The sequence below is a fragment of the Argopecten irradians genome, chromosome 15, assembly GCF_041381155.1.
Source record: "Argopecten irradians isolate NY chromosome 15, Ai_NY, whole genome shotgun sequence".
Classification (NCBI taxonomy): domain Eukaryota; kingdom Metazoa; phylum Mollusca; class Bivalvia; order Pectinida; family Pectinidae; genus Argopecten; species Argopecten irradians.
In genome coordinates this window covers 18,102,085-18,224,618 of record NC_091148.1, presented here as the reverse complement: position 1 = coordinate 18,224,618, position 122,534 = coordinate 18,102,085, and the positions used below count along the sequence as shown (strand labels likewise).

The window sequence follows — 122,534 nt, the reverse complement described above, 5'->3', positions numbered from 1 at the left end:
TTCATAATGAGAAGAACACACTGAGAAATAGGCACTATTAACTTACCTAGCAGAAAAAGTGTAATCAGAACTTCATAATGAGAAGAACACACTGAGAAATAGTCACTATTAACTTACCTAGCAGAAAAAGTGTAATCAGAACTTCATAATGAGAAGAACACACTGAGAAATAGTCACTATTAACTTACCAAGCAGATAAAAAGTGTAATCAGAACTTCATAATGAGAAGAACACACTGAAGGAATAGGCACTATTAACTTACCTAGCAGATAAAAGTGTAATCAGAACTTCATAATGAGAAGAACACACTGAAGGAATAGTCACTATTAACTTACCTAGCAGAAAAAGTGTAATCAGAACTTCATAATGAGAAGAACACACTGAGGAAATGGCACTATTAACTTACCTAGCAGAAAAAGTGTAATCAGAACTTCATAATGAGAAGAACACACTGAGAAATAGTCACTATTAACTTACCAAGCAGATAAAGTGTAATCAGAACTTCATAATGAGAAGAACACATTGAGGGAATGGCATCATTAACTTACCTAGCAGAAAAAGTGTAATCAGAACTTCATAATGAGAAGAACACATTGAAGGAATGGCATCTTTTAACTTACCAAGCAGATAAAGTGTAATCAGAACATCATGATGAGAAGAATACACTGAAGGAATAGGCACTATTAACTTACCTAGCAGAAAAAGTGTAATCAGAACTTCATAATGAGAAGAACACACTGAAGGAATGGCATCTATTAACTTACCAAGCAGATAAAGTGTAATCAGAACTTCATAATGAGAAGAACACACTGAGAAATAGTCACTATTAACTTACCTAGCAGAAAAAGTGTAATCAGAACTTCATAATGAGAAGAACACACTGAGAAATAGTCACTATTAACTTACCTAGCAGAAAAAGTGTAATCAGAACTTCATAATGAGAAGAACACACAGAGGGAATGGCATCTATTAACTTACCAAGCAGATAAAGTGTAATCAGAACTTCAAAATGAGAAGAACACACTGAGAAATAGTCACTATTAACTTACCAAGCAGATAAAGTGTAATCAGAACTTCATAATGAGAAGAACACACTGAAGGAATAGTCACTATTAACTTACCTACAGCAGATAAAGTGTAATCAGAACTTCATAATGAGAAGAACACACTGAGAAATAGTCACTATTAACTTACCTAAGCAGATAAAGTGTAATCAGAACTTCATAATGAGAAGAACACACAGAGGGAATGGCATCTATTAACTTACCAAGCAGATAAAGTGTAATCAGAACTTCATAATGAGAAGAACACACTGAGGGAATAGGCACTATTAACTTACCTAGCAGAAAAAGTGTAATCAGAACTTCATAATGAGAAGAACACACTGAGAAATAGTCACTATTAACTTACCAAGCAGATAAAGTGTAATCAGAACTTCATAATGAGAAGAACACATTGAGGGAATGGCATCTTTTAACTTACCAAGCAGATAAAGTGTAATCAGAACTTCATAATGAGAAGAACACACTGAGGGAATGGCATCTATTAACTTACCAAGCAGATAAAGTGTAATCAGAACTTCATAATGAGAAGAACACACTGAGAAATAGTCACTATTAACTTACCTAGCAGAAAAAGTGTAATCAGAACTTCATAATGAGAAGAACACACTGAAGAAATAGTCACTATTAACTTACCTAGCAGAAAAAGTGTAATCAGAACTTCATAATGAGAAGAACACACTGAGAAATAGTCACTATTAACTTACCAAGCAGATAAAGTGTAATCAGAACTTCATAATGAGAAGAACACACTGAAGGAATAGGCACTATTAACTTACCTAGCAGAAAAAGTGTAATCAGAACTTCATAATGAGAAGAACACACTGAAGGAATAGGCACTATTAACTTACCTAGCAGAAAAAGTGTAATCAGAACTTCATAATGAGAAGAACACACTGAAGGAATAGCACTATTAACTTACCTAGCAGAAAAAGTGTAATCAGAACTTCATAATGAGAAAACACACTGAGGAATACCTATTAACTTACCTAGCAGAAAAAGTGTAATCAGAACTTCATAATGAGAAGAACACACTGAGGGAATAGCACTATTAACTTACCTAGCAGAAAAAGTGTAATCAGAACTTCATAATGAGAAGAACACACTGAGAAATAGTCACTATTAACTTACCTAGCAGAAAAAGTGTAATCAGAACTTCATAATGAGAAGAACACACTGAGAAATAGTCACTATTAACTTACCTAGCAGAAAAAGTGTAATCAGAACTTCATAATGAGAAGAACACACTGAGAAATAGTCACTATTAACTTACCAAGCAGATAAAGTGTAATCAGAACTTCATAATGAGAAGAACACACTGAAGGAATAGGCACTATTAACTTACCTAGCAGAAAAAGTGTAATCAGAACTTCATAATGAGAAGAACACACTGAAGGAATAGGCACTATTAACTTAGCTAGCAGAAAAAAGTGTAATCAGAACTTTATAATGAGAAGAGCACATTAAGGAATAGTCACTATTAACTTAGCTAGCAGAAAAAAGTGTAATCAGAACTTCATAATGAGAAGAGCACACTGAAGGAATAGTCACTATTAACTTACCTAGCAGAAAAAGTGTAATCAGAACTTCATAACGAGAAGAACACACTGAGAAATAGTCACTATTAACTTACCTAGCAGAAAAAGTGTAATCAGAACTTCATAATGAGAAGAACACACTGAGAAATAGTCACTATTAACTTACCTAGCAGAAAAAGTGTAATCAGAACTTCATAATGAGAAGAACACACTGAAGGAATAGGCACTATTAACTTACCTAGCAGAAAAAGTGTAATCAGAACTTCATAATGAGAAGAACACACTGAAAATAGTCACTATTAACTTACCTAGCAGAAAAAGTGTAATCAGAACTTCATAATGAGAAGAACACACTGAGGAATGCACTATTAACTTACCTAGCAGAAAAAGTGTAATCAGAACTTCATAATGAGAAGAACACACTGAGGAATAGTCACTATTAACTTACCTAGCAGAAAAAAGTGTAATCAGAACTTCATAATGAGAAGAACACATTGAGGAATAGTCACTATTAACTTACCTAGCAGAAAAAGTGTAATCAGAACTTCATAATGAGAAGAACACACTGAGAAATAGTCACTATTAACTTACCTAGCAGAAAAAGTGTAATCAGAACTTCATAATGAGAAGAACACACAGAGGGAATGGCATCTATTAACTTACCAAGCAGATAAAGTGTAATCAGAACTTCATAATGAGAAGAACACACTGAGAAATAGTCACTATTAACTTACCAAGCAGATAAAGTGTAATCAGAACTTCATAATGAGAAGAACACACTGAAGGAATAGGCACTATTAACTTACCTAGCAGAAAAAGTGTAATCAGAACTTCATAATGAGAAGAACACATTGAGAAATGGCATCTATTAACTTACCAAGCAGATAAAGTGTAATCAGAACTTCATAATGAGAAGAACACACTGAGGAATAGTCACTATTAACTTACCTAGCAGAAAAAGTGTAATCAGAACTTCATAATGAGAAGAACACACTGAGAAATAGTCACTATTAACTTACCTAGCAGAAAAAGTGTAATCAGAACTTCATAATGAGAAGAACACACTGAGAAAGTAGCATATTAACTTACCTAGCAGAAAAAGTGTAATCAGAACTTCATAATGAGAAGAACACACTGAGAAATAGTCACTATTAACTTACCAAGCAGATAAAGTGTAATCAGAACTTCATAACGAGAAGAACACACAGAGGGAATGGCATCTATTAACTTACCAAGCAGATAAAGTGTAATCAGAACTTCATAATGAGAAGAACACACTGAGGGAATGGCACTATTAACTTACCTAGCAGATAAAGTGTAATCAGAACTTCATAATGAGAAGAACACACTGAAGGAATAGGCACTATTAACTTACCTAGCAGAAAAAGTGTAATCAGAACTTCATAATGAGAAGAACACACTGAGAAATAGTCACTATTAACTTACCTAGCAGAAAAAGTGTAATCAGAACTTCATAATGAGAAGAACACACTGAAGGAATAGGCACTATTAACTTACCTAGCAGAAAAAGTGTAATCAGAACTTCATAATGAGAAGAACACACTGAGAAATAGTCACTATTAACTTACCTAGCAGAAAAAGTGTAATCAGAACTTCATAATGAGAAGAACACACTGAGGGAATAGGCACTATTAACTTACCTAGCAGAAAAAGTGTAATCAGAACTTCATAATGAGAAGAACACACTGAGAAAATAGTCACTATTAACTTACCTAGCAGAAAAAGTGTAATCAGAACTTCATAATGAGAAGAACACACTGAGAAATAGTCACTATTAACTTACCAAGCAGATAAAGTGTAATCAGAACTTCATAATGAGAAGAACACACTGAGGGAATGTCACTATTAACTTACCTAGCAGAAAAAGTGTAATCAGAACTTCATAACGAGAAGAACACACAGAGGGAATGGCATCTATTAACTTACCAAGCAGATAAAGTGTAATCAGAACTTCAAAATGAGAAGAACACACTGAGAAATAGTCACTATTAACTTACCAAGCAGATAAAGTGTAATCAGAACTTCATAATGAGAAGAACACACTGAAGGAATAGGCACTATTAACTTACCTAGCAGAAAAAGTGTAATCAGAACTTCATAACGAGAAGAACACACAGAGGGAATGGCATCTATTAACTTACCAAGCAGATAAAGTGTAATCAGAACTTCATAATGAGAAGACACTGAGAAATAGTCACTATTAACTTACCTAGCAGAAAAAGTGTAATCAGAACTTCATAATGAGAAGAACACACTGAAGGAATAGGCACTATTAACTTACCTAGCAGAAAAAGTGTAATCAGAACTTCATAATGAGAAGAACACACTGAGAAATAGTCACTATTAACTTACCTAGCAGAAAAAGTGTAATCAGAACTTCATAATGAGAAGAACACACTGAGGAATGTCACTATTAACTTACCTAGCAGAAAAAGTGTAATCAGAACTTCATAATGAGAAGAACACACTGAGGAATAGCACTATTAACTTACCTAGCAGAAAAAGTGTAATCAGAACTTCATAATGAGAAGAACACACTGAGAGGAATAGTCACTATTAACTTACCTAGCAGAAAAAGTGTAATCAGAACTTCATAATGAGAAGAACACACTGAGGAATAGTCACTATTAACTTACCTAGCAGAAAAAGTGTAATCAGAACTTCATAATGAGAAGAACACACTGAGGGAATGACATCTATTAACTTACCTAGCAGAAAAAGTGTAATCAGAACTTCATAATGAGAAGAACACACTGAAGGAATAGGCACTATTAACTTACCTAGCAGAAAAAGTGTAATCAGAACTTCATAATGAGAAGAACACACTGAGGGAATAGTCACTATTAACTTACCTAGCAGAAAAAGTGTAATCAGAACTTCATAATGAGAAGAACACACTGAAGGAATAGGCACTATTAACTTACCTAGCAGAAAAAGTGTAATCAGAACTTCATAATGAGAAGAACACACTGAAGGAATAGGCACTATTAACTTACCTAGCAGAAAAAGTGTAATCAGAACTTCATAATGAGAAGAACACACAGAGGGAATGGCATCTATTAACTTACCAAGCAGATAAAGTGTAATCAGAACTTCATAATGAGAAGAACACACTGAAGGAATGACATCTATTAAGGAATAGTCACTATTAACTTACCTAGCAGAAAAAGTGTAATCAGAACTTCATAATGAGAAGAACACACTGAGGGAATGGCATCTATTAACTTACCTAGCAGAAAAAGTGTAATCAGAACTTCATAATGAGAAGAACACACTGAAGGAATGGCATCTATTAACTTACCTAGCAGATAAAGTGTAATCAGAACTTCATAATGAGAAGAACACACTGAGAAATAGTCACTATTAACTTACCAAGCAGATAAAGTGTAATCAGAACTTCATAATGAGAAGAACACACTGAAGGGAATAGTCACTATTAACTTACCTAGCAGAAAAAGTGTAATCAGAACTTCATAATGAGAAGAACACACTGAGGGAATGGCATCTATTAACTTACCAAGCAGATAAAGTGTAATCAGAACTTCATAATGAGAAGAACACACTGAAGGAATAGGCACTATTAACTTACCTAGCAGAAAAAGTGTAATCAGAACTTCATAACGAGAAGAACACACTGAGAAATAGTCACTATTAACTTACCTAGCAGATAAAGTGTAATCAGAACTTCATAATGAGAAGAACACACTGAGAAATAGTCACTATTAACTTACCAAGCAGATAAAGTGTAATCAGAACTTCATAATGAGAAGAACACACAGAGGGAATGGCATCTATTAACTTACCAAGCAGATAAAGTGTAATCAGAACTTCATAATGAGAAGAACACACTGAGAAATAGTCACTATTAACTTACCAAGCAGATAAAGTGTAATCAGAACTTCATAATGAGAAGAACACACTGAGGGAATGGCATCTATTAACTTACCAAGCAGATAAAGTGTAATCAGAACTTCATAATGAGAAGAACACACTGAGAAATAGTCACTATTAACTTACCTAGCAGAAAAAAGTGTAATCAGAACTTCATAATGAGAAGAACACATTGAGGGAATGGCATCTTTTAACTTACCAAGCAGATAAAGTGTAATCAGAACTTCATAATGAGAAGAACACACTGAGGGAATGGCATCTATTAACTTACCTAGCAGAAAAAGTGTAATCAGAACTTCATAATGAGAAGAACACACTGAGGGAATGGTCACTATTAACTTACCTAGCAGAAAAAGTGTAATCAGAACTTCATAATGAGAAGAACACACTGAAGGAATGGCATCTATTAACTTACCTAGCAGATAAAGTGTAATCAGAACTTCATAATGAGAAGAACACACTAGGAATAGTCACTATTAACTTACCTAGCAGAAAAAAGTGTAATCAGAACTTCATAATGAGAAAGACACACTGAGAAATGTCACTATTAACTTACCTAGCAGAAAAAGTGTAATCAGAACTTCATAATGAGAAGAACACACTGAGGAATAGTCACTATTAACTTACCTAGCAGAAAAATGTAATCAGAACTTCATAATGAGAAGAACACACTGAAGGAATAGGCACTATTAACTTACCTAGCAGAAAAAGTGTAATCAGAACTTCATAATGAGAAGAACACACTGAAGGAATAGGCACTATTAACTTACCTTGCAGAAAAAGTGTAATCAGAACTTCATAATGAGAAGAACACACTGAAGGAATAGGCACTATTAACTTACCTAGCAGAAAAAGTGTAATCAGAACTTCATAATGAGAAGAACACACTGAAGGAATAGGCACTATTAACTTACCTAGCAGAAAAAGTGTAATCAGAACTTCATAATGAGAAGAACACACTGAGAAATAGTCACTATTAACTTACCTAGCAGAAAAAGTGTAATCAGAACTTCATAATGAGAAGAACACACTGAGAAATAGTCACTATTAACTTACCTAGCAGAAAAAGTGTAATCAGAACTTCATAATGAGAAGAACACACTGAAGGAATAGGCACTATATTAACTTACCTAGCAGAAAAAGTGTAATCAGAACTTCATAATGAGAAGAACACACTGAGGGAATGCACTATTAACTTACCTAGCAGATAAAGTGTAATCAGAACTTCATAATGAGAAGAACACACTGAAGGAATAGGCACTATTAACTTACCTAGCAGAAAAAGTGTAATCAGAACTTCATAATGAGAAGAACACACTGAAGGAATAGGCACTATTAACTTACCTAGCAGAAAAAGTGTAATCAGAACTTCATAATGAGAAGAACACACTGAGGGAATAGTCACTATTAACTTACCTAGCAGAAAAAGTGTAATCAGAACTTCATAATGAGAAGAACACACAGAGGGAATGGCATATATTAACTTACCAAGCAGATAAAGTGTAATCAGAACTTCATAATGAGAAGAACACACTGAGAAATAGTCACTATTAACTTACCAAGCAGATAAAGTGTAATCAGAACTTCATAATGAGAAGAACACACTGAGGGAATGGCACTATTAACTTACCAAGCAGATAAAGTGTAATCAGAACTTCATAATGAGAAGAACACACTGAAGGAATGGCATCTTTTAACTTACCAAGCAGATAAAGTGTAATCAGAACTTCATAATGAGAAGAACACACTGAGGGAATAGTCACTATTAACTTACCTAGCAGAAAAAGTGTAATCAGAACTTCATAATGAGAAGAACACACTGAGGGAATGGTCACTATTAACTTACCTAGCAGAAAAAGTGTAATCAGAACTTCATAATGAGAAGAACACACTGAGGGAATGACCACTATTAACTTACCTAGCAGAAAAAGTGTAATCAGAACTTCATAATGAGAAGAACACACTGAAGGAATGGCACTATTAACTTACCTAGCAGAAAAAGTGTAATCAGAACTTCATAATGAGAAGAACACACTGAAGGAATAGGCACTATTAACTTACCTAGCAGAAAAAGTGTAATCAGAACTTCATAACGAGAAGAACACACTGAGAAATAGTCACTATTAACTTACCTAGCAGAAAAAGTGTAATCAGAACTTCATAATGAGAAGAACACACTGAGAAATAGTCACTATTAACTTACCAAGCAGATAAAGTGTAATCAGAACTTCATAATGAGAAGAACACACTGAGGAATAGGCACTATTAACTTACCTAGCAGAAAAAGTGTAATCAGAACTTCATAATGAGAAGAACACACTGAGGGAATAGTCACTATTAACTTACCTAGCAGAAAAAGTGTAATCAGAACTTCATAATGAGAAGAACACACTGAGGAATGGTCACTATTAACTTACCTAGCAGAAAAAGTGTAATCAGAACTTCATAATGAGAAGAACACACTGAGGAATAGTCACTATTAACTTACCTAGCAGAAAAAGTGTAATCAGAACTTCATAATGAGAAGAACACACTGAGGAATAGGCACTATTAACTTACCTAGCAGACAGAAAAAGTGTAATCAGAACTTCATAATGAGAAGAACACACACTGAGGGAATAGTCACTATTAACTTACCTAGCAGAAAAAGTGTAATCAGAACTTCATAATGAGAAGAACACACTGAGGGAATAGGCACTATTAACTTACCTAGCAGAAAAAGTGTAATCAGAACTTCAAAATGAGAAGAACACACTGAGAAATAGTCACTATTAACTTACCAAGCAGATAAAAAGTGTAATCAGAACTTCATAATGAGAAGAACACACTGAGGGAATAGTCACTATTAACTTACCTTAGCAGAAAAAGTGTAAATCAGAACTTCATAATGAGAAGAACACACTGAAGGAAATAGTCACTATTAACTTACCTAGCAGAAAAAAGTGTAATCAGAACTTCATAATGAGAAGAACACACTGAGAAATAGTCACTATTAACTTACCTAGCAGAAAAAGTGTAATCAGAACTTCATAATGAGAAGAACACACTGAAGGAATAGGCACTATTAACTTACCTAGCAGAAAAAGTGTAATCAGAACTTCATAATGAGAAGAACACACTGAAGGAATAGGCACTATTAACTTACCTAGCAGAAAAAGTGTAATCAGAACTTCATAATGAGAAGAACACACACATTAAGGAATAGTCACTATTAACTTACCTAGCAGAAAAAGTGTAATCAGAACTTCATAATGAGAAGAACACACTGAGGGAATGGCATCTATTAACTTACCAAGCAGATAAAGTGTAATCAGAACTTCATAATGAGAAGAACACACTGAAGAAATAGGCACTATTAACTTACCTAGCAGAAAAAGTGTAATCAGAACTTCATAATGAGAAGAACACACTGAGAAATAGTCACTATTAACTTACCAAGCAGATAAAGTGTAATCAGAACTTCATAATGAGAAGAACACACTGAAGGAATAGGCACTATTAACTTACCTAGCAGAAAAAGTGTAATCAGAACTTCATAACGAGAAGAACACACTGAGAAATAGTCACTATTAACTTACCTAGCAGAAAAAGTGTAATCAGAACTTCATAATGAGAAGAACACACTGAGAAATAGTCACTATTAACTTACCTAGCAGAAAAAGTGTAATCAGAACTTCATAATGAGAAGAACACACTGAAGGAATAGGCACTATTAACTTACCTAGCAGACAGAAAAAGTGTAATCAGAACTTCATAACGAGAAGAACACACTGAGAAATAGTCACTATTAACTTACCTAGCAGAAAAAGTGTAATCAGAACTTCATAATGAGAAGAACACACTGAGAAATAGGCATCTAACTTACCTAGCAGATAAAGTGTAATCAGAACTTCATAACGAGAAGAACACACTGAGGAATGCACTATTAACTTACCTAGCAGAAAAAGTGTAATCAGAACTTCATAATGAGAAGAACACACTGAGGAATAGTCACTATTAACTTACCTAGCAGAAAAAAGTGTAATCAGAACTTCATAATGAGAAGAACACACTGAGGAATAGTCACTATTAACTTACCTAGCAGAAAAAGTGTAATCAGAACTTCATAATGAGAAGAACACACTGAGGAATGGTCACTATTAACTTACCTAGCAGAAAAAAGTGTAATCAGAACTTCATAATGAGAAGAACACACTGAGAGAATGGCACTATTAACTTACCTAGCAGAAAAAGTGTAATCAGAACTTCAAAATGAGAAGAACACACTGAGAAATGGTCACTATTAACTTACCAAGCAGATAAAAAGTGTAATCAGAACTTCATAATGAGAAGAACACACTGAGGAATGGCACTATTAACTTACCTAGCAGAAAAAGTGTAATCAGAACTTCATAATGAGAAGAACACACTGAAGGAATAGTCACTATTAACTTACCTAGCAGAAAAAGTGTAATCAGAACTTCATAATGAGAAGAACACACTGAGGGAATGGCACTATTAACTTACCTAGCAGAAAAAGTGTAATCAGAACTTCATAATGAGAAGAACACACTGAGAAATAGTCACTATTAACTTACCAAGCAGATAAAGTGTAATCAGAACTTCATAATGAGAAGAAAACATTGAGGCATTGTCACTATTAACTTACCTAGCAGAAAAAGTGTAATCAGAACTTCATAATGAGAAGAACACACTGAGAGATAGTCACTATTAACTTACCTAGCAGAAAAAGTGTAATCAGAACTTCATAATGAGAAGAACACACTGAAGGAATAGGCACTATTAACTTACCTAGCAGAAAAAGTGTAATCAGAACTTCATAATGAGAAGAACACACTGAAGGAATAGGCACTATTAACTTACCTAGCAGAAAAAAGTGTAATCAGAACTTCATAATGAGAAGAACACATTGAGGAATAGTCACTATTAACTTAGCTAGCAGAAAAAGTGTAATCAGAACTTCATAATGAGAAGAACACACTGAGGGAATGGTCACTATTAACTTACCTAGCAGAAAAAGTGTAATCAGAACTTCATAATGAGAAGAACACACTGAGGGAATGACTATTAACTTACCTAGCAGAAAAAGTGTAATCAGAACTTCATAATGAGAAGAACACACTGAAGGAATAGGCACTATTAACTTACCTAGCAGAAAAAGTGTAATCAGAACTTCATAACGAGAAGAACACACTGAGAAATAGTCACTATTAACTTACCTAGCAGATAAAGTGTAATCAGAACTTCATAATGAGAAGAACACATTGAAGGAATGGCATCTATTAACTTACCAAGCAGATAAAGTGTAATCAGAACTTCATAATGAGAAGAATACACTGAAGGAATAGGCACTATTAACTTACCTAGCAGAAAAAGTGTAATCAGAACTTCATAATGAGAAGAACACACTGAAGGAATGGCATCTATTAACTTACCAAGCAGAAAAAGTGTAATCAGAACTTCATAATGAGAAGAACACATGAAAATACTATTAACTTACCATGTAATCAGAACTTCATAATGAGAAGAACACACTGAGGGAATAGGCACTATTAACTTACCTAGCAGAAAAAGTGTAATCAGAACTTCATAACGAGAAGAACACACAGAGGGAATGGCATATATTAACTTACCAAGCAGATAAAGTGTAATCAGAACTTCATAATGAGAAGAACACACTGAGAAATAGTCACTATTAACTTACCAAGCAGAAAAAGTGTAATCAGAACTTCATAATGAGAAGAACACACTGAGAAATAGTCACTATTAACTTACCTAGCAGAAAAAGTGTAATCAGAACTTCATAATGAGAAGAACACACTGAGGGAATAGTCACTATTAACTTACCTAGCAGAAAAAGTGTAATCAGAACTTCATAATGAGAAGAACACACTGAGGGAATGGCATCTATTAACTTACCTAGCAGATAAAGTGTAATCAGAACTTCATAATGAGAAGAACACACTGAGAAATGGCATCTATTAACTTACCTAGCAGAAAAAGTGTAATCAGAACTTCATAATGAGAAGAACACACTGAGGGAATGACCACTATTAACTTACCTAGCAGAAAAAGTGTAATCAGAACTTCATAATGAGAAGAGCACACTGAGGGAATGACCACTATTAACTTACCTAGCAGAAAAAGTGTAATCAGAACTTCATAATGAGAAGAACACACTGAAGGAATAGGCACTATTAACTTACCTAGCAGAAAAAGTGTAATCAGAACTTCATAATGAGAAGAACACACTGAGGAATGGCACTATTAACTTACCTAGCAGAAAAAAGTGTAATCAGAACTTCATAATGAGAAGAACACACTGAGGAATGTCACTATTAACTTACCTAGCAGAAAAAGTGTAATCAGAACTTCATAATGAGAAGAACACACTGAAGGAATAGTCACTATTAACTTACCTAGCAGAAAAAGTGTAATCAGAACTTCATAATGAGAAGAACACACTGAGGGAATGGTCACTTTTAACTTACCTAGCAGAAAAAAGTGTAATCAGAACTTCATAATGAGAAGAATACACTGAAAGAATGACACTATTAACTTACCTAGCAGAAAAAGTGTAATCAGAACTTCATAATGAGAAGAACACACTGAGGGAATGGTCAATTTTAACTTACCTAGCAGAAAAAAGTGTAATCAGAACTTCATAATGAGAAGAATACACTAAAAGAATGAGCACTATTAACTTACCTAGCAGAAAAAGTGTAATCAGAACTTCATAATGAGAAGAACACACTGAGGAATAGTCACTATTAACTTACCTAGCAGAAAAAGTGTAATCAGAACTTCATAATGAGAAGAACACACTGAAGAAATGACACTATTAACTTACCTAGCAGAAAAAGTGTAATCAGAAATTCATAATGAGAAGAAAACATTGAAGGAATAGGCACTATTAACTTACCTTGCAGAAAAAGTGTAATCAGAACTTCATAATGAGAAGAACACACTGAAGGAATAGGCACTATTAACTTAGCTAGCAGAAAAAGTGTAATCAGAACTTCATAATGAGAAGAACACATTGAAGGAATAGTCACTATTAACTTACCTAGCAGAAAAAGTGTAATCAGAACTTCATAATGAGAAGAAAAACTCTGAGAGGAAATAGTCACTATTAACTTACCTAACAGAAAAAGTGTAATCAGAACATGAAATGATCATTTTGCATCTAATTTATCAGAAGTCAGAAATCTGCTACGTAAACTGATACCAAACACGTGTTTGGGAAGAATGCTTAAAATAAGGTTTTTGAGGAGGTCAAGGAGTTGATTACTAAGACTCCGGGTCCCGTTTTGACCTATTATGATGCTTATAAACCTGTAACGCTGCAGGTCGACACCTCCAAATAAGGTCTAGGTGCTACCCTTTTGCAGACATAATACATATTGGACACATGGGTTTTGAACAAAACAACAGTATGGCTATAGAGGTGAGTTATTTTTGCAAGATATGAACAAGGCTATTTCTGACATGGTGCTCTATCATGGACTCCAAATATGACATTTGTCAAACCCGTTACCAGAATAAAAGTGGTAGAACCACCCCATTAAAAACAATCTAAAACAATTCATGGTATAAGATACTAACAGAGTTAATTAAAATTATATAATTCATGTGATGATATTATTTTAGCTTAAGATCAGAAATCGTCATATTGTAAATGTGACTGCATATAAAGTGTAAATTAATCCTTAAAAGTACTTACCCTGGTTATTCTTGTCATGTTTCTACACTGTCCCGTTAACGGACGCATATTACTCTTTTTTAGTTTAAGGAAAGGCCAGTTGCCAACCAGATCTTTATAATGATGATGTTTTCAAAGGATTGGTTGTCGATTGGCTGATAGGTAACGTAGTCATTAAAACGCATAATGAGACGGGGCTCTGGGCCAAAAATGTTGGATTCGCCTAATGGAATTAGCGGGTCACAGTAAGCGTTATCAGCATAATAGATGCGTCACGTAACATAATCTTGAGACAAAAATAAACCCCTCAATTTTAAATGCTATAGATATGTTTCGCCCAATTAAATATAAAGACTATGAAATAGAAATTTATCATATACACATATCTTCAGATCTTTTTCAATTCATACAGCGAACAATATAGGTGGTCAGTTGCATAGCTCGACTTGGAAAATACTTCTCTAAAATTAGAGTGAAGTCAAGCTTTACATAGAAAATGACAGTCTTGACACGGTATGTTTAGTAAAAAACAATAAATCAAAGTTCGATGGATTGTTTATACATATTATGTAATCTAAAACACTTCATATTACTGACATACGCTCGCTAGCTTAGTACAACAAACATATGTGTAGTTAGTCTGCAACTGCATGTCCGCTGGCATATGAGTTGAAATTTAACTCATCACGTGCAACACGAGTCCAACAGAATCCGGGCAAGTTCCTTATATTGCTACACGCCATATCTTACTTACATTACCTAGATATATCCTAGGGTGCTACCGATTCAATTCTAATTTCCTTCTCTTTTGTTGCCGTTATTCAGATTTTTTCTCTCACATGCTTTCGTTCCGTTGCCATTTTGTTTACTTTTAGTACGCAACAATTCGCATGTGCGAAACTTCGACAACCCATTCCATCGTAGCTTCATTTGCATACTATCCCGTCAATCTGACTTCGAAATAAATCAAGGATTTCCTTTAATTTTGTATTCAAGACACATTTGTTCAATCTTATACGCGTAAAGAAATTAGATTGAGGTATTTTTTATTTTTGGTTGGGCGAAACCTACCTGTAAAACAACGCAAATCGACATACCAACAGAAGCATTTCGAATTTTGAATTTATTTCAAAATGGCGGTAAATCATATTGCTAAAATTGCACTAAAACGTCGAGGTCTGAGAGAAAAATACTCTTTCATATGTTCCAATGGAATCGCTAATTAATTATTCTATTTTGCTCCAAATAGTTTCATTCAAAAAACAGCTGTTAAAAAAGTGACATCGTGTTCCTTGTTCGTTTTTATATAGACACACACCATTACTCACATAAATATATACAAAATGTAAATATATTTAAGCATTGAAGGTCATTCAGTTGGCATTTATAGCCAATATAGCGCGCTTCATTGAATTGGCCTCTGTTAAGTTGGCATTCATATAGGCTATGAATGCTAACTGAAAGACGTGCAATTCTTATATTTACATTTGGTTAGAGCTTTATAATGAAATTCCAAGTGATTTGCATCTATAATGAATAAATCATTCGTTATCGTCAAGGATGTACAGCTAATTGAACAGCCGTTTTCTATTATCGCTGGCACACCAGTTGTGACGTTACAATGATAATGACGTCTTGACATTAGTTGTAGTTGATAGACTATATGAATGTAAACTGCGCTTGGTAAGGTTACACAGTGGGACTGCAATGGAAATGTGAATATTTATATATATATATATAGAGAGACCATTTGATTTTTTCCTTAATTTATGTTTATATTCAGTTATTATTCTATGATAAATTATCCATTGAAAATCGTTATTTTTTCTATCGATAATTTAATTATTTAAAGAGAGCCATACTGTGTTCGAATTTAATGTAAATATCATTCCTTTTTATGGCCTTTATTACTTTACATTTTTATGTAAATTATTGTCATAAATTCTGTTAAATATTAGTTTCTGAAACTTGGAGGACTTTACGATCATTTCCATTATTGTTTCGTAGTGTGGTTTTCCATCCTACATGGACCACAAAATCTAATCTAAAATTTACTCATAGCTGTAGGTCCGCTGCCAGTTTAAAAACAATTGTTTGTGGTTGAAAGGCTGAAACATTGTTTGATTAGGAATAAGGTTCCATGATCAATTTAGATAATTTAAAGACAGTCTCCCCTTTGCCGGTACACCATAGTTTGTACATATAAGGAGAGCGATGACTGGTTTAGCCGTTTTCTTTGTAATGAGGTGTTCACTTCGATGTCGTTGGCGGCATGTTTTAGTTAAATAACACTACAAAAAGGACCAAAATTCCTGTATTAAAAGGCGATACAAAATGAATAAATTTGAAATGTATATTGGTATATTGATGGACAATGTCGCATTCTGAGACGCTGAAACACACCGGGGTATCAAATTGGTAATACCTGGTCCGTCCGAAGCATGCGTTTTAGCATAATTAAAGTGGAAAGACAAACTATAATTTGTATATACTTCTGTTAAGTGTCTCTATATAAGGTCATTTTTATACAGCATACTCATTAGGTGAAACTTCACGCGCCTGAAGCCTCAGATCGTGGTCAAAGGGATAAAATATGACGTTTTATAACTTCCGTATTATCAGTTGAGTATAGTCTACGTGTACAGGCAGTCTTGCATTGGGTAAAACACAGATATTCAGTCTTTTTCCAATTGGGTCTTTGTAATGAAGATAAATATAGAATTAGAAATAATGATTATGGAAAATTAGATTGGTTAACTAAGTTTGAATAATGTACTATTAACCTCCAGAGTCAAGGACGGCCTTCCATGTATGAAATGCGTGTTAGAAGAGAATTGCGTATAGGAAATACGTGCGTGTATTCATGATGTGATTATCTGCACCAGTGGAAATTTTGTATTATTTAAATCATGAATTTAATCGTATACGATAATGCATGAAGATTCCAAGTAACATTTACGTCACGACAGATAGACGTACTCAAATGACCCCATATGTTGACTGCCTTGTTATATGGTTAGGACTATAGATCCTGAGATTTTATCTTGTTTTTTCCTAACCGACTTTCTTTTTCATTTTCCTATTAACATTGGTTCCGTTTTGGCATTTTGTTAAACGCCAGTCCCTATAAGCAAGGCTATTTCTCTAAGCCCATAGTTTATTAAATGTCTTGGTACTTTGATCGGCTAGAAAATGTCGTTTAAGAGAGCAACAAACTAAATAATTTTACATAGACCACAGTGTTAAACTTTGTTAAAGTTTTGTATTGTATCATTAAAACAAAGGAATATTAGTTAGCTATTGTGTTCTATAATTAAAGTCTAGGTTCTCATATAACACTAGGTAGGAAAAAAAGTTTGGGTCCTTCTGCTCAAACTCCAACCAGGGTAGCTTTATTGAAATCAGGCGCATTTTGCACTAAAAAATCCTGAAATTCTAATGTTTTTACCTATTCACTATCAAAATTGATATTTTGAACCTGAATCTCAATATGAATTTCCAAATTCACATCAAGGTTATCTAGGAATAATTACCTGTCAGAAAACATTTTTACTTTTGAAATTCATAATTAGCCAGCCAGGGTTAAAGTTCTATCCTGATCTCAATCTTGTATACACAGGGGCCATTTCGAAGGTCTTTTTTATTTAGTTGGTTGTTCCCAGCATGAGCCCCATTGGTTGCAGTGCGATAGCATCACTACAGGGGAGGTTAACGTTGTCGAGTAACCAACCTAAAGTTAACTTAGTTGTCAAAAGATCGTACGCAAACCCCATTATTGAAGTTATCTAAGCAAAATAATGATGTTATCCATATTGTCCTTCTATGAGTAGTTTTTTTGTTTGTGTGTAAATTGGATAAAGATGACAGTGTTTTCTTTTTTATTATGAGCTAATATTGTTTTCGGATATTGTACGTTTTGTTAAAAGGTTTATATTCAATAGCACAAATAACTGAATATTTGATAACTACTTGTAAGATAAAATTGAGCTTTGTTTCACAGATTTACAGTATATTAGGGTGACTTAAAATGTCTACGGACCTACGGCTTCCATGAATATATTTGAATGCATAACTTAGCTTTAAAGACTCTGTTAGGGGTTTTTCACTTTTTAGGTGGTTTGTATTTAACTCTTAACATTTTTTACATATTCGTAAAGGGCTATACGTAAGTATATCTAAAAGGCATATCACATGCCTACTTGTCTACGCAGCAAATTGATTACTCCGAACGCTAGTCACTTTTCATTTGAACTAGAAAAGGAAACAATACGTCAGACAACGAAATAGGAACGTGAAAGTGTTGAATGATTACTATTGAAGCATGAAAAGAATTATAAGGATAAGTTCATCGATTGAAACGTTACATGATTGATTTAATAATTATAAACTTGTTAAAAAGTAATCAAGTGATCATATGATAGATGTAATGATAAAAATGTTCAACAGCATAATTGAAAGTGAGATATATCCAGATCACTTTAAATACGATATTGTTAAAACAATATTGAAAGTAGGGAAGCGATGAAGTTATGAACAACTACCGGGACATTACAATTACACCTGTCTTAGAAAATTGTAGAAAAGGTTCTGAGTTTAGAGTGAAGGAAAATATTAACCAAAATCAAAATCACAAATTACAACAAGGCTTTAGAAAACAGAGTGCCAGCATGACAGCAGCGTTCATTGTGAACGAACATATAGTTTATAATCTTGAAAGAAAATCAAATGTGTAAGCAACTTTCCTTGATAATGAAAAACGTTTGATGTATAAAATATATAAATTAGGATCTAATGGTATATTCTGGCATTTACAGCCTATACGAAAATGTAATCATATTATGTTTAATTATCTCTGTCCCTTTCTAATATATTTTATTGGTTTAGATTATTTTCAGCATCGCCCTATGGTGGTTATTATGGTTACGGGTTTGATAATTATCTTAATTGGATCCCTTCGTAGAAAGGAAACTATGATCAACATCTTAAAACGTTTATTGAAAAACTGTCATACATATGGAACAATACGGCGTAACAAAATAACGCTTGGCAAAGACAATAAACGACAAATTACTTAAATGGATCTTCAGCAATCGATTCCAAATACATTACATTTGAAAGGAATCTTCATACAAACCGGATCTTAGACGAGATCGTCGGCCCAATGACAATATTTTTGTGTACGATTGCTCAAAAGCCCGCAAAGATCAATATAGCGGTTGGTCTGATAGGATTGCGGGTATTATGACTATCTAAATCATATCTATACTCTCTAAACGGAAATTTCTAATCAATTTTGACACGCCATGTTTGCTTCAGGATAACGTCATGCCAGAACACTACGATTGGCGATATAACTTGTCTATACTTGTCAATAGGACAAGTTCGTATCATAATTTCAAAAATTCCAAACATCGCATCATAGCTAAATACATGTTTGATGTTGTAGACTTCAACAGATTTTTTTAAAGGCGACGTCATATTTCTGCTAATGAACTGGGATTTTATCGTTAATTTCAGAAAGAGACCAAATGTAGCTGAGGATATTCCTTGGATAACGACATATCACCAAGAAGATATTTACAAACATATTTATAATTGCCTTTTTTTAAACTTTCACCGCAGTCTGTTCGGGCGTTACACAATTTCTCTACAACACAAAGAAGACAAAAGAAGATAGCGTGTGCCCATATACGCCGGGGGAATAATCCTAGCATGCCAAAAGACATGTTTTAAAAAGCTCGACCACTGGAGTCTCTATGGCAATTTTTCGACTCGCTTAAAAAGGACGATCATGACTTGTTTTGGCCTCCGATTCAGACAGTGTTATGAAAATGGCAAAGAACGTTTCCCTGACAACCTAGTCGATATCCCGGGACTAATAACACAATTGACCAACCGCATACAAACGACCCGGTAGAAGCATTTCTGACAACTTCTGGATTTCTATATAATGATAGATTGTGATATACTCATTGTTCCAGAAAACAGTGTATTCAGTTTGTTAGCAGCTTTCATCAGGAATAAAAACTAAGGTATGTACTGTCAGCGAGAAAACAATCTGGTAACCTGTTCAAGATATACAATAACTGAAATTTTTCCAAGAGGAAAATTCGGTATCAAACCAACAAAGCAGATATGAATTATCCACGTAACATTATATGCACAATATTGACTATTTAGCTGCAACCAACTTTTTCATCTTTAAATCTAGATACATTGAGATAATGAACATCTCATATGTATTCAGAAGTAAATGAATTTCAACTTACTTGGACTTTGTCTTAACATCTATTTTTTCAAAAAAAGTTGTAATCAGAAAAAATCTAGAGAATACCATGATCTTTCACATATTGTTACCTAGCAGAAAAAGTGTAATCAGAACTTCATGACATTGATGAATACACTATTAACTTAAATATGCAGAAAAAGTGTAATTTCATATCACTAATTTAACTTACCTAGCAAAAAGTGTAATCAGAACTATCATAATGAGACTGAAACACATTGAAGGAATTACACTATTAACTTACCTGAAAGCAGAAAAAGTGTAATCAGAACTTCAAAAAATGAGAAGAACACAATGAGGAATGGCTACCTGAACTATTAACTTAACCTAGCAGAAAAAGTGTAATCAGAACTTCATAATGAGAAGAACACACAATGAGGGAATTGTACACTATTTAACTTACCTAGCAGAATAAAGTGTAATCAGAACTTCAATAATGAGAAGAACACACTGAGGTAATAGTCACTATTAACTTACCAGCAGAATAAAGTGTAATCATACTTCATAATGAAAGTGCCTAACACACTTTCAGGAATGCCACGTTTAACTTACCAAGCAGAAAAGAGTAATGTGTAATAATGGGCGCGAGCACAGTTGGCAGTGAAATGGGTCACTATTAACTTACCAAGCAGCAAAAAAGTGTAATCAGAACTTCATAATGAGAAGAACACACAGAGAGTTTATGTCACTTAAACAATTACAAAAAGTGTAATCAGAACTTTATATGAGAAGAACACGCAATGAAAATGGTCACGTTAACTTACCTAGCAGAAAAGTGTAATCAGAACTTCATAATGAGAAGAGACTGCACACTGGTGTCCTGGTGGGCATCAGGTTTAACTTACCTACTTACCAAGCAGAAAAAGTGTAATCAGAACTTCATAATGAGAAGAACACACTGAGAAATAGTCACTATTAACTTACCAAGCAGAAAAAGTGTAATCAGAACTTCATAATGAGAAGAACACACTGAGAAATAGTCACTATTAACTTACCTAGCAGAAAAAGTGTAATCAGAACTTCATAATGAGAAGAACACATTGAAGGAATGACTGTTACGGTAACTTACCTAGCAGATAAAGTGTAATCAGAACTTCATAATGTAAAGAACACACTAATGTTGTCACTTTAACTTACCTAGCAGAAAAAAGTGTAATCAGAACTTCATGTGAGAACACACTCAGTGAAATAGTCACTATTAACTTACCTAGCAGAAAAAGTGTAATCAGAACTTCATAATGAGAAGAACTGTTGAAGGAATTCCTCCACTATTAACTTACTAGCAGAAAAAGTGTAATCAGAACTTCATAATGAGAAAACACACATGAAAAGTGTAATACTTCAATAATGATGAGAAGAACACACTATAATAACTTTAACCTACCTAGCAGAAAAAGTGTAATCAGAAATTCATAATGAGAAGAAAACATTGAAGGAATAGGCACTATTAACTTACCTTGCAGAAAAAGTGTAATCAGAACTTCATAATGAGAAGAACACACTGAAGGAATAGGCACTATTAACTTACCTAGCAGAAAAAGTGTAATCAGAAACTTCATAATGAGAAGGGTCACACTGAAGAAAGGCACTATTAACTTACCTAGCAGAAAAAAGTGTAATCAGAACTTCATAATAGAAGAAACACACTGAGGGAATCTTGGGTCACTATTAACTTACCTAGCAAAATGTTGTTTAATAACTTCAACTTCATAATGAGAAGAACACACTGAGGAATGTCACTATTAACTTACCTAGCAGAAAAAGTGTAATCAGAACTTCATAATGAGAAGAACACACTTGAGAGGAATAGTCCACTTTTAACTTAAAAGCAGAAAAGTGTAATCAGAACTTCATAATGAGAAGAACACACTGAGGAATATCACTATTAACTTACCTAGCAGATAAAGTGTAATCAGAACTTCATAATGAGAAGACACACGAGAAGACTAACACAGAAAAAGTGATCAGAGGAAGAACACAATGGAATACACTATTAACTTACCTAGCAGAAAAAGTGTAATCAGAACTTCATAATGAGAAGAACGTCACACGAGGGAATTTTCTCTCTTTAACTTGTTTAGCAGAAAAAGTGTAATCAGAACTTCATAATAGAGAAAAACACATGTATTGAAATTTTCACTATTAACTTACCTAGCAGAAAAAGTGTAATCAGAAAAAATGAAAAGAACACATATACACGTAATATTGCGTCAAAAGTAAAGTGAAAGCCTGTTTACTTATAAAAGTAGCCCACACTGAGGGTTGCACTATAAAACTTACCAAGCAGAAGTTCAAAGTGTAATGTTAACTTCATTATGCAGAAAAAAACAACAATGAAGGAATAGTTCACTATTATACTTACCAAGCCTAAAAAGTGTAATCAGAACTTCATAATGAGAAGAACACACATGTGGGAAATCTATTAACTTACCTAGCAGAAAAAGTGTAATCAGAACTTCATGATGAGAAGAACACATTGAGGAATGGTCACTTTAACTTACCAAGCAAAAAAAGTGTAATCAGAACTTCATAATGAGAAGAATACACACTGAGAGGAATACACTATTAACTTACCTAGCAGAAAAAGTGTAATCAGAACTTCATAACGAGAAGAACACACTGAGAAATAGTCACTATTAACTTACCTAGCAGAAAAAGTGTAATCAGAAACTTCATAATGAGAAGAACACACTGAGGAATGTGCGTTATTTTTAGCAGAAAAAGTGTATCAGACTATGTTGTCAGGGAAACGTTCTTTGGCTTTTTTCTAAGCAGAAAAACTGTAATCCGAATCGGAGGCCACACTGAAGGAATAGGCGACTATTAACTTAGCTAGCAGAAAAAGTTGTAATCATAACTTTAAAAGTGAGAAAGAGCTACATTAAGGAATAGTCACATTAACTTATCTAGCAAGAAAAAAGTGTAATCCGATCTTCATAAATGAAAGAAACATACTTAGGGTAATGGTCTCTGTTAACTTATCTAGGCAGAAGAAAAGTGTAATCAGAAACTTCATAATGAGAGAACACACTGAAGGAATTGGTCACTGTTAAACTGACCTAGCACAGAAGTGTAATCAGAACTTCATACCGAGGAAGAACACACTGATAAATAGTCCACTTTAACTTACCTAGCAAAAGAGTAATCAGAACATCATAATGAAAGAACACACAGAGAAATAGTCACGATTAACTTTGCTTAGCAGATAAAGTGTAATCAGAATTCATAAAGAGAAGAACACACTGAAGGAATGGGCACTGTTAACTTACCTTGCAGAAAAAGTGTAAAATCAGAACTTCATAATGAGAAGAACACATTCGAAGGAATGGTCATCTGTCAACTATCTAGCAAGAAAAAGTGTACATTCAGAACTTCATATGAGGTAAGAGCACCATTGTGAAGGAGTAGGCACTATAAAACTTACCAAGCAGCAGATAAAGTGTTATATCTAGAAATTCCAAAATGAGATGAACACATTGAGAAATAGTCACCACTATTAACTTACCTAGCAGAACTAGATGTAATCAGGAAATTCATAATGAGATAGGAACGACACTGAGGGCAATGGTCACTGTTAACTTACCTAGGCAGAAAAAGTGTAATCCAGAACAATCATAACGTGAGAAGAAAACACACAGTGGGAATGACCATCTTTAATTACCTAGCAGAAAAAATGTAAACTGAAATCTTAATTAGAACATTGAAGAACTACTTTTTATACTGAACTCATATTGAGAAATAACAACTGGAATGGTCCTATTAACTTAACTAGCCATAATTAATAATGAGAAGAGCCCACTGAAAAATGTGTTATCAGAACTTCATAATGAGAAGAACACACTTCAGGGAAATGGTCACTATTATTACTTAGCTAGCAGAAAAGTGTAATCAGAACTTCATAATGAGAAGAACACACTGAGGGAATGGTCACTATTAACTTAGCTAGCAGAAAAAGTGTAATCAGAACTTCATAATGAGAAGAACACACTGAGGAATGATCACTATTAACTTACCTAGCAGAAAAAGTGTAATCAGAACTTCATAATGAGAAGAACACACTGAGGGAATGATCACTATTAACTTACCTAGCAGAAAAAGTGTAATCAGAACTTGATAATGAGAAGAGCACACTGAGAGAATGATCACTATTAACTTATCTAGCAGAAAAAGTGTAATCAGAACTTCATAATGAGAAGAACACACTGAGGAAATGGTCACTATTAACTTACCTAGCAGAAAAAGTGTAATCAGAACTTCATAATGAGAAGAACACACTGAGGGAATGGTCACTATTAACTTACCTAGCAGAAAAAGTGTAATCAGAACTTCATAATGAGAAGAACACACTGAGGGAATGGTCACTATTAACTTACCTAGCAGAAAAAGTGTAATCAGAACTTCATAATGAGAAGAACACACTGAGGGAATGGCACTATTAACTTACCTAGCAGAAAAAGTGTAATCAGAACTTCATAATGAGAAGAACACACTGAGGAATAGTCACTATTAACTTACCTAGCAGAAAAAGTGTAATCAGAACTTCATAATGAGAAGAACACACTGAGGGAATGGTCACTATTAACTTACCTAGCAGAAAAAGTGTAATCAGAACTTCATAATGAGAAGAGCACATTAAGGAATAGTCACTATTAACTTACCTAGCAGAAAAAGTGTAATCAGAAATTCATAATGAAAAGAGCACACTGAGAGAATGACCACTATTAACTTACCTAGCAGAAAAAGTGTAATCAGAAATTCATAATGAGAAGAACACACTGAGGGAATGGTCACTATTAACTTACCTAGCAGAAAAAGTGTAATCAGAACTTCATAATGAGAAGAACACACTGAAGGAATGGCACTATTAACTTACCTAGCAGAAAAAGTGTAATCAGAACTTCATAATGAGAAGAACACACTGAAGGAATAGGCACTATTAACTTACCTAGCAGAAAAAGTGTAATCAGAACTTCATAATGAAAAGAGCATACTGAGAGAATGATCACTATTAACTTACCTAGCAGAAGAAGTGTAATCAGAACTTCATAATGAGAAGAACACACTGAAGGAATAGGCACTATTAACTTACCTAGCAGAAAAAGTGTAATCAGAACTTCATAACGAGAAGAACACACTGAGAAATAGTCACTATTAACTTACCTAGCAGAAAAAGTGTAATCAGAACTTCATAATGAGAAGAAAACTCTGAGGAGGAAATAGTCACTATTAACTTACCTAACAGAAAAAGTGTAATCAGAACATGAAATGATCATTTTGCATCTAATTTATCAGAAGTCAGAAATCTGCTACGTAAACTGATACCAAACACGTGTTGGGGAGAATGCTTAAAATAAGGTTTTTGAAGAGGTCAAGGAGTTGATTACTAAGACTCCAGGTCTCGTTTTGACCTATTATGATGCTTATGAACCTGTAACGCTGCAGGTCGACACCTCCAAATAAGGTCTAGGTGCTACCCTTTTGCAGACATAATACATATTGGACACATGGGTTTTGAACAAAACAACAGTATGGCTATAGAGGTGAGCTATTTTTACAAGATATGAACAAGGCTATTTCTGACATGGTGCTCTATCATGGACTCCAAATATGAAATTTGTCAAACCCGTTACCAGAATAAAAGTGGTAGAACCACCCCATTAAAAACAATCTAAAACAATTCATGGTATAAGATACTAACAGAGTTAATTAAAATTATATAATTCATGTGATGATATTATTTTAGCTTCAGATCAGAAATCGTCATATTGTAAATGTGACTGCATATAAAGTGTAAATTAATCCTTAAAAGTACTTACCCTGGTTATTCTTGTCATGTTTCAACACTGTCCCGTTAACGGACGCGTATTACTCTTTTTTAGTTTAATGAAAGGCCAGTTGCCAACCAGATCTTTATAATGATGATGTTTTCAAAGGATTGGTTGTCGATTGGCTGATAGGTAACGTAGTCATTAAAACGCATACTGAGACAGGGCTCTGGGCCAAAAATGTTGGATTCGACTAATGGAATTAGCGGGTCACAGTAAGCGTAATCAGCATAATAGATGAGTCCCGTAACATAATCTTGAGACAAAAATAAACCCCTCAATTTTTAAATGCTATAGATATGTTTCGCCCAATTAAATATAAAGACTATGAAATAGAAATTTATCCTATACACATATCTTCAGATTTTTTTCAATTCATACAGCGAACAATATAGGTGGTCAGTTGCATAGCTTGACTTGGAAAATACTTCTCTAAAATTAGAGTGAAGTCAAGCTTTATATAGAAAATGACAGTCTTGACACGGTATGTTTAGTAAAAAACAATAAATCAAAGTTCGATGGATTGTTTATACATATTATGTAATCTAAAACACTTCATATTACTGACATACGCTCGCTAGCTTAGTACAACAAACATATGTGTAGTTAGTCTGCAACTGCATGTCCGCTGGCATATGAGTTGAAATTTAACTCATCACGTGCAACACGAGTCCAAAAGAATCCGGGCAAGTTCCTTATATTGCTACACGCCATATCTTACTTACATTACCTAGATATATCCTAGGGTGCTACCGATTCAATTCTAATTTCCTTCCTTTTGTTGCCGTTATTCAGATTTTTTCTCTCACATGCTTTCGTTCCGCCATTTTGTTTACTTTTAGTACGCAACAATTCGCATGTGCGAAACTTCGACAACCCAATCCATCGTAGCTTCATTTGCATACTATCCCGTCAGTCTGACTTCGTAATAAATCAAGGATTTCCTTCAATTTTGTATTCAAGACACATTTGTTCAATCTTATACGCGTAAAGAAATTAAATTGAGGTATTTTTGATACGTTTTTTCATCTTTTCTGCCATTAATCGGATTTAATCGGACAACAAAAAATTTTGGTTGAACCTACCTGTAAAACAACGCACATCAACATACCAACAGAAGCATTTCGAATTTCGAATTTATTTCAAAATGGCGGTAAATCACATTGCTAAAATTGCATTAAAACGTCGAGGTCTGGGAGGAAAATACTCTTTCATATGTTCCAATGAAATCGTTAATTAATTATTCTATTTTGCACAAAATAGCTGTTACAAAAGTGACATCATGTTTCTGGTTCGTTTTTATACACACACACCCTCACACACACACATAAATATATACAAAATGTATATATATTTAAGCATTGAAGGTCTTTCAGTTGGCATTTATAGCCAATATAGCGCGCTTCATTGAATTTGCCTCTGTTAAGTTATAGGCTATGAATGCTAACTGAAAGACGTGCAATTCTTATATTACATTTGGTTAGAGCTTTATAATGAAATTCCAAGGGATTTTGCATCTATAATGAATAAATCATTCGTTATCGTCAAGGATGTGCAGCTAATTGTTGTAGTTGATAGACTATATGAATGGAAACTGCGCTTGGTACGGTTACACAGTGGGACTGCAATGGAAATGTGAATATTTATATATATATATATAGAGAGAGAGAGACCATTTGATTTTTTCCTTAATTTATGTTTATATTCAGTTATTATTCTATGATAAATTATCCATTGAAAATCGTTATTTTTTCTATCGATAATTTAATTATTTAAAGAGAGCCATACTGTGTTCGAATTTAATGTAAATATCATTCCTTTTTATGGCCTTTATTACTTTACATTCTTATGTAAATTATTGTCATCAATTCTGTTAAATATTAGTTTCTGAAACTTGGAGGACTTTACGATCATTTCCATTATTGTTTCGTAGTGTGGTTTTCCATCCTAAATGGACAACAGAATCTAATCTAAAAATTTACTCATAGCTGTAGGTCCGCTGCCAGTTTAAAAACAATTGTTTGTGGTTGAAAGACTGAAACATTGGTTGATTAGGCATAAGGTTTCATGACCAATTCAGATCATTTAAAGACACACCATAGTTTGCACATATATGGAGAGCGGCGACTGGTTTAGCCGTTGTCTTTGTAATGAGGTGTTCACTTCGATGTCGTTGGCGGCATGTTTTAGTTAAATAACACTACAAGAAAGACCAAAGTTCCTGTATTAAAAGGCGATACAAAACGAATAAATTTGAAATGTATATTGGTATATTGATGGACAATGTCACATTCTGAGACGCTGTAACACACCGGGGTATCAAATTGGTAATACCTGGTCCGTCCCGAGCATGCGTTTTAGCATAATTAAAGTGGAAAGACAAACTATAATTTGTATATACTTCTGTTTAGTGTCTCTATATAAGGTCATTTTCTACAGCATACTCATAAGGCGAAACTTCACGCGCCTGAAGCCTGAGATCGTGTTCAAAGGGATAAAATATGACGTTTTATAACTTCCGTATTATCAGTTGAGTATAGTCTACGTGTACAGGCAGTCTTGCATTGGGTAAAACACAGATATTCAGTCTTTTTCCAATTGGGTCTTTGTAATGAAGATAAATATAGAATTAGAAATAATGATTATGGAAAATTAGATTGGTTAACTAAGTTTGAATAATGTACTATTAACCTCCAGAGTCAAGGACGGCCTTCCATGTATGAAATGCGTGTTAGAAGAGAATTGCGTATAGGAAATACGTGCGTGTATTCATGATGTGATTATCTGCACCAGTGGAAATTTTGTATTATATAAATCATGAATTTAATCGTATACGATAATGCATGAAGATTCCAAGTAACATTTACGTCACGACAGATAGACGTACTCAAATGACCCCATATGTTGACTGCCTTGTTATATGGTTAGGACTATAGATCCTGAGATTTTATCTTGTTTTTTTTCCTAGCCGACTTTCTTTTTCATTTTCCTATTAACATTGGTTCCGTTTTGGCATTTTGTTAAACGTCAGTCCCTATAAGCAAGGCTATTTTTCTAAGCCCATAGTTTATTAAATGTCTTGGTACTTTGATCGGCTAGAAAATGTCGTTTAAGAGAGCAACCAACTAAATAATTTTACATAGACCACAGTGTTAAACTTTGTTAAAGTTTTGTATTGTATCATTAAAACAAAGGAATATTAGTTAGCTATTGTGTTCTATAATTAAAGTCTAGGTTCTCATATAACACTAGGTAGGAAAAAAAGTTTGGGTCCTTCTGCTCAAACTCCAACCAGGGTAGCTTTATTGAAATCAGGCGCATTTTGCACTAAAAAATCCTGAAATTCTAATGTTTTTACCTATTCACTATCAAAATTGATATTTTGAACCTGAATCTCAATATGAATTTCCAAATTCACATCAAGGTTATCTAGGAATAATTACCTGTCAGAAAACATTTTTACTTTTGAAATTCATAATTAGCCAGCCAGGGTTAAAGTTCTATCCTGATCTCAATCTTGTATACACAGGGGCCATTTCGAAGGTCTTTTTTTATTTAGTTGGTTGTTCCCAGCATGAGCCCCGTTGGTTGCAGTGCGATAGCATCACTACAGGGGAGGTTAACGTTGTCGAGTAACCAACCTAAAGTTAACTTAGTTGTCAAAAGATCGTACGCAAACCCCATTATTGAAGTTATCTAAGCAAAATAATGATGTTATCCATATTGTCCTTCTATGAGTAGTTTTTTTGTTTGTGTGTAAATTGGATTAAGATGACAGTGTTTTCTTTTTTATTATGAGCTAATATTGTTTTCGGATATTGTACGTTTTGTTAAAAGGTTTATATTCAATAGCACAAATAACTGAATATTTGATAACTACTTGTAAGATAAAATTGAGCTTTGTTTCACAGATTTACAGTATATTAGGGTGACTTAAAATGTCTACGGACCTACGGCTACCATGAATATATTTGAATGCATAACTTAGCTTTAAAGACTCTGTTAGGGGTTTTTCACTTTTTAGGTGGTTTGTATTTAACTCTTAACATTTTTTACATATTCGTAAAGGGCTATACGTAAGTATATCTAAAAGGCATATCACATGCCTACTTGTCTACGCAGCAAATTGATTACTCCGAACGCTAGTCACTTTTCATTTGAACTAGAAAAGGCAACAATACGTCAGACAACGAAATAGGAACGTGAAAGTGTTGAATGATTACTATTGAAGCATGAAAAGAATTATAAGGATAAGTTCATCGATTGAAACGTTACATGATTGATTTAATAATTATAAACTTGTTAAAAAGTAATCAAGTGATCATATGATAGATGTAATGATAAAAATGTTCAACAGCATAACTGAAAGTGAGATATATCCAGATCACTTTAAATACGGTATTGTTAAAACAATATTGAAAGTAGGGAAGCGATGAAGTTATGAACAACTACCGGGACTACACCTGTCTTAAAAAAATTGTAGAAAAGGTTCTGAGTTTAGAGTGAAGGAAAATATTAACCAAAATCAAATTCATCACAAATTACAACAAGGCTTTAGAAAACAGAGTGCCAGCATGACAGCAGCGTTCATTGTGAACGAACATATTGTTTATAATCTTGAAAGAAAATCAAATGTGTAAGCAACTTTCCTTGATAATGAAAAACGTTTGATGTACAAAATATATAAATTAGGATCTAATGGTATATTCTGGCATTTACAGCCTATACGAAAATGTAATCATATTATGTTTAATTATCTCTGTCACTTTCTAATATATTTTATTGGTTTAGATTATTTTCAGCATCGCCCTATGGTGGTTATTATGGTTACGGGTTCGATAATTATCTTAATTGGATCCCTCCGTAGAAAGGAAACTATGATAACATCTTAAAACGTTTATTGAAAAAAACTGTCATACATATGGAATATACTTGTCATTAGGACAAGTTCGTATCATGATTACAAAAATTCCAAACATCGCATCATAGCTAAATACATGTTTGATGGTGTAGACTTCAACAGATTTTTCAAAGACGACGTCATATTTCTGCTAATGAACTGGGATTTTATCGCTGATTTACAGAAAGAGACCAAATGTAGCTGAGGATATTCCTTGGATAACGACATATCACCAGGTAGATATTTACATATTTATGATTTCCTTTTTAAACTTTCACCGCTGTCTGTTCGAGCGTTGCACAATTTCTCTACAACACAGAGAAGACGAAAGAGGATAGCGTGTGCCCATATCCGCCGAGGGAATAATCCAAACATGCCAAAAGACGTATTCAGAAAAGCCCTTCTATTAGATCCCGTATGGGAGGTTTTTGACTCGCTTATTAAGGACGAATATAACTTGTTTGTGGCCTCCGATTCGGACAGTGTTAAGAAAAAAGCCAAATAACGTTTCCCTGACAACATAGTCGATACACCTGGAAAAATAACGCACATTGACAGACCGCATACAAACGACCCCACAGAAGGCTTCCTGAAACAGCTACTAGATTTCTATATAATGATAGATTGTGATATACTCATTGTTCCGAATGACACCTGTTTCAGCAAATTAGCAGCTTTCATCAGGAATATAAACTACGGGATGTACTGTCAGCGAAACAACAATCTGGTACCCTGTTCAAGATATACCATAACCGATATTTTTCCAAAAGGAAAATTCGGTATCAAACCAACAAAGGAGAACAGGCCCGGTCCCACTGGCGTTTAGGAAGATTTGCGAATGTATTGCACAAAATTGGCTGATATTCGCTGAACATACGCAATATTCGTTAATCGTACTTGTATCATTCGCCCAACATCCGAACACGTCCGCAAATTATCCGCAATGGCATGTTTTTCCGTTCCCGGGAGTTTTGAACTGCACAAAATTTTGATTGCGGAAATCATTCGCGTTAGATACGCTATTCGTACGCAATACATACTCAATACATGCTTACTATATGCGCTGTATATCCGCTGTTATACGTTGATATCCGCAACTGAATAGGGTTTGCGGCTTTATAGCGAACTGGGACAGTGTGTAAAACGAATGTATAGCGTACCTATTACGTTGACATCACGAATTAAAATAATTTGTTGCGAATGCATATTGAGTTCAGAGTTTGCATTGCGTCTGTTTTACATTTGATTTGAGAATAATTTGCGAATGTTTAACAAACGTGTTGCGTAAACCAAAACTACTGTATAAATATGGCAAACATCGACATATTTGTAAATTATTTCCTGTCCGTCGAGAAGTACAGGTGTAATAATGGGTCATCGGCAATAATACCAATGCAGCGTAACAATGGTATCCAACAACATATTAATCTACTTGTTCAAGTCATGAAATTGTTTCAAAGACAGAAAAGAAAAAGTTGTCTGCTTTGATTTGAATTTGAAACACACTGGACTTTCTTTGTATCTGGAGGAGGTAGGATGAAAGTTGCAGCTTGCTTATCTTTGTTGCAGTCGTGTTGTTGTGAAAAGCGATACCGAAAGGCCCGAGCGCGCTTCTTTTACCTCCGTAATTCAGATGCCTTACATGCGCAATACAACCGTTCTTTCCGCTACATCTGCACAATGCATTTTTAATAGATTCGTAATATTTCCGTAACAATCGCAATAATGCCGATCTGTTTCCTCAATATATGCGTTATATATTCGTAATTGTTTGTTACGTATCCGCATTGTTGGATAATCTTAACGATTGTACACCTCACGGGAGAGCGTCCGTTATCGTATTCGCTTGTATTCGTGAAATATCCGCATTTGTTCATAATAAATTCGCAGAACGTTATTAATATATCCGTAATTTATACTTGAAAATTTGTTATTTTAAGCCAATTTTGTTGCGGATGACAACGAACGGCCAAAATTTATAAACTAAATTCATCCGTAATTAATCCGCTCTTCCGTGGGACCGGGCCTACAATATTGACTATTTCGCTGAAACCAACTTTTTTCATCTTTAAATCAAGATACATTGAGATAATAACGTCACTTATGTATTCAGAAATAAATGAATTTCAATTTACTTGGACTCTGTCAAAACATCTGTTTTTTATCAATATCATTCTAATAAATTTGCATATTTTTGTAGGAGTGAAATCGGGCATAAACAAAGGATCTTAAATGGGTGTTCATTTCATAAGAGAGTTTATGAAACGAGTTTAAGAAGTTTATATTTTTGTGAATCTTGGGGATTATCTTTTTTAAGTTTTATGAAATCGCATATTAAATAAGCACAAATTTAAGATACTTTTTAACATACCAAAATGCGTTGCGCTAATGCAGCTGAAGCCACCATTTTGTCTCCCCGTTCTTGAAATCCTGAGGGAAACCATAATATACTCATTATAAACATTATTGCTATTTCAGCTATTAAGATAAGATCAATTTATCAATTTTCTTCGTCTTGAAATCTAATTATATTAAGGTTGTAAATACCTTTTATCATAAATGATTTTTTTGGATAGTTTAGTCATTATGTAAAAAAAGAAGCTATTTTGTCATTCATGCAAAATCATGTCAGTCCTGTGTATCAGTGTCGTTAACTGCTTGGTGTTTTTAGCTCTTTTGGAATTTCAATTAACGACCGGAACGTTGTAAAAAAAGTATGCACATATAACAAGCTTAGAAATATGGTTGGTATTGTATGGTTGGGACATCGATTAAAATATGTTGTGTCATTTTACACCTCTTATTATCTGGTGCTAGAACATTTAAAATTGACAATCTCACAGTGTTCAGTCGACTGAGAGAGAAGATATGGACGTGGCCCTCATTATAAGTGTAATTCATTTGTATATTTCCATTGAGAAAGCGTTATAAGTGTAATTCATTTGTATATTTCCATTGAGAAAGCGTTATAAGTGTAATTCATTTGTATATTTCCATTGAGAAAGCGTTATAAGTGTAATTCATTTGTATATTTCCATTGAGAAAGCGTTATAAGTGTAATTCATTTGTATATTTCCATTGAAAAGCGTTATAAGTGTAATTCATTTGTATATTTCCATTGAGAAAGCGTTATAAGTGTAATTCATTTGTATATTTCCATTGATAAAGCGTTATAAGTGTAATTCATTTGTATATTTCCATTGAGAAAGCGTTATAAGTGTAATTCATTTGTATATTTCCATTGAGAAAGCGTTATAAGTGTAATTCATTTGTATATTTCCATTGAGAAAGCGTTATAAGTGTAATTCATTTGTATATTTCCATTGAGAAAGCGTTATAAGTGTAATTCATTTGTATATTTCCATTGAGAAAGCGTGCGTGACGGCAGCATTATACTACTACGATCATATACAACGATAAGTATCGGATGAGATAAGAAGGTTAATTATATATATGTTTTTAATAATATCAACTTCCGGTTCAGATGAAAGGGGTGAGTTGACGTGTCTGAGTAGCCTCCAAAAACAGCTCTCCTGACACTTTAGGACATCACTGACATGCACCAGCATTGAAATTATGTAGCAAGGTTACCTGTCAATCATACTTTATTTTGAACTTACTCCAATTTGGAACGCGTTTTGTTGTGTGAATATAGATACCGAGGTACCTGTATACCTGCATACCTGTGAACTATTCATAGATACATTGTACGTGGCCTATACATTTTACGTGTACGTGTGCTCCTGGAGCCATGGATGTAGAACCAAATAAAACTGCAGAATACCAGGCTCTTGTTGATTCATATAAAAAGGGATATATCGAAGTGCTTCGCAAATATAATTATATTAAGGTTGTAAATACCTTTTATCATAAATGATTTTTTTGGATAGTTTAGTCATTATGTAAAAAAAGAAGCTATTTTGTCATTCATGCAAAATCATGTCAGTCCTGTGTATCAGTGTCGTTAACTGCTTGGTGTTTTTAGCTCTTTTGGAATTTCAATTAACGACCGGAACGTTGTAAAAAATTATGCACATATAACAAGCTTAGAAATATGGTTGGTATTGTATGGTTGGGACATCGATTGAAATATGTTGTGACATTTTACACCTCTTATTATCTGGTGCTAGAACATTTAAAATTGACAATCTCACAGTGTTCAGTCGACTGAGAGAGAAGATATGGACTGGCCCTCATTATAAATGTAATTCATTTGTATATTTCCATTGAGAAAGCGTTATAAGTGTAATTCATTTGTATATTTCCATTGAGAAAGCGTTATAAGTGTAATTCATTTGTATATTTCCATTGATAAAGCGTTATAAGTGTAATTCATTTGTATATTTCCATTGAGAAAGCGTTATAAGTGTAATTCATTTGTATATTTCCATTGAGAAAGCGTTATAAGTGTAATTCATTTGTATATTTCCATTGAGAAAGCGTTATAAGTGTAATTCATTTGTATATTTCCATTGAGAAAGCGTTATAAGTGCAATTCATTTGTATATTTCCATTGATAAAGCGTTATAAGTGTAATTCATTTGTATATTTCCATTGATAAAGCGTTATAAGTGTAATTCATTTGTATATTTCCATTGATAAAGCGTTATAAGTGTAATTCATTTGTATATTTCCATTGATAAAGCGTTATAAGTGTAATTCATTTGTATATTTCCATTGAGAAAGCGTTATAAGCGTAATTCATTTGTATATTTCCATTGAGAAAACGTTATAAGTGTAATTCATTTGTATATTTCCATTGATAAAGCGTTATAAGTGTAATTCATTTGTATATTTCCATTGAGAAAGCGTTATAAGTGTAATTCATTTGTATATTTCCATTGAGAAAGCGTTATAAGTGTAATTCATTTGTATATTTCCATTGAGAAAGCGTTATAAGTGTAATTCATTTGTATATTTCCATTGAGAAAGCGTGCGTGACGGCAGCATTATACTACTACGATCATATACAACGATAAGTATCGGAGGAGATAAGAAGGTTAATTATATATATGTTTTTAATAATATCAACTTCCAGTTGAGATGAAAGGGGTGAGTTGACGTGTCTGAGTAGCCTCCAAAAACAGCTCTCCTGACACTTTAGGACATCACTGACATGCACCAGCATTGAAATTATGTAGCAAGGTTACCTGTCAATCATACTTTATTTTGAACTTACTCCAATTTGGAACGCGTTTTGTTGTGTGAATATAGATACCGAAGTACCTGTATACCTGCATATCTGTGAACTATTCATAGATACATTGTACGTGGCCTATACATTTTACGTGTACGTATGCTTTTAGCGCCATGGATGTAGAACCAAATAAAACTGCAGAATACCAGGCTCTTGTTGATTCATATAAAAAGGGATATATCGAAGTGCTTCACAAATTTGCATTTCAGTTATAATCGTGAAATTGACGTGATGCGGGGCACAATGAAAGACCTGGGTGCGCGTGTCGATCACCAGAAAAGCTTCGCTAATCATGCTAACCAGACATTAAACAGATTATAACTTGAGGTTAACACTAAAATGAACAAGGAAGCTCATGAGGGGGTCATGAGAGAAAAAAAATCGATAGAGATGAGGTGATGGAAGCAGGTATGGGTCTCAAACCTTGATCGGGCTTCAGTGTTCTTACAGACCTACCCCCTGAAATCAATTAATCAAGATCTAGAGGACGGCTTCTGAAACAGCATTGGGAAATGACCTCGGCCGATAAAAAGAAATGTAAAGTGGTTTACCAGAAGGAATATTCTTTTGGAGTCCTAAAACAATTTGTGAATTTACAGTAAATGTAGTGTATGCCTTGTATACAATATTGCATATTTTAGATCCTTTATACACGTGCAATTCTGTACAGAAGATGATTTAAGCAATTGTCATATGTAATGCATACCCAACACATTATAGAATTTTTGAGCGTATAATTGTTTAAATCGCATTTCCTCTTAATATAGTGTGAGACAACTCATTTTTCGCAGTATCTTTCTTCGCGTGTTTATGGCTATCAGATTTTCGCAACGATCTATTTTTGCGATGTAGAGTCATACTTTGTTACATTATTTTCTAACAGTGCTTGAAACTATACTGGGTCTATTTTATTTAAAGATGCTCCACCGCTCACAAATGGTATTTTTGCAATATCAAAAACAGATGCAGACGATTTATTATTTTTCTTAAGTTACAAAAGTTACTTACTTTACACCATTACCACAATTGGAAAGTTTGAGCTTTTAATTTTACTTCAAGTTCAAATTACAAAAAAAAAATAATTAATTGCATCCCGAAAAAATTCCGTGGCACTATATCCTATATGGAATGAAGTACTGATTGCGCATGCACCAAAGGCAAAATAAATTATTTTATGTAATTTTTTGTGTTAATCAGACATATATATACACGATTAAACACCAATTATTGTTCAAGTGATGGATATCATTTATGCTCTGTCGGCGGTGGCGCATCTTTCATATTATGCGAGAAAACCTATCGCTTATAAAAAATACTTGGTTGACAAACTTCAAACTTCAAACTTTATTAGTTTCTTTACAAAATACATTGTGTAGAGAAACATAATTACAACAGTCAAGAAATGCAACATAGAAGGAGGACAAATTATATGACCTTTTTAAACATAACTGTGATAAATTTACATAAATTTCTCATTATGTTTATATTCTTTGCGTTCGGAAGCTGTGAAAAAATTATGATATTTGGTCTGGTGTAATATTACTTATAAACATATCATTTCCTTTCTTAGGTCAAAAACGGGCACTTTAATAAATAATGGAACTCATTACCAATATCATTGGTATCACAATAAGTACAAATTCTATCTTGATAATTCATATTAATCCATCAACCAGACTCCACAATGAATTTTTGATTACTTGTTCTAAATTTACACATCACAGAAGTACACATATAGGACATTATCAGCTTCAATAATCAATCGGTAAATATGATATACATGGTGTATACAATTTATGATACTGTGTTTTAACACTTTATGCGGGAGCTATCTCCTTTTGTAAAATTTCAAAATATCCAATGAAAAAGTGTAAAAATCATGAATTTTTTTAATTTCTAAGTGATCTTTGTTAAAAGTGTTAATAGCACAATACACATGGCATTTTTTTAAATTTAAAATTTTATAATACAAAATGTAAAACTATGGATTATATGGTCAAAATAATGATAATCCAGTATATCGAAATGCATAATATGATACAGATTTTAGATCTAGATGATTTTTTGAGGGAATTTAATCCAGATGATAAAATATATAGTTTTTTTTGTGTGAAAACCTAGGAGGAAATGCTTGAAAGGGAAGTTTGTTTATGGGGATTTATGGGGATACTGCAGGTATGGATTACAAATCTTACCAATCGCCTATTTTTATTGAACTTGATTTGATTAAACAACAACTGGGGAAGGGACATGAAAATTTAACAATAGTCTTCTCGGGGATCCAGAATATGTAAACGTAGTTAAAATATAAACATTGAAGTCATTCTACTATAAAGAGTGGACGAAAACGACAATTTAGAAGCCACAGCATTCGAGATAAGTGACAAATTAATTTGGGAAACCTTAAAACTATTAATTAGGGGAATAAATATTAGCTATTTATCTTTGAAGAGAAGGGAAAGGCAAACACAGGAGAAAGAGTTAGAAGATGAATTACATATAATAACATTATATAATAAAAAACGATCTGAGCATAATACACACTTATTGAACGATTGTTCAAATAACAAAACAACACAAATAGGTAAAGGAAAAAAATATAAGAATGTATATACAATAGTGATTTAGCAACACAGAGTGGTCATTACAATGACAATAATTATTAGGATATTTAAACATATGTACATAAATTATATTGCTAGCTAGGAGAGGAAAAACTTATAATATCTCGAGCTGGAGAATGTTTAGTAAATGTAAACATCAGCCATGACTGTTTCAAACAGGTAGTGCACGATTGGATGATAGGCAAACTGAGTAAGGGGAGGTAACTCTAATATATTATAAAAGTATAAAATATTGTTATCTTTTTTTTATAACGAATGGGATAATTTATCTATAATGAAAAATAAATACAACAAAAACAAGGTTCGATGATAACGTGGTAGCAAGAAAAAAATAAGAGCAAGATATAAGTAATATAATTACTCACTTATTCGACTGTATAGGTAAGCAATATCTATAATCAGTTAGGATTGCAAGCATAGAATACTAAACACTGTATATATTAGATACACAGCTGATTAACATAACTCTTAATACCAATAAACCAAATATAAGAAAAACAACCAGTTAAGCTGAAGTAACTTCAATCAAGAATTCCAATAATGTATAAGGAATAATTGATCCAGATAACACTTTACAAGTATGATGATGATAGTCAATCGCTTGGTAGAAGCGAAGGAGATCAGAAGACATAGTTCAAGCATTTTGGGTACAAGATCATAAATTGGAAGTGAAGCACGCGAGGACTACAACACGTGGTAAAAGTTAGTTCACGATCAAGTATGTAGCGTCACGATTAAAGCATAGTTGTAGTGTATTCGTCATGTAGTACAGTGTATCGATTGAGTATGTAGCGTCACGATTAAAGCATAGTTGTAGTGTATTCGTCGTGTAGTACAGTGTATCGATTGAGTATGTAGCGTCACGATTAAAGCATAGTTGTAGTGTATTCGTCGTGTAGTACAGTGTATCGATTGAGTATGTAGCGTCACGATTAAAGCATAGTTGTAGTGTACTCGTCGTGTAGTACAGTGTATCGATTGAGTTATATAGCGTCACGATTAAAGCATAGTTGTAGTGTACTCGTCGTGTAGTACAGTGTATCGATTGAGTATGTAGCGTCACGATTAAAGCATAGTTGTAGTGTACTCGTCGTGTAGTACAGTGTATCGATTGAGTTATATAGCGTCACGATTAAAGCATAGTTGTAGTGTACTCGTCGTGTAGTACAGTGTATCGATTGAGTTATATAGCGTCACGATTAAAGCATAGTTGTAGTGTATCGTCGTGTAGTACAGTGTATCGATTGAGTATGTAGCGTCACGATTAAAGCATAGTTGTAGTGTATTCGTCGTGTAGTACAGTGTATCGATTGAGTATGTAGCGTCACGATTAAAGCATAGTTGTAGTGTATCGTCGTGTAGTACAGTGTATCGATTGAGTATATAGCGTCACGATTAAAGCATAGTTGTAGTGTATTCGTCGTGTAGTACAGTGTATCGATTGAGTATGTAGCGTCACGATTAAAGCATAGTTGTAGTGTATCGTCGTGTAGTACAGTGTATCGATTGAGTATGTAGCGTCACGATTAAAGCATAGTTGTAGTGTACTCGTCGTGTAGTACAGTGTATCGATTGAGTATGTAGCGTCACGATTAAAGCATAGTTTTAGTGTACTCGTATATTTTAGAAGGAAGGGACCGTGAAATGTGTTCTATTACCGCAGTATTCTATTCAACCGTGTTCGATTCATCCGTGCTGTATTTACTTATATAAAGAGGGACAAAAATCGGGACCTATTGTAAAATTCGACTCATCCGATGTATTCGATTCAACCGTGTAAGTGAAATTACAGTTGTAATCTGCGACACACGTTCGTAATATATTGGAATGCTCAGATTAATGCTGCCGAGGACGTTCACAAAACACTTTCGGCGTGAATTTGGAAGCTTTTAAGAGTGAGCCCGAATGAAAAGAAACACTTACTCGACTTTTGGGCGTACACCAATAACAGTAAACACGTCTATTAGATGACTGCTGCCAAATGTCACATAGTTGTAGTGTACTCTTCGAGTAGCGCTATCAGGATCAAAAACTGTCTGCCTGAATTTCTGTCAAAAACTAAAAATTGCACACTGACCCAGATCTAAATCTGAAAGGTATAAAAAATCCCAGTAGTTGAACAAACTAAATTTCTCGGACTAATATTTGGTTCAAAATTCACTTTTGTTCCTCATGTAAAATATCTGAAAGATCAATGCTCGAAGGCGCTGAACATTCTACGTGTCCTTTTCCACACAGACTGGTGTGCAGACCGTGAAATGCTTCAAATTCGCATCTACCATGCCCTTCTTAGATCAAAACTAAACTACATTTATCGGCTCGGGGTTCCTTTCTACAGATACTTGACCCTTTCCAGAACCACGGATTACGTCTTGCACCTGTTCAAATGTCTAAGAAGAAGCTAATCAGTATTCCCTAAATGATCGACGGAAGAAACGCTTAGAAAAAAATCCCGCCTTTAAACTTATATTCGACCCACAATATCAAAATATCTCATACAAAATTTTGGCATCAAAATAACAAAGTTTCTACTAGATCTAATTTTAAGTCTAGACACATTAGCCGAGTACACCGTATCGGATGTACTGCCATGGCTAATCCAAATACTTGATACAAATATATCTGTACATGAGAGGACAAAATCTAGTGCACTTCCCGATGAACATGAATCGTCATTTAAATGCTTATGTTCGTTTTGCCCTAAATGACACTGACTGCTGATGGGGCGTTAAATAAAAAGAAACAGGCAAACAAACAAACAAAAGCAAACAAACAAGCAAACAAGCAAACAAACAAACAAATAAAGAAACGAGTACTAGCATCAATGTCTGTAATCACGTCTATTAGATTAATACAGTCAAATGCTACCTTCTTGTAGTATCTATTCTCTGAGTAGTACATATGTATATCATACCGATTGAGTATGTAGCGTCACGATAAAAGCATAATACGAAGATCAACCTCGTGACGCTACATAATCAATACATTACTGTAGTTCCTAATGCTCCAGGGAGTTTAAATAAAATTTCTGTAATTCGCATATTCTCTTCAGTTGAGGAATGTAATAACCAGGCAAAATTCATCAAAATTATGTTTTTCATATCACTCCATGTGATTGTCGCTTTCAGTGGCTACAAATTATATTCAAGAAATAAACCCATCGTATATGAATCCAATCTGTAATCGCAAATATGTATCACCTCGAAATTTAACATGATTACAGTATCTACATCGAACGTTTCGTTTGTAACACTATACTAGAACTCAGTATTCAGGTGTTATTTTAAAATCACGAAATATGGAACGCGAGATTTAGCAGGAACGTAACACAACATTAAGTTGACAAACTAAACAATGTCATGGGTGTTAAATTACTACCCCTCTGACCCTAGAGCCCATTCTGATTCGTATTACTACCTTCCTCACCTGACGTTCATGTATAATGTTAAGAAAGTCGATAAGAAACTCCGATAAAAATCAATATTTGTTCCTGACTTGTTCAGTGTTTCGTAAGATTTATCGTAATATAAATAGAACAGGATTATAAATAACATTGGGTCCGTGGTCCCTTCAGTTTGTTTTAAAACTTCCTGTCTGAAGCGAGTTCTACGTAGTGGTACTATCGAATTTGATTTAAATGGATGGAGTTTACATCATATTTCTGACAAGGCATGTTTGAACTTTTTTCCGTTTCCCCATCGTTATTACATCTTTCGATATCTGCTACCTCATCTTTTGAAAATATACCTAAAACCTCTGCCCAACTGACTTCACCGTGCAGACAGAAATGACACATGGAAGGTGGCTGGTAGCGCGGTATGCCTTTTTCTGTGTGTGGCTTTGGAGATTCTTATACTGTTCCGTTCCACTTGGTGACTTTTATGATGCTGGCCATTCAAATTGTTTTAACTATTCTATGTATTATTCGTATCAATTCATTAACTTGACCATTGATTTTGATTTCTTTGGAGATAAATATGGACGTGTATTGGTAAGTATATATCGCATATATGGCGCCATGATCGAAATATTCAGATATACATGTTGATCAGAAGAAAGTAGTACCGATGGGCTCGGCAATATGTTTATATAGGATTCAATGGTTGCTATGTCGATTAATGAGACGTAAAGTCCTATTGACAGTCAAAATCCATAGGCTTTTATCGTTGTGATATGCTTGTTTATATAGTATACCTTCTAAGCTATTCAGCATATAAATCTGTAATAAAATTGATTTAATTTGTAGCTAGAAAAAGTGACTATTTCAGTCTCTATTAACTTAAAATAGTAACATTGACCTGTCAATATTATAAGAACTTGGAGACATTTTAGCCAGAAAAATAACGTGACTGTTTCAGTTTCGGTAAACCTATTCCGTCTTAGCATAGTACAGAGTTAGCTCCCTTGCGAGTAGGTATCCATTGTGGCGTCATTATTTTCTGCTCGCAATTCACGTCGTTTTCTCCGAAAAGTATGACGTTATGCTCGGAAATACATGACATCGAAATTAATACTTACAAGTAAGGGCAGATAATTTAGTATAATATGCAAATACAGATAACCGTATCTAAATCTATGCAGGTAACGCACAATGGTGTTCTTGTGTTTGGTAACCTGTCATGGCCAAGTGCAATCAGCTCTATTCCGGGACCAGTGACACATCTAGCACCGTTTTGGTTGTACAATTGTTGGTATTCGAATACACCGATAGGGCATACATGCTGGAGGGAAGTGACATCTGGACAAGAACTAGAGCGAGTCGGAGAGGAGATGGTATCATACTTCCCAGAACTTGTCAGTTTTAATGTCACCTGGATGTTTATAGTGTCATGGATTAATGTACCAAACTGTTGGTCAAATAATAATCCGGTAAAATGTTTTCATTTGTAATTTATTTTAGATATTTCAAAATTCATAAAATTGATTATTTCAACATTGTTTCTGAAATCCTATTGAAAATCAACCTGATTTTCTGTTAATTTGTATTTCATGAAATTTAACTATCACAAACTCTCATAAAACATACAATGTGTGAATATGGATAATTATATATGATGGTTCAGATCCCTAAAAGCACCAATACACTTTTGAAATAGCAGTAAATTTCGAATGAAATATCACACATTTTTAAAGAATCGCCACAATAAGCGCCATGTTTCAAACTTTCTGGTGATATCGGAAAATCGAGTTGCATCACGTTGCAAACATCCCCGATACTAATCATATTTCAATATAGATCTTAACCTCCGAAGTCGTATCACGTGACCAACATCGGCACCGTACAGACCGGAACAGGTTTGAGACCTCCGAGCTATTATAAAAAACGTGTTCACGTTAAAATTCAATATTTTAATTTAATTTCTTTATAACTTTTCGAATACGAAATTTACAAAAGTGGATAAATATGGAAAGTTTAAAAGTTCGAGAGGCGGAGAAAAATATGTAGAACACTTTTAATACTTTGTCTTTGCCAAACATACAACAAGTCACATACTATACAATTTTAATTTAGCTGGTGTCGATCCAAACTATTATTTCTCAATACACAACTATATTATGAAGTTTTATTAGTATGACCTTTAACTTTTTTATGGACAACGCCTCTGTATGTTATATATTTTAATTGTTTCACCAAAGGTTGTTAAGTAATATAAAATATACCATCGATCCCGTCTATACGTACCACCCAAGGGACGAAGAAAAATATAATTAGGCGGTCTTAATACACAGGTCAAATTGTGATATTGACCACTTGGGACCCTAGGATATATATGGTCTTTATCCAGAGGTGATCACTAGTATATATGTTTTATACGTGTTATGCATTTCAATTTCGTGTGCTTTATTTACAGAGGAATACATTCCAAGCGGTCCTGGTCACTGATGGTGTGCTGACCTTTGTTATCTACAACTACAATAAAATACAGTATACTTCTTTTGATAATGGACAATTTTTCGGACAGGTACGTTTATAAAAACTTCTGGTAGGGTACACAATCTGCGGATAATAAGGATTTATAGAGGGGCTTAAAATGAGTTTGTGTTTCATATGAAATTTTATGAAACGAGTGTTCAGAAGATCTTCGTTATTTTTGCGACCTAAAAATCTCACGTCAAAATGTATTGCGAAAATCCAGTGGAGTCTGCAATTTTGTTCCCTGGTTCGCGAAATCCTGCAATACGTTCAGTAACGAAAACGTTCGCGAACGTTTTGTAGGCAAACGTTTTGCACGTTCCGAACGCTGCGTTCGCGCAGAGCATTTTCAATATGGACGCCATCGTACAGGCTGTTTTATTGGGAGAGATGGCAGATGATACAGATATACCTCTTGGCAATCTCTTAGGTCCACTGTTCTCACAAATAACTAAATTTCGAGATTTATGTTCAATAAGACAGCATCTCCAACAAGGATCTCGAAATACTTGGACGAGGTACACTGTGCCAACAATTTTGACTTAAAATATTCATGAATTAAAGAAAAGGAAATGAACCAGGCACCTAGTATAGAATGAAAATGATAGGAATTCAAGAATTTTATCTAAAATATGCATGTACAGTGGACCCGCGATAATTCAAACACCTTCTTTCCCAACCTAAACTGTCCGAATTATTCAGACTGTCTTATTCCGTGTTCTTAGTCAATTTAATTGTCATACGAGTTACTCCCCTTGTTCTTGTAGTCAATGGTCATTACCTTTTATTGAGGACACAAGGCTTGTTTGCCTTACAGCTGGGACCCCAGCCATGAATTCATCCATCACCTGAAAATAAGCAGCAATGTTTTTTTTTTTTACTATTATTATCCCTTTTAACTATAAAGGTATATTTATTTATATTTAAATATTGATACTAATAAAACCCTTAGTGAAATTTAAGTATATGTCTATCAGTGTAGCAAGTAAAGAAACGTGTGAAGTAATATTAGAAAACATTTTTTTTTCAAACTTTGATACATTGTTTACATTTTTATAAATCGGGACTTTGGTTGATAAATTTTCAAGTAGATATGGCATGGCATGAGAATACAATCCACATTTATTTGTTCCAGGTGCAAATAATTAATCTGATTCGACTAATAATACATGAATAATAATATGAAATTCCAATTTGCTATACCTTAAAAAACTGAATTTGAAAATGTACATATATAAGATCAACAACACTCTAAGTCTGGCAATTTTATTTACAGAAATAAAAAATAACAATTCTTCCCAATATCTTTGGTAATTAACAAAATACAATAACAGAATTAAGTAATTATGATAATAAATTCCCCTGAACGGGTATGCAAAAGACTACACAAACAATAGTAATACTACTATGTCAGAGTGTACAGATATTAATAATATAAAGGGTGGGAGGGATGGGTTTGCAAAGAATCACCCATGCCGGCATTGCAACTTGCCTATCACTGCAATTAATTAACTCCTAACAGAGGAGAGCTATGCAAGGGGAAATAACCCCTGTCCTACAATAGCATGTAGGATATATATGCGCTATACATGCATTTATGACCATCATACGAAACTTAATTTTAATTACAAAAATTATCACTTTGAAGATGTACATATATAAGATCAACAACACTCTAAGTCTGGCAATTTTCGTTACAGAAATAAAAATAACAATTCTTCCAATATCTTTGGTAATTATGACAACAAAATACAATAACAGAATTAAGTAATAATGATAATAAATTCCCAGCCCAGAGGTTAAGATTTAATATAGGTCGGAAAGTTAACTAATTTAGTATTTTTGATGAATAATATTATATTCCTAAGGTAATAACTTACTAAATAAGATTGTATAACACTGGTATTATAATAACCTATCATGCACATAAAGCAGCGGAACAAACAAATTGCTGTACTGTTTTGAGTTTTGCACTAAAATCAGGCTCTATATACCGATGCACTGCGTCGCTCGACCACACTCCGACAAAAGGAGTGACCCTTGATATTGGATGAGTCTATTCCTGCTAAGGAGAGGCAGGTGTGCAACTTATCACGAACGTTTTTATAAGTCAAAGCAGATCCATCCAATTGCTGAAACAATGGGCCCAAATGGGTCTGCAGATATGGACTGGGCCAAAAGCATTTGAAGAGCTTTGGCCGGACAAAAATCACCACTCCAAATCCTTAAAAAATCCTGGAGACAGAAGGGCCTTATTATGAGTATCAGCCATTGCGTTTTTCACACTAATAATACGACGGAGAAAAGTTCGGCCACCACATATTACCTGAGCTGCCCAGCTTAATTTTCCACATAGAGTTTCTAATTGTTTTTTACTAGCACGCTTTTTCGATACATATCATTGTAACAGACAAGCAAATTGATTTAGCTTATCCTGCGGTAATGAAAATGGTCATGGTTTCACTGTCAATGACTATTCCCAGAAAACGAATCCGCGTGGTTGGTCTTTCTACTTTTGACCAGTTTATAGAAAAACCGAGTTTACGTAATACTCTGATGAGGGTGTTTAAGGCCTGAAGGCATCTGTCAAATGAATGTTCCATGATCAGAAAGTCAAATCAAGGTAAGATATTACCCTGAAGCCATATTTACTTTTTGATATACGGCATACTGCGCTACTAAGGCGCTGGAATATCTGTGGACTTTTCGAAACGCCAAAGGGAAGTCTACAGTCATACATATACGTGGGTTGGGTTTCAACAAAGAAAGTCCATTTTAACCCTGTAGCTGTGTAGTTGGATGGATGAATTGGAACAGATCTATACGCGTTACTAAGGTCTACTTTAGCCATATAACACCCCGGGGTGATATGCTTCGTGGCCTCCCGTAAATCCATATACTCGCATGAACAATCCGATAAAATGTGGTCATTTAGTGATAATTTAGATGGTCTACTGGCATCATGGATTAGGCGTACTTTAGAAAATGACTTTGGAATGGCCCCTAAAGCACTAATAATAGTCGGTTTTGACTCAGTCACTTTATAGTTGCCATGTAAGAGTTCATGTTAAATCTGCTTTTCAATTAAATCGAAGTATTTTGTACAGGATGAATAATTGTCTGCCTCTACTGTGGAAATTGACTCTAGATTTGATTCTAGTAATTTAAATCCATGTTTCACACCTTCCAAAATGTAGTCACGGTCGAAATCATCCTCATCTAAAAGCCTAGACCACTCTTCAATACGCAGGGGCCCTTTAATATCCCCAGGGGTATTGTCCGTAACTGGGCCCGGGCCCAAACCTACTTTTTTGAATCCATGGAATGAGTACCTGTAGGGTGTTTTGTTGCAGGATGGTCCCTCGAAAAACACAAACTACAATTATGCGCCATTCTACAATTTGTTAGCGATCTGTCGCACGATTTCACGTTGAAACGACGACAAATCTCCTTTCCATTCGGAAGGAACGGGCCTTTTCTGCGTTTACTATTAGTGGGCGTAGATAAAACTTCTGAACTGCCTTTGGTTGTTTCCAATACGAATTGGAAATCTTGTATGTCCCTTCGAGACGATGACCACTTAAAACCCTCTTTTTTCTGAGCCTCGCGATATTCTTCGTCGTATGCTAATACACTTACTCGTTGGTATCTATGAAAGTAACGCAGGGTGTTTTGAGTGTACTTTAGGTAATCAAGCATGCCTGCATTATCTATCTCCTTGGAGTCAAGCATGTGCAATAATATTGCAATACAACCGTATCCCCATTGCTCAACTGAGATATTTTGTAAGTCTGGTTTTACTTTTTTGCTGACCTTCACATTGCCTTCGGTGCTAATTGTTATGGTATCACTATTCTCAGATTTCATAGTGGGGTCTTCCCAAATGAAGTCGGTGATTTTATACGGCGATGACTTTTTACTAGGTTGTGTGTCTCTGAATAATAATTGTCGCATAATGTTCACGAAATCATTCTCACCTTGGTTTTTGTGTATTATGTCTCCCTCTGCATTGTTCATGTGGTGGCTAGCTTTCACTGAAGGAGCTCGAGGTTGTACCACGTGGAATCCATCGGGCCGATGTCCATCACCAGTCTCATTTAGGGAAAGTTGGTGTGATTGATAACCCGCAATTCTTTGGCGTGTCTCTGCGATTTCTTTCCGCATTTTCAGTTTTTCTTCCTCCATTTTTAGCGCCCGGATTTCAGAGGCCATCGTGGCCATTTCAAGGCCATGTTGAGGGGGGTCCACGTGGGATGTTATTGATCTTAGATTTATTGCTTCTTTACCCCAGGTCGTGGGAAAAGTCTATTTTGATTCGGAGTAGACCTCGTTGATTCTTCAATTTCAAGTTCATCGCGCTGCCCTTGTGGTGGGGCCACGTGCGCTTCGGGTTCACCTGAGAAGTCCGCCTCGGACTCTCCATCCGAAAGAATATTCTGGTTATCTGCCATAAATATGTCTGGCTCAAGAATAGATTTCGGAGGAGCAAGTGTTCCAGCTAGTTTTTTGAGGCCGATCATCCATCGTTTTGGTCTTTGCAAAGAATCATCCATGCCGGCATTGCAACTTGCCTATCACTGAAATTAATTAACTTCTAACAGAGGAGAGCTATGCAAGGGGAGGATATATATGCGCTATACATGCATTTATGACCATTATACAAAACTTAATTTTAATTACAAAAAATATCACAAAAAATAAAATAAAATAAAAAACAAACATTGTATTGGAAATTTACTTCACAATTTTCTGCTTTTGATGATGCTTGGGAAGGTTTTTTGATAATTTTTTTATCAGATTGCTTATAACTTTTTCATATGTAAATCTATAAAACCTGCATAGTAAAATTAAATTACCTATCTAGTGATGGATTATAGTGATGATGATGATGATGACGATGATTAATGGATGATATGATGATGATTATATTATTATAATGATGATGATGAGAATGAATGGTACTGCCTTGAAAAAAGCATTATTGCTGTTATCGGTGAAGAAGCAAGCCCTAAGACCATTTGACCATTCAAAGATGAAAGAGAGTGACTAATCATGACCTTTCTCTTCTATGCATGCGTGATATGTCGGAGCATCCACACGACATACTAGCTCTGTCACATCTCTGGAAGATTAATTTGCAGCTCCTTCCAATATGAATTAGAGCTAAAAGTAAAAACAACAAAAATCATTATAACTCTGCTTAAAATGATATGTATTAAGTCTAGCGACTGTGTATATATTAATCGTTTTCATTTCAATCATCATGGCTAAGTGTTGGTTAACGTTGCACTTGTAATTTCACCTGTTTTACATAAATTATCTCAAATATGCACATTGTATACTGCAAATTCATAACTCATTTAATACAATTGCTCTAAAGATGATAAAAATTTCAAAATTGACCCGACAATCAACAAATGGAGTCACAAAACTGGAAATGTTCTTTTCATTAGCAGACGATAACTCACCAAGCCGCCATCTTGGTTTTCCAGACGAGTCACTGTCCGAACACGTTCGCCAAGGTTCGAGATCGTTTGCGAACGTTTTCGACAAACATCGTTTTTTCAGGCGAACAGACATAAAATGTATTTCTATAATGATATGAGATGTCCATGCTGCACATGTGTTATTGCCAATGACTATGTATAGATTTCTAAACAAAAACATTTCGCCATTTTTTAAATTATTCATCTTTATACACTTTTAGGCCGTTACCATGGTGCCGATGTCACGGTGCTTGGATCGCATTTGAATAGCAAAATTATTAATTTAAATACGAATCCATAGAAATTGAAATAACATGTACTCCCATCATAAACCGCTTCTTTATATATCATAACATCCATAACTAACATTCAAGTTAAACAATACGCTTATCCACCATAGACTCCGGTACTCCCGTGCATCCACATCGTTTTCATGTTCATTTTAGAATTAATACTGATATTATCGTTTTTACACAAAAGTTATAAGAAGCAAGATTGCTCTTTACTTGTATTGTAAGCTATACTCTTGTTAAAATAATTCCCATGAGTATCCATACTCCCTACCAGATTAATTGATGTAAAATCAATTTTACTTAAACGAACTAGCGTTACTATAGATACAAATTTTCCGCTAATCTTGGTCACGTGGAGGTTGGTATGATATAGCATATGGACATGGGTTTTCCGTTTTTAGAAACATAAACTAATAATATAGTCTCAGTGACGTCATTGTCGCATTGATATTGCACTTTTGAACTCTATTGTGTAAACCTTAAGTAAACTAGGGTATTGTTCAATATGACAATTTTTTCTTGTTAGTAGTAAAAACAAATGGAAGTAATTTCGATCTAAAGATACTAGTCCAGTAAAATGACGAAACAAGAGACCTAACCTCCAAATAATTGCAAAGGAATTTTTTTCTGCTTTTTGGGTTGGAGGATCTTAGTATTTGAACATGAAAAATGTCGCCAAAAATCATATGTTCGGAAAGTCGTTTTTTCAACACCCGAAAAATCAGAAAATAGAAAGAAATCACACTTTTGACCAAATTTAAGGTACAATATCTACAATTTTTACTATACTTGAAATATGAAATGAGAAAATATGAGTATATAGTAAGATAAACTTTAGGTACATATTAGTTGAAATTATACAGTAATTTCAGTTAATTCAAGAAATAATGAAGAATGAAATCGGCCCATAACCTTTTGAAATTAGCCAGCATTACCATTTTTGCTCTTTTTATATGCCAACATTTATGAAATCTTACCTTAAACAATATCAGTTTATGTTTTAAGTCTTAAAGAATTACTTTATCTTTGATAGTAATGCATAACCGATCATACATTAGCCAGAACAAAAACTAGATATAAGCCTGTCAAGTTGACTGATCTTGCACTTTGAAGTGTTTGTTTATCTAGATTTTGGACCAAACACACATTTTGGTAGCTAACATTTTGAAAAATAGAAGAGCAAATGTTCCCAAATAAGTTTTATACTTTTTTGTATATTTTGTACTTATTATTTTGATTATTTGTTGTAAAAACGGTATAAATATGCATATATTATTTAGTAGGGAAATCTCCCTATCAAGTAAATTTGGCTGAATACCAATACTGTATATATGTCCAAAAATAAGAAATTCTGATTTTTTCGAACATGCTTTAATTGATTTTCATATTTTTTTACCAGTAAATCCATCAAAACTGTGATGATTTTCAGCTGTAAAACTGAAATTGAACTTTTCTTTTATTCTATTATCTTATTGAAAATTATGTAACCCCTATCCGGTTCTATTGTGGAAAAATGGAAAAAACTGACCTATTCAAATATTTGATAAAAAGGAACTTCAATCTCACTTTATAAAGAACGCTCTTTTACTGTGGTAATATCTGCCGAATGATTTTGCAATCTGATTAGTCACAGAATAGATATTCACATTTATGATATTTCAACTAGGGGACTTAGCCAATTCGACAAGTTTAGTCAAATTTTATATTTGAGGATATCTTGATACAGTTGTCTCTTTTAGGTGGGAATAGCATACATAGAAAATGAATTAATAACTATCAAAACACTTGAGACGGTAATAACTGAATAATTCTTGAAAAAAAGACATATTATTCAATTTGGACTTCAAAACAACCTTGAAAAAAGGCCAACATACCAACTTTGAGCAACCATGTTATCTCAGCTAGTGAAAGCAAAATGTGTTACTTTAAAAGCTTTTAATTAACAAATTTCATTTCAAAAGATTCCACCAAAATGAGTATCAATGGTATTGTTTATAATTACAATTTTTTATCTTAACAATCCAACAAGGACATAATTATGCAATGTTCATATTGTCATACTTTCCCCCTGTGTTAATTTCAACTTATGTTTTTAGTAATCTGTGCTGTCCTTCTAATGTTCTTGCCATACAGTAATTTCAGTATCTCATGATAACCATTTAAGTTTACATTTGGCTTCAAAGTTTGCCAATTCAGCAAATATCCCTATTTTTTCTGCTCTTTATGGGGTCTAAAAATACTTTCCCAAATTTTTATTTTTGGTGACTTTTTTCTCTTGTGTAAAACAAAATCAGATCAGTATGAAAAACCAAGATAAAAATATGTTGCAATTATTTTGGGGTAACATCCTATCTTTACTGTACTGTACAAGGAAATCTCTACAGAGATGATTCTGCATCCACATTGTTTTAATCCTGGGTACGCCCCTGTCAACCTCCAATATCGCGTTATGTCCCTATTGATTGTTATCTACATCAAACCAGTAATATATAGCTATTAAATAAATCACATACATATACATACATTTCGAGTCTTCTCTGACTGGGTAAACATGCATTTTATGAGAGTAACGATGTGATAAGCGTTGGAACAGTGATACAAATCAATCTTTAATAAAGAAGAAAATTGACATGTATGCAACACTTCCTCTAATTTATAAAGTTTCGGTTTAAAGAATTTATTCGACACCAAACAGATATTTTTTCCCATTTAGGTCGGCTTCAACAAGGGAGATAACCTACACTACCACGCCGTTGAGGGGTCGGGTACGGACGATATTGGGACGATCGTGTCTCGTTCAAACGTCAATCGGACAGGCACGTTTGTCTTCAGACTCAATGGATACATGCCTCGTCCCGTTAAAGTGGCCGACATAGTCTTCGTCATAGACTCTTCCTACAGCGAGACGGAGAGTTTTAACAACATCTTACAATACATAGTCAATGTTACTGAAAACTTCAATATAGCTCCTAATGAGACACAAGTGGCTGTGGTAAGTTTCTCCAAGACTGCGAGGGTGGATTTCGACTTCCTGTCCTGTGAGAACAAGGACTGTGTTCGTGAAAGTGTCCTTAATGTCACGCATCTTAACAGTACGTCTTACATGGAAACAGGACTGGAGCTGGCAAGGTAGGATTTGTCTGTCGTCGTATGTATGATGATAATGGGGCCATTTATTGTTTGTCTTTGGCATCATTTTAAAACTGAGCGACATTCACTGCTTTTAAAGATAACATGATTCATCTACCAATTTCGGTTTCCAGATACATAGACCCCAGCATAATTGTTCTTTTAAAATTCCTCAAAAAGGCAAGACTGTCGCAGCCCTTTAAAGGATTATGCACAATAGAAAAACATAATTAAGTAGGAACGAATGATGATCCTAAAGCTACGTTCCGAGTAGTGTAAAAATAATCTGTTATTTAAATGTTTTCTTTTCCTAGCACGAGAGTAGTCGTCTTTCTCTGACATTGAATACGTATTTTGATTATCTCTGAAAATATGATGATATGATGATGTTGATTGTGATGATGCTTATGATGATGATGATGAATGATTGTTGCAATATTGAATTACATTGTATATCTAAAGATGCTGTGACAAATAAACAATAACAAAGAAAAGTTTTACAGCCCTTCAAATTGCTATGCACAATATAAAAACATAATTTACTAAAAAAAAAGCATTAAGCTACCTGATATTGTCTTCAGTTTTTTCGAATAGTTCAAATAATATGTCATTCAATTGTTTTCCCAGCACGAAAGCATTCGACGCTGCTGATGCAGAAATAAGTATAATAAATTTTAACTAAGCCAAATCTTTACCTTGTTATGATAAGTAACTATATAAGAATCCTTTTCCTCCGTTTTCTGTCCTCTCCTTTTAGCAATTTGTTCCTGTGGACGAAGGGAGGGAGACAATCAGCTATCAAGTACGTTGTTGTGGTCAGTGACGGGTTGGTCAATAACAGGGACAAGGCAATTAACAAGGCCACAGAACTTTCCCGCAGAGGTATCAAAGTGGTCAGCGTGGGGTTGGGAAAGTCTGTCCATCACACGTTACTGGAGAGTGTGGCCTTCACTAGCCCGTACTTACTGGCACCAGATCCGGACAAACTAGTGCAACTCCTACAGTGGGAACTACATGACGGGAACGCTACAGGTAAAACAAGTCATTGTGATAAGGTAATACAGTAAAACATTGATATTGCGAATGCAATGAACAAAAACCTGGTATTTAGATTTACCACGTCATAAGCAGATATTCGATATCAAACAGAAAATTTTACTTCATTAAGTTTATAGTCAATGTTGTGAACATTACATAAGTTGCCAAACCATTGGGCAATCTCAGGAGTTGTAATCTCGTCCCCGTCACAGTTATCGGTTGTATCAGATGAACGTACTCATACTTGATCATTACCACTGCTTTTTTCGAGAATTTTTCACTACATCCCATGTGTTCATATAATAAGGTGTTGTATATTGATGTAAATAGTTTTTCTGAACAGGTTGTACACAAGACTACAACGCAGACATACTCGTTGTCATGGAAACATCAGCTTCGCAGAACATCAACATCTTCAAGAAAGGAATTAGCTTCCTACAAGAATTTATCGATACATTCAATCCCGATCATACCAATAACTCTATAACTATAAGCATTGCTGATGATACCACAAATTATATCATACAGGAATGTCAACTGTCTAATCTACCGTACATAATGGACTCGATAAGGACAATCAAACAGTCACAAGGTAAAGAACACGACTGGGACAATGTATTGAGGTTTGTTGATAACCATACTTCATACAGTAGTGTCAGAGCACGTAAATACGTCATGTTTCTCACAAGCGGACTCATACCTGAAGAATCAATGGCACACGTGAAGGCACAACTCGTGCATCTCCGTGACAACAACGACGTGCGCGTGTTGATGGTAGGTGACACTGTCCACACAAACTGGACTGTTCTAGAAAATGTGTATGAGTATGGATTCTTTAAATTCTCAAACGATGATGCAAATGTTGTATCGCGAGTACTTTGGAACGACATTAGTTCTATTGATTGTACCAAGATGGAGAAATGATTCATAGTAACATATATCGTTAAAAGGACCCATATTTTCCCACAAGCCCAGCTGTTCTACACAACATCATGATTTGAAAGACGACGTAGCGTATTTGTCAGGCACTAATCGGAGGATCATCAAAACCATTCACGTCATCAAATGTAAAATGTTCCAGGAAATATACAACACATACGCTAATGACAATCCGCACACTAGATAAAAGTGTCTACTTTTTCACAGTCTGATCCTGAATTGATATATTTCGTTAATACTTATCGCTATAGTATGGAAAGTGCTACGCTGACGTCCCGTGACATAGTTTTCAAAATGTAAATATACACATTTACCAAACTGATAAAGTGGACCATGCCATCATTATCTTGTTTTCTATTGCGAGTTTAAATCATGTGTTTTTATTGAAGTTGTCACAATATTTTATAATATAATCCATAATCGGAGTCCATATCTATTGAACAATGCCTGAGCTACCTTCCCAACTATACAAGGTTTGAAAAGGTTTTGTTTTTGATAATGATGAAACAACTCTTTATTATTCATGTTGTATGTGTGTTGAGAACATTTTTGTGAACTGAATGGAGTATAACACAATAAAGAAGAGGAAACATTGTATATAAAACTCGTATTTGTGTTTAGTCCCAATAACTATCATTCTTCTTGGTAAATAACTTCACTAGCGTTATTGATACTTTATAAAATAAAACAGTTTTCTTTTTCTTTTTTGCTAATAAACCATGCATATCTGATAATATGGAAAAGCTTTCAAGTGATAATATATCAAGAAGAGCAAATTCATAGAACCGTATTGACAATTGCAATACGTTGTATGACCAGACGCCTATTCCAATGACTAATTTCTAAAATACTAAATATCAAAATTTTACTTACATTACCAAACTCCCCGAAATCGATGTATTTCCAAACAATTAGGCTAATGTCTGACATTACAATGTGATACATGTACAGTCTACAGTAGTTATCATGGCTTCTAGTTTGGATTTAAACACACAACCCGCCTGATATCGTACATGTAATGTTCTTGCGTATATCACTAGTGTACTGTGACCTGGAATGTTTTCATTGTGACGTATCGGAAATAATAAAATGACGTTGGATTAAATGACATGATGGCAGGATTTCAAGGACGGGGAGGCAAAATGGTGGCTTCAGCTGCATTATCGCAACACATTTTGGTATGATCAAAAGTAGCTTAGATTTGTGCTGATTTCATATCCGATTTTATAAAACTCAAAAAAAAGATACTAACCAAGACTTACAAAAATATAAACTTCTGAAACTCGTTTTATAAAATCTTATATGAAATGAACACTCATTTCAGATCCTCTATCTATGCCCGATTTACCTCCTAAAAATATGCAAATTTATTAGAAATTAAAAAATAGATGTTAAGACAAAGTCTAAGTAAGTTGAAATTCATTTACTCCTGAATACATATGAAATGTTTATTATCTCACTGTATCTAGATTTAAAGATGAAAAAGTTGGTTTCAGCTAAATAGTCAATATTGTGCATATAATGTTATGTGGATAAATCATATCTGCTTTGTTGGTTTGATACCGAATTTTCCTCTTGGAAAAATATCAGTTATTGTATATCTTGAACAGGGTACCAGATTGTTTTCTCGCTGACAGTACATACCGTAGTTTTTGTTCCTGATGAAAGCTGCTAATTTGCTGAATCCGGTGTCATTCGGAACAATGAGTATATCACAATCTATCATTATATAGAAATCTAGTAGCTGTTTCAGGAAGCCTTCTGTGGGGTCGTTTGTATGCGGTCTGTCAATGTGCGTTATTTTTAAAGGGCCATAATAGATTTAGTACGTCACATGACATTCATTATGACGTCATATATTTGGTCGCGTGCTCATTCCCGGGGGACTATACTTTGGTATAGTTCCCGTAGTCAGGTATAGTCTCCCGTAGTCAAGAAGGACAGGAAACTGTCGCAAAATAGACCATGGCTGTTATCCAATCGCATTCCTAGTATATATCATGTGATGTACTAAATATTTATAGTATTGAGCCAGTTCTGGAACTTTGCTTTGCTGAAATTTTCAGTTCTGGATATTTTTTGCTAGAAATTCCAAAAATGGAGGGTGGGGGTAAAGAATATGAGTTATCTCCCCCTGATCTGAAAGTTTAATTCAGTTGTTCATATTTCCTTGTAGTACACTAACTATGCTATAGTTATAAGTAAAAGTCAAAAGTCTAGGTTCATTTCAAAACTGTGTCAATTCTCATTATTTTTCTTACAGGAATCCACATCGTCGATACGAGTACACAGCTTGCAGTATCAGACCAACCCATGCAGCAAGTAAACTCCCATTTTGGAATCAGACCTTTTGAACATGTAGCTTTCCAAAAATGGTAAATTTGAAAAATATGTAAAATGCTATACGGACCGCAGAATCAAACCAAAAATAGATTCCTGGAAATCTCCTTTTGGATGTAAAATATGCAAAGACATTTTAAAATTCCGTCAAGTGTGTCTGACAGGGGGAGGTAATCAATATTGGAATTTCAGTCTTAATAAACCCAACAGCATTTTTCTATTTCATGGATTACAAATTTTGATATGGATTGCTATTCATAACAAAACAGTAAGTAATATTTTATTTCAGTTGGCATTCAATAAATAAGATCTGAATAATTAATTCCACTCACTAACTTTTCGAATGTACAATCATACTTAATATACTCTTATTGTGTATGATACAACCCCCAATAAAGGGAGACAACTTATTGTCTGTTGACACCAGTTGATAATTATCATATATATATATATCTTCTTCAACAAAGTCTTTTAATCGGGGTCTTTCTGAGAGTGCTTAATTACTAGAGATGATATATACTCATTTATATACTCATTAAAATGATTTTAGTCTTTATTGATATTATGACAACACCCACCACCTGGTATTTGGTTAATAGTGCTTTTTAGTATGCTCATGGGGTACAGATTATAGTTATTTATTATTTCCATAGTAAAGTTAATCAATGTTGTAATGATCATAATTATCACAAGTGTCTGAAGTCCATCCTTTGAATAAGGGGAGACAATCCCATGAGAACTGAAATCATTTAAAAGTTGAAGAAAAATAAATATTTTCATTGTCAAGTATCTTGCTTCTGTATATTATATGGAAGAGGTATTTGAGGTATATATTTTGAGGTTATCTTTGACATTTTTGTGATTTTACACAATCAAATTTATCACAGAATACATATATATATGTATATGAATTTCTATTGAAACTTAAGTGATCTTCTTTTTGTGCTTTTTTGTGTATAGTATATATATCCAATTTCTATGTAAGATATTTTTTCTTCTGGTATTCTAAACAATAATACATTAAAATATAAAGTTGTTGAAATCAGAATAAATATATATACAAGAAATAATAGATTTCCTTAATGTTCAGAATTTTCTTTATTAAATTATTTTACAGATTCCTACCATCTCTGTACGTACTGATTATGTATACTTAAAGGATATAAATCATTACTTGTCAATTTTAAATGTTATATTCAAACAAGAGAATAATGTAATGGTGAAAGTCTATTATGTCAAGGATTTATAAGTCTCATATACGTCCTTGATTATGTACATCATTTGAATAAGGGGAGACAACTACTACCTACACAAATTTTGGTGATTATTGGTGATCTTAGAACAGACAGAGTAATAATTTAATGGTGTTTTTATAGCCAAGTTTTCTCTCACTTGTATATATGTTAAGAATGATTTTTTTTTCTTTTCCTTAATGTATGTATACTCAGGCAGAGTGTGTATTTTACCATACACTATATTTATTACTTCACCTAGGTATATATTTTTTTAATATGTTATAATATGCATGAATTATGTTATGTGTAGTTACAATGTAAATGTACAATACTTCTTTGTAAATAGATACTGATAAAACAATATTGATTTATATACATTTACTTGTTATAGATTGCATCCATTATATCATTTTTATTGAAATCTAATAGCTCTGATTTCAGTGTTTAAATTATTTTCATTTCTGGTAATTTCAATACAATAATGAAGTTTATGCTAAATATAAAGTCACAGACATCAGACTTAATCTTGGAGAAATTGGTGTCATTAATTTCCAGTATCTATCTATATAGCTAGTAATCCATTTTACAAAAACGATAATTTTCATATTTAAAAGATAACCACACAGTGTAATAAAATTTGACTCTTATTTGTACATGTATATCCATAATACTGGTACTGCAAAAGGGAGATAACTGGTGTGCTATTCTTCTTCAGTTCCATTATCTTCTGCTACACATTCAGAAAACATACTTTACATGTGTACAAAGTTAGTATGTTTACGTATAAGTTTATGATGTGAGAAAAAATCAAATTGCTGTAAATTAAGTAAAAGTTGTTCTTGTGCATGAGGTAAATTTATGAATTACAAAAAACATATATTTCTTCAATATATTTGTTTAAGGAGATGGCCAGACTTGTAATGGAATGTTCATACAGGCTATTTCTATGCCAAAAAGTATTGTTTTAAATCTCTGTGTTTTTTTGTGTTTGTTTGTGTCTCATATTCATGTTCTTGCGGTTCTTTCTTCAATATATTCAATGTGGTCAGCTATTACTAAATGCTATATAACCGTACTATGGAAGGTATCAAAATAATCTCTGCAAACTGTCAAGGGTTAGGGGATAAAAATAAAAGAAAAGATGTTTTTACATTTTTAAAAAGTAAACAGTACAATATATGCTGTCTCCAAGACACGCATTTTACTACAGACATTGAAAATATTATCAGATCAGAATGGGGTTTTGAATGTTGTTTTAGCTCTTATAAGTCAAATTCTAGAGGGGTGGTTATTCTGTTCAATAATAATTTTGATTTTAAAATTTTGAGAGAGAAAAAAGATATGACTGGTAATTTTCTTTATTTAGAGCTAGAAATAGAGGGCACAAAAATAACTTTGCTGACACTTTATGGTCCAAACACAGATTCACCAGGTTTTTATAGCAATATATCAGACACTTTGAATGAATTCCATGGTAATTATATAATTTGTGGGGACTTTAATTTAATACTTGATTCGGACCTAGACTATGATGATAGCTACAAACAGGTAAATAATCCAAGGGCTAGGGAGAGGGTTAAAGAATTGATGGAGGAGCTTAACTTAGTAGATATTTATAGAGACAGTCACCCACATACTCGTAGATATACATGGAGAAAAAGGAACCCTAGAAAGCAGGCACGTTTGGATTTCTTCCTGGTCTCTGAAAGTTTATTACCTAGTATTAATCACTCAGATATCGAGCCTGGGTACAGATCAGATCATTCTAGTCCAGTTATATCATTCAAGTTTAATGATTTTACAAAAGGAAAGGGATTATGGAAATTTAACAATCTACTTCTTCATGACTTAGAATATCTTAAAACAATAGAGAAACTCATTTTAGACATAAAAAAACAATATGCTGTCCCAATATATAATTTAGATAAACTTGACCAAATTCCTGATGACCATATACAATTTCAAATTAATGATCAACTATTTTTAGAAACTCTATTACTTGAAATAAGAGGCAAAACTATTTCTTATTCGTCATTTAAGAAAAAACAACAGGATCAAAAAGAAAAACTATTATATGATGAAATTAAGCTTTTGGAAGACCAAGATAATATAGATTTTATGCGACTGGATGAAAAGAAAGAAGAAATGAAAAAAATAAGAGAAAAGAAAATCAAGGGGAGTATTATAAGATCAAAAGCAAAATGGCTAGATGAGGGGGAAAAACCAACAAGTTACTTTTTGAATTTGGAAAATAGAAATTTTACATCTAAAATCATTCCAAAAATAGAGAAAGATAATGGGACAATAGTTACAAAACAGGATGAAATACTTAATGAAGTTAGATCTTTTTTTGAAGAAATTTATTCATTTGGTAATAATACAGATATTGAAGAAAAAAGCATAGATGATTTCTTATTTCAGTGTGAAGTACCCAGGTTAGATAACTCTGAATCTAATAAATTAGAAGGTCCTATTGCATACAGTGAAGCAGCAAAAACTTTAAAAAACATGAAAAATAAGAAAAGTCCTGGTTCGGATGGCTTCACTGTTGAATTTTTTAAATGTTTTTGGAAATTTTTAGGTCATTTTATTGTTAGATCACTAAATTTTGGATATAGTAATGGAAAATTATCGGTAACTCAGAGACAAGGGATAATAACTTGCATACCTAAGGGAGATAAGCCCAAGCAATTTCTCAGAAACTGGAGACCTATCTCTCTTCTAAATGTTATATACAAAATTGGGTCTGGTTCAATAGCAAATAGAGTAAAACTTGTTTTAGATAAGTTGATTAATAAAGATCAAACGGGTTTTATATCGGGTCGATATATCGGTGAAAATTCTAGATTAATTTATGATTTGATGCAATTTGCAGACGAAAATGATTTATCGGGTATGTTACTTATCATTGACTTTGAAAAAGCATTTGATTCAGTTGATTGGAAATTTATGGACAATGTATTGAAATTTTTTAAATTTGGAGATAGTCTGAGAAAATGGGTAAATATTTTAAACAATAGTGCAATTTCAGCAGTCAATCAAGGGGGCTATCTCTCACCTTTTTTTGAAATCAAACGTGGTTGCCGTCAGGGAGATCCTATTTCTCCATATATATTTATTCTCTGTGTAGAAATCTTAGCCATCAGAATTCGGAATAATAATAACATAAAAGGTATCAGTGTAGAAAATCAGCCAATTTTAATATCACAATATGCAGACGACACCTCTCTTATTTTAGATGGATCAAAATTGTCTCTTAAAGAAGCAATGAAAGAATTAAAAGAATATGCTAAATTATCTGGCTTGAAAATAAATTCTAGCAAAACTCAAATAATTTGGATTGGCAATAAAAAATATAGTGATGAAATTTTCTATCCTGAGTGGAATTTAAAATGGGGAAATACTAAATTTACTCTCCTTGGCATAGAATTCCATGTTGACCTTCATCGTATACCAAAACTAAATTTTGATAAAAAACTTGTTAAATTAAAATCTCTTATTCAGTCTTGGAAAAGAAGAATCCTTACACCCATAGGTAAAATACATGTTATAAAATCTCTACTAATATCTCAATTCAATCACCTGTTTATCTCTTTACCTAATCCTAGTGATGATTTCGTTAAAAAACTAAATTCAGAACTTTTCAACTTCCTTTGGAATGGTAAAACTGACAAAATCAAAAGAGATGTGGTAATTAAGAAATATTATGAAGGGGGTCTTAATATGGTGCATGTTAATTCTTTCATTGCTTCTCTAAAACTAACATGGATAAGGAGACTTCTCACTGGAGATAGTAAATATAAGACCATTGTTAACACATTTATTGATTTGAATAAACTAGCATATTGTGGAAATGAATATATTTTTCATTGTGAAAAAAAATGTAAAAATCTTTTTTGGAAAGATGTTTTAAAAGCTTGGTATATGTTAGAACAAAAAAATACATCACTGGAAAAAGGTGTTGAATCATTATTAAAAACACCCATTTGGCATAACAATTTATTCAAAATTGAAAACAAAAGCATTTTTTATCACGATTGGTACAGAAAAGGGATTTCTGTAGTTAATGATTTTATAAAAAAAGATAATATTTTATATACTTTCAACGAATTTTGTCAACGGTATGATTTAAACATCAACTTTCTCCAGTTTGAAGGCATTGCTACTAGTGTTAGAAGATTTATTGCCAATCATGATCTGACAAATGTAACTCTAAATTTCCCTTATATGCCAATATATCTTAGATTATTTTTTAAGAGTAAAAAAGGGGCAAAAGATTTTTACAATATACTCAGTTCAAATGATACTATTGCAACAGGACGGAAAAAAATGGGAAGACTTTTTTAACTTTGACAATGATAAATGGAAAATGATTTATAGAACCCCTTTTCTTGTGTCTCAAAATACAAAATTGCAGTGGCTACAGTTTAGGATAAACCATCACATACTTACAACAAATGTTCATCTTTTTAGATTAGGTATTACAGAAAGCCCTTTTTGTTCGCTATGTAATGATGAAATAGAAACTATTGAGCACGTATTTTGGAACTGTTACAAAATTCAAGAGTTTTACAACACTTTGGAATATTTTATTGATGCTCTGCTAATTCCCTTTAGATTCAATAAAGAAACATTGCTTTTCGGATTTCATAATAGAGTAACAAATAGCGAAATTGATAATGAAATAATTCTTATGATTAAATGGTATATATATAAGTCCAGATGTCTAAAAACACCATTATCCATTACAGCTTTCATAAAACATATTAAAGATCAGTACAATATTCAGAAATTTAATATACAAATTAGTGATAATATACTGAAAGTCAAATTTGACAGGAAATGGGTAAAATGGCAAAGTTTACTAGAATTATCATGATTATTTAAAAAAAAAAAAAATGTCACCATACCTTTCTTTCTTAATGCTTTACCAGGTATATTTTTCCAAGTAGTTGACCACCATAGTCTTATTTTTTTCTTTAAAGCTATATAATTTAATCTAAATGCTTTTCTAATGTACATTGTTGTTTTGTAAAATGTAGTTTTAGTGTTGTCTTTTGTGCAGTGTTTTGTTTATATGACTATATGTGTGAGGAGTATGTGTGTCTTTGCGTGTGTGTTTTTTTTTCTGTTTGTTTGTGGAAGTATGATTGATATAATGTTGTGTATTATACATGTATGATAAAATGATAAAATGGAAAAATAAAAAAATAAAAAAAAAAATTAAAAAAAAATAGGTAAAATAAATAATTAACTTACATAATATATACTACTAATAATAAAAATACCGTTAGAGGTATCTTCATAATTCCAGCTGTTCCGAAATCAGAATGATTTTTTTTAGTGTTCCAGCAAAATTAATGTATTCTATTTTTCTTACTTTTTGAGAAAATCAACTTTTTATGTCCCTGTTCCCCCGATGCAAAAATTCACTTGGAAGGTTCTTAATCACTACGGTGTTGATTCCGGTTGAAAACAAGCGTTCTGACACCCTTTCGAATTTGCGAATTCAAACTCAACAAAAGTAGCGGAACAATATCAATAAACCAGATATTTTCAGCACTAATATCGAGATTAATCAGGCATAGAACTCGATACCAGGTAACACGAATTTCTTGTAACAGTTGCGATAGGAAAATATTGCGATGTGAGTAAATAAACGTTTCTTTATTCTGATTACCATTTCTAAATTTGACGATTTGATCCCAAAACATTCCAATGACGTCACTCTTTAGTCCTCTATGAGCCCGGGTCGGACTCGACCTTGCAAGCTGGCGTTTTGAAGGAATAAACATTCATTTGTGGTATTATGGTGGCAATTTGCACTCATATACAGCATAACATAGTTTAAAATAATAGTGTAAGTTTATCTTGAAACATGTCATTATTTGAACGTCACTTTGACAAAAAGAAAAAAGAAACAGTAGGACTAGGCAACAATGTACGTAAATCTTACAGCGTTTGTGGATACAATACTTCGTTTAGTAGATGAAATTCATGAAATATTGCACAAAAACATCATTAACATGCTTCTGAATCATATGATTAATGATTTGAATTGAATATGTTTGACTTGTGTGTTGAAAATTCTATTTTGGTCTTTCGCCGTCGAAAACCGATGAAACTGCGGTACTGGGTTGCGAGCAGCTATCGTGATTTTCGTGTTCTTTTTTTTTCTTATTCATTTAAAAAAGAAGCGATCTTTGAAGACTTAAAAATTCACATGAACTGTCTTAGTCCAAAAAGTTTCGGCAATAGCATCCATTTTTTTTATATACAGTAGAAAACTTACCCTATGTCTACCTCCTGCTCAGATCCTACAGTAGAAAACTTACCCTATGTCTACCTCCTGCTCAGATCCTACAGTAGAAAACTTACCCTATGTCTACCTCCTACTCAGATCCTACAGTAGAAAACTTACCCTATGTCTACCTCCTGCTCAGAGCCTACAGTAGAAAACTTACCCTATGTCTACCTCCTGCTCGGAGCCTACAGTAGAAAACTTACCCTATGTCTACCTCCTGCTCAGATCCTACAGTAGAAAACTTACCCTATGTCTACCTCCTGCTCGGAGCCTACAGTAGAAAACTTACCCTATGTCTACCTCCTGTTCAGATCCTACAGTAGAAAACTTACCCTATGTCTACCTCCTACTCAGATCCTACAGTAGAAAACTTACCCTATGTCTACCTCCTGCTCAGATCCTACAGTAGAAAACTTACCCTATGTCTACCTCCTGCTCAGAGCCTACAGTAGAAAACTTACCCTATGTCTACCTCCTGCTCAGATCCTACAGTAGAAAACTTACCCTATGTCTACCTCCTGCTCAGATCCTACAGTAGAAAACTTACCCTATGTCTACCTCCTACTCAGATCCTACAGTAGAAAACTTACCCTATGTCTACCTCCTGCTCAAGCCTACAGTAGAAAACTTACCCCTATGTCTACCTCCTACTCAGATCCTACAGTAGAAAAACTTACCCTCCTGTTACAGTAGTCTACCTCTACTCAGATCCTACAGTAGAAAACTTACCCTGTCTACCTCCTGCTCAGATCCTACAGTAGAAAACTTACCCTATGTCTAACTCCAATGTTCAGATCCACCCTACCTTACCCTATGTCTACCTCCTACTCAGATCCTACAGTAGAAAACTTACCCTATGTCTACCTCCTGCTCTCAGATCCTACCAGTAGAAAACTTACCCTATGTCTACCTCCTGCTCAGATCCTACAGTAGAAAACTTACCCTATGTCTACCTCCTACTCAGATCCTACAGTAGAAAAACCCTATGTCTACCCCTATCAGTACAAGTAGAAAACTTACCTCCTGCTCTGATCCTACAGTAAGAAAACTTACCCTAATGTCTACCTCCTGCTCAGATCCTACAGTAGAAAACTTACCCTATGTCTACCTCCTGCTCAGAAGCCTACAGTAGAAAACTTACCCTATGTCTACCTCCTACTCAGAGCCTACAGTAGAAAACTTACCCTATGTGTCTACCACCTCCTGCTCAGATCCTACAGTAGAAAACTTACCCTATGTCTACCTCCTGCTCAGAGCCTACAGTAGAAAACTTACCCTATGTCTACCTCCTACTCAGATCCTACAGTAAAAACTTACCCTATGTCTACCCTACCTGCTCAGATACTACAGTAGAACTACCCCTATGTCTACAGTAGATCCTAACAGTAAAAACTTACCCTATGTCTACCTCCTGCTCAGATCCTACAGTAGAAAACTTACCCTATGTCTACCTCCTACTCAGATCCTACAGTAGAAAACTTACCTATGTTACCTGTCTACCTCCTGCTCAGATCCTACAGTAGAAAACTTACCCCTGTGTCTACCTCCTGCTCGGAGCCTCTGTAGAAGACTTCCTATTTCTACAGTACCTAAGATCCTTGACAGTAAAAACTTACCCTATGTCTACCTCCTGCTCAGATCCTACAGTAGAAAAACTTACCCCTATGTCTACCTCCTGCTCGGAGATCCTACAGTAGAAAACTTACCCTATGTCTAACAGATACTACAGTAAAAAACTTACCCTGTGTTACCTCCTAACTCAGATCCTACTCCTGCTCTGATCCTTAGAAAACTTACCTATGTCTACCTCCTGATCAAAAGCCTACAGTAGAAAACTTACCCTATGTTCTACCTCCTCTCAGATCCTACAGTAGAAAACTTACCCTATGTCTACCTCCTGCTCAGATCCTACATAGAAAACTTACCCTATGTCTTACCTCCTGTCAGATCCTAGTAACACTTTACTAAACTTACCCTAGAAAACTTCTACCTCCTGCTCAGAGCCTACAGTAGAAAACTTACCCTATGTCTACCTCCTGCTCAGATGCCTACAGTAGAAAACTTACCCTATGTGTCTACACTCCTCAGATCTTACATGTAGAAAACTTACCCTATGTCTACCTCCTGTATCAGAGCCTACAGTAGAAAAACTTACCCTATGTCTACCTCCTGCTTGATTCTTCATAGAAATTCATTGACCTCCTTTAACCAGAACAAAATAAAACCTTACCCTATGTCTACTCCTGCTCGAGCCTACAGTAGAAAATTTACCCTAATTTTCCCTCAGTGCCTACATAGAAAACTTACCCTATGTCTACCTCTTCAGCAACCTAAATTTAGAAAACTTACCCTATGTCTACCTCCTGCTCAGATCCTACAGTAGAAAACTTTAACATATGTTCCTCACTATGTTAGAAAACTTATATGTCTACCTCCTACTCAGATCCTACAGTAGAAAACTTACCCTAGACTACCTCCTAATCTCAAACTTCTACAGTAGAAAAACTTACCAATGATATCCTACTATCCTGTAGAAAACACCTAATCCTCCACTCAGGTTATTAGAAAACTTACCTATGTCTACCTCCTGCTCAGATCCTACAGTAGAAAACTTACCCTATGTCTACCTCCTCTCAGATCCTACAGTAAAAACTTACCCTACTGTCTACCTCCTGCTTTCTACAGTAGTATACTCTACTTACCCTATGTCTACCTGCTCAGATCCTACAGTTAGATACTTACCCTATGTAAATGAACCTCCTGCAATCAGATCCTATCAGTAGAAAACTTACCCATGTCTACCTCCTACTCAGATCCTACAGTAGAAAACTTACCCTATGTCTACCCCTTCAGATCTCACCAAAAGCCTACAGTAGAAAAATTTACCCAATATCTACCTCCTAGCTTGATATTTAGTAAGAAAAACTTACCCTATGTCTACCTCCTACTCAGATCCTACAGTAGAAAAACTTACCCAAATTACCTCCTTAGCTCTCAGGAATCCTACAGTAGAAAACTTCCTGATGTCTACCTAACCTGTACCATCAGATCCTACAGTAAAAACTTACACCTACCTACCTCCTGAACCTCCAGATCCTACAGTAGAAAACCTTTACCCTATGTCTACCTCCTATTTGATTCCAGTACAGTAGAAAACTTACCCTATGTCTATGTCATGATGACTACTTACCTACTCAGATCCTACAGTAGAAAACTTACCCTATGTCTACATCCTGCTCAGATCCTACAGTAGAAAACTTACCCTATGTCTACCTCCTGCTCGGATCCTACAGTAGAAAACTCTATGTACCCTAATGAGGCCTACCTCCTGCTCATATCCTACATAGAAAACTTACCCTAGTGTCTACCTCCTGCTCGGAGCCTACAGTAGAAAACTTACCCTGTGTCTACCTCCTGCTCAGATCCTACAGTAGAAAACTTACCCTGTGTCTACCTCCTGCTCGGATGACAATCATTAAAAATCATTTAGTCTTATGCTCAGAAGCTTACAGTAGAAAACTTACCCTTATCTACCTCCTGCTCAGAGCCTACAGTAGAAAAACTTATAATGTCTATCCTCCTCTACCTCCTACACATGTCTAAAACTTACTAGAATGATGTCTACCTCCTTCAGATACAGATAGAAAACTTACCCTATGTCTATCCTGCACACATGTTACAGTAAAAACTTACCCTATCAACTCTCCTCTCAGATCCTAACAGTAGAAAACTTACCCACATGTCTACCTCCTGCTCAGATCCTACAGTAGAAAACTTACCCTAATGTCTACCTCCTACTCAGCCTACAGTATAAAAACTTACCCAATGTCTACCTCCTACTATTGGATGCTACAGTAGATAAAAAACTTACCCTATGTCTACCTCCTACTCAGATCCTACAGTAAAAACTTACCCTATGTCTACCTCCTGCTCAAATCAGTAGAAAACTTACCCTGTGTCTACCTCCTACTCACGGATCCTACAGTAGAAAACTTACCCTATGTCTATAACCTCCTGCAGATCCTACAGTAGAGAAAACACTTACCCTATGTCTACCTCCTACTCAGTATCCTACAGTAGAAAACTTACCCACTGTCCTACTCTCCTAGGTTGATCCTGGTCAATTTGATCCTACAGAGAAAAACTTACCCTATGTCTACCTATAGCCGAAATTAATCCTAGCTAAGAAAAAAATCTTACCCTACAGTAGTCTACCCTATTCTCTAAACATAGCAGATCCTACATTAGAAAATTACCCTATGTCTACCCTCCTGCATAGAGATAATGTACATAAATATTTGTCAAATGAAAAAATACAGTAGAAAACTTACCCTATGTCTTCCTACTCAAGATCCTACAGTTGAAAACATACCATGTGTCTACCTCCATAGATGCCTTACAGTAGAAAACTTACTAATGTCTAGTCCTGCTCAAGCTCATGCCTTAAAAATTTTATTCAACTTTGTCAACCTCCTATTCAATCCTACAGTTGAAAATTGTCACTATGTTACCTGGTTCTTTCAAAACCTATGTAGAAAACTTACCGTCACAAACAAATACAGTAAACTACCCTAGCTCCAGGACTCAGAACCTACAAACACATTTAAATTATTGACCAATCTCGATATACAGTACATACACTGTAATGTCTAAACAGTCCACAAGTAAACCCCCTACATATCACCTGATTCTAGAGTACAGTAGATAAACTTACCCTTGTCTTACCTTTTCAGAAAACTTATCTAGACAACCTAACATTGTGTACCATTGTCTTATACAGGTTCAGTATTCACAGTAACAATTACCCTCCATGTCCTACTCTATTTAGGTGTCCCATCTACAGTAGAAAACTTAACCTTGTCTACCTCCTACTCAGATCCTACAGTAGAAAACATTACCCATATGTCTACCTCCTGTTTTACAGTAGAAATCAAATCTAGTTCGATTTTGTTAGTTTTTCTAGATGATCAGATTACAGTAGAAGAAAACTTACCCTATGTCTACCTCCTGCTTCAAGCCTAACAGTAGAAAACTTACCCAAGGTCTACCTCCATCTCAGAAAGTTTACTCCAATTTTTAACCTCTACTCCATGAGATCCTACATAGAAAAATTATCCTTATTTAACCTCCGTAAATTGTTACAGTAAAAACTTACCCAATGTCTACTTTCCCCCTCTGCCTCAGTAGGTCAACATTAGTAAACTTACCCTATGATTGTCCTTCAGTAGATAAACGTGACTAAAAACTTAGAGTCAAATAATTTAAACGATTCCTATGTAAATGCTACAATGTCTTTAAACAACAGATCCTTCAGAGGCTAAAATCTAAATTAATAATACCTAAAACCTCATACACAATCCTGCTCAGGTACAGTATTGTACCTATCGGTTTACTCCAATCACAGCACTAGATAAAAACTACCTTCTATGTTCAAACTGTAATCGCCACAGATGAAAAACTTACCATGTGTCTACCTCCGACCTACAGTGTGAAAACCTTCTGATGTTAAATATTTCCACGTCCAGGCAAGGAGGAAAACTCAAACATACATCCAATGTCATGTTCTTCAGTAGAAAACTGATATTTGGATGTCTACAAGTCACTCTGTCAATTTACATAGAAGAACTCGCGAATATGAAAACCTCCCTCAAGTTCTATGTAAAAAATTTGTTATCCACTCAGATCCTACAGTGAAAACTTACATATGTATACCTTCAATCAGATCTGTTTTAAGTGAATATTTATGTCATATAGTATATCTGCATTATAGTAAATAAATTACTAGCTAACTGCAAATACGTTAACTAAAGTCAAAAATCCTTTAATTTCGAGATTACCCAAATTGCCATCATGGTCTACCCATATTTCATATTCTAAACCTAGCAAATACTTAAAAGTTTAATACTTTTCTATCTCTGCTACAGTAAAGGCATATTGGGTAATCATGTGTAACCTTATGCAGCCTACTAGACATAATTTTAATATATATATTATGATCTATAAATACATGCCTCAAACCCATATCTACCAAAAACCCCATGTAACTCCTGGGATAGAAGGTTAATCTAGAATACCCATTGTATACATCCTGTTGATGAGTGGACCTCTTTTCCTGCATTGACCATTGTAGAAAACATAACTTGTGACAATTAACTTCAATCTAAAACACATTTTTTACCTCCTGACTGAATGCTACAGTAAAAATTACATTTGAGTTATCATACTGTAAAAATACCATTATGGTATAAGTATCTCACCATCTAAATTCTAAATCCTTCTCAGGAATCTACAGTATAAACATACTATGTCAACCGTCCACTTTCAAAAGATTCAGAAAACCTTACATATCTAGTCAATAATTTTTAATGCATCAATTAAGAAAAATGACATGTCATTTTTCTCTTTCTACAACATGTTGAAAATACTTACACCTTATTGAGTTGTCACTTCAAAATATACAGCAGAAAATTCCTAGCACATTTTGCGTAAAATGATATTGGCTTAAAACCCATACATATCAGATCCTAATTAATTAAAACTTTATTGAAAGCTCCATATAACTACAACATTTACAAAGTTACCCAATGTCTACCTTATTAGTATGTATAAATTACCCGACTTGTCTTTCTGTCAGATTTTACAAAAAAAGTTAGAAAAATACCATCTATGATGTATAGTACAAACATATAACTATGTATAATCGCAGGATAAACGGTTACACTCCCGGTCTAGTTCATGCTCATAACATACAAGAAAACTTACCTATGTCTATGCATTGAGCTCTTACAGTAGAAAACTTACCCATGTCTATTACATTACAGTATAACTTGGTATATACTTAATCCTGACACATATTTACAGAAAAAAGGTTACCCTATTGATAAAGCTAAAGCCTCAGAGCCTACAGTAGAAAACTTTTCTGTCTATTTTCTACAGATACACATTTACTCAAAAACTTAAATGTTACCTTCCTGCTAAGGTAAAAAATAACTCTATGTCTAATCTGTTCACTACTACGAAGAGGAAGTACCCTGTAATACCTTCCTGCTCAGATATAGTTAACAAACTTACATATTGCGTACCACATCTGCTCAAGAACAATAAAAACTGTATATGTCTATCTCATAACATGATCCTACAGTAAAAACTATTTCATGTAACAGCACCCTGAAAAAAGTTCTATAAACTGTATTCAAACAAAAGTTACCTTAATATTGTCAAACAAGGATTAAAATAAATTACATGTTAAAGATTTGTACCTGTCATTCCCTCGATGAAATAACATACACTTCAAGTTTAATTGCAAACATGTATACAAATCTTGTATAACATTGTTTACTTTTGACATCAGGAATCCCTACAGTAGAAAACTTTTTCTTTAGCTGCGGCACGGAAAGGGATTAACATGTCCATCAGAAAATGTCACTTAAAATAAATTTACATACATATTTAGGTAATGGGTATATTAAGCCTACATCATATTCTCAACCTGTATAGTCAAAGCAGTACAAACCGACCTGTACAATAAAGCGACAGTCATACAATCCCAAGTCAGTGTACTTTAAGTTGACATGTATTTAACATGTCAAAAACTAATAGATGTTTTGTCGGTGATAAATGACAGTATCTAATATCTCCCATTTAAACTTTAATTTAGAAATACGTGGTGTTACCAATTGTAAGGTAAGCTGCAGTACTTCGTACAATTTCATACATTGATTCACCAGGTCAATAAACATGTACCCTCCAAGTCTAGTACAGGATCAAACCATCACGACTTAGAATACCTCTCAATCATTCAGAATCAAACAACACTCATCTTATACACGTTGTAGTGTTTTTTTGTTAACAAATTTACCACTTGTTATTTTTATTAATTCAAACAGTGAAAGAAAACCTCAAAATATGCGTATAATCAATAATCGCAGTATAACATCCAAAAACAATAATACCAACCAAGTTACAAATTGTTTATTATTTAAATTCAGTGCACTATTATCAACGGAAAAGATATTCTAACTATTTCATCAATACTTTACAGATCTTTTTATTTTGATTACGGGATGAAACCAGGTACGGGTATAACAGGCCACGAATATCCCAAGTTGACCTGTCATTAAATTGTCACCTTCTCAAAACTTATGTTATCACCCTCATGAAAACATTTTGACTGTCACGATCATATCAGTCATACCTATTATCAATGCAAAGTCAAAAATTGAGAACATTTTTCAAATTACATCTTATCTCCAAGATATAAACTCAATATGTTTTAACATAATGTTGCAATATTATCAACGGAACTACTACTATGTCCTGTTTGAATAAAAAAAAAAAAAAAAAAGTTCTCACTTATTTAATTATTTTCAAGAATTAAGCTGACTCTCCGCGCGGCGTAATTTAAACGGTCCATCAACAATTCTCCTTCTGTCTCAGCATGTCCTGTTTGAATAAAAAAAAAAAAAAAATTCTCACTTATTTAAGCAAAACTTAAGCCAATTTAATGCAACTATATGACCATAGTATTTAATTAGCAAAACTTGGTTTCCTAGTCTTGAAAACGAAAGAAAAAAACTTTTAAGTCTTGATTCAATGTAAATATTAAAACCCAATTTGTAAGGCAACTTACAAGTCTGCGCATAATTTCTTCTCTCTTTAACTTGGTTTCCTCGGCGACACGTTTCTTTGCAAGCTCCTCCCTTCTCAGTAACTCCTCTTTCTGTTTCCGCTTCCTCTCAGCCTCCTGGTCCATATACCTAGTAACAGAGTTAATTATGGACGTCAAAACATTACCACGGAAACATGTTACAAAAATCTTATAGATAGGTGATTTGCTCATATCTCTAAATTATGTGTGCAAATTATCAATTAATAGTAATGATATAGAACAAGTGGACTTTCATTAACGTAACTGATTTCGATAGACTTAAACACAAGAGCACACACATCAATTAAATATCAATTAATTTAATAAGATGATTAACTTTTGTTGTTCCTTAATTTTCAAGTCAAGTCAGGTCAATCATTTTCAATGTTCCACTATATGTTTTTGATTATATGACCTTGACATATCTCTTTGCAAAATGAACTTGACCTATTTATGTAGCTTCACCAGGTCAAATTTGGTTTTATTTTGAAAATTTTTGATCTGATCCAATTTGTTTGAACATATGACCCTAACGTACTGGTAGTTCTTCACCTGACATGACCTTGCCTTGACCCAAGTTATTACGAAACATAACTTTAAAATGGGTAGGTATTGGAATTAAATGACCTGGTGATTTTATTACATGACCTTGGTGTAATTCAGACATAACCTTGACTTGACAGTTTAACTCTATGACCTTGGTATAATTCTGTTATGACCTTGACCTTACCTGATGTGTTCGTCCCTGAGCTGCTTCTCCTCCTCCTGGACATCCTCCAGTGAAATCTGCCCAAGCATGACAACATCATCTTTAACTCCCTCCTCAAACTGCTCCAAGTGAGGGCCCAACTCAGCATCTACGATCTCCTGCTTCAACTCTGTAACCCGACAAACACTTGCAAATTACAGGCACTGCAATATAGCATGAGCTAAACTTGGACCAGGGGAGATAATTACAATTTTAGCAAATACATAACCAGGGGAGATAATTACAATTACAATCTCCTGTTTCAGATTTGTATCCCCAACACAAGATAGAAACTAAAGACACTGCAATGTAGCATAAGCTAAATCTGGACCAGGGGAGATAATTACAATTTTAGCAATTACTAACCAGGGGAGATAATTATAATTGCAATTTCCTGTTTCAGATCTGTTACAAAATAGAATCTCCTCTTGCAGATCTGTATCCCAAAGCTCAAATAGAAATGAATGACACTGCAATGTAGCATAAGCTCAATCTGGACCAGGGGAGATAATTATAATTTTAGCAATTACTAACCATGGGGATATGATTACAATTTAAGCAAAAATGGAACTAATACAGCACTATTGGTTTGTGAAGCAAGCTGTCCTTTAGAATATAGTGTTTATTTATCTCATTCTTAAATAGATGAATTGAAGATATGTATATAATTATATTATTCAGATTGTGATTGCATTGGTATTGCATAAGTATTTAATGTGATATACCAAATTATCTGCAGTGTTTACCATGATTAACTAAAAACTTTTGTCACTGCCATAGAATATTTAGAATAAAAAAGCTACAAATATCTGTAAGACAAATTTAATTAAACAACTCTGTATGAAATCTAGATTAGATGTGACATAATGGGAAATTAAAGGACCGCATGTATGTAGTACAAGACCAGAACAGGGCGGACAGATGTAGACAAAAATCGGTAACACTAAATACCCTGGGTAAAAAAAGTGTTTAAAATCTAAAATGCACTGTATAGTATATAACAATTTAAGACATGTAAACATTAAAAATTGTCTTTACATCTGACTATAAAATATACTGAAAAAAAAACATGAAAAATCTTCATCTTTCAATGTGTGTAAATTGTACCTGAGATTTTCTTGAACCTTGGAAGGTGTTCCGGTCGAGTAAATAGAGCGGGTGGTTGCCTCTCGGTCTCCAGCTCATTGTCACCTCCTTCTAGTGTATCCAAGAGGCGGTAGAGATCTGGCAGATCTTTATCATTTGATGGAGGATCTATAAAATAAAATAAGAATAGAAGTTAGTAGTAATATAATCATAAAAATGATTACCCCCCGGTAAAACAGTTCATACAAGATTTTATCATCAATCATAAAGTTGGCATTAAGGATGTATTCTTCTGAGGTTTCAGTCCCGTTGAAGTCTCGTTTCGACAAAGATCAAAGAAGTTATGAGAGATTTTCAAATACAATTTATCAATATCTGTAGCAAGTTTCCAGTTGCAAATTTTGTCAAAAAATTACAGTTCTAACATTAGCAGATTTTTTTATACGGGGATTTTAAGAAATGGCCCATTTGGCGGCCATTTTGAAATTGTGTCTTTTTTCGCTTTGAGTAGAGCCAAAGTTTTACCATTTTTTACTGAAATTGTTTTTACTTAAATCATCACTGCACCAGCATTTTTAGCTGTATCGAGCTAATTTTTGCTGTAAATCTTTACTTGGTTTGTGGTAATTAAAATATTGAGCATTAATGTATGAAATGATTCATTTTTTTCACTTTATTTTTACATTTAATGGTAATTTGAGCACTTTTATTTTTTACTCTAAAATACTGAAAAATAACAAATATCCAAGTGGGACAAAAACGTAAGCACACGGACCCCCCATTTTTCTGCCTGATTTTGAAAGAACAACCCTTTCCCTATTGATATGCAAAATCTAAACAAAAGTTTAATACCAGAACTTTTTCTATAAAGGGTTAGATTTGGCAAAAATGGCTGAAAATGGTGCATTTTGTAGCTCAAAATTAAGGGGTAGGGGTAGCATATGTTGTTATTCTGAGAAAAAATATTAGTCTTATTAATCAAAACTGGTATATTTTAAAAGAAGACTACTGGAAAATAAATTCTACAAAACGGTAATACATATCAAACACCTCATTAGGAAATTATGGCTTTAATCTCTTGTGTATATGGTCAAAACGGCAAAATTCCATAAAATCCAATATTTTGTCAACTAGGTATCTTTGAGTGACAGTAGCTCAAAAACGAGCACACGGACATATGTTTTTTCTTTCATTTTCTTTCATGGTATAAACTCCTCTTTCCAAAAATCTATATGAGAACAAGTTTAAAACAAGAAAAGTTTTGACTTCTCAGAGGAGTACATAAAGTTGGCATTAACTACAGATAAATGTACCAGGCTCAATTGTCTTGACTTGTGGTTATAAGGATTTTCCATTCAATTATTTTGATCATTCTTCCTTAGTGATTCTCGAACACTTATTTTCTTAATATATTTTTATTTAATATTCTTTTTTTTGAGATCTTCCTGCATGCGATTTACATGGAAAGGTAACAACATTCTTATTTTTAGCGGTAGTTTTATTTTAACGCCTTTTGTGTTGTTTTTGAAGCGCTAAATCATGTGTAAAGCTAAATTTTGTACAAGGATAGTTCCTGTATTGAAAACCAAATTCTGTGCTAAAAAATCATAATTTACACCTTTTTTTTTTTTTTTTTTTTACATATGCACTAAAATAAGTATGCTTACAGTTCCCTCAACAGACTTTCAAAAACATGCATACTACATAACACCATATACATTAATTCATGCATACAAATAGCATAATATTGGGTCCAAACATCCATAAAGACTTTAGGCCTGGCGTTCATATTACATTGATATACTAGTTAATTCTGTCAGGTTTTATTTTGGTGAACGAGAAATGAAACCTGAGATTTTCAAATTTAATACTTTAATTAATTCTCACCAAATACAAACTCTTCATCCTCAAACTCAATTCCATAAACCTTTGGATCAATGTTGGTGAACTCCACAGATTCTTTCTTCTTTGTCTTAAAAAAAGGAAAAATTATTAATAGATTTGTCATAAACTTTATTGTGGAGCTAAATTCAGTTGTCACTGGTTAAGGTAACTTATTCAATGTCATAAGAAGCCCTCCACCACACATTTAAAGTGACCACAAGTTTGATAAACCCAAAACACATGTCTGGTTTCTTGCAAAAAAAAAAGAAAAGAAAAAAAGTTATTTTTTATGTATATTTCTGATTGTAATGATAAAGGTTATATTTAACTGTTTTCATAATAAGTATATCTAAATTCTATTTCAGAGATAAAAAGAATGGAAATCTACCAAAATCTTCATTTTAAAAACATTTATGTGATGATGGTATGTAACTGGAAGGTGTTAAAAATGAAATACATTTCACTCACCTCTACAGTTTTGGTGGGGGAGGGTGCAGCTTCCTGTTGCTTTTCGACATCTGTAGGAACTTCATCATCTGTTTGGTAATTAACAAATTATAGCTCAAATCAAAATTCCTTTGATCATTCATAGTCTCAAAATACAATTATTACATCAAAATTAATTTTAAAAGATATTGTAGAAAAATATAAACAAGTCTGGGTTTTTTTCAATTGAGATTTTTATAACAATTTTAATATATTATTTTGTAAATAAAAACTGTTTGATATTGAAATATTGATTAAGAGTTGATTTTAACTAGAATGATTCAACACTTTGATTAGTTGATTGGTTGATTAGCTGAATGTCCTATTAACAGCCAGTACCACAGGACAGACTTCACCAATGAATGATAAGACACTGAAGTAGAATACCTGGATTTGATGATTTTGCCGACGATGGCTGAGGAACTGGTGTTCCCGTTTTAGATGGAGTTGGTGTTCCCGACTTGGTTGGAGATGGTGTGCCTTGGTTTGAGCGTCCTTCTTCTCCAAGTGGCTCTGGACGCTTTGGCTTTCTTGGACCTTTTGTTAAAGTAATAAAAGTAATTATCAAAACGAGCAATCAGGGATCAATCTAGCTCTGATTTATTACCGTTTATGGGTAAATTTCCCCTCAAGGAATGAATTCCCCTCTGGCCTAAAATTCCCCTGAAGATTTAAAAATTCCCCATTTAAAGCTAAAATATGACCGTTTTTGTAACAAAATTTCCCCTGTGACTTATTTTTCATTAATTATTTTAGATTTTTGTTTGCAAATTTCTTCATATTTATCATACAGCTACTGCATATTTTATGATTAACTCAAATTTTTCATTATTGAGCTTAAAATCTTGCTTTACTAAATCTAAAAATAAAATTATTTGTTTTACAGTACTTTTTCGTCAAAATGCATATAATTTTGGACCAAAATAAGAAGATTCAAATTCCCCTTTATTTCGCCAAACTTTTCCCCTATTTTGAAAAAGGGTAGTTTCCCCCAAAACCTAGATTGATCCCTGGCAAAGGTTATGTATCGTACAATTTATAGATCTCAAATAGGAGGTTGAGATGGGAAAAGCCAGAGAGCCTACAGAAAAATCACCAACCTACGATGAGTACAATTGTTTTCACAGTGTTGGACATGTATGTTACCTGCAGAACAAGGATTTGGCAATAACCACATGTACAGGGCATACATATTATTTTCAACCAAGCACTCTCACAATAACAATACTTAACATTATTGATTCTTTTTGAAATACATCTTTCATGGATATGTTTGTAAATTACCTTTCTTCTTGGGAGATTCTGAAGAGTCAGCCATTTTGATTTATGCTGCTTCTTTCAAGAGTTCTTTAGCTGTAAAGAAAATGATAATGACCAACCAAAAAAACATAACTCCATACAAATTTGTTTGTATATATATTCATTCACTAACATCATTTTAATATGATATTTCATCAAAAATATATTTACACATGTATTTCTATAGATGTCAATTGTCTATTCATGTTTGATTGAATATTATTGGGTGAGACATTGGCAATATCATTCCTAGTCCCCTAAACCTGACAATAATAGCTCAAAATTCTGACAGATAAACAGGTGCGATCAGTCAGAATGTTGAGCCTGATATGAATAGCACAATAAAATTGTATATCTAGAATGAATCATGATTATCCTTAATTAATTCGTTTAAAAACATATTGAATCCCAAAGTTTAGAAAAGGACTCCTTATTTCGTGACTGTACATTCCTTTTCAAGGCTTGCATGTAGATCCTTCAAAAAGGAAGATACAAAATTGTTAACCATAAATTTTCAGTATAATGTTAAGATACTTGGATTATTTTATACAATATTCTAAACTTCTTTTTTCTATTTCATATGTTTAGATTTTTGTTATGGAAAAAACGAAATAGCCATAGGCCTAACTGTATTCTATACAATATCATTAAAAAGAAACGTCATCACTCTTTATGACAGAATGATACTGGCATTTTGCCAGTACTGACAGTAGAAAACGTAGACAATTATGAAATTGAATTTGTTTCTTTGTCTGCAAATCAGCAGCCATCTAGTGTGACATGTGAATATGCTATCAAAAGAAATGCAATTGATGAAGATTACATTAATTATAGACGTTTTGAGCTGGCTAAATCATCTCTTTTAACTGAAAGTAAACCTTTTCACGCACCTGTGCATCGCTAAGCAGCGGCCATTTTCAAACAAACTATGACGTCAATCGAAAGGGAAATAACTCTTTCATGGTAAACTTGCAAGCGCAACACTGACGTTGATGCAGTTCACCGGAAATGTGCTAAAACGACAACAATGTCGGTCCAGTCGTTAGTTAGCAGAAAGAAGAAGAGTTTTATTGGTCTCCCAGCACCGCTCGGATATGTGCCTGGTCTGGGAAGAGGGTAAGTGAAATATCTTTTAAAAACATAACATTTCTTGAGTGAATGATGTTCATTTATCTCGTACTAAATAAGGGTACTTTCTTCAGCTGTGTATCCAGTTTTGACGATTCACGTTTTGCTTGCATCTGGAACAACATTTTTTATTAATCATGTCGTTGCAAAAGCAAAGATGTAAATTACAGTAAATGTGTGATAAGTTTCAGTACCGTGTGTATCGATCTAGGTTTTACTAAAATACATTTCGAGTGACTATGATTCTATGCCAGTAGCAAAGCAAATATTTTGACACGTTACCTATTTTGACGGACACTATTATACCCTGTTTCTGCGAGAGATTTTTTACGATTAAATTGTACTAATGAATGTTAACCAATTATTTAAGACGTGCAATTAAATTCCGCGTATATCAGAAGCAGAAATTTTGCAAATAATAAAGTAGCTGAGAAAAAAAGTCGAGTAATGAGAATTTTAAATATGAGTGAGTTTACAGTTTAACTTTCTTTTACTTCTAAACTATAAACATCAACTGTGTTTAAGCCCGTTTATTTCAATGTGCTTATTTCTTTTTCTACAAGTAGTGTATTCTAATTTTGGATAATTATTGATTTAATACATTGCTTTTCTTTCATTATCCTTATCAAGATTTTAAACCTATACATTTTTTTTCACTGCACTTTGTGCACTCGCCCAATGTATCCAAATAGTCAGAACGTTGACTGGGGATACTCAAACGGCAGAAGCAGAAGGCTTAATTTCTGCGTATTAAGCTGAAGATTACAATATTTGCAAAAAAAAATTAATATGTGAGAAAATCTCAAAAGATTCAGCTATACTTTTTAATTGTTACTATAGGGTTCTTCAAGTAAATCTCTGTAAAAAAAATCATCAACAACGAAAACATTTGTTTAAAGTGTAGCAGGGATTGTAAATAGTTTGTGTTTCATGTGAATATATATCGTGTGAATATATATGGTGTAGTTATATTATTAACAAACTTGGCCCGTCTCGCTCCTGTTACAAAAGTATTTTCACCATTATACATACAGGTTTCCTAATTTTAATCTGCCACAAATTAAATATGTATCCAGTTTATACTATTTTAATGAAATCATGCCAATAAAATTCTGAAAATCTCTTTATCAGAACAAACTCAATAACTTGATTATTTACAATTGTACCTAAATATATCATGAACTTTTAAGAGTTTCATCTGGAATATTTATTTAAATTTCAGACGGTTTTTATAAGATCAATAAATAATATTCTTATTTTATTTTTTAAGGTTTATTTTCTAAAGATGCTCCACCGCCAACAGAGCATAAATGATATTCATCATTTGAACAATAATTGGTGTTTAATCGTGTATATATATGCCTAAATAACACAAAAAATTATATGAAAAAATTTATTTCGCCTTTTGGTGCATGCGCAATCAGTACTTCATTAATTCCATATAGAATATATAGTGTCACACATTTTTTTCGGGATGCAATAAATTATTTTTCTTATTTTTAACTTAAAGTAAAATTAAAAACACTAACTTTTCAATGGTAGTAATGTTGTAAAGTAAGTAACTTTTGTAACTGAAGAAAAATACTAAATCGTCTGCTCCTGTTTTTGATATTGAAAAAATACCATTTGGCAGCGGTGGAGCATCTTTAAGTTTTATGACTACATCAATATCATTATGTGTATTGAATTATTCATATCAATAATGTATAATATTTTCTATTTTTAGAGCAACAGGATTTACTACTAGATCTGATATTGGTCCAGCCCGTGACATAGATGATATCTCGTAAGTAAAACAGTTGAGAAATCTACATGTGTATTTCAAGTCTTGACAGCTGGCTTATACTGTAGTGCTTTTAGTGCATTATGGAACCAATATAAAATAAAATTTGAAAATGGCCATTTTTTCTTCCAATTGGTGGCTCTAAATTTCCCAATTGATACATTTAAAGTCTTATATGTGTAAATATGCAATTATTAAAAAGAATAATGCATTGATGAATTATACAAATGGTTTTCATTCAAAAGCTACATGTATTTGCCAATTGATAAATATTGTTGTATCCAAATAAATTTAATCACTTGACTTTCAAATGTTATATTCAGTGATGACAGACATGCACCACCCACAAAGAAAAGTAAAAATGATGAGGAAGAAGAAGAGGATCTGAATGAAGCTAATTTTGATGAGGTATTTTATTATTGTTTAGAAGACATAATTGCAAGCATTGCTGTATAATCATTTTGTATTTATGGCAGTGAATTAAAGCATCCTCAATACTCCAGGGGTTTTCTGATCAATTACACCTTTCTCATAGTAAAATCAAAGGCAGCTTAGCAGAAAACATGTGAACAATCACAGGCCAGCAAAGATTTTCTTCGAAGGCTACAGAGAGAGGCCTAACATCAAAGCCACAGAGTCAACCACAGTGTACCATTATACAGCTCTTTTGATGTACATCAAATGACTAAAGTAAATTAGCTGTCCGCTTCTGTTGCCTCCAGTTTTACTATGAGATAGCTATATATAAATCCAAGAATGTAGAGTTTGTAAGTGATCGGACCCCCTGGGGTTTCAAGGATGAAGTAAAAGGGACCTGTTGACCAATGCAAGTGGTATAAAACCCGTGATGTCACTGCAAAACTCCTACCTTCATATGGCAATCAATCTGATTAAAATTCAGATCCTTATTATCACTGCATTTGATAAGAGGATCTGACAACATCCCATTAGGGGTCACATCCAGATGACCTTTGGAAATAGCCAATCAAATTTGAACTGTCAGAATCTTTACTGGGGAAGAAAAAGTTTGAAAAAGCTGTCCGAATTATTTTCGTGTACATAGTCATCTCACCCAAACAGCACAACAAAGCTAAATGTATATGTATACTGGGACAAAATGGTGTTATCAGTTGACGTAGCAATGTGAAGAAAATGTATGTGATCTGAAGAACACATTGTAAAAAGGTCATCCGAACATGACCCTTTATGGGATGTTGTCGGATCCTCTATTGAAAGGAGTGGTTATAAGGATCTGTATTTTAATCAGATTGATATGACAATATACTTATTTGCACTGAAAGCAGTGATCATGTATTGTAGATCTTGCCTTACAAGTACCACCTTCATATATAAAGACAATCTTGGTATTGTCTTCAAAACTTTTTTGTGGCAATTTTTTTTTTGTGCAAATTTTAATCGACAATATTTAATCACACACAAACTGAAGTTAGTTTATAGTATTGTAGATAGTGATCTTTGAATTTCCTTTTAACTCTGATATAGTTTGCTGGCTACGGAGGGAGTTTGTGTGCTAAAGATCCTTACGACAAGGACGATGAAGAAGCAGATGCAATATACGAAGCTGTCGACAAAAGAATGGATGAGAAAAGGAGGGAAAGGAGAGAGATCAAATTGAAAGAGGAACTTGAAAAATATCGTCAAGAGAGGCCTAAAATTCAGCAACAGTTTTCAGATTTAAAGGTAAGATCTTTATTTTTCATGATTGTCAAAAACTTCTTAGAGAACAGATGAATAGAATTTTAAAAAAAAAACTTTTAAGATTTAATATAGTATCATTCTATGAGTTTAAGATATCAGTAGAAGGATCCCAGGTTTAAACCCAGGTCCAGCCATGTATATACTGCTCTAATATGACTTTTTGGTTCCAGAGAGACCTAGCTGATGTTTCCGTTGACGACTGGTTGAATCTGCCTGAAGTAGGAGATGCTAGGAATAAGAAACAGAGAAATCCTAGGGCTGAAAAGTAGGTTTGACAAAACTGAAATTTCCTCATATTGCTATCTTGATTAATTATCAAAACTTAATGTTTGATTAAAGCATAATCTGACGTTTTGTAACAAGGGACAAATAAGCAACATAAGCATCATGTTTTGGGATGTCCTGTTACAACAAAAATTAAACTTAACATTTGATTGAAGTATTTTCATGTATCTACAATTGGATTTTCTATAAAACTAATATTAAATTTATCAAAACTTTAAAGATGCTCCAACGCTGACAAATGGTATTTTTTTCACGATCAAAAAACAGGAGCAGACGATTAGTAATTTTCTTCTGTTTCAAAAGTTACTTTCTTTACACCATTACCACCATTTAAAAGTTTGAGCTTCTAATTTTACTTAAGTTAAAAATATGAAAAATTAATTAATTGAATCCCGAAAAAATTCTGTGACACTATAATCTATATGAAATGATACTGGTTAAATTATTTTATGTTATTTTTTGTGTTATTTTATACACGATGAAACAAAATTATTGTTCGAATGTGAATTCATTTAAGCAATCTTAAAATAATTTCCTTGATGGTTATTTTCATATCATTGGAGTCCTTAACCTCGTTTTTTTAGGCAGTCCAAGTTAAGGACTATAAGGTCTGTTTGGCCTAATTTAGACGAAAAGTTAGCATTCTTTTAAAAATGCAGTTGAGCTACATGTTGGATGATGTGTTGTACTGAATTGATGTAAGCGTTTTTGTGTCTCTCTGTTTTAGGTTTACACCTGTTCCGGACAGTATGTTAGCAAGGGCGGCTGCTAGTACTGGTACAAGTAACTCCCTGTCCGAACACGAACAGGTAAACTGATTGACCAAGCAGATTATCTGGGCCCATAGTTTCTAGGGATGTCACGGTTCATGTTTTTTTTCAGCTCGGTTCGGTTTGAACTTTTTTTGATCGGTTTTCGGTTTTTTTCGGTTCGGTTCAGACAAATCTTAATTGAACACTTTTTAAGTCTATTTTCTATCAAAAACAAGTTTTACTTTAGATTTTAAGGATGGTATATCACTTCAACAAATGTTTTTTTTCTTTATCAAAATTTTACTTCTAAAAACATATAATTAATTGCGTCCTGAAAAATAATCCACAACACTATAATCTATATCCTATATAGATTGAAGTTCTAAAAGTGCATGCAGCAAAGAAATTCATTAATTATTTTATATCATTTTGTGTCTTAATTAGACATATAGCACGATTAAATACTAATTTTTGTTCAAATATTGAGTATCATAAATTATATGATCTGTCAGCAGTGGAACATCTTTAAAAAAACATAATTGAACATTTTCTAATCTTTTTAACTCTTTCAGTACTATTGACACATTAATTAGTCACAGAGAGATATATGTCCTCGTATCCTTTATGATACATTATTTCGTCAATAAAACTTTTCTCGTATCCTTCATGACGTATTATTATGTGATGATTGACATGTGAAAATCGTAAGTTTTAACTCAAATCAATACATCGGTATTATCTCAGAAAAAGTGTTTAAAAAGTATTATGCATTGGAATTATAATAGAGATAAACATTATTATGTACCAGGTGCATGTTCAATCGTAAAATGGTTTAATTCACGGAATATTGGCCGATGGAAACGGGATTGTTTACAATCGGCAACACAATGGCGGCTTGATTTAGCTGCCGATATTCTGCAGGATTGTTTATCGAAAAAATATAATAAAAAAAATAATCAAAAAAATCAAACATATGTAAAGTATCAAGAACCTGGCCTTAATCTATGTTTGTTTGTGAATATTGTTGACACTTTTCTGATCTTTTTCTGAAAATACATACTTGCTGGTAGGTATTGATTTGGCATCATCAATTTACGAGCATTATGTCACACTTTTCAAAGAAAATGATGGGAGTTTCACACACGAAATAATGACCTCACAATCGATACCTACCTGCAAGGGAGGTTACTCTGTAATATTCAAAGACAGAATACATGGACATTACTGTAATGTTCGTTCAAAATTCAATTTTGAATTATGTAGGAGACAGGAGGAGAAGTTTGTGAAATTGATTGTATTATAATAATAAATATTACCTCAACATTACTCATTTAACGTTTCCAGAAATATGGAGGTCACTCGTCAACGTTCGGAGCTATCACGCCACTAGGTGGCACCACCACTTCCGATATCGACATGAAGAAAATCGGACAGGCGAGAAACACTCTCATGGACATCAAATTGACACAGGTAAAGAAACTTATACACCCCTGAAGAGACATTTGGACTCTCCAAATTCTGAGTTAGGATCAATCCATCATTAAATGAAGGGTAGTCCCATAAGGCTGAGTAGTCTGTTTCTAATACAGTTATCTCCTCATATTTACTGAATGTAGTGTCATTTTCAAGTAGAAAATATGATCTATCTCATAATTATATATAGCTGTGTTCCATATAATAGATATTGATCCATATAGATACATGTTATAAAACAACACATCTTTGATAAAGATGACATATCTAATTGTCAATAAATGTGACATTGCCTCATTATCTTTGAAATGGTACTTCTTAGCCTGATTTTGCCTAATATCTTATACAGAAACAAAATTTAATTTTTGTATTTCCATAAAAGTTAGCAATGTGATGAAAAGAATCTTAGACTTATGGCTGTTTTATATGAAATTTATCAAAGTTTGAAATAATTTAAATGCCACAAGCCTTAACCCATTTACCCCTGACGACACATTTAGACTCTTCTAAATCAAAGACTAGGCCAGTCCATTATGAAATTTAGGGGTGAATGAGTTAATAAATTCCCTGTTTATATTACAGGTATCCGACTCTGTTACCGGTCAAACTGTCATGGACCCCAAGGGCTACCTGACTGACCTTCAGTCTATGTTACCAAGTCACGGCGGAGACATCAAGTAAGAAACATTATGTTCTAATTAACCTATTCCTGTATTTGTATCAATTCCGTCTTTGCATATTACAGAGTTAGCTCCCTTGCGGGTAGGTATCGATTGTTACGTCATTGTTTTGTGAGCGCAATTCACATCTTTTTCTCCAAAAAGAATGACGTTACGCTCGCAAACACATGACGTCACAATCAATACCTACAAGCAAGTGCAGATAACTCTGTAATATGCAAATTCGGAATAAAGTGATGTCATAAAGATTTTAATTCAAAGTAAGTGAACTTGAGGTCTCAAACAAATTAGAGGAGACCCTTTATGAGAAAGAGGTACTTATTGGTCAATGTTTAATACTGAGTCATGACAGTGTTCTGAAGTAAGAGACATTAACTAAACCTAAGGCTATTAGTGTACTTGTATCAATAATAAAAGTGATTTAATAAAGATTCAGATATTAAGTGAACTTGAGGTCTCAAAAAAATGAGAGAGGATACTTCTTGAGAGAGACAGAGATATTTATTTGGCTGTTTTTGGAAATTTTAAAAGTAAATGTCATATTTATTTCATTCATTGAATTCATCAATATAATTCATTTTATCAATTAATATTCATTCATTCATCAATTTATTCTATTAATTAATTTGATTACAGTGACGTTAAGAAGGCTAGGCTGTTGTTGAAGTCTGTGAGGGAAACAAACCCCAAACATCCTCCAGGTATGTACCCCGACAGTAATAACAGTCATTATTTACAGAGTTATGGCCCTTTAATCCATCAACAGTTGTATTCAATTTATAAAACTGAGAATTGCTTTGTCTTCAATTTTGTGACATAATAAAGAAGAGCCAGAAAGTGACTTATAGTTATTAAATATAGTTAGTTAAAGGTTGAGAAACTCATCTCACTCTTATTAAATATAGTTAGTTAAAGGTTGAGAAACTCATCTCACTCATGCAGCTGTGATAAAAAAAAATGAAAATCAGACATGGAAAAATTAGTTTTTGCATAATTTATGCTTAAATTAAAGTGAACTAAACCCTGAGGTTTGTAGCGAAAGTTGTAAGCTTTCCTCCATCTTCTACAAATCTGGTTGTCCACCCTGGGTTTTTAGAACATTACACCATACATAGAATACAAACAAAAAATTCATTATTTGCAGTGTGTCCTACTTGAAAGTTATTTACAAAGGCTCAGTTGACATAACTTCTTGTTTAACATTAATTGCTTGCATCATCAACATAAAACAGATAAGAGTTTTCTCTCATTTCTCTGTACCAGCTTGGATCGCCTCAGCTAGGTTAGAGGAGGTAACAGGAAAAGTCCAGGCAGCCAGGAACCTCATCATGAAAGGATGTGAGGAGTGTCCTAAAAGTGAGGACGCATGGCTGGAGGCAGCCAGGCTCATGGTAAGTCAAGCATATCTCTTTTAAGACGCATGGCTGGAGGCAGCCAGGCTCATGGTAAGTCAAGCATATCTCTTTTAAGACGCATGGCTGGAGGCAGCCAGGCTCATGGTAAGTCAAGCATATCTCTTATAGGATGCATGGCTGGACGCTGCCAGGCTCATGGTAAGTCAAGCATATCTCTTTTAAGACACGTGGCTGGAGGCAGCCAGGCTCATGATTATAAGTCAAGCATATCTCTTTTAAGACACATGGCTGGAGGCAGCTAGGCTCATGGTAAGTCAAGCATATCTCTTTTAAGACGCATGGCTGGAGGCAGCCAGGCTCATGGTAAGTCAAGCATATCTCTTATAGGATGCATGGCTGGACGCTGCATACTTAAAGAGCAAAAAATGTCCCCATAATTCTGACGCACTAAATTACCACAATGAAATACAAAACTATTTAAATCATTGCCCACACATTATATCCCTGAACCAATGAAGTTTGATATATATACTGATTGATTTGTTCACTTTGAATTATTAAATGTTTATCAACAAAAAAAATGAGATTTACCTGGAAATGTTTCAGAACAAAATAAATATGCTTTTGTAAGAGTTTCTTTATCTCACTCTAATCAAATTGATTTGTTGTAGCCGGGAGACCAGGGTAAAGCTATCGTCGCCCAGGCAGTTAGACATTTACCATCGTCAGTCAGACTGTGGATTAAAGCGTCGGACCTGGAGAGCGAACCAAAACCAAAGAAACGTGTCTTCAGAAAAGGTAGGAGTGACACATGTTATGTTATATATATTTTTAAAAGTAATTTTGTATGAAATGAGCACAAATTTAAGGTACTGTTTATCCCACAATTCAAGCCAAAATGTGCTTTATAGAAAAGAAAACCCACCAATGACAGTCACAGCTTCTTTCATAACACATGTTATGGTATATATATTTTTAAAAGTAATCTTATATGAAATGAGCACAAATTTACGATTCTGTTTATCCCAGAATTCAAGCCAAATTGTGCTTTATAGAAAAGAAAACCCACCAATGACAGTCACAGCTTCTTTCATAACACATGTTATGGCATATATATATTTAAAAGTAATCTTATATGAAATGAGCACAAATTCAAGATTCTGTTTATCCCAGAATTCAAGCCAAAATGTGCTTTATAGAGAAAAAAAACAATGACAGTCACAGCTTCTTTCTTAAGCACATATCCTAATGGATAAATGCTCCATATCATCTAACATTAGTTACATACCAAAAAAAGTTATTTCTTGAGCAAAGTTATTATTTTAGAGGCAGCTAGATTATGTGATAGATCCTATAACATCTTCATATTCAGTAAGTCCTCTCAAGTTCAGATATGTTCAGAAATAAACAGTTTGTATTACATAAAATTATGAAAAAACAAACCAGTAACTGAGATTCCTTGTTGACGAGAACATTATTTTTTTTTAAATGCTGAAATGTTGCCACTTTTCAGCCCTGGAGCACATCCCTAACTCTGTAAAGCTGTGGAAAATGGCCGTAGAGCTGGAGGATGAAGTTGATGCCAGGATTATGTTGAGTCGAGCTGTCGAGTGCTGTCCCACCAGTGTTGAGGTAAGTCTCAACAGAAGGTTTTTATCTGGTCATGTGTCGGAGGATATTGGTTTGGTTTTATTAGTTTAACGTCCTATTAACATCTAGGGTCATTCAAGGATGTGCAAGGTTTCTTGGTGAAGGAAAACCGGAGTACCCAGAGAAAAACCATTTTCCGGCAAATAGTACCTGGCAATGGCCCCACATGAGATTCAAACTCACAACCAAAATGTGGAAGGCTTGTGGTAATATGTCGAGATATTTTGACCACTTGGATACCACAGCCCCTTGCTGAAAATACTGGATATATTTGTACTAAAAGTTGACAAAACATTATCATATGTGAAATCAATTTTTAGACAAATTTAATCAATACGATAGCCCTCCCCCTCTGAACCAAATTGGGCAGTTGCCAGAAACGAACTGTTAGGTCAATGGTTTTCTCTGTGTACTCTGGCCTCTTCCACCTTTTAAACCTGGCACGTCCTTCAATGGCACTAACTGCTTATAGGATGTAAATTGGTAAAAACACTTTTAAGTGTATAAGGCCTGATAATAACATTCAGTTAATTTTGAGCCTGTAATAAGCAGTCTAAATCAAGCTTAACTCTAAATGTTTTGGTGCCAACTGCATTTGATATTAAATACAATTTTACCCTTTCGTGTTGATATAAACTATAAATATTATTTTCAGCTTTGGTTGGCTCTAGCAAGGTTGGAAACCTATGAAAATGCTCGAAAAGTTCTCAACAAGGCGAGAGAAAACATTCCAACTGATCGACAGATTTGGATTACTGCAGCCAAGCTGGAGGAAGCTAACGGCAACCTTCAGATGGTGGAAAAAATTGTTGACAGAGGTGAGTCATATCTATTCAGAATTTGTTTATTCACCTTAAATAGTTATAACTTCACCATCTAGAACACAGGGGTATTCTTGTATTATTGTTTAGGTTTGCTGGGAGAAGATTTTTTACATTTGTTGATTCCTAACAGTAATAAGCTTTTTTTAATGTCATGGGCACTTGTTGGGTCGAATATGGTATTAGATTGACTGTGAATGTATGTGAAATAATTCTAAGCAAATAGAAGAAATTATACAGTATTATACTGTGATTGTCCTTTCATTTTTGTTTTGTTTACACTCTTTCTGTTTGTTGAGGCACAGGAGTTTGACGTTCTATCAGTAATATATAGTATAAATATATTAAAAAAAACTACATTCTATATTATAACACCAGGAATGAAATGCATCACTGGCCAAATTTTTCGCCACCTTCGGTAAAAGTTCTGTAAAATTTGTGTAAGGCAATGTATTCATGTGTCACTGCGCTGATAATACAATAAGATGTTTTTATATGTAGGGGTATTTTTATATATTTATGCTATATATTATTAACAGAACGTCAAAATCCTGTGGTTGAGGATATGCTGATATTAATACTTGTCAATAAAAGATCTTATATACCTGTATTGGCTATTATAAAGAATATTTTTATATCACATCAGATGGAACTTGTATGTTTGTTGTTTCTAGCTCTGAATTCCCTCCGAGCCAACATGGTGGAAATTAACCGAGAGCAGTGGATCAAAGATGGAGAGGATTGTGAGAAGAGCAGCAGTATAGTCACATGTCAGGCCATTATGTATGTAACAACTGTTTTGATTGGTTCTTGTAAGATGTAACAACTGTCATCATTAGTTCATTGAAAAAAATTTAACTGCTGATTTGATTGGCAGGTTGAAGTAGTTATAGTAGCTGTCCTTATTAGAATTATCCCACCTTATTTATAAAGCAAATGGTACCTGATAACTGTTTCAAGTCTTACAATTAGATAATGCTCATTTGTTCCCTGAAATAGATGTATCTGCAATAACCTCATCATCCAGTTAAAGGGACATGAACCTAAATAAACCATGTAAATTTGAGTAAAATACATATTTAAGATGTGTCAGATACCTTACTAAGTAATATACACCAGTTATTGTTCAAATGTGTCAAATAAAATAATTATAATGGAAATTCCATCTTTCAGTATTTTGAACCGGCCCGGTCGAATTTTGTTGACTGAGTGTGATAAGAATAGTATTGTTGAACTTTAGTTACCTCCCACAGTTCACTGCACAAATTAAATAAATGTAACAAAATGGTGGGTCAAAAACGTGGGTGAAGCGCACACAAACAAATTCCTATAGATAACAGAGTATGACAAGAGTCAGTAGCGTGCGCGATTTGGAAAGTAGGTAAATATAAATGGATCGCTGAAATGCAAGAGACGGGAGCAACTCCCCACTTTATACTTGCGTGATGTACATATGTGCAATAAGTCAAGAACCTCACTTCGCGGTGCCCCGTCTAATGAAAAAGTCTTGTTTGACTTTTGACCTATCATTCTTGCACTAAATTATTATTAAATACAAATTGTTTTATAACAAATATTAACAAATATGGCTTAAACTTCATCTGTCAACCATCGTAGTTTAGAAAATAATCTTAAAATGTGGAAAACTAATATTTCTTGTCATGTCAGCAAGTTGTTCATTATAACATCGCTTTCGGCCAGCGTTCGTTTTGTGTTCCAAAAATAGAGTATGACTGTCTATTTTTATTATTTTTAGGGTAGGTATTCCCCACGTTTTCCTGTCGTTTTAGATAACCAATCATTGTAATAAAATATTCAATAAACATCTGAAAACTATATCTAAGCATACAGAACAACTTTTTTAAGATTCATGTCCCTTTAAAATTTCACAAATCTTAGTTTCCTATATTTCATGGAAATTTTATTTTTGCAAATACATGTACATTTCATATAATTTTTTTCCTTCTATATTTTTTTTGCAAGTTTTAGTTACTTGTAATGCCTTCATTTTTGGATCTTAGACTATCATTGGTCCATTCATATGCTCAGATATGTATTAAATGTCTTCATTGGTCGATGCTGAAAAAGACCACATGATATATAAACATTCTTTCAATTGGTCCATTCATATGCTCAGATATGTATTAAATGTATTCATTGGTTGATGCTGAAAAAGACATCATGATATATAAACATCCTTTCAATTGGTCCATTCATATGCTCAGATATGTATTAAATGTATGCATTGGTTGATGCTGAAAAAGACCTCATGATATATAAACATCCTTTCAATTGGTCCATTCATATGCTCAGATATGTATTAAATGTTTTCATTGGTCAATGCTTACAAGGACCTCATTATATATAAACATCCTTTGAATTGGTCCATTCATATGCTCAGATATGTATTAAATGTATCATTGGTTGATGCTGAAAAAGACCTCATGATATATAAACATCCTTTCAATTGGTCCATTCATATGCTCAGATATGTATTAAATGTTTTCATTGGTCAATGCTTACAAGGACCTCATGATATATAAACATCCTTTGAATTGGTCCATTCATATGCTCAGATATGTATTAAATGTATCATTGGTTGATGCTGAAAAAGACCTCATGATATATAAACATCCTTTCAATTGGTCCATTCATATGCTCAGATATGTATTAAATGTTTTCATTGGTTGATGCTGAAAAAGACCTCATGATATATAAACATCCTTTCAATTGGTCCATTCATATGCTCAGATATGTATTAAATGTATGCATTGGTTGATGCTGAAAAAAGACCTCATGATATATAAACATCCTTTCAATTGGTCCATTCATATGCTCAGATATGTATTAAATGTTTTCATTGGTCAATGCTTACAAGGACCTCATTATATATAAAACATCCTTTGAATTGGTCCATTCATATGCTCAGATATGTAATAAATGTATCATTGGTTGATGCTGAAAAAGACCTCATGATATATAAACATCCTTTCAATTGGTCTATTCATATGCTCAGATATGTATTAAATGTTTTCATTGGTCAATGCTTACAAGGACTGGGGGAAAAAATATATTTGTACTGTAAAAAAAAAAAAAAAAAAAAAAAAAATGTTAAGTTTACATGCTATAGTTATATTTACTACAAAATAATGTATGCCTATCTTAGAACTTAGAATACAAAATAATATGTTGTATTTGATCTAAATTCCAGTGTGCAGTGAATGGAGCCTATGAGTGTGCGCGGGCCATTTATGCCTTTGCCTTAACAGAGTTTCCCAGTAAGAAGAGTATATGGCTGCGAGCAGCTTACTTTGAGAAAAGTCATGGCTCTAGGTAATATGATAGTGATGCTGATTTTAACTTACAATATTAGTAAGGAAAACTGTTCCATATTTTAGCATAACATTCTGATGCTTCAATATGTCGGTTTCGAGATAACAAAAGAAACGCAGGTAAAGTACAATATACCGTTGAATAGGCATACATTCTCACATAGCTAGCCATGTAAGATAGAATTGTCCCATGAAAGACAGCTATGTAAGATAAATCTATCTTACATAAGCTGTGACGTTAGAATTGAAAAACAATGAGATGACATCATATCAGGCAAAGTTGAGGTCATTTTTCTTCTATTTCGATTGATTTGCCGGATTTCTTTACCATTTCATTTGTTTAATTTGCATTTCAAACGCGTTTTACCAAAGATTTCTTGTTTATATTTTTAGCTCACCTGGCCCGAAGGGCCGGTGAGCTTATGTCATGGCGCGGTGTCCGTCGTCCGTCCGTCCGTCTGTCCGTCCGTCAACATTTCCTTTAAATCGCTACTAGTCATTGAGTTCTGAATGGAATGTAACCAAATTTGGCCACAAACATCCTTGGGGGAGGGGTGAACAGACCTTGTATAAATTTTGGCTCTGACCCCCCGGGGGCAGGAGAGGCGGGGCCAATAGGGGAAATAGAGGTAAAATCCTTTAAATCTCTACTTGTCCTAGAGCTCTACAGGAATTGTAACCAAATTTGGCCACAAACATCCTTGGATGAAGGGAATAGAACTTGTATAAGTTTTGGCTCTGATCCCCCAGGGGCAGGAGGGGCGGGGCCCAATAGGGGAAATAGAGGTAAATCCTTTAAATCGCTACTTGTCCTAGAGTTCTGCATGGATTGTAACCAAAATTAGCCACAAACATCCTTGGGGGAAGGGGAACAGAACTTGTATATATTTTGGCTCTGATCCCCCGGGGGCAGGAGGGGCGGGGCCCAATAGGGGAAATAGAGGTAAATCCTTTAAATCGCTACAAGTCATAGAGTTCTGAATGGAATGTAACCAAATTTGGCCACAAACATCCTTTGGGGAAGGGGAACAGAACTTGTATAAATTTTGGCTCTGGTCCCCCAGGGGCAGGAGGGGCGGGGCCCAATAAGGGGTAATAGAGGTAAATCCTTTAAATCGCTACTAGTCACAGAGTTTTGAAGGGAATGTAACCAAATTTTGGCCACAAGCATCCTTTGGGGAAGGGGAACAGAACTTGTATAAATTTTGGCTCTGACCCCCCGGGGGCAGGAGGGGCGGGGCCCAATAAGGGGAAAATAGAGGTAAATCCTTTAAATCGCTACTAGTCATAGAGTTCTGCATGGATTGTAACCAAATTTGGCCACAAACATCCTTGGGGGAAGGGGGAACAGAACTTGTATAAATTTTGACTCTGGCCCCCCGAGGGCAGGACGGGTGGGGCCCAATCGGGAAATAGAGGTAAATCCTATAAATCACTCCTTGTCCTAGAGTTTTTTTGTTTGGATTGTGACCAAATTTAGCCATAAACATCCTTTGGGGGAAGGGGAACAGAACTTGTTATAAATTTTGGCTCTGACCCCCCTGGGGGCGGGAGGGGTGAGGCCAAATAGGGGATTTAGAGGTTAATATTAAATTCCCTTCAGAAAAGAAACAATGAACCTGTATTCAGAACATTACTTGGCATTACAAACCAGGTGAGCGATACAGGCCCTCTGGTTAATATATACCCAACATGACGAGTGTTTCTCGCTAAGGAGGCTAGCGTAACATTGGCCAATCGGGCGTTTTATTGTAGAAACAATTTAAATGAAATGTAGGACTTAGACAATAATACATCTTCATTTTCCCTAATATGTAAATGTGTGAAAGACAATCCTCGCTCCAACATCATGACATAACATGTATGGATTTTCCCGGAAACAAAAGTGAAAGTAGGTTTTCGTAGAAAAATAAACATAATGAAAATCTATATTACCTTATTTATTTAGTTAAAACGAAACTTCATTTCATGATCGATCATTAGTCGATCATCAGGTCACTTGGAAGTGATGATCGATCATGAAAATACAACCGATTCCCAACACTACCAAACACAAAAACTCCAGGATCAAAGTTACCATATTGACTGGGAATTATATTGAATTGACTTTATATTGCTATCCTACAAGTGTAATCAATGAAGTATCAAAGAAAGAACACTAGTCAAATTTACTTGGACATACTGAGTCACATACTGATAGAGTTCATACCGAAATGGTATGAGTTGAAAAGAACACTTATTCAAGTTTGAGCAGTCTACTGTGGAACGAATTACAAGATATAATGATAATAAACTGATGAGGTTCATATTAAACGTATTAAATAAATAAAAACTTGAATCATCGCCTTACTTTGTCTAACAGAGAGTCCCTCGAGTCGTTACTACAGAGAGCAGTGGCCCATTGTCCCAAGGCTGAGGTGCTGTGGCTGATGGGGGCCAAGTCAAAATGGTTAGCAGTAAGTATATACATTTTAAGGGCCAAGTCAAAATGGTTAATGGTGAGTATATATTATAGGGGACAAGTCAAAGTGGTTAGCGGTGAGTATATACATTATAGGGGCCAAGTCAAAATGGTTAGTTGTGAGTATATACATTATAGGGGCCAAGTCAAAAATGGTTAGTTGTGAGTATATACATTATAGGGGCCAAGTCAAAATGGTTAGTGGTAAGTATATACATTATAAGGGCCAAGTCAAAATGGTTAGTGGTAAGTATATATTGTAGGGGCCAAGTCGAAGTGGTTAGTGGTAAGTATATACATTATAAGGGCCAAGTCAAAGTAGTCAGTGGTAATTATATACATTATAGGGCCAAGTCAAAGTGGTTAGTGGTGAGTATATTACATTATAGGGGCCAAATCAAAGTGGTTAGTGGTGAGTATATACATTATAGGGGCAAAGTCAAAATGGTAAGCTGTGAGTATATACATTATAGGGGCCAAGTCAAAGTGGATAGTGGTGAGTATATACATTATAGGGGCCAATTCAAAGTGGTTAGTGGTGAGTATATACATTATAGGGGCCAAGTCAAAGTGGTTTAGTGTTGAGTATATACATAATAGGGGCCAAGTCAAAATGGTAAGCTGTGAGTATATACATTATATGGGCCAAGTCAAAATGGTAAGCTGTGAGTATATACATTATAGGGGCCAAGTCAAAGTGGTTAGTGGTGAGTAAATACATTATAGGGGCCAAGTCAAAATGGTAAGTGTGTGAGTATATACATTATAGGGGCCAAGTTAAAATGGTAAGCTGTGAGTATATATATTATAGGGGCCAAGTCAAAGTGGTTAGTGGTGAGTATATACATTATAGGGGCCAAGTCAAAATGGTAAGCTGTGAGTATATACATTATAGGGGCCAAGTCAAAGTGGTTAGTGGTGAGTATATACATTATAGGGGCCAAGTCAAAGTGGTTAGTGGTGAGTATATACATTATAGGGGCCAAGTCAAAATGGTAAGTGGTGAGTATATACATTATAGGGGCCAAGTCAAAGTGGTTAGTGGTGAGTATATACATTATAGGGGCCAAGTCAAAATGGTAAGCTGGTGAGTATATACATTATAGGGGCCAAGTCAAAGTGGTTAGTGGTGAGTATATACATTATAGGGGCCAACTCAAAGTGGTTAGTGGTGAGTATATACATTATAGGGGCCAAGTCAAAGTGGTTAGTGGTGAGTATATACATTATAGGGGCCAAGTCAAAGTGGTTAGTGGTGAGTATATATATTATAGAGGCCAAGTCAAAGTGGTTAGTGGTGAGTATATACATTATAGGGGCCAAGTCAAAATGGTTAGCAGTGAGTATATACATTATAGGGGCCAAGTCAAAGTGGTTAGTGGTGAGTATATACATTATAGGGGCCAAGTCAAAGTGGTTAGTGGTGAGTATATACATTATAGGGGCCAAGTCAAAAGTGGTTAGTGGTGAGTATATACATTATAGGGGCCAAGTCAAAAGTGGTTAGTGGTGAGTATATACATTATAGGGGCCTAGTCAAAATGGTTAGTGGTGAGTATATACATTATAGGGGCCAAGTCAAAGTGGTTAGTGGTGAGTATATACATTATAGGGGCCAAGTCAAAGTGGTTAGTGGTGAGTATATACATTATAGGGGCCAAGTCAAAGTGGTTAGTGGTGAGTATATACATTATAGGGGCCAAGTCAAAATGGTTAGTGGTGAGTATATACATTATAGGGGCCAAGTCAAAGTGGTTAGTGGTGAGTATATACATTATAGGGCCAAGTCAAAGTGGTTAGTGGTGAGTATATACATTATAGGGGCCAAGTCAAAATGGTTAGTGGTGAGTATATACATTATAGGGGCCAAGTCAAAATGGTTAGCAGTGAGTATATACATTATAGGGGCCAAGTCAAAATGGTTAGTGGTGAGTATATACATTATAGGGGCCAAGTCAAAGTGGTTAGTGGTGAGTATATACATTATAGGGGCCAAGTCAAAGTGGTTAGTGGTGAGTATATACATTATAGGGGCCAAGTCAAAGTGGTTAGTGGTGAGTATATACATTATAGGGGCCAAGTCAAAGGTGGTATAGTGGTGAGTATATACATGTATAGGGGCCAAGTCAAAATGGTTAGCAGTGAGTATATACATTATAGGGGCCAAGTCAAAATGGTTAGCGGTGAGTATATACATAATAGGGGCCAAGTCAAAGTTGTAAGTGGTGAGCATTTAACTCATAGAGCTTGGAATGTTAGATACATATATGTAGGCCTCCACTATGGATGGTAGAAAACAATGATGGAGGTGAAGTCAAATATGTTGATAGCAGTAAGTTTCTATTTCATAATGTTTGGCACAAGAGTGGTATAGGCATTAGGGCGAAGTTTGGAGTTACAGGAATTTGCATCAGTCTGGGTAGGAATTGATTATTGTTAGAGGTGGAACCATAGAATAGACAAAGGATAATGGTATTCAGAGTTATTTTTGTCTCCCCTTTGAATAAAAGGAGACTATATATACAAGATATAGTTATGCTAAATAATTCCAGCATTGATAATAAGATGATTAAAAATATCTTTCATTAAACATTTCTTATTTACATGTTTTACATTACCTGCACATTTTCCCCAGGGAGACGTCCCGGCGGCCCGGAGTATCCTCGCTTTAGCTTTCCAGGCTAACCCTAACAGTGAAGAGATCTGGCTTGCTGCTGTGAAACTCGAGTCTGAAAACAATGAATTTGAGAGAGCTAGACGACTTCTACAGAAGGCTAGGGCGAGTGCACCTACAGCTAGGGTAAGTTAATAGTATACTTTTCTGGGGAGTAGTTCTATCATTACTATAAGGCTGGAGAAAATGTAATGAGAATTAGACATACATGTTTTCCAATGAATGTGACGAAGTTTATATGATATAAATCATTTTTATTAGTCTGTATGCAAGTTTTCTCAGAGAAAACTGAAGCAGCTAAAGAAATTCTACAGTTGTCTCCCTTGTCTATAAACATGAAATCAAACTCAAAAAGTCGATTACTCCTAATTGGTGAGACAAACAACTTTAAAAAATCTTGCCCATTGGCCACGGGGAAAGATTCTTCTGTCTCGCCAGAAAAGGGGTGAAAGATTCTATAAGCCCCTGGTCTTAAATCAAACCTAAAAAAGTTGTTTGCTTACCTATTGCTAGATGACAATGTTGTATAACATTTTTGTATTTCCTCTGTTATAAAACAATGGCTTATTATCTATTGTGGTTTATTGTGATGATTGACAGGTAATGATGAAGTCAGTGAAATTGGAATGGTGTCTAGGAGAAATACGGAATGCTAACACACTACTGGATGAAGCAGTCCGACATTACCCAGACTTTGCTAAGGTAACCATGGAAACCTATTCAACAAGTCCATTGATTGTTTGTGGATAAGATTGAATATGTGACGATCATTGGAAAGAAAACTCTGTACAACAACAAAAAATCTCATTTTGCATCTTTTATTGCAATAAAAAAAAATCATTAATTATTACATAAGATGCATATTGCTGCTCATTTCTGGGCTATAGTGACTATCAGATATTCTAATTATCAAATATTATTAATGTTTTAAGTCATTCTCCCCTATAAAATTCATAATGAACTCTTCCAGCCTTGGCATAGATATGATTTTATAATACTACTTTAAAACTTTGTTATAACGAATCCCATGGGACCAGAAGAAATAATTTGTTATAACAGATATTTGATAGAATCTACAAATTAGTTAAAGTCAGAGGCTGATTGTACCCTAAATCATCGTAGTACCCAAGCTAACTCACAAATTCAAAAGTCGGGAACAATGTCTTATTTTCTTTATTTCAAAATAAGCCTACATCCAGCACTTTCAAAACAACTTCAGGAAAAAATATTTGCTTGATGGAACCACAAAATCACTTCATATATCAAAATATAATTCGCTATAGCAGTTTGCTATATGTTTTTCAATGAAGAATAAATAAACAGGAGCCAAAACCGGGGATTTGAATTTGCTTTGTAATAAGAAGAAATTTGTATGAAGCGGATTCGTGTTAAGAAAAGAAAGTTTTACTGTATATTTGAAAAAGTAACAAAATCTCAAACTTTGCCTCCACAGGTATCTTCAGGCTATATAGTTACAGTTCTTGTTTTGATTTTATGACAAATTTGGCTTTGTTAACAGTCGTGGATGATGAAAGGTCAGATCGCTGAACAACAAGGCAAGCAAGTGGAGGCCAGAGAAGCATATAGTATGGGGGTGAGTTATCTTCTCCTTGTAATTATCATCTCGAAAACGGGATGAAAGAGTCGATGTGAACAAGACAAGTCAGTTTAACTTGATGTTCTTTATTGTACGAACAGAAGTCATATTATAGGTCAGATTTGACTGTAAATTTTACTGTCTATACTGACCTATACTGTCTGCCTAGTATAAAAATGTAATATAAAATTTAATTACTTGATCAAAGTAACAAAGACATATTTTGATGAGTTATTTCCCCTTTGTAATTTTCAGGTTGAATAATTGATGTTCTTTCTTTCTTATTTATATAGTTATCTCCTCTATGGGAAGGTATCGATTGTGACCTCATTATTTTATGAGCGAAATTTACTTTTTTTTCTCTTTAAAAAAAATTATGATGTACCAATGGCATTACAATCAACACCTACCTTCAATGGCAGATAACTCTTTGATATGAAAACACAGAATAGATTTGAGGAAAAAACCTTAACCTTTTGATACACATTTATTTCAAGTAGTTTTCCTTCTTTAGCCCTTACCAAGCAATACTGAACTGTTTTGTGTTATTTTTCCCAGCTGAAGAAGTGTCCCAAGGCAATTCCTCTGTGGCTATTAATGTCCAGACTGGAGGAGAAATCTGGTCAGCTGATAAAGGCTCGGTCTATACTGGAAAAAGCTCGGCTCAAAAACCCACAGCAGGCGCACCTATGGTATGTATGATCAAACTCTTCATTTACATACCAAAAACTATTTGGACACAAAGGTACAATATTTTACCCAAATAGTGCCCAGAATGCTTAACCCTAAAATTTCATAATGGACTGGTCTTGTCTATTATTGAGACGAGCCTAAATGTGTCTTAAGGTGTAAATGAGTTGAAAGAATCGAGAACTTTGAAGAAGTGCTTCACATGGCTACATTTAGACTTTTCAAATAATAAAAACAAAATAAGCCGGAAATCAGTTTGAAAAAGATTTTTTTATTCTACTTTATTCTCAAATAAATTTTTTTTTTAGTGTAAATTTGTTGTGAGTATATAAAAGTGATCAATGGTTTTCCAGGTTGGAGGCTGTACGGGTAGAAAACAGAGGAGGCCTTAAAAACATTGCACAGACTTTGATGGCGAGGGGTAAGTGGTGGGAGACAAATTAAAAATGGTTATAACAAACCTATTGGGACCAACGAAATTGTGTCATAAATATGATTTTTTATACATATATTTCTAACCTATTTGAATCTTGACGGGGTATAAAAAGTACTATGTTAAAATCATGATTTGTTAGCTTGTTCGTTATAAACCTGTTTTACTGTACTGCAATTCTGCCTTTTAACATAAGCCAGCTCAAGAATATTTAACCATGATAATTGCAAAGGAGACTTTTAGGCATTTGGAAACTTGAAGATGTGCTTAAATTATACCTATATCATTCTTGAATAAGGCATAGACTTTCATACACCTAGAAAATTTATTAATATTTCAAATCATATTTAAAGATGCTCCACCGCCGACAGAGCATAAACGATACCCATCATTTGAGCAATAATTGGTGTTTTATCGTGTAAATATATGTATGATTAACACAAAAAGTAATTAAAAATACTTTATTTTGCTTTCGGTGCATGCGCAATCAGTACTGCATTCCATATAGGACATAGTGCATCAGAATTTGTTTCAGGATGCAATTAATTATTATTGATATTTTAATCTTGAAGTAAAATTAGAAGCTCAAAGTTCTCAATGGTGGTGATGGTGTAAACTCAGAAGCTTTTGTAACTGAAGAAAAATACTAAATCGTCTGCTCCTGTTTTTGATAGTGAAAAAATACTGTTTGTCAGCGGTGGAGCATCTTTAAATAAACTGTGTAATTTACCATACAAACAATGTTATTTGATTTAAAAGTAAGAGTAACAATCAGGATTTGCAAGGTTTATGGATGGAGGAAAGCCAGAGTACTCAGAGAAAAAACACTGACCATTGGTCAGTACCTGGCAACTGCGCCACATTTAAATTTGTCACCCAGATGTGGAGGGCTTTTGTAATATGCCGGGGTATCATAACCACTCAGTCACATCACTAGCAGCCCCCAAACAGTACGAAGAATTTCATTAGAATGTTTCCTTTGTAAGCATCCTGGTGACCCCATGTTAATCTATACCATTTTTTATTATTTTGATGGTTATATATATATATTTAATTTCCTTACTACAGCTATCCAAGACTGCCCTAATGCTGGTATATTGTGGGCGGAGTCAATATTCATGGAGCCCCGTCCCCAGAGAAAGACAAAGTCAGTTGATGCCCTCAAACGATGTGAACATGATCCTCATGTATTACTGGCAGCTGCTAAGTATGTATCTTAATCACCCCTGAAAATATATAATGAACTGTTCCAAATTTTGTAGAAGAAGAGTCCAAACGTGTCTTCTGGGTTTGAATTGTGATATTTTAGTGTGCAACAAACAAGTCATCAAAATATACCTTTATTCTAGAATTTTAGTTTTCTGTTTTATATCACATTTTTAAACTCATTCACCCCTGAAGATAAATTTGAAATCTTCTAACTCAAACGCATGAAGAATTCATTACAAATTTTCAGGGATCAATGACTTTAAACAAAAATGAGTTAGCAACTCATGAAATATTGATTGAAAAAAAATAACGATATCCTTGAAAACTGGTTTATTTGATTAATTTAGCTTCCTGCAAGGTTAAAACACAAATCATGTTCTATTATATGATTGAGATGTACGTCTCTGTTATCAGGTTCATATTTTGGGCGGAGAGGAAAGTGAACAAAGCCAGGGAATGGTTTAACCGTACAGTACGTATAGACCCTGACCTAGGGGACGCCTGGGCTTACTTCTACAAGTTTGAAATCCAACACGGAACAGAGGTAACGTAGTTAGAATTAAGTCTGAGTGTAAAAATAGAACATAACACTTAACTTGTGATAAATTACTGGTACTGTAAACCCACTCAATTTAATTGATTCATGTCTGATAAGTATTTAATTTCACTATTTTACATCCTTTGGTTCCACTGTACCGTTGTTTGAAAAAATTTTAGGACTATTTTTTGCAATTTGTGATGACCTACGAAATGAACAAAATTTGATTACTGGTAAAAAAGTTGGTTATGTCTTTTCTGAGTAATTACATTGATTTTTTTTATCCCCCGCGAAACGCGTTTGCGGGGGATATTGATTTGGGCTCTGTCCGTCCGTCCGTCCGTTCGTGCGTCCGTCCGTCCGTCCGTCCGAGTATCGTTTCCGGGCTATAACTCCTAAACCGTTCAACTTGGCTACACAAAACTTTCTGTACATGTTAGGCTAGTGCTCTAGTTGTGCCTTTTGCTAATGGGAACCTTTCATTTTCGATACTTTTTCTGTTACCATGGAAACTTATTCAAAAATACCATATTATTAAAGTTTCCTTTCTATTCCGGGCTATAACTCGAAAACCGTTCAACTTGGCTACACGAAACTTTCTGTACATGTTAGGCTAGTGCTCTAGTTGTGCCTTTTTCTAATGGGAACCTTCCATTTTCAATACTTTTTCTGTTACCATGGAAACTTATTAAAAAATACCATATTATTAAAGTTTCCTTTCTATTCCGGGCTATAACTCGAAAACCGTTCAACTTGGCTACACGAAACTTTCTGTACATGTTAGGCTAGTGCTCTAGTTGTGCCTTTTGCTAATGGGAACCTTTCATTTTCGATACTTTTTCTGTTACCATGGAAACTTATTCAAAAATACCATATTATTAAAGTTTCCTTTCTATTCCGGGCTATAACACGAAAACCGTTCAATTTGGCAACACGAAACTTTCTGTACATGTTAGGCTAGTGCTCTAGTTGTGCCTTTTTCTAATGGGAACCTTCCATTTTCAATACTTTTTCTGTTACCATGGAAATTTATTAAAAAATACAACTGGGCGCGGGGGATAATGCCAAGCTTTGCGGCTCTTGTTTTTTCAAAATGAACAGTCATTGGATTATGATGTTTGATACCTCTTGGTAACTTTGTGATTACTTACTTTTAGATTAATTGGATTATCTTTAATTTTGAATATTTAGTGAGATTTCTCTGATTAATATACAAAATTAATGTACTATACAGTTCTATTGGGGAAGATATTCTGATGGCTTTTTGGAAAAAAAAAATTGGAAACGTAATATCATTTCTGCTACAGCTAGTTTAAAGGCCCACTACCTTTCTGAAATGGCTTTTAATTTTTGAAATGAGAATGTAAATCGAGATTGATAATTTTTGTTGAGTCGCAAAAGTTATCAACTTGCCGTTAATACTACACTTACATCACCTTTTGAACAATTTAATTCAAATATTAAAATGTTAATTTTCATAACAAGGATCTTCTTATGTTTCCCGCGGCCTTCATAATTACCGCGTGGTAGTTGACTATCACTGCACCAGAAAGCTAAATAGCGAAATGACTCTCCACTGTTATCATATATTACGCAGGAAATCTTGCATATGTTTCGTGTTGTAACCTCATCTTAGGCCATTGATATATATTTTCTAATGTTATCAATGTTTTTTTAAGAAACCTTGAAATTTAGCTTCGGAAAGATAGAGGGCCTTTAACTGTAGTTATCTTGAATACTGAATTGAACGTGATTTTATTTTATCTTATGAGCACCATGGAAGATGTCTAATACTGTTGTTTATTTGATATATATCAGGAATCACAGAATAACATTCTCACTCGCTGTGTCAGTGCCGACCCCCGTCACGGAGAAAATTGGTGTCAAGTATCTAAGGACATTAAAAACTGGCGTCTTCGTACTGAACAAATCCTTCCACTTGTGGCAGACCTTGTACCACTTCCAACCTGACGACTCCGCAGCTTTGATCTCATTGACCAAGAGTGTGAAGACTCGAGGTGTAGACTATAGTGCTACATAAACATATCCAAAAGGGTTATTAGTACATTCAACCCTTAAATTTCATAATAGACTTGTCTAGTCTTTGATTTAGAAGAGTCTTAATGTGTCGTCAGGGGTGAATGAGTTTAACAGGCATGTGTTATTTGTACCAGTGCATTATGTTGTAAACATACATTTTTGGTACAATCAAGTTTTAGGCAAATGTGATGGAATTGATGAATGTATGCATCCGCAGCATTTTTATGTTATTAACATACAAAAATATCAACAGTTGCGTTCAAGATTAGAGTAAAGTAGAAACGAAATTAAAATATGAGTACAGTGACAATATTTAAATATAGTTACAGTCAATGGAAATGTTAGCAGAAGGAAACACATCAATTGTTTTGTCTAAAAGGAAAGCAACCTTGTTTTTATCAACAACTGTGCCATTTTCAGTATCATTCCCTTAGAAACAAAATGGAAACAGTTAAGAGAAGTGGACCTCAGCAAATATACTGTAATGATTGACCAAATGACCAATCGCTGAGAAAGGCTTCATATTTTCTGTCTTAACGATGGAATATTTGACTTGAGGTTGTGCATATCATTATGAACATTTCTTCGTTGCATCACTGTGTTAGTAATATGTAATCATGGTAGTCATAATGGTTTTCTAAAATAAAGATTTTAATGAGACTGAAAAGCTCTGAAGAATGTTGGTATATTTTTACTATTACGTATACGTTGATCTTTGTGAATGGGACCTGAAAATCTATAGTAAAGAGCAAATTAAATAAGAAAAAAATAAACAAAACAAAATGATAACTTGTGTTTTTTTCTTTCATATTATGTTTGAAAAAGAAGAAGACTTTTTTAGGTAATAATAGAGGTAATGGTCAGATCGCTACTACAGGTAGTCATAAAAGCCCACATGGATTTGTCCAGATACGCATATTTGCGCCGTGCATCGTCGATACTCCAGGGGTTCTGATCAAACTTCCGATCTCTTCAACCCTACCCCTGAACTATCTCAAGTTAAAACTAGAGGCAACAGAATAGAAGAACAGGTAATTTAGTCATTTGAATTACATCAAAAGGGACATATTAACGGTACACTGTGGTTGACCCTGCGTGGCTTTTTGATGTTAGGACGTCGCTCTCTGTGTAGTCTTCAGAGGAAATCTTTGCTGGCCTGTGATTGGTCAGATGTTTTCGAGATGGAGACAGCTGCCATCTTGAAAACACATTTTGAACTTCTTCTCAAGTTCTACCAGTGCGATTTGGCTGAGACTTGCATGAAATGATCCTGACATGGTCCCGACAAAGTGTTGTTATTTTTTGGGTCAATCCGAAATCCAAGATGGCCGCCACAGCCGGCATCTTGAAAACACATTTTGAACTTCTTCTCAAGTTCTACTAGTGCGATTTGGCTGAAACTTGCATGAAATGATCCTGACATGGTTACGACAAAGTGTTGTTATTTTTCGGGTCGATCCGAAATCCAAGATGGCCGCCACAGCCACCATCTTGAAAACACATTTTGAACTTCTTCTCAAGTTCTACAAGTGCGATTTGGCTGAAACTTGCATAAAAATGATCCTGACATGGTCCCGACAAAGTGTTGTTATTTTTCGGGTCGATCCGAAATCCAAGATGGCCGCCACAGCCGCCATCTTGAAAACACATTTTGAACTTCTTCTCAAGTTCTACCGTGCGATTTGGCTGAAACTTGCATGAAATGATCCTGACATAGTCCCGACAAAGTGTTGTTATTTTTCGGGTCGATCCGAAATCCAAGATGGCCGCCACAGCCGCCATCTTGAAAACACATTTTGAACTTCTTCTCAAGTTCTACTAGTGCGATTTGGCTGAAACTTGCATGAAATGATCCTGACATGGTTCCGACAAAGTGTTGTTATTTTTCGGGTCGATCTGAAATCAAAGATGGCCGCCACAGCCGCCATCTTGAAAACACATTTTGAACTTCTTCTCAAGTTCTACCGGTGCGATTTGGCTGAAACTTGCATGAAATGATCCTGACATAGTCCCGACAAAGTGTTGTTATTTTTCGGGTTGATCCGAAATCCAAGATGGCCGCCACAGCCGCCATCTTGAAAACACATTTTGAACTTCTTCTCAAGTTCTACTAGTGCGATTTGGCTGAAACTTGCATGAAATGATCCTGACATGGTTCCGACAAAGTGTTGTTATTTTTTCGGGTCGATCCGAAATCCAAGATGGCCGCCACAGCCGCCATCTTGAAAACACATTTTGAACTTCTTCTCAAGTTCTACCGGTGCGATTTGGCTGAGACTTGCATGAAATGATCCTGACATGGTCCCGACAAAGTGTTGTTATTTTGCGGGTCGATCCAAAATCCAAGATGGCCGCCACAGCCACCATCTTGAAAACACATTTTGAACTTCTGCTCAAGTTCTACAAGTGCGATTTGGCTGAAACTTGCATGAAATGATCCTGACATGGTCCCGACAAAGTGTTGTTACATCTCTGGTTGATCCCCAATCGAAGATGGCAACGATGACACTATATCTAATTAATTTCCTATAATATTATTGCCAAGGTACTCAGATGACCGTTAAGGCCCATGGGCCTCTTGTTTATTTAATAATAGAGGTAATGCTTTAGATCGTTACTACAGGTAGTCATAAAAGCCCACATGGATTTGTCCAGATACGTGTTTGGGAGCATCCTCGATACTCCAGGGGTTCCAATCATTTACGATCTCTACACCCTGGACTATCTCATAGTAAAACTGGAGGCAACAGAATAGAACAGGTAATTTAGTCCTTTGATGTACATCAAAAGGGACATATAACGGTACACTGTGGTTGACTGTGTGGCTTTGATGTTAGGCGTCGCTCTCTGTGTAGTCTTCAGAGGAAATCTTTGCTAGCCTGTGATTGGTCAAATGCTTTCCGCTGAGCTGCCTTCAATTTCACTATGAGATAGTTCAGGGGAGTAGAGATCGTAAGTGAACGGAACCCCTGGAATACAGACGATGGGTTGGGGGATGGAGAACATACTGTATTTGCCGTAATTAGCGCACAAGGCGCTTAAAATTATAACCAAAGTTTATTAGTAAATGAAAATATAAGTTATGGACGAAAAATATCAACAACTCTTTCTAACATATCAATATGTTACAGTAAACATGCATATTATGTCTTTTAACCAATAAAGCGCGTTATAATGTCATGCTTCACCTGTAAAAGACTCAAGTTCGTGTAAAAATGGATACAATGCTGTAAGAGGCATTGCATGTTGTAAAACAACGTTAGATGAATGGGATGGGGCGTTTATACAACTTCAACTCCTTCAGAATCCATAAGAGAGAAAGGGCGCTTACAGGGGGAGGGGCGATATTTACGGCGAATAGAGTAGTTTTTATAAATGTTGGCTCTAACACCCATTGGACAATAGACCTAGAAGTGGGACCTATTAGCGGAAAGAAGACGTAATTCTTTCAAATTAATGAGGAAATTAACGTTGTAACTGTATTCATTGAATTGGCTGGCTCAGTGACCCAGATTAGCGATGCTGACCCAAAGGGCATCTGTCTGTCTGTCTGTCCATCGTCCGTCATTATTTCCTTTAAATTGCTACTAGTCATGAACGACGGAATTCAAGGTTACTAAATTTAACATAAAGCATTTTCGGGGCATAGAGAACAATTTTTAGGGACCAAATTTTAAAAGGGGTGTGGCAAATAAGGTAAATATTTAAAATCATTGTTCTTGGAGAATTAAAGACTTTGGTTAATATTTGGTCTACATCATCCTTGACTGAAAGGATTTTTTTTTTACTGTAAATCAAGGGTCCATGTTGAAAGGGGTTAGAGGTATCTGGTCTTACGAAGATATTGATGTCATATTTATCAGATTACTAGTAAACGGCATCGTCCACATAGAATACTGACGTCAGTTAAGATAGAAATTATGTTTGTTAATCGTATATTAGGAGTTTTAGAGATAATCATTGATGGCTGAGTTATTTATGTATTCAAACATAGAGCAAATTATTTTGTAATAACCAACCATTGACTGGATGTGTATCAAAGGTTACGTTATTTTGATGTATAGATATTTAGACTTTATTGACGGATTGTTGACATCGCTAGGCTAGTTGTCGCCACATCCTCGATATTTAAAGATGCTCCACCGCCGACAGAGCATAAATGATATTAATCATTTGAACAATAATTGGTGTTTAATCGTGTACATATATGCCTAATTAACACAAAAAATAATATAAAATAATTTATTTCGCCTTTGGTGCATGCGCAATCAGTACTTAATTCCATATAGGATATAGTGTCACGGAATTTTTTCGGGATGCAATTAATTATTTTTCATATTTTTAACTTGAAGTAAAATTAGAAGCTCAAACTTTTCAATGGTGTTAATGGTGTAAAGTAAGTAACTTTTGTAACAGAAGAAAAATACTAAATCGTCTGCTCCTGTTTTTTATAGTGAAAAAATACCATTTGTCAGCGGTGCTCTCTTAAAATAATAAACATCGTTCAGAATATTTACATTTGAAATTTTATTGGTAAATGTTCTACCAGAAACAGACTGACTTTTCCTTTCTCATACCCTTATTTTGTGGCAAACTTGATGTATTTTGTCGTAAAATGCTTCAGTTGTTTTTATTCACGTCGGTCGTTGATAACGGCTTGTTAGGACTCCGTAATTATTGATGACATGAATAAATATTGCTTTGTTCCGGAATGATGCTTATCCAATATTTACAATCCGGGAGGTAATGCAGTATTTCCGTCTCCTGGCTGTTTTATGTTCACAAATGATTGATTAAATTAAAGACAATGTGACTTTCAAATTCAAGCTACATTATATTAGAGACAAAAAAAAATGTTTACGGTGTTTTATGTTATCTAGAAAAAAAACCCAAGATGACACGTGCACGCAATGAAGGAGAGGGACTAGAAAGAACATATTCAAAGTAAAGTGTTTTATTTAAAACCTACAACATCAAATACAATTTATTATCTTCAGATTGTTTGTCACAAATCAGAGTCATTGCTAACTATCAACAATGTTCTACTGTAATAGACATGGTGGAGCTGTAAAATAATTTACATCGTTCTCATTTTGACGAAAATCTTGAATTCGTTCAGGTTGGCTCGTCTGTAAAAGAGTTTATGGGAGAGGATTTGGAAATGTTGATTGCAAGTTGTCAGCTCCACAGATAGTCCGCTAAACCTGCCTATATTATTAGACTTTTTTTTTTTTTTTTTTTTTTTTTTTTTTTGCCTAATATATAAAAAAGCCTAATAACAGAGAGTTCAGACAACTAGCAGTCTATAAACATGAAAATTCCGTGAACAATAAAATAAAAGGGAATCCAGTTTGTATGGAAGACGGGGGATGGCAAAAGGGATGTTTTAAAATCCTTGGTCTTTTGAAATTAAAGAATTTGGTTTCGGATTTGATCTACATCATGAAACGGGGTGGGGATATCTTTCTGTTTTGGGCAGAGACGTAATCACGCAACAACAGTTTTAGCTTCTGTTGCTCTTTATTATGCTGATATGCATGGATAAAAACCCTAAAACACTAGAAATAACAAGCTGTATACCAACTATTACAAATGGACATCACAATTCAATATCACGTTACAATGACTTTACATAGATTATACCAAAACTCCTTGACTATATTACAATGGAGAATTAAAAATGTATATAATAATTCTTATAGCGGTTGTCATAATGACGGACTGTCCCTGCCACAATCATCCTTGACTGAAAGGAAATCAATTTTGTTTTAATCAAGGGTCTATGTACACAGGGGCTAGAAGTATCTGGTCTTACGAAGGTAGAGATGTCCAAAATTTCGGAGTAACCGTCATCGCCCACATAGAATAATGACGTCAGTTGAAATGGAAATTGTGTTTGTTAATTGTATATTAGGAGTTTTAGAGGTTATCATTGATGGCTGAGTTATTTATGTATTCAAACATAAAGCAAATTATTTTGTAATAAACAACCATTGACTGGATGTGTATCAAAAGTTACCTTGTATTTTGATGTATAGATATTTAGACTTTATTGACGGATTGTTGACATCATAAGGTTTGTTGTCGCCAATGGTCCTAGCGCAATGAACTCTTCAGATAATAATATCAACATTTTTCAGAATATTTACATTTGAAATTCGATTGGTATTTTTTTTACCGAAAACATCTCGATTGTTTCCTTTTCTCACACCCTATGAGTGTCATGTTGATTTTCAGACTGATCAGAAAAACAATATGGCCGCCAGGCAGTCATCTTGGATTTTGATAGTTGAGGTTTATTACCGCTATTTCTCAGAAAGTACTGAAGGGATAACTTTCAAATTTCATATGTAGGTTCCCCTGTGGCCCTAGTTTCGCATACATGTATTTCATTTTGGGACGTCTCGGTAAACACAATGGCCAGGCAGCCGTCTTGGATTTTTATAGTTGAGGTTTGTTACCGCTATTTCTCAGAAAGTGCTGAAGGGATAATTCTCAAATTTCAGATGTAGGTTCCCCTATGGCCCTTGTTTCGCATACATGTATTTCATTTTGGGTCGACTCGATAAACAAGATGGCCACAAGGCAGCCGTCTTGTATTTTGATAGTTGAGATATGTTACCGTTATTTCTCAGAAAATACTGAAGGGCTCATTCTCAACGGTCACCTGAGTTAGAATATATAATGAAACAAATTAAAGACATATAAACACTATATGCTGGGCCTTGAAGTTGGTCAGTGGTTTATAAATTTGACCTTTTTAGACTATGAAGAGTATTTGCTTCCATCCTGCCCCTCTGGTCCCCCAGAGGGTCATCGAGGACGGATATGGATCCCCGGATGTTAAAATGCTATATCTTAGGCTAATAATTCTAATCAAGTTTGACTAATTTCCTACGAAAATTAGGCAAATAATGTTCACAAATATGTTTTTCCTATATAAACTAAAAGTAAACTTGACCCCTCCCCAGGGGGTAACGTGAGACCCTAAGGTCATATAATTCACAGTTTTTATAAAACACCTGAAGACCTTTCCATCTATATTTATTTGATTCTACTATATCCAGAATTTTAGAAGATTTTTGAAGTTTTAGCCTATTTGACCCTTTTTTTAGCCCCGCCCCTCTGCCCCCAGGGGGTCGGCCAGGACCAATGTGGATATGATATTAAAATGCTATCTCAAGCTAATAATTCTAACCAAGTTTGACTCATTTCCTATGAAAATTGAGCAAAAAATGCTCATAAATATGTTTTCCCTATATAAACTATAGTAAACTTGACCCCCTCCCCAAGGGGAAACAGGAGATCCCAGGGTCATATAATTTACAATTTTTATAAACAAACTTTAAGACCTTTTCATCTATAAAGTGTATTTGATTATACCATTTCCAGAAGAATATTTTTGAAGTTTTAGCCTATTTGACCTTTTTTGGCCCCGCCCCTCTGCCCCCAGGGGGTCAGCCTGGACCAATGTGGATATGATATTAAAATGCTATCTCAGGCTAATAATTCTAACCAAGTTTGACTCGTTTCCAATGAAAATTGAGCAAAAAATGCTCATAAATGTGTTTTCCCTATATAAACTATAGTAAACTTGACCCCCTCCCCAGGGGGAAACGTGAGACCCCAGGGTCATATAATTCACAATTTTTGTAAAGGACCTTAAGACCTTTCTATTTATGAAAAGTATTTGTTTCTACCATTTCCAGAATTTCAGAAGAAGATTTTTGAAGTTTTAGCCTATTCGACCCTTTTTTAGCCCTGCCCCTCTGCCCCCAAGGGGTCGGTCAAGAACCAATGTGGATATGATATTAAAATGCTATCTCAGGCTAATAATTCTAACCAAGTTTGACTCGTTTCCAATGAAAATTGAGCAAAAAATGCGCATAAATGTGTTTTCCCTATATAAACTATAGTAAACTTAACCCCCTCCCCAGGGGGAAACGTGAGACCCCAGGGTCATATAATTCACAATTTTTGTAAAGGACCTTAAGACCTTTCAATTTATGAAAAGTATTTGATTCTACCATTTCCAGAATTTCAGAAGAAGATTTTTGAAGTTTTAGCCTTTTGACCCCTTTTGACCCCGACCCTAAGGCCCCTGGGGGTCAGTCATTGAAAATTTGTTAATAGGATTAAATGGCCATCTCATACTGATAATTCTGACAACATTTGACTCATTTCCTATTACAAATGACCAAATAATGCGCAAAAATGTGTTTTCTCAATTTAAACTATAGTAAACTTGACCCCCTCCCCAGGGGGAAACGTGAGACCCCAGGGTCATATAATTCACAATTTTTGTAAAGGACCTTAAGACCTTTCTATTTATGAAAAGTATTTGTTTCTACCATTTCCAGAATTTCAGAAGAAGATTTTTGAAGTTTTAGCCTATTTGACCCTTTTTTAGCCCTGCCCCTCTGCCCCCAAGGGGTCGGCCAGAACCAATGTGGATATGATATTAAAATGCTATCTCAGGCTAATAATTCTAACCAAGTTTGACTCGTTTCCAATGAAAATTGAGCAAAAAATGCGCATAAATGTGTTTTCCCTATATAAACTATAGTAAACTTAACCCCCTCCCCAGGGGGAAACGTGAGACCCCAGGGTCATATAATTCACAATTTTTGTAAAGGACCTTAAGACCTTTCAATTTATGAAAAGTATTTGATTCTACCATTTCCAGAATTTCAGAAGAAGATTTTTGAAGTTTTAGCCTATTTGACCCCTTTTGACCCCGCCCCTAAGGCCCCTGGGGGTCAGTCATTGAAAATTTGTTAATAGGATTAAATGGCCATCTCATACTGATAATTCTGACAACATTTGACTCATTTCCTATTACAAATGACCAAATAATGCGCAAAAATGTGTTTTCTCAATATAAAGTATAGTAAACTTAACCCCCTCCCCAGGGGGAAACTAGAGACCCCAGGGTCATATAATTCACAATTTTTGTAAAGGACCTTAAGACCTTTCTATCTATGAAGAGTATTTGATTCTACCACATCTGTGAGTAGAGAAGAAGATTTTTGAAATTTTACTCAATTTTACCCCTTTTGGCCCCTCCCACAGCCCCCTGGGGGGTGGGGACCATATAATTCACAATTTTGATTGGCCTTATGCCTTAGAAGGTTTGTGCAAAATTTCATTGAAATTGCTTCAGCAGTTTTGGAGAAGAAGTCGAAAATGTAAATTGTTTACGGACATACGACGGACGACGGACGACGCACGACGACGGACAAAAGGCGATTAGAATAGGTCACTTGAGACTTCGTCTCAGGTGACCTAAAAATACTGAAGGGCTCATTCTCAAATTTCATATGTAGGTTTCCCTTTGGCCCTAGTTTTGCATATTTTATTTTGGGACCAATCTGTTAATAAGATGGCCACCAGGCAGCCGTCTTGGATTTTGATAGTTAAAGTTTGTTGCCGCTATTTCTAAATTAAGTATAAATTTACCCCATATATGTCGTTGTCACTGCTTTGTAATTTCTTAGATAATCTGCATCGTTCCGAAGATTTGCGATCTTCTACCAAAACATCTTTATTTTTTCATTCCTCACAGATTCCCTTTTGTGACAAACTGTTGTGATATACTTCAGTAGTTTTATTCACGTCGTTCGTTGATAACGGTATGTTAGGATCCGTAATTATTGATGATATATTGTTTGGTACCCGGCGTAATGTTTATCCTAGCAAGTGCAATCTTGAAGGTCACAAGGTATTTCCGTCTCTTCTTTATGCAAGAATGATTATATTGAAGATAGCATGACTTTCAATTTCACACTTGATTGGGAACAAAAAGTATTGTTCAAACTTTATGGATTTTAATGGTGTATTGTGCTATAGAAAACAACAAGCAGGCATGTATACGGTGTGACATCATCGACACTCCAGGGGTTCCGATCACTAACGATCACTACACCCTTGGACTATCTCATAGTAAAACTGGAGGCAACAGAAGAGATCAGGTAATTTAGTCATTTGATGTACATCAAAGAACCGTATAGCTTTTAAGTAGGGCGTCGCGCGCGCTCTCTCTCTCTCTCTCTCTGTGTAGTCTTCAAAAGAAATTTGTGTAGGTCTGTGATAGGTTCAGATTTGTTCCCCTGGGCTGCCTTTAGTTTTACTATGAGATAAAACAGGGGTGTAGAGAATCATATATGTGATCGAAACCACTGGAGTATCGAGGATGACGCTGTGAAAGACAGAACAGAACTAGAAAAGAATTTATTTACATTTATTTTTATTAGAGAAAAATCATAACATAAACAATGACATTATCAATTGTAATTTTTCACTTTCAATATTTTTGTCACAATTCATAGCCATTATTAATAATTTACAATGACTTGTTTTATCATAACCGAGATATAACTGTTTCATTAGAGCGTATTTTATTTCATATCTAATACCCTTTGACTAAAATTTTGTCAGTGCCAACTAGATACTCTTCAGAGTCAAGAAAACATTAGCTAGATATTGCCCGGTAAACGTAAAAAAAATATATGAACAAATATATTTAGATTAATTCATATTGCATTAACTTGCCGGGTTAAGGTTACATGCCCTCTTGGCCTCTTGTTCGCTATATATATATATATACAGTTTGGAAAATACAATATCTAATTCTTCATCTTTTTAAAAACATATATATTATCTTTCATAACTGAATCGTTGATAAGAAAGAAAATGTTATAGTGTAATTCATGTAAAAGAACAATTTTAAAGAAAGAAACCAATAAAAAATGATGAGCGGTAGTAAAGTAATAATGTATATCACAGGATATATGGTCATAGTCTCAATGCATGATCAAGTCCATTCAAACGATGGCGGAAACAATGATTTACTGCTACAGTTTAACTTTGTGCATCCTCGATACTCCAGGGGTTACTATCACTGACGTTATATATAAAAATATAAACTTCATTTGTTTTACATCGTTTACGAAACAAGTTATACAACTTATGTAAATAACTCCCGATTGCCCGGATGTAAGCGCGCGAGGGATCTTAGTGTGGGAGGAAACCGGAGTTCCCGGAGACGTTAACTGATGTTATATCTTCCCCTGGACTACATATCTCATGGAAAATCTCGATGTAACATAACATAACAGGTAGTTTTAGTTTGATGGTCATAGGCTCTATTTATGATGAAGTCGATTCAATCAATGATTTACAACTACAACTAAACTTTGTATTGCATGCCATTTGCAAACATTTACAAGTGTAAAGTATATATTATGTCTAAGCAGCATCATTCTGGGACTTCAGTCTACCGTATCATCATCTTTGATTTAATCAGTTGATCGAACCCGGCCCAAATCATGGCTGTGATGTCGCCGTTCAGCTGAGAAGAACAACATCTGTTATACCACCAAGCACCGCGGTAATCCCGAGCACAGTTTCCTTCATTGTTATCGTTATCACGGTCTAGTGTGGAGAAGTCAGAACCGCTGTGATAGGACAAGGAATCTAAAAATCAAAAACAAAATACAGTAAAACCCGTCATAGAGACCACCTTGGTATAAAGACCACATGCTTAGTACAACAAAATACAATTTATAGTAAAACCCGTCATAGAGACCACCTCAGTATAGAGACCACATGCTTAATACAACAAAATACAATTTATAGTAAAACCCGTCATAACGACCACCTCGGTATAAAGACCACATGCTTAATACAACAAAATACAATTTATAGTAAAACCCGTCATACAGACCACCTCAGTATAGAGACCACATGCTTAATACAACAAAATACAATTTATAGTAAAACCCGTCATAGAGACCACCCCAGTATAGAGACCACATGCTTAATACAACAAAATACAATTTATAGTAAAACCCGTCATAGAGACCACCTCAGTATAGAGACCACATGCTTAATACAACAAAATACAATTTACAGTAAAACCCGTCATAACGACCACCTCAGTATAGAGACCACATGCTTAATACAACAAAATACAATTTATAGTAAAACCCGTCATAGAGACCACCCCAGTATAAAGACCACATGCTTAATACAACAAAATACAATTTATAGTAAAACCCGTCATAGAGACCACCTCAGTATAGAGACCACATGCTTAATACAACACAATACGATTTATAGTAAAACCCGTCATAGAGACCACTTCAGTATAGAGACCACATGCTTAATACAACAAAATACAATTTATAGTAAAACCCGTCATAGAGACCACCTCAGTATAGAGACCACATGCTTAATACAACAAATTACAATTTATAGTAAAACCCGTCATAACGACCACCTCAGTATAGAGACCACATGCTTAATACAACAAAATACAATTTATAGTAAAACCCGTCATAGAGACCACCTCAGTATAGAGACCACATGCTTAATACAACAAAATACAATTTATAGTAAAACCCGTCATAGAGACCACCTCAGTATAGAGACCACATGCTTAATACAACAAAATACAATTTATAGTAAAACCCGTCATAGAGACCACCTCAGTATAGAGACCACATGCTTAATACAACAAAATACAATTTATAGTAAAACCCGTCATAGAGACCACCTCAGTATAGAGACCACATGCTTAATACAACAAAATACAATTTATAGTAAAACCCGTCATAGAGACCACCTCAGTATAGAGACCACATGCTTAATACAACAAAATACAATTTATAGTAAAACCCGTCATAGAGACCACCTCAGTATAGAGACCACATGCTTAATACAACACAATACGATTTATAGTAAAACCCGTCATAGAGACCACCTCAGTATAGAGACCACATGCTTAATACACAACAAAATACAATTTATAGTAAAACCCGTCATAACGACCACCTCGGTATAAAGACCACATGCTTAATACAACAAAATACAATTTATAGTAAAACCCGTCATACAGACCACCTCAGTATAGAGACCACATGCTTAATACAACAAAATACAATTTATAGTAAAACCCGTCATAACGACCACCTCGGTATAAAGACCACATGCTTAATACAACAAAATACAATTTATAGTAAAAACCGTCATAGAGACCACCTCAGTATAGAGACCACATGCTTAATACAACAAAATACAATTTATAGTAAAACCCGTCATAGAGACCACCCCAGTATAAAGACCACATGCTTAATACAACAAAATACAATTTATAGTAAAACCCGTCATAGAGACCACCTCAGTATAGAGACCACATGCTTAATACAACAAAATACAATTTAGGCATTGATATTTGTTACCGCTATTTCTCAGAAAGAACTGAAGGATATATCTCAAATTTCATATGTTGGGTTTCCTAGGGCCCTAGGAAAGTTATGCTGATTTTGGGACAGATCGGTAAATAAGATGGCCGCTAGGCAGCCATGTTGGATTTTGATAGTTGAGGTTTATTGCCGCTATTTCTCAGAAAGTCCTGAAGGGATAATTCTCAAATTTCAAATGGAAGTTCCCCTATAGCCCTAGCTGTGCATCTGCATTTTCGGACTGATCATTTAACAAGATGGCTTCCATGCCGCCTTCTTGGATTTTGATAATTAAAGTTCTTACAGCTATTTCTCAGAAAGTATTTAAGGGATAATTCCCAAATTTCATATGTAGTTTCCACTATGGCCCAAGTTTTGCATATTTTATTTTGGGACCAATCGGTAAGAAAAAAGGCCGCCTGGCAACCGCCTTGGATTTTGAAAGTTAAAGTTTGTTATCACTATTTCTCAGAAAGTACTGAAGGGAGCGTTTCAAATTTCATATGTAGGTTCCTCTAAGGCCCAAGTTCTGCCTATTGGGTTTTGGGACCGATCGGTCAAAAAGATGGCCGATCAGCGTCTTGGATTTTGATAGTTTTCTGTTTGAAAAGCAGAGAAAGAAGTTTTAAATTTGAAAAGCAGAAAAAGAAGCTTAAGTTTAAAAAGCATAAAAAGTAGTTTAAGTTTGAAAAGCAGAGACAAGAAGTGAAATAGTAAAAGAGCATCAACCGGTTCAGCCCTGCACATTTGTATATCATGATGGTTTTATTTTATTTTTTGTTCTATGTATTCTAAAGCCTTTCCGAAATGGATTTTAACTTTCAATATGGGAATAAACCAAATTGACAATTATGTAATGTAATCAGCTAACCGTTAATGACGCAATTATTACCTTCTGAAAAATTTAATTGCACAAAACCTTAATTAATTTTCATGATTTGGGTCGTCTTATGTTTCTCATCGTCGTCCTAATTACCGCGCGTTCGTTAACTATAGTCTATTACTGTGCCAGACGGCAAATCTGCACTGTTAACATAGATGACGCAGGAATTTTGCATTTGTTTTTCGGTATTTTGACCTCATCATAGGCCGTGACATATGTTTTCTGATGTATTTTTTTTATTAACTTTTATTTTTTGTTTCGGAAAGGTAGTGGGCTAGTAATGTCTGTCATCATTGTCTATGTTGTACTTGTATAAGTTGCAAAAACCTCTGCCTGATCCTATTGTCTTTTGTTGTGACAATTCCATGTTTGAACTTAACGTACCTTCGATGTCACCGGAGAAACCGTCTACGGTCAGTCTGTAGTTTTCAGTTTCATTAGCCACTCGAAATGTAGAGTACACGACAAACTTCTGTGTCCCGTTCATGGCCTCAAGGTCAACTCGTAGCACGTTCAGAGAATTCGTCAGAAGGCGAAGGTTGTCATTGCCTTTAAGAGAAAATTGTAATTCTAGGTCGTAACACATTTTAACAAAAAAGAAACATTATATATCGTGAAATAAAATCCTTGATGTCAATATATCTTGCTAAAAGAGGTCACATGAATAAATGATAAAATCTGATGAAAATATTACATGAACACATAGAGCTTTCAAGATATTTCTAGTCTTGGTACCTGAGATGGTGTTGACTCACATGCATTGAATTTCACCCCTAATTTTCTAATATGCCGAACCTCGCTATCTCATTTTCAGAGCAGGTTCGCGGAGATTAGTTCTCGCGGAATGCAAATTTATTAGAATTACCGTTAAATACATATATTTGATAATGAAATCGCAAAAGAAATTTAAAAGAAAGTTGTTTAACAGTTATGTTTCGGTCACACGTTTTACAGGGGTTAATCATGTCTTACCGATCCAGAAGTCTTCCCGTAGATCCCCGAATCCATTTTTGTAGTCAGTCCAGTTCCGATAGAAATCGACATCGCCCCTTGTTCTCCTTTGTATCACCTTTGATTCCAAATAAATTCAGTTCGATCTTAATTTACAAATGTGTATTATTTACGTGAGTGTCTTAGACACCTGTTTCTGTTTTCCTTCCTATCATTTGTGTTGATATTGCTATACCAACAATTAGAATGCAGAAACCTACTTTTAGCTTACTAATTTTAGCGATGAATTTTCATTTTAGCGCGTTTCGCGTTGTTATGAAGCGCTACTACATGTTCAGCACTAAACTCTGTAAAAGAGTTCCGGTATTGTACAACTGCGCTAATTTATATCCGAGCTTTTACATTATAATTATATTTTTCGCATTTCCGCTACAATCTGACAGTGGTAATTAAATCAGTTTACATTCATTTACAATGTGAGTGGATTTCGGTGAAACATTTTAATCTAAACACCAAGGAAGTGCAAATGTCATTTTTAAATGTCGACCCCTATAGCGGAAGCATACAATGTATATAAAAACATGCGTTGTAAATGGCGTTTCAAGTATATTCACAATTTATCGCTTTCAATGCTATTTAAAGCTAAGATGGTCCATGTGGGGCAGTTACCTGCAGGTAGCTTTGCTCCGACAAACCTTGCACGTCCTTATACATGTAGTGCAGTTAGTAGGATGGTAAACTTATCTATATCAACTCATTCGATATACATGTACCGGCTATTTCATTTTATAACGAGGATAATTTTAAAGTGATTAGTCGGGCAAAGAAAACCAGTCTAAATGCGTTCATTGGCCTTCCAAAAGTTCTCACATATTAATACGACGGTCAAGTTCTGCTTAGTTTCCCAGTTCTGACCATTAAAGTAAAGAAAAGTTGAAAGCATTGAAAGCGAGGCTGCGTGGA

At 34.4% G+C, this 122,534-nt stretch overlaps 3 protein-coding genes across 4 annotated transcripts; 2 read left to right on the top strand and 1 right to left on the bottom strand.

The window, feature by feature from the left end:
* The first annotated feature begins 42,610 nt into the window (after positions 1–42,610).
* Positions 42,611–57,212, top strand: LOC138309484 (collagen alpha-5(VI) chain-like). Of its 2 annotated transcripts, XM_069250694.1 has the most exons (6): positions 42,611–43,036; positions 43,627–43,914; positions 44,898–45,008; positions 53,452–53,867; positions 54,625–54,899; positions 55,249–57,212. In XM_069250694.1, the coding sequence occupies exons 1-6, from the start codon at positions 42,833–42,835 to the stop codon at positions 55,827–55,829; spliced, it is 1,875 nt and encodes a 624-aa protein (XP_069106795.1). In that variant the 5' UTR covers positions 42,611–42,832; the 3' UTR covers positions 55,830–57,212. The 2 variants fall into 2 exon arrangements, with proteins under 2 accessions (XP_069106795.1, XP_069106796.1); XM_069250695.1 differs by lacking the exon at positions 43,627–43,914 and having other exon boundaries at positions 42,613–43,036.
* A 16,923-nt stretch (positions 57,213–74,135) lies between these two features.
* Positions 74,136–80,811, bottom strand: LOC138308648 (capping protein inhibiting regulator of actin dynamics-like). The gene is made up of 9 exons (XM_069249686.1): positions 80,764–80,811; positions 79,859–79,927; positions 78,962–79,111; positions 78,557–78,624; positions 78,092–78,176; positions 76,226–76,372; positions 75,101–75,248; positions 74,353–74,479; positions 74,136–74,165 (listed from the first exon to the last, which is right to left on the bottom strand). The coding sequence occupies exons 2-9, from the start codon at positions 79,890–79,892 to the stop codon at positions 74,136–74,138; spliced, it is 789 nt and encodes a 262-aa protein (XP_069105787.1). The 5' UTR covers positions 79,893–79,927; positions 80,764–80,811.
* Positions 80,812–80,838: 27 nt separating this feature from the next.
* Positions 80,839–107,282, top strand: LOC138308647 (pre-mRNA-processing factor 6-like). Its single transcript, XM_069249685.1, has 24 exons — positions 80,839–80,989; positions 82,728–82,787; positions 83,108–83,192; positions 84,288–84,485; positions 84,674–84,768; positions 85,516–85,597; positions 86,885–87,010; positions 87,596–87,690; positions 88,330–88,394; positions 88,957–89,084; positions 89,720–89,846; positions 90,562–90,680; positions 91,354–91,516; positions 92,194–92,338; positions 94,718–94,852; positions 97,214–97,307; positions 99,948–100,112; positions 100,587–100,688; positions 101,506–101,580; positions 102,142–102,275; positions 102,627–102,694; positions 103,775–103,913; positions 104,330–104,459; positions 106,272–107,282. Exons 1-24 carry the CDS (start codon positions 80,901–80,903, stop codon positions 106,422–106,424), a joined length of 2,772 nt encoding a protein of 923 aa, XP_069105786.1. The 5' UTR covers positions 80,839–80,900; the 3' UTR covers positions 106,425–107,282.
* Positions 107,283–122,534: the final 15,252 nt, after the last annotated feature.

Excerpts from the sequence above, each read along its gene's own strand:
- LOC138309484 (XM_069250694.1), top strand. The coding sequence starts at position 42,833 with ATGACACATGGAAGGTGGCTGGTAGCGCGGTATGCCTTTTTCTGTGTG. Across the intron at positions 43,915-44,897 it reads GTTGGTCAAATAATAATCCG|AGGAATACATTCCAAGCGGT; the intron begins GTAAAATGTTTT and ends CTTTATTTACAG. Across the intron at positions 45,009-53,451 it reads ATGGACAATTTTTCGGACAG|GTCGGCTTCAACAAGGGAGA; the intron begins GTACGTTTATAA and ends TTTCCCATTTAG.
- LOC138308648 (XM_069249686.1), bottom strand. The coding sequence starts at position 79,892 with ATGGCTGACTCTTCAGAATCTCCCAAGAAGAAAG. Across the intron at positions 79,112-79,858 it reads AGAATCTCCCAAGAAGAAAG|GTCCAAGAAAGCCAAAGCGT; the intron begins GTAATTTACAAA and ends CTTTAACAAAAG. Across the intron at positions 75,249-76,225 it reads AAGGTTCAAGAAAATCTCAG|AGTTGAAGCAGGAGATCGTA; the intron begins GTACAATTTACA and ends GTCGGGTTACAG.
- LOC138308647 (XM_069249685.1), top strand. The coding sequence starts at position 80,901 with ATGTCGGTCCAGTCGTTAGTTAGCAGAAAGAAGAAGAGTTTTATTGGT. Across the intron at positions 89,847-90,561 it reads GAAACGTGTCTTCAGAAAAG|CCCTGGAGCACATCCCTAAC; the intron begins GTAGGAGTGACA and ends GCCACTTTTCAG. Across the intron at positions 94,853-97,213 it reads GAGAAAAGTCATGGCTCTAG|AGAGTCCCTCGAGTCGTTAC; the intron begins GTAATATGATAG and ends TTTGTCTAACAG.